Raw genomic sequence first — 144,179 nt, forward strand, 5'->3', positions numbered from 1 at the left:
ACAGGCCCCCTTGAGACTGTACACGTGGCAGGTCGCCATTTATTTACCCTTGTGCATTTAGACGTGTGTGTGGAAAACGTGTATCAGTGAGTGGCAGTTATTTATCGTAACTGAGGAAGAAAAAGCAATATTACCGCATATGGGCCCTCAACCCCGATCAACTACTCTTCCCGATGCATGCATCTGTCCACGTGGCTAACTTTTAATATGTATATTTTTACATTATGTAAATTCTTAATTAGCCTGTCTTGTTTAGATTGTATACATCATTATATCTGACATTCTTGTAACTACTATGTGACCGATAAGATTCCTTTAAGAAACTATGCTTTTTAAAGACAAAAGTACCATGCTGAGAGGGGTGACTTACTTATATCCCACATTAGTGGGTGGTTACCCTATTTATAGGATCTTTAAAACAAGTACATATTTTTAACGAACTAAGGTGAATAAAGGCACAACTAAAAACTGTCATCAAAGTTCAGTTTAATGGATTAGTATTTGAGACTTGGAGTCTATACCATCCACAGCCAAGTGGGTCATATCCTTTCTAATGAGGAGTGCTGAGGCTGGTTTCACTGTGCCAGGGTGGAGGGACACCCACCTCTGAAGGTCTCTGCCTTGTCATAAGCGCCTCGCTCAGGTTGGTCAAGGTCCTGACTTCAAAAAACTCAGTTCTCTTAAAGGTACAGACGTGCCACAACGTATGGGGAGAAGGGATGGGGGAGCGACCTAGGTGTTTTGTGGAAACAGGCACTTGAAAACCTGATCTAAATGAACAGACGTGTAACACGAAAAGTACTGAGAGTGTGTGGGGCGTTGTGCGGCACATGGTCCCTGAGGTGGCCGTGTGGGGAGCCGCGTACAGTACAAACGGCAGATGCGCACGTGCCCTCCACCCTCAGAGGCCCTGGAAGTGACCAAACAGAGGGGCTGCTATAGCAGGTGCCAGGAGTGGCCAGCTGTGTCACCTGATGCTGCTTACCTGACAGGGGCCCTGACTAGTCCGAGAACCGTGTGCACGTTTTCCTCCGGGTAACCACAGGTCTGACGACAAGACCAAGAGAAAATGGGGACTCCTGCTGGGGAAAAAGCCCCAGAATTCTCCCTCTGGGGCCTGGCACTGCTCAGGACAGCACCGCAGTCCTGGGCGAGCACGGCACCAGCCCAAGTCCAGAGAGGACGTGGCCTTAGGTGGCAGGGCACATTCATCATGAGTTTGGAAACGTCCAGAGGACACTTGATCAATAATGCTAATAAATAACCTTGATTGTTCACGGGCACCTGAGAGCTGGAACATCTTTAATCCAACCCCAAATCAATTCACATTTCTATTCACAGCAAGGACGTTTTTCAAACACCTAGGAAACTAGATGATAGAAAATGGATTTAAGACCAGGTGTCCCTTTTGCAATGCTGGGAAGAAGGCGGAAAGGACAGACTCCCTAGTTTGGAGGATCGTGATGCGAAAGGCTGTGTGCTTCATACTCTATGAGACAAAGACCTAATAAAAAAAAGAGACTGCTCTTTCTTTTTTTTAATTTTTATTTTCAGTACATTAAATTGACTCATAAAAACATTCTAAAAATGTACAATTTTTCCTTTTTAACAAAGTATAATAAAACATAAAAACCCCAAAAACAGAATACTTGACATTTACAATTCAAAATCAAATTAGCAGAATATTAAATATTTACAAAACTATATCTTTTAAAAATATTTATAAAGTTACATGCAATTTTGTAGAATTGACATAAAAGAATGGCTCAAAAATGGGAGAATTTTCCTTCATTCCTAAAAAGAAAATATGTCCAATAGAAGCTGGGAAGATTCTTGAGTGTACACGAGGTCTTCAGTTACAGTACCAAAGCCTGTCTCTGTGCATCTAAGAACTTTACGCATGTGAGGGGCTTCTTAACACCGGGGTGACCTGGCAGGCGCACCCCTCCCTCCAATAACAGTGTAGTAACATTGACCTTTGGCCTCAACCAGCACAGTACGTAGTTTGCGAGTGTTGATTAAAGATAACTCACTTTGATTCAGAACCTCGGGGCTTTTCAGTAATGGAGCCTCTTCAGAACCCATGGCTTTGAATGTCCCCTGCCTCATTCACTGGGAGTCATCTGCACTTTGGAAAGGACGGCCAACCCGCTCAGGTTCCACAGGCCCATCCACTGGGACGGGTGGTCGAGCTGAGCAGGGTCAGGGTTTCCCTTACAACCTTTTAAGACTTCAACACGTAACGCCATCAGTTATCAGCGTGTAAAACTAGCAAGGCATCAAATAAGCCACCACGGAAGCAGGAGGAGTGACAACGACGGGGAGCGAGGAGGGCGTGGCCCACTTCCTGCTCAGCAAGTGCTCACTAGCAACACTGCAGTGAGTGGACAGATGCAAGCCTCGGTCAGCATTACAGCTGCATAATGTCAGGCAAAGTTACTACCCGCTATGCATCTCCATACGTAGTGTGCCGTGTAAACTAGCTAGGTGGACTTCTTGCGATAAAGGACCTAGAATTCTAAATAGTGAATTAAAATACTGAACCTACTAACTGCTGTGTTAACAAGCTGACTCGTGTAATTTTTTGGAGATGATAAATGATGCTGGTTTTTTAAAATACCCAATCACATGTCTGCTTTCAAGAAAATAGCTTTTTCTTTATTATTCTAAGTGCTAGCTCCCATTTTCTCAGTGCTCTTTAGCAATTAGAAGTTTTTAACATTTATACACTTTCCAATGTTCAATATAATCATAAAATAAAAATTAGAAAATAAGGTAGAAAATTGAGTGTTCTGCTTTAAAAAAAAAAAAAAAAAGATTAGTGTTTTTATCCCAACGTTGTATTCTACTTCAATCTGTACATTCCACTTTCCCCATTCTTGGAGATAAAAAATGGGGTTAGAAACTTTAAAATATGACAGACTACACAGAGCAAAGTGGCTGGTGCCACACCTACCTGGTTGCCACAGCATTTGGAAACTGAGCCCACAATTTCAGGAAAATAAGTAGTTGAAAGGGTCAGTCTGATCTGTGTTTCTAGCTGATGAGGAGTCCTCTGAGGAAATGCCAAATGCTCTTTAGGCTCACTGACTGTGGTTGCTTCTGGAGAGAAATTTCATCAGAGAATACTGCTAGCAAATATTCCCAAGTTCAAGTATGCGATTCACTTGGGAAGAGGTCTCACGGAGCGGCAGCTGAATGCTTTGTGTCCTGGTGTCTCACATTTACGTTTTACCACTCTCAGCTCGGAATGGCCTCACTGGAGACGTCACTCTGCACATGCACTTTCAAAGACAGCTGGAAGTTTCTCTAAGACCTCTGATGACTGGAACACAGCCCCACAATGTCTGAACTTATTTCCCTCAATTTGAATGTCATACTTCAAATTGAAGTTCGTTTTAATTTTTTGTCGTATTTAACGCTAACCTCTAATATTTATCAAAACAGTTATAAGGGTAACAACAGACACACTTTCATTCCCCAATACTGACCACTAAAACAAAAAACCTAAATATGATTTTTTTCTTTTGTTATGAGACGGTTTTCAACAGTTTCACTGTGTTGAATGAAATAGGATTTATTTAAAATAGTTCTTTGTTTAAAAAACCAAAAATTTTAAAAGTTTGGCTTTCAGCACATATCCAGGCCACTGTAACGGCCTTCAGAAATATTAAAATCGTAAACATCAATGAACACTCTTAAGTCTTCCTTAAACATAATATGACAAGTTCCAGTCTAGTACTCTTTAAGGCAAAGTTGTGTCAGTCCTCGTAATTTTGACATTTTGTAGTGTTTATAATTTAAGAGATCAATGTAACATTCCCCCAAAATGCTGTTGTAAGCATCGCCATTACTTCAATACTGTGTACCAGGAAGAGAGAGAAGAATACAGAGGTCTGTCAATTCTGCATTGCATAGAAATAAAACTCTACTAAAATAAAACTCTTAAAAACTCTACTAAAAGCCTTTCATTAAAAAAATGTAACAACTTTCTGCTTTAGTTTCCGTGAAGCAGGAAACTGATCTCAAAATTTGAAGCCTTACATCACAATGCCTCAAATTCTAGGGTATTCTTTTGATTTACACCAATTTTACATGAGGCTGATTGTCCCATTTTAAGAGTGGTCTGAGTATTGTGATTTTCTTTTTTTAAATAAATATTCAACTGGAAAATCCCTGGGCAAGACCTTACCAATCAATATTTTAATATTGAAGGCTTTAGCATTTAAAACAATATTGTTTGAGCAGAAAATTCCCTTTTGCCTGGAAGCTTTAAGTCCCTTACTTTCGGACCAAAAGCTCTCATTGCAGTGGGGTGAAACTGAGAGCTGTGTGGTGGACTTTATTTCCCACCTTGGTAAAACTAGACTTCTGCAGATCTTGTAGCTCTGTCCTGTCAGTGTATTCTCTTTCAGAGTCTTACCACTTTCTATTGTAGTTTTCCAGGTAATTTTTAACGGAACTAACTATTGATACACAGCCTAATACAAAAGAAGTTGACAGGAGAAAATTTCAAATCGTTTGCTCAGAGATTATAGGACTGTATTATTGTTGTTGAAATGTCTGTCTCAAGTGTGAATCCATTAGCAGTGAGCCTTGGGGTCCTTGGGAAGTCCATGGGAGATAAAAGAACTTGCAAACTTGGCTAAGGATGTGCAGCATCCATCAGTGCCGCTCACGAGGTGTGCTGCTATCGCGTCTCTGCCAGGGTTCCTTCGTGGTGGAAGACGACAGGACTCAAAGCTCGGAAGGGCTGGGAAGGAAGGTGTCCTCAAAGCTTTGACTACTAGGGATTCTCTGGGACTTGGACCCTTTTAGAAATTAAGTTGTTGCAAGTAACTATTTCTATTTAATAATGTAGTTTAAATTTATTTGTAGGAAAAAGAAAAAAAAAAAAAACCCTGAAACTGCTACAAGTGCTTTTAAGGAGGGAAGGAAATACTAAAATCTCTGTTGTGTACTAAATCATGTAGCCTGCTGGTGCGGACTCTAAGAACGGATTCTCTGAGCGTCTTGCACTGACTGGTCTCAGGGAGCTTGTCTCCCAGAACTGCAGAGATGGACATCGGTTTACATTCTTCGGTAGTGCAATCCTTAAAAAGCCCAGAGATTAGTGCCTAACCACTTTAAGAACGAAACAGAACAGAACAGAACAAAACAAAGGCGACATTTTCCCTCACCAGGGGTGTCAAGAGTCCGACTGGTAGAACTCCACTTGGAGAACTCCGACCTTCAGTTCTCGATTCCAACCTCACGTAGCTGCCCTGGAATTACGTGTGAGCCTAGAAGGACCAATTACGGCAATGCTCTTCAGGAGACGGGAGGTCTCTGCATTGCAACCAAGGGTGGAGGTGGCCAACTTTCACCCACAGTGGAGATACCCACTAGGCCAGTCCTGACATCAAGCTCCCGTCTAGGATTTTGGCAATAAAACTGAGTTTGATGCATTCCTACGCTAGGTTTTCTATCCAGTCTAGTAAAGTAAAGCACCTTTGGATTAAAAATATTGAGCTCAACAGCAACTAGACTTCTCAGTTTTGTATTTAATTTTCCTTAGGTCTCCATGGCTTAATAGTGTTCTGTTGCCAGAGAAAAATATCAATCTGTGGAGTCCAGACTTTCTGCTGGAGGGGCATATTTCAACCTAAAAGTACCTAGAGAGGGGGAAAAAAAAGAGATCAAATTTGAATCACCATAGAATTACTGCCATGATCTGTCCAAAGTTATTTCCAGAGTCACTGGTCAAGATCTGGGTGCTGGAAATCCAGACCAGCTGTTCTGACCACTCCCAGCTCCCCTGGCTCCACCCCACAGACCGGACGTTATCTTAACAAGTTTATCAAATCAGAGAAGGGGTGAAAAAGACTGAAGAGTTCCCAGTCTGTTTCTTCATTCTTTGGGAGCTCAGACAGCACAGAATTGGCCCCCTTCCTTGGGACAGGGCAAGGGAGGCCTGGCCGCCACCACAGGCCTCTGGGCTCGCTGCGTCAGGAGATGCAGCACCACCTCTATCAACGGGGGAGGGGGGGCCCACAGTCACTCCACCTGCCACCAGACCTGATTCCAAGTTGTCTGTAAAGCTCTCCAGGTGACTAAGGGGCACAGGCAGGTCTGGAACAACCCTCAAAAGTCTCCAGAAAGCAAGTGGCTGACTATCCAAGGTCGCACAGTGAGCAGTCGCAGGCTGGGACCAGAATTCCCAACGCCCAGCCTAATCTTTCCAAGGAAAACAGCAAGAACAAACCTGGTGTGGTAACGACAGCAGACACACACTTGACTAAAGGAGACAAGAAAGAGTAGCAAAGGGGGAAGGAAGAAGATGCAGCACAGCGAGTAAGGACACCACGTAGCCGCCACACAACGCCCACGGCCACGGCCACGGCCACTCTAGACGGGGGAAGAGAAGCGGGGACAGCGAGTTCCACCTGTAGCGCCTGAACTCGCACGCCACGCCCTCGGTTCTCAGTTAAACACCGGCGGCGGTGGCACTAAATCACCCATGCTTCCTCCCCAGTCACGTGGCACAAAAATAACAGGCCAAGGAGCCACTGGGCCACAGCCAGCGAGCCACACTCTAAAATGAGAAGCAGGCTGAAACCACAGGGACAGTCTCAGAACCAAAGCAGACCTTCTGGGGGCTGCACAGCCCATCAAGAGTTTCGTGCTTTTTCAGAGAGCATTTGAAAAACCACTTCTTGCTTGCTTTAAAAAAAAAAGGAAGTTGACTATTACTTTCACAGAAAGGATGCTCCTGTCTGGAGCTCTCCACCTCGGGGGCCTTTACCTTGCCGGTTGAAGTCCATGGACGGCTGCTTGCAGTCCTGAGCGCGGTGACCGGTGGCCCCACAGTTGTAACACGACAGATTCCCGCTCTTTTTGTGACTGGAGCCGTTGCTACTACCCACCAAGCCCTGGGCCTGGTAGACGCCCGCCGCCCCCATGAAGTTCTGCACGGGCGGGACGGTGAAGGCCGACTGGCCGCCCAGCACGGGCTCGGGGCCCACGCCGCTGCTGTAGGGCGAGTGCACGACCGGGAAGGCGCCGCCGCCGTACTGCTGGGCGCCCACGTAGCCACTGCCGCACATGGGACTGAACGGCAGGAACGGGAAGGGGAAGACGGACGGCCCCGAGAACGGGTGCTGGAAGTAGTTGGCGTAGCTGACAGTTAGGCCGCTCGAGCCGCAGCTCCCGCTGCAGCCGCAGGACGTGCACACGACGCAGCCGGGGGGCGGGGCGGGCGCGGGCTGCTGGGGCGCGGGCTGCTGCTGATGGTGGTGGTGGTGGTGGTGGTTCTGGGCCGAGGCGGGGAGGTTTCCGGGGGAGCCGCCGCCGCCGCCACCGCCGCCGCCACTGCTGCTATAGAAGCTGCTTTCGGGGACCGAGGAGAGCGCGGGGCTGGAGCTGGGGGCGGGGCAGCTGGGCACGGTGGCCATGTTTGCAAAGGACGTGGCAGGGTGGCTACCGGCAGAGGCAGTGTTGCTGTTTGCGCAGAAGCTGCCCTGCAGGGGGCCCACGGGCACACTGCTCATCGCAGAGAAGGCAGCTTTGGTGTTGGCTGTGTACAGAGCAGTCCGAGGGTTTATTATGGCAGGGGGCACGCTTATTTGCACGTTGCCGGAACAGGAGGTTTGCCCAGACACGGCAGAATCTGCAGGGACAGATGAAGACACCAGAAGTTTGATGGGTGGCCGAGCCACATGGAAGACGGTGCTGGACGTCCCTGCGGCAGCAGTGCTGGTCTCCACCACCAGGGCCGGCTGCTGTGCCGGCTTCATCACCCTGTCGAGGGCGGACGCGTGGACGACTTTGGTGCGGGGACCAAAGGAGACGGTGGGCGACACAGAGCTGCTCTCGGTGAGTCCAGAAAGGACCTGCATGGGCTGATGGGGGGTGGACGCGGGTAGCATGTCCATCATGGTGCTGCCAAAGTTCTTGTCCACTTTGATGCCGCTTCTTGGTCCAGAGACTTTACTGCGCTCCTCGAGAGACAGCAGCGAGTGCACAGAGGACGAGAGGAGCTTCATGTCCGCGCCCCCCCTCTCCGCCTTGTGCACGGAGTTCAGCACCCGGATGGGCGCGACGTGCGAGGCCGCCGTCATCACCTGCGGGGGCAGCGGGTGGTGGCCCGACGGACTGGAGCCTGCTTCGTTCTGCACGGGCAGGACCTGCGCCGTGGGCCTGGCGGAGCTCGACGTGAAGTGGTTCAGCAGCATCACAGGCTTCTCCTTGTCAGAGCCCTCCAAGTGGATCTCCACACCTAGAGAGGTGGAAACAGCGTCAGCACAGCTTCCGCAGACCAGGGCGGGGCAGCACAGCGCGAGGCACACGGGGCGTGCTTACGTCTGTCGTTCTCCTCCGCGCTGTCCGAGCTCTCTTCCCGGGCCTGCACGCCCATCGGGCTGGGCGAGGAGCTGGAACACTCGGAGGAGCTGCCTTCCCGGGCCGTCTGGTGCGGGGGCTGCGCCACCTCCACCCGCAGCGCTGCGGAGAAGGCACAGGTGACAGCCCGGAGGTGGCACCAAGGTCCGCGAGCCACGGGATGCCGACGGGGGCTGTGCCAGCCGGCGCCAACCGCGCCCTCCCCTCCCACCCGCATGCATGCCTATCGGGCCCATTTTCTATCCTGTCCCTATTCATACAGGGCTGAGGCTCACAAGCTCGCCAGGCGGCAGACGCACGCGTGGCCGTGCTCCCAGCCTCCCCAAGCAGACGCTGCAGGACAGGAAAAGGACCCGCAAACCGCCGGGTGCTACAACAGCCGCACTCCACAGACAGACACCTCCGTTTTCTGAGGACCGAAGACGTAAGACCTTTTCAGTCAAATAAGCACTGAAAAGATGCACTGACATTTTTTCTTCCTGGTTTACTGTCACTCTTGATATTTCTAGTGCATGAGGAAAACAGCAGAACAGCTGTTACCGTGACCCTCCCCCTCCTGCCGAGGAGAGGACGGCAGGGAGAAGAGGAGGAAGGCTGGTGGCTCGGCATCAGGGACTTCAGGATGGACCTGCAGGGCGACGGCCTAAAGCCGCCTCCACACCTGCCATGGTCGGGGCAGGGGGCGGGGGGAGAAGAGGCTTTCATCTATTTTGCATACTTCCTACTCTCTCCCTTTCACCAGAGCAGTTTCTGGGTCTAATGCTTTTGCCCAAACCACTTCAGGCGAGTCACCAGTCTCCAGCTTCTAACACAAACGTCCCTTCTATTTTCCTGTCGCAGAAACTATAAAAGCTAAAATAATGAAAAGTAACTCTTAAGTATGAGAAAATGGAAACAGAAAAGTCCCAATTTTGGGACTTCCGTGGTGGCTCAGTGGTCAAGAATCCACCTGCCAATGCAGGGGACACGGGTTCAAGCCCTGGTCAGGGAGCTAAGATCCCACATACCGCGGAGCAACTAAGCCCGTGCGCCACAACTACTGAGCCCACGAGCCTAGAGCCCGTGCTCTGCAACAAGGGAAGCCACTGCAACGAGAAGCCCGTGCACCACAATGAAGAGTGGTCCCCGCTCGCCGCAACTAGAGAAAGCCCGCGCACAGCAACAAAGACCCAACGCAGCCAAAAGTTTAATTAATTAATTAATTAAAAAATAAAATAAACTAAAATAATGAAAAGTAACTCTAAGCACTAGAAAACAGAAAGGGAAAAGGGGCGTGACCTGTGGCCTGGCCCTCCTCCGAAGGGTCCCAGGTCCAGGCGCGCCCGGCCCCACCCACCTGCAGCATGGCTGCTTCGCACCGGCTGCACAGGCCCCACGTGGCTGGTGGGGGGAACGCGGGCCACTCCGCTGCTGCTGACTGGGGGAGGGGCCGAGGGGTTCAGGCACCGTTTCTCTGACTTCTCCCTGTGCGACAGGAAAGCACAGCAACAAGCGAGCGTTCAGTTCTGCTGCAGAGCCTCTCCGTGTTTCAGTCTCTACTTAATGCAGAGCCTCTCCGTGTTTCAGTCTCTACTTAAGAAGGCTGATTTCCGCCAAAATAATCTCCAGGGTGGAAGATAACGCATTCTGACTTCTCAGATTCACTCTAAAGGGTCCTTCCTAGCAAACCAAAGCCACATTTGTAGAATCTTAAGAGCATTAATTAAGGTTTGATAAGCAATCAGCAGTAATAAGTCCTAGCGTCTGTTCCGCATGTTAGAAACTAAAATGAAGACACATTCCGTAAACAATCTCACACTCACTTCTCCAACTCCAGCTGAGTCTTGAGCTTCTTCTTTGCTCCCATGGTGAGGGATTCAAATTTATTTAGATCTTCTTCCGTAAGGCTCAGAAACTTCCACAGAAGAAACAAATTACAAAGTGTGAGAATTAATTAGGATTCTGAAGACAAAGAACTTGGAGTTTAATTTCATAAACGTATTCTACCTCTAGGATATGTAAACAGATCAAACCTAAGTAGATAATAAAAGACTGGGGATCGCTGTCAAACATTTACTTGCTAAATGACTTGGTGTCCAGGGTCCAAAATATAAGACGCTCATTGTGCGTCCGAGGGTCACGGGCTGTGCCCACTGAGCCTTCAGCACAGGCGTCCGAGTGACAGCTGGGTGAAGACTGGGCACCTGGAAGGTCCGTGCTATGCGGGCAGGAGACTGAAACAGTGTTCTGCGTCTCAACTGCTGCAGAGATGCAGCTGGTGGAAGTGTCTCCCCTCCCGGGGCTCTCCCTCCAGCGACAGGAGCAGTCTTCTTTAGTGGCTCTTTTTTCTTGAGGTCATGGTCATTTTAGGGACAACAGCAACTTTGTTGGGTAGCCAACGATCCAGAAAAGTAGATGCCACCCAAACTGAACGGCGACCTAACCCACCGGCCTCATACTAAGAAAACAGATGATACTTGGTCCTCACAACGGTCCACAACATGGCTTGTGATCTTAGCCTTTTCAACTCATACGCTACGCTAAAACTTTTTAAACTGATCATGACCAAGGTTAGTAAAATCTGTTGTTTTTAAGACTTGTGAATCCTAAACTGAGAGTATTGAAAATTTACTTAAAATGTGTTTTTTATTAGCAGTAAAAGCTTGATTTCTAGATTCTTCAATTGCAGATTTTTGGACAAACGAAACGTTTGCAGAGATAAAAGGCACCAAGTCACTTTATCCAGCAGGGGGAGCTCAGAGTTCAAACATCACATACAGGTCCGATTTACTTTTACCATTGACACTGAAACTTAAGAAATTTCAGAATTTTTTAACAGTGAAAAAATGCTCCTTGTCCAAACTGTATTGTAAAAGATAACTGCTATGTAGGATTTCTTGAAAGACATAAAATTCATCTATTCCTTTAGCTCTAAGAGCCTACATGAAGGCAGGTCATCAGACAACCCTTTTGCACTGGGCTCTTGTAAAAGGCTACGCTGAGGGGCGTCTAAGAAAGGGGGACGCGGGGCCCACAATTCACTACCTCTACCCACTGAAGGGCTGCTGGAGACATAGCCCTCAGTCACAGACAGTGAGTGTCTCGTTTGGGAAGACCCCAAACTATCTTAAGAAAGCTGTTTGTTTACAGACAACTGTGATCCAGTGTTTGCTTCAGCTGCAGGTAGCCTCCAAATTCAAATCCACGGCCCCTCCAGCAAGCTCACGGGACTTGTGGGGACACGCATCTGCAGGTGTTAAGGACCAGGTGCTGTGACCTCCACGACACACACGCTGCAGAAACCCAACTCAGTTCCTCTAGGAATGAGGTCCAAAGAATGACGGGTTACCTGAGACAACAAGCACGTTCTCGCTGCCTGCTAGTAACCAACGTACCTTCTCCATCGTGAGCTGTTTAAAGACGGGGTAGTACTTGTGCAAACGCAGTTTCCGAAGCCAGTCTAAAATCCCATTTTGCTCCTGGGTCTGCGGGGCCTGCAGGCTGGAAGGCATCAAGATAGCGGGCGAGCTGTCCATCGGGGTCCGGTAGGCCAGAGCTGAGCCTGCACCCCCCGCGTGCGAGCAGTGGGGCAAGGCGGACGTGCTGGCCGAGTGCTGCCCGTGATGCTGGGCGCCGCCCTGAGACGACGGGATGCCGGCCACTCCGCACACAGGCCTGCGAGGACAGCAGACAGGTAGTTTTCAAAAGACCACGGCCTCCACCGAGGACCAGCTCCTACAGCCTGGACTGCATCTGCAGCCATGTCCACTGCTGGCGCCAGAGCTACTGCCACCACCACCCTGGGGTGAACGTCTGAAGGCGTGGACGTGTGCATGCACGGACGTGTGTGTACCCATCTAGATGCTGCGCTTGAGTACGTGTGTACATGTTATGTATGTGTACACGTCTGTGTGTCACCACCAGACCTGTGGCTTTGCTGCCTAGTTTCTTTCTGTTGCTTCTGTCACAGGATGATACTGATAATCATATATTAAAACTCCAAAATCTTTAAGATTCAAATTAATTTTTTTTTTTGAAAAGTAAATTCTAGAAAGCTGAAGGACCAAAGCATCACCCTCTGTCCCTGCCCCTTCCACACTAAACTGCAAACTGACATATTACATGTTTACACACTCCAGGCAGAGGGTGAAGAAAGTCAGCACCTTCAAAGACCTCATTACCTGACTAGAGCTCACGGAACCGTGTGTGTGTGTGTGTGTGTGTGTGTGTGCGCGCGCGCGCACGCGTGTACACACCGTCTGTGATGTCAGCCCATTTTAATGCTGGCTGTCAGTCCAGATGTGCAGTCTGTCTGTCACCCGCGCACTGCCACCATCACTGTCGGGCCCCGTGCTGGCAGAGGGACCTCCAGAGCAGCAACTCTGGCCCTTCGTGGGCTTAATCACTCCCCAGGAGCTTGTAAAAATGAAGATTCTCAGAAATTTTGGTTTCCTAGAATGTGCAGGGCCCAGAAACTGGCATTTGCAATAAGGGTCTTTGGGAATTCTAATTCCAGGGGCTCCGAGAACCACTTTTTTTTTTTTTTTTTAAGAAATCAAAAAGTGGATTATCTCTATCCAATTCTTCTCTCAATATTATTATTCAAGACTAAGATCAAGAGTGACTTAACTCTAGAAACAACTATTTACACAAAACGAAAAGTAAGCTCTGTAATAAGGCTGACTGGAAATGCGTTGGTTACATGGTAGAAGTCTCACCTTCCAGACACGCCCATCATGGTACCGACTTTAGACAGGGAAGGGTTGCCAGGACCTACAAGTTAAAATAGATATAATTTATTTACAGACCATAAAAATGTTTCTACTTTTACTGAATTATATTGTACAGACTCACTTGGACTTTGAAGCTGCTGGGTGGGAGATGAAGTGCTGAAAAATCTCTTAACATGGTCGTTTTTTAATATGTGAGAAGGTAATGAAGCCAAATACCTAGAAATGAAGCAGAGTGGCTTCATCAGCATCAGAACGTGTTACCAGAAGGCAAGGGGGGGAGACTGTAATTTTCAGTTAAGAGACATATATAGAGCAGAGCAAAACTGAACAGAAGTGCCTTGACCTATATGCTTCCTGCTTTATTCAGTTTTATTCTTGGTACGATTCATACTGCTTCCTGGTGCCCCTTTTCCTTATTTACACTGTGTTACGCTGTATGAATCGAGTCTCTCAGGGCCCACAACCCGGGCCGTGAGCACAGCTGGGGCCGTCACAGCTGCTGGGTGGCACGCTGATGTTGGCCCCAGTCCCCGGGGCCCTCTGTGCGCATGTACAAGACCAACGCGCCAGGACGTCATCAAGGGTCCAGAGCCACTGGGCCCAGGAGACTTTTTATTAGGTCCTCATTTTATCCTTTCAACTATAGGGCAGAGGCAGATTTTATTTCATTAAGACCGTCAAAATTACATTAAATGGTGGCATACACTTTGAAATTCCTTCACTTATATATTCTCAAAATCATGCCTAGATTATTAAGATCCTTCGAATTCTCCATAACTGATGAAAACCCCTAGAGGCAAACAGGAGACCTGAACCATCCAGACTGCATGTCACCTGAGGAGCCCCTCAGATGCCTGGGCAGCTCACGTCGGGCCCCGCCCGCGCCGCAGAGGGCCATCGGCAGCCGCCCGCGCCGCAGGGGGGCCGCTGGCCGTGGCCTTGGGTGGGGTGACGAGCATTACCTCAGGTCCGCTTCCAGATCCATGTGGTTTCGCTCTACATAGAATGCATCTGGGCCAGCTAAGCAAGGAATGAATTTCTCCAAATTTTCTTCAGGACACAGCTGAGATAACTGAAAGACGAAAAGGCATAGGAAGTATGTCACAATTCATCTTACGGAACCAGAACTCCTCACTGTGGGAAACACTTGGGCAGGTACTGGCTGCTGACACCTGCTGCTGTGATTCTGGGAGCCACCTGGGCTTCCGCGTCCACTTGGGACGCAGGAAGCAACAACCCACCACAACATCAAGAAGAAGCTCGACACCCCACACAGCTGTGCCTGCTCTTGAGCCCAGCAGAGGGCTGAGCTGCAAGGCCACCATGTGAACCGAATTCCAAGACGGGCCTGCCCCTCTGAGGACGCAGGGCACGTGAACTGCCTCAGCCGTGGCAGAGCCCGCGGGAGAGATGGCTGCCATACAGGCAGGTAGAAGAGATCGGCTGGGATGAGCACATCCCCCCAGGCTGAGTGTGCGTCAGACAGCAGTCGGCCCGGAGCCCAGACGCAGGGGGCCTGTGTCCTCATTCCCGAGCTCCCTTCCACAGGCGGGGAGGCTGGAGAGAGTCTGCACAGGTGGCACAGGGGTGGGGCAGCGGCCCCTGGGGCTGAGGCTGGAAACCCCATATGCCTTTCCCTGGAGCCTGCTCTCAATCCAAAGCAAAAAGCCCGTAACCCGCTGGGGGCGGGACGAGATTGCTCGTGCTCCCAGAGCTCAAGCAAAACCCCCCATTTCTGGGGGCTGAGGCAGAATGCCTTCATGCCTCTGGAGGAGGAGGGGAAAGTCCTCCCGGCACCAGGTCACAGGCAGAGATACCCTGCTTCTCAGGGAAGATGAAAACAAAACCCCTCTGGCCCCAAGGAAGGGGCAAGAAAGCCCTCCTGAGCCGAGTCAGCTGCTGCTGGGGAAGGAAGGGGCAGGGATGCTGAGAAAGGCCCCCCACGACCCTGTGGTTAGAGCTGAGGCTGCACCAGCAGGACGGGGAAACCACTCCGACCCTCACCGAGCATCCATCACCACGCAACAAGTAACAGCAGTCTCCCCAGGGAGGGAGGAGTCAACGGAGCAGGGAGACGCCCTCTGTGCCGCAGGTGAAGCAAGACCACTCCAGGCTCCTCTCAAGGCTCAAGGGACCAGCAGGACTCCCCGGAGGAACCTGAGGCCTGTGGTGCAACAGCAAAACCCAAACCCAGCTCCGCTCCTGATGAGATCAACCTGAAGCCCCGCCGCCGGTCCAACAGATGCAGCAGCAGGCCCGTTTCCAGGCTAGTTTCTAGACGTGACGTCTAACGTTCAGTCAAAAATTATAAGATAGAAAAGAGGGGGCAATCTATCGCCAAGATAATCATCGGAGCCAGACTGGAAAATAACCCAGATGTCGGCACTATCACACAAGGACTTGGAATAACTGCTGAACATACTAAAGGACTTCGTTTAAAAAAATGAACAACGTTGCATGAACGAGTGGGAAATTTCATCAGAGAGACGGAAACTTTCTATTAAAAGACGTTATCAAACGGAAAAGCTACAGAAAACAAAAGAACAAAAAACCCCAAAACCATGGTACTAGAGATGAAGAATTCAGCTCGTCAGCAACCTGGGTAGAGCTGAGGAGAAACGTAAGTAAACTTGAAGACGGGGTCACGTACACATGACTCAAGGCCCGGAAGAAGAGAGAGTGGGGCAGGAGAAATATCTGAAGAGATAATGGACAAGAAGTTTCCAACATTACTGACAGACAGCAAGGCAGAGACCAGGAAGGGCAGAGAACCCAAAGCCAGGTGAGTATCAGCCACTGCAAACACCCAGACAAAAGAGTGGCAAAGTCGGCCGGCATCAGCGGAGTCCAGAGAAGTGCTTTTTCACAAGACAAGAGGCTGGCACAAAGGAGAGGAAATTCAGTGTTCTAAGTGGTGCGGAGGAAACAGGGAACCCCCGGGGAGGATCACTAATCAATCCTAGAAAGCACGGCACTGTGGCGTCCTTCAGTGCATGGCAGGCCTAAATAAGAGGCACACTCAAACAACTTCTGCCCAAGCTTCTCAAACAGGATCCACCAACTCGATTCTCTCCTACAGGATTATATCCTTAATTTCATAATCAAATTGCAAGCCAACTTTGGAGACACTTCAGCTATGTTATTCCACACAACAAAGGTGACTACTTCAGCTGAACAACTGCGGCAAAGACAGTGGTTCACTGCTCCAGCACAGGCCAGGCCAGGGGACTTTAGACACACGGGTGTCTACGTATATAACACGTGTGCGTGGGGGTAAAGAAGTCATTCTTTAGTAGTGCAGCTTGTTCAAACGGTATTTTTTGAATCAATTTTAAACCAAACAGGTTGTACATCATCTGTATTTCAACTTTAAAAAAGAAAAACAAACAGGAAAATTCAATATGTAAACGGAATAAGGTGGGAAAAGGTGAAGTGTCTGCCCACTGCCGCCACGTGAGCCCCTCACTCAGCCTCGGCTGAGCTGTAACAAACCACCACCAGCCAAACACCCCTTGGGCACCTTCACACTCGCATCTTTCTGTCCCATCTCGTTCTCCGCAACCGGAAGGAATGTGGACCGTGGCCCTGAGGGCCACTCGCCCTGTTGGAGCACGAATCCCCGGCACTGCACCCGCTGAAGGCTGCAACCACGGAAATTACCTGGCAGTCCAGTGGACCGTGGGGAATGAGACCCTTTTAATTTTTGTAAGAGCCCTTAAATCACCTTACCTTTGAAATAAATTCAGTCACTTCAGAGGAAGATTTGGTTACTGATGTTACTGAAGAATCAGACCACAAGACCTTAAAAACAAATAAACAAACAAACCTTAAAAACAGACGCCACATACTTAATTCCCAACACACTTGTCCAGGGATTCGTGGCCGGTACAGGCGCGGTAGTGGGACAAGCCCTAGTGCGCCTCTTGCATGGAGCGTTTATATACCCCTTGGCTTGTTACAGAAAGAATGTTCACGTAACTCAAGTGCATTAAAGCTTAACTTCCTGTTTTGCGCAATTATTCAAAGATCAGTGTTATCACTCAAGCGTGGAGTCTAAGGCTGCTCCTCAAAGCGTTAGAAAGTCCCTGACGACCCCGACTGCGAGTATGTGTGTGAGCACATCATCCTCACGTGGACCTCCTCTGTTCAGGTCAGTCTACGCAACTGTGGATGTGGAATCAAGAAATTACCAGAAACGAGCTCATCCAAACAGTAAGTACTCCATACATGTTCAGTGCTGGGGGCATGCTGACGGGAGGAGGCCAGGTCCCAGCCCTCAGGAATCTGACAGAACTGCGGGGGGTGACACAGGCCAGGGCAGTCAGTACCAGAATTGCGGGGAACATCCTCCATCGCAGGGGGCGGGGGAAGAATTCGGGGAGAAAACATCAGAAAGGTCTTTCTGGAAGTTCTACAAAGCCCGGTGTGTCTGTTTTCCCTTCCTGCACCTACGACAGCAGCAGTTTTAGTTCATGACTCCACAAATGGACTGTAAGTTCCCCGGGGCAGAGGGCTTTCCTGCACCGAGGAAAGCGTGAGCTGAACTCAGAAGGCGCGAGAAGGACAGAGGGGACAGGATGAGATGGGAGGGAAGCAGGGTCCATAACAAGAAGGGTTAAACCACGAACGAGGACGTTTACCCTAAAATCCAGAAGGAGCGTTGGAGGATTGCAAGTCGGGAAATAAAATGACTGAGTGTATTTTATCACCAATAGGAAAGTGTTGTATTTACACTGATTTAGAGAAAAGAGGTTGGAGACACCAAACAACTCTCATGCTCTCCTCCCACCCCGCGCTGGCCTTCATCTTCTGAGAAGCAGCCCAGCATGTTTGCTGACGGTCTCCGGGGCCTGAAGCGCTGGCCATCTCTCCTCTCTGTTGAAATTCACGTGAGTTCCTCTCTGTTCTGGTGGCTGTCACATCACATAACAATTACTAAGGTATGTTTTTCAAGCCCCCACAAAATACAAGCCAATCAAGGAAAGGGACCTCTCTTCTTCATCTCTGAATTCCCTATGCCTCCCAGAATTTATCAAGGCAAGTGCTGGCATTTTTGAATGAAGGTGCTGTGCCACCCAAAATCTACCTACACTAAAATCAAAGTACCTACGCCATTTTTTCTGTCTAAAATAATTAAATCTTTTAACAACACGAAAAGGAAGTTTGGGGGAGAGTGAGCTGCTCCCCACATAAAACACCAGTAACATCCATGATTAAAGGTGAGAACTTTCTAGCATTAGATGTGTGACCCAAAGTACTGCTGACGTGGTTTTCTAAGTAAAACATGCCGCATGTCACGTGGCACGAACGCACCCTAACCCAACTAAAGCGTGAAGTCCAACACCCAAATGGCGAGCACGGCACGGACACACCATTCTATGCTGAAACAGACAGTCTGCTTCCCCGACAATTACATATTTTAAATAGGCGCAACTGTTCTAGGTTGTCTGCTCCTGGTATATTTTTCTCTGACTTCCAAAAGGACTTGCTGCTCCAACCAGGGGCAAGGGCTGGAAACCAGCAGACCTCAGCAGCACTCTGCACTGCAGGTGACGCAGGCTGGCCTGACCCAGTCCCCTGGAGGGGCACGGACACGGGAGAGCAGCCTCGCACTGTGCCACGTGCTAGAGACACGTGATCTACCACGTCCAAGACAGCACCGATCCTAAGCTACCCCGCTGCTGATGTACCACCAAGAAGAAACACTGCCAATCGGCACAGTATTTTTCAACCACCCATAGTCACTCCAAGAGCCACTGAGACCTGCTGAGATGGATTTTAATGTATCTTAAACATACACAAAAAAGCATGGGGACTTCCCTGTGGCGCAGTGGTTAAGAATCCGCCTGCCAACGCAGGGGACACGGGTTCGAACCCTGTTCTGGGAAGACCCACACACCGCGGAGCAACTAAGCCCACGAGCCACAACTACTGAGCCCACGTGCCACAACTACTGAAGCCCACACGCCTAGAGCCTGTGCTCTGCAACAAGAGAAGCCACCGCAATGAGAAGCCCGCGCACCACAACAAAGACCCAACGCAGCCAAAAAAAAAAAAAAGCACGGTATGCACAGAGTACATAAGGGTACTGAGGATTTCTTCACACTCAGGGTCTAACTCCTCTGACCCACTGTCCGTCTCAGCTCTCAGCACCCTCTGGAGAAGGGGGAGCAGCGTCTTCTTCACTCACACAGGCAGCAGCTCAGGCAAAGGCCCTGCCACTGCTCAGGCCACAGCCCTCACGTGAGCAAGCAGCCCAGTGCCACCAGACCTGCCACCAGACCTCTGAGGAGCTCTGAAGTCGAATACAAGGACAGGCAAAGCAGTCACAAAGAACAAGGCAGCCTGGAGGTGGCACGGGCCATGCACTCAAAACTCGCTTTTAAAACTAAAAACTATCAACGGTATTCTCAGTGAACTAAGAGCAGAAAGCATCGCCAAGAACAGGATGCTATGAAAAAAGAATCGCCAGGGAACAGAGGTCTCTGTTGTTAAAAACAGGACAGCAGAAGTGAAACATTCACTTCAAGAGATGGAAGATGAGGGAATCTTCCATAGGATAGATCAAAGAAGTCAAAGGGAAAGAAAATAGAGGAAAAAAAAATAAAACAGAGGACCAGTCTTGAGGTCCAACAGGCAGACAGCAGGAGTTCCAAAACAAGAAAACTGAGAAAAACAGGACAGAGGAAATCAAAAGGAATGATTCAAGAAAAGGAACTCAAATTAATGGACTTAAGTTAAAAGGGCTGACTTGCATCTCAGCACAGTGGATGATAACCTACACCCAAGCCTGGCTCTGAGAAATGTGCAAAGGCTTGGGACTAAGAGAAGATCCTAAAACCTTTAGAAATTATAAAACAGGGCCAACACTGGATCAGGAGTCAGAGCAGATCCATGCTTCTCAACAGCAACACTGCAAGACAGTAAAGAAGAAGTGCTTCCGAGTTCCTAAGGAAAAATGACGCCTGGTCTAGAACTGTATTCCCAGTTACATGTCAGGTCAGATGGATGAAGACACTGCCAAACATGAAAGCCAGAAACTGTACCTCCCCGGGACCCCTTCTAAGAAGCTACTAGAACAACTATTAAAACCTAGAACTAACCCAAGGCAATAGATGAGTTAAGAGCTGAGAACAGGGTATCAGAGCCAGGAGGGAGGAAGGGACCCCGCGGGTGATGGTACGGGGGCCCCGCAATGAGACTGCACCAGGCCGAGTCCAGGTCGGAGCGGGGCCGTAGCTCCAGAGATGAAACCAATGGAATGCCGGATGCATTTGAACACAACCAGGGAAAACTTTAGGGGTGACTTTGTTTTCTAAGTACTTGTTCACAAGCAACAAACAAACAAAAAGAGACAATTAACTCCAGGTAGAATAAAGTGTCGGAAAGGAAAGGTACTAAATAAGCATATACCACACGGCTTGGGTAGCAACAACCTTCACACAGTCAGGCTAATTATCATACAAGCAATGAGGTGTATTATCACAAGAAACAGTTCCCTGCGCCTCCGGGTGATGTAGGCACAATGACTGGACTCTCTGCACACACAGAGCTGACGAACACAACTAAAGAAAAAAAAAATAGTTGTCAAGACTCATCCTTAGCTAATAGTGATAAAATGTTCAGAGCAGTTAAGATTGTTTCAAGATGAAAAACTTCTAAAGAAAAGATACAGCACTAAAATAAAATGTAACGTCTGGGTTCTTAACAAAGACTGGCATAAAAAGAATGGGTGTTTTAATTAGTATTGCTCCACAGTTCCTTTTAAGTCAATACAACTCTCCCGTCTACAGGCGTTTCAAGTGTTCGGGTAATCTTCTGGTGTTTTTTTCCCACCCTGTCCTTCATGTGTAATAAGTATACTTTAAAAAAGTTTTAGTTATTCAACAGTGAATTTGGAAAAGCTGGTAAAATTTGGACATTTCACATGTACACAGATATAAAATAATTTTTGTATTTTAAAAGATTCTGTCATTTTCTTCCTGTATTTGCTTTCCTCAGTAACTAGTAATTACAACTTCAGCAAAAACAAAACGAACTCCATGAGAAAAAAGAACAGGAAACTCAAACTCCTGCTTGCAGTCCATTTGTTACTTACGGTCTTCCTATAAAATAACAACCTTTCATTTGTATCCTGGAAAACAATGACACATGAAAACTAAAAGTAGAGATAAACAAAGCTGAGAAAAAGGGGAGGGGGGGAAGTCGCTGACTTCTCCTTGAATGAGTGAAAGCTTTCAGAAAAAACCGCTTCTCGAGTCTTCCTATACTGTTACCAATAGAGGGTACATCTCACCGTGGTTAAGGCAGAGACTCCTAATAAAGTTCTTTATTGTTCTGGCCACAGTACGATAGCTATTTATATCCATGTTCAAAAGACAACCTATTTAAAGGACAATTTATCCTAATTATTTAGGGCTCTGTGGACAAAAATTAATCCTCAGGTAAACTTCTTTCTTTCTTTTTTTTTGGCTGCATTGGGTCTTCGTTGCTGTGTGCGGGCTTTTCTCTAGTTGCAGCAAATGGGGGCTACTCTTCACTGTGGTGCACGGGCTTCTCATGGTGGTGGCTTCTCTTATTGTGGAGCACGGGCTCCAGGCACGTGGGCTTCAGAAGTTGTGGCACGCGGGCTTCTCATGGTGGTGGCTTCTCTTATTGTGGAGCACGGGCTCCAGGCACGCGGGCTTCTCATTGTGGTGGCTTCTCTTGTTGCGGAGCATGGGCTCTAGGCGCGTGGGCTTCAGTAGTTGTGGCACGCGGGCTCAGTAGTTGTGGCCCGTGGGCTCTAGAGCACAGGCTCAGTAGTTGTGGTGCATGGGCTTAGTTGCTCTGCGACATGTGGGATCTTCCCGGACCATGTGTCCCCTGCATCGGCAGGCGGATTCCTAACCACTGCGCCACCAGGGAAGCCCTGGCAGGCAGATTCTTAACCACTGCGCCACCAGGGAAGTCCCAATCCTCAGGTGATGTTTTTAAAGGTTTTACTGAGTATAACTGACAATGAGATGCACATATTTAAAGTGTACAAACTGACCAGTGTGGACATACGTATACACCCATGACACCATCACTCCGATCTATATAATGAACATACCCACCAGTCCCTCCCCAGGAAGCTATTGATCTGCGTTCTATCACTGCAGACTGTTTTGCATTTTCTCAATTTATATAAATAAACTCATACACTGTATGCTCCTTTTTTCTGGTTTCTTTCACACAGCACGATTACGCACTTTCCCCCATATTGCCAAGTGTATCCGTAATTCACTCCTCTATTCTGAACGTTGAACTGTGTGGCTGCGATACCACAGTGTATATCCAGCCTCCTGATAATGGATACTTGGGGCGTTACAAACAAAGCTGTTATGAACATTCGTGTACAAACCTTTGTATGAACGTGTACTTTCATTTCCTTTGGTTATTGACCTAGAAGCGGGACCGATGAATCAGATTTTAGGGATATGTCTGACTTTTTAAAAACTGCCCAACTGTCTTCCAAAGTAATCTCACCATTTTACACTCCCGTGGCAGTCCTTCCACACACCTGCCAGCAGCTGGTGTGGTCGTCCTGTCAACTTCAGCCACTGTGATGGGCGTGCAGTATGAGCTCACCGTGGTTTTAATCGGTGTTTTCCTAATGGCTACCGATGCTGAACATCTGTCACGAGTGCTATTTGCCATCCATACATCTTTCCTGGTAAAATGTTCACTTTTTTTATTGGGTTATTTTCTCATCATTGAGTTTTGAGAGTCCTTTTTATAGTTTGAATACAAATCCTCTATCAAACATGCAATTTACAAATGTTTTTCTCCTAGTTCTGCGGCTTGGCTTAATTTTCTCGACAGTGCCTGTCAAAGAGCAAGTTTTAAACTCTGATGAAGTTTAATTCATTTTGTCTTTTATGGCTCATGTTTTTGGTATCCTACCTAAGAAATCTTTGCCTGTTTAAGTCACAAACTTTTCTCCTATGCTTTCTTCTAGAAGTTTTATGGTTTTACGTTGTACATTTAGGTCTGTGATCAGTTTTGAGTTAATTTCTATATAAAGGGTGAGGTTTGATGACGGTTCCTTTTTTTGGCATATGGTTATCTGCTCCTGAACCATTTGCTGAAAAGACCGTCTTTTCTTCACTGAAATACCTTTATACCTTTGTCAATAATCAGTTGACCAGGGTGGTGTGGCGTCCGGGGCCCTTAGCCCGAAGCAGACGCGGCCTGGCCCGCGGGATAGAGCAGTCACCACCGTCAGGCCCCGAGCCGACCCCAGGGCCACCCTGCAAGGAGCCGCGGGCAGCGGGAGCCTGAGTTGCTGCCAGTGCTGGCACCAAAACTGACAAGCTGCTCCTAAAATTCACATGGAAATGCAGCATCCCCAGAACAGCCAAGACAATCCCGAAAAAGAAGACCAAACCTAAGAGGACTCACACTTCCCAATTCCAACGTCAAAGCCACAGTACTCAAGACACAGCAGTGCTGGCCTAACAACAAGAGAGATGAATGGAACTGAGAGTCCAGAAACCACCCCTCACAATTTCGCTCAACGGATTCTCAACAATGGTGTGAAGACCCTTCAGTGGGGGAAAGAATGGTCTTTTCAACAAATGGTGCTGTCCAATAAAGATGTTAAAAAAATTGTAAAATAAACAAACAAACAAATGGTGTTGGACAACAGGACGTCCACATGCAAAAGGACACATTCGAACCCCTACCTCACACCATACACAAAAAATCAATTCAAAATGAATCAAAGACCTAAATGTAAAAGCACAAACAATAAAATTCTTATCAGAAAACACAGGAGTGAATCTTTGCGACCTTGGCTTAGGCAACGATTTCTTAAATATGTAATACCAAAAGCACAAGGAATGAAAGAAGTAGGTAAACTGGACTTTATCAAAATTAAAAACTTGTGTGTGTCAAAGGACAGCATCAAGAAGATGAAGAAAATTCCCACCCAATGGAAGAAAATCTCTGCAACCCAGTAATTCCAGTCCTAGGTGTGTATCGAGGAGAAATGGAGGCACTTGTCCACACAGAAACTTGTACATAAATGTTCACAGCAGCGTTACTCATAAGAGGCAAAAAGTGGAAACCACCCAGAAGTGCATCAACTAACTGCTGAGTGGATGAACTAAATGTGGTCCATCCACACGGTGGAATTTCACTCAGCCATAAAAAGGGAAGCACTAATACATGATATAACATCGAGAAGCCTTGAAAACATTATTTGCATGAAAGAAACCAATCACGAAAGATCACATGTCGTATGATTCCATTTATGTGAAATATTCAGCATAGGCAAATCCACTGAGGCAGAAAGTAGGTTAGTATTTGCCAGGGACTTGGGGAGGAGAAGTGGGGAATGACTGCTAATGGGTATGGGGCTTCCTCCTGGGATGGTGGAAATATTAAAATTAAATCGTGGTGATGGTTACAAAATTCTGAATAAATTAAAAAAAGCCACTGAACAGTTTAAATGGATGAATTTTATGTTATGTGAAATCTATCTCATCAGAGGCGTAAAGAAGAAAGTCAGTTAGAAAATTTTAAAACCGTCTAATCTTTAAAAATGCCATCAAGGATATTCTCCTGAAGTCTTCAAAACAACCAACTGAGTGCTTTACATGTGAGTGTAGCTCGGGCCCCACTGCCCCGGGGCACAGCGTCTCCTCCCTCTTAGCAGCACCTTTAACACAGGTGCGTGAGTCTTCCAGTGTTTTCTTCGTTTCAGAATTGTTTGGACTGCTCCATAGTGTTCTCCATATAAACTTTATTTTATTTTATTTACTATTTATTTATTTACTCAGGCTGCGCTGTGAGGCTTGAGGAATCTTAACTCCCTGACCAGGGACTGAACCCGCGCCCTCGGCAGTGTAAGAGCGGAGTCCTAACCACTGGACCACCAGGGAATTCCCTCCGTATAAATTTTAGAATCGTCTTGTTGATTTTTTTTTTCTTTTAAATTTATTTATTTATTTTTGGCTGTGTTGGGTCTTCATTTCTGTGAGAAGGCTTTCTCTAGTTGCGGCAAGCGGGGACCACTCTTCATCGCGGTGCGCGGGCCTCTCACTGTCGCGGCCTCTCTTGTTGCGGAGCACAGGCTCCAGACGCGAAGGCTCAGTAGTTGTGGCTCACAGGCCCAGTTGCTCCGCGGCAATGTGGGATCTTCCCAGACCAGGGCTCGAACCCATGTCCCCTGCATCGGCAGGCGGATTCTCAACCACTGTGCCACCAGAGAAGCCCCTCGTCTTGTTGATTTCTAAAACAGAAAAACGCTACTGGGACTTACTTTTGCCGGGCGGTCATGTAAGATGACAGAAAGTTTGTAAGTTTAAAGGTACGTGGAGTGATGGTCTCCCACTGTCCACAGGTTCTCCCTCTTACAGAACTGTAGTCCTGACCACAACGAGCTAGAGAGACCGCGGTTAAACGCCCGAGGCGCTTCACTTCTCGAGTGTGACAGGAGCCCCAGACCTAAGCACATGCATGTCACACATTAGGAGAGTGCAACTCACCTGCAGAGAACAAGCACACAGTGTGGGCTGCGCGAATGAACGGGTGTGCTTTATAAATAAGAAGATGGTTGTGTTTTTTAAAATCTTCCTTGTATCTTTCCTTTGTGCCTCAAATTACCATCAACAAATGTAGTGTGGGCAGTAAATCCCTTAGGGCGTATCAAGTTAGTATGAGTCGGACTGCTGGCTAGTGAAGGATTACCACTTTCCTAAACACAAGAATCCTTTTATCAGTTATCGCGTCAGGAAAAGCAAGCTTTTCCCATAACCAAACCTTTTTCTTTAAGTACCAAAACACTTCATTCAGCTTAACCATTTGGGGTTAGAAGCGTCTTAAACTGAACTTCAACCCAGCTGTCCGCTCTGCTTTCAGAAGACTCACCGGCGCCCTATCCTGCCAGCCCGCCGCCTCCCCACCCTGATCACAAGGCCCTCCTCTGGGGAAAGGCCAGGAGAGGCCAAGTGTCTACCCTGCCAAAGCTCATTTCTTTGCAGAGAGGCTGTGGACTGGGGCCGAGTCCAAGCCCAGTTTGATCAGACGGGCTGTGAGTGGGATCTGAAGGGCTGTGAGTGGGATCTGAAGGGCTTGACGCTCAGCAGTTCCCACGCACGCAGGCCCTGTGCACGGGGACCACGCCCGCCACCAGCCCCTCAGGCGATATCCGCCAGCCAGAGGCTGACTGCAGAGGAGAGGAGCCACACACCCGGCGTTTCAGGGACTCTCTGGGCTCCCCAACCCCAGCAGGCCTTGAAGATGCTGGGGTCCTGAGGTTCTCTGGTTGCTGACACTTGGCTGCTGGTCGCAAGCTCTGACAACCTCCAAAACCGAAGGGAAGCCTTTCCCATACATCTATGGAGTAACAAGTGATTTGCACAGTGATTTGCACAATGCAGGACTTCCCAAATCAATCAGTTTCCTACGATGCATGTGGTCAAAGGAGAACCTCGCACAACAATGGGGTAGTAACAGAACCCTGGTGACACAGCCAGCCACGCACACGCGGCTAAGCGGGACCAGGAAACTCAGTCTGGCCAGTAAGACATAAGTGGAAGTGTCTAGTGGCTTTTTTTTGCCACGCCTCGCAGCACTTGGGATCTTAGTTCCCCGACCAGGGATCGAACCCGTGCTCCTGGCAGTGGAAGCGAGGAGCCCTAACCATTGGACTGCCAGGGAAGTCCCTCTAGTGGCTGTTTTTAAGAATGCTCCATGAAAAAGAGGTAAAAGTAACCTTTCACTCTCCTCTTCATCCCATGTCCTGTTGCCTGGAATGAAAACGTGAGGGCTGGAGTCCTAGCTGCCATCTTGGACCATGAGGCTAAGGGCCACCTCCTAGAGATGTCAAAGCAGTCAGCTGGAGGGAACCTGGCTCCCTACGTATTTTATGGAGCACAGATGCCATTCCAGCCCCAGGGCCGACTCCTTGTACACTCCGATGTTGTTTAAGCCACTGTTATCGTAGATCTGAGATTCTAATAAACAGTATGCCTCAATTTTCACAATTCTCTACGTTAGCCAACTCTGGTGACCAGCCACCAGCAGCTGAGCATGTCAGTCTAGAGAATGTTCCCCCCACACACACACCAAGGAGTTTCTGTCACCCAGGAGGTACAGAAGAACAACAGCTCATCTTTGCAGCCACTTACTATATCCAGACCCTGTACTGAGTGCTTTGAATGAACTGTCTCATTTAATTCTCCCCCAAACTCTATCCTGTTCGACTGAATGGAGGTGCTGGGGCACAGAGAAGTCCAGCATTGTCCTCGGTCACACGGCGAACAGGAACACAACAGGACTGCGCACTCCAGGCTGTGGCCGAGCCCAGCCCCTCCCCCTCATGGAGCCTGCTGAGGTCCAGGGGGAGCAGCCCCCCAGGCCCAACAAGCCCACCGTGGAGACGGTCCACCCACAGGGCCCAGTCCCCACTTCTGTCTCCCGCAGCAGTGGCACAGTGCTTTGCAAAAGACTCGCCTTTTATTTTGAGACATAAAAGTACCACTTCATGGTAAATGTTTCCTTCCTATCCCTTAGAGGAGAAAAGGAAAAAAAAACTTAGCATCTTACCTCAAAGGAACATTCAACATTTCTTTCATTTTTTTTGTGTGATAATCCCTTCAGGTCTATCTTTTCAACACTCACTGTAAAGGTAAACAAAACAAAACAAAACAACAACAAACAAAATTATAAAAATGAAGTAAGAGCTTGAAGTACATATGATTAGTTTGCATCGATACATTAGCAACTTTTCACAAGTACGGCTCCCAGCACCCGGCCCCGTCTCCTCTGTGGTGGGTGAGCTCGCCAGGAACGAGGAGGCTGCTCGCGCGGGAATGGAGGGCGAAGTTGAAAGTGACACAGAAAAAGCAGGCAAAAAATAAAAACAAATCATAGAAAAGAAAGAGATCGGTGCTTGAAAATGCACAAGGGCACAGACCATAATTATAACTGAAGATTAGTTATGATCTGTTCTCATTTCTGAAAAACTAATGCTCAACGTTTTCCACTGTGATTATTTAGAGACACAGCTGCCCAGAACCTCTCACTGGCATCTCCTCATCTCCTCCTTCTAGGACAAAGCCAGGCTGGAGGTGTGAGGAGAGCAGCTGCGGAGGAGACCCTGCAGACCCCCAGCACTGCCTCTGCAAAACAGAGCAAGGACGGGCAGAGGCCGCAGTTGCACAGGTGGACAGGGATGAGAAAAGGTCGTCACCGTTAGAGTTCCAAAGCCATCACCTCTGCATACCTCCCTTTTCACATGCAAGGGTGCATTTTTTTTCTCCTCAAAAATGAAAACGATACAATTAAGCTTCTAAGCCCTTAAGCTTTAAGATGCAAATATTTGAGCACAAATATTTGTTGAAAATAAAACAGCACTTATCAAACATGATGTAGTTTCCAAACTCCCAAACCACATTAAGGTACGTATGTCCTATTTCTGATTCAAATACTAAAGTTTCTCAAGTACCGATTTAACTGATTCTTCAAGCTTATGAACCTTGGGCAGGCACACGGGCAGTCAGCTCTTATGCAAAGACCCTGGCGAATGAGGGAGGCTTTACTTTCTGAACAGAACACGCACCTTCTTGCACTATTTTTCACCAACATTTCCAGAGATCCCTTGGCTGTGCACTATGGGGATTTCTACAAAGCTTCAAAACCTGTCTAGCATGACACACTCAACATAACTTATTAAAGCTATTAAGTTACACTTTCTGCAGACGCCCCATCTCCTGGTCGGCCATACCTTCCATGGTTTTCTCCGGACCACCCCCAGAAAGCTTTGTGCTCAAAAGTTTGGAGGGAAAATCTGAGAAACTCCTTTTTGTAGGCTGCCCATGTACATTAGCATATTAAAGGCTCTGAGAAGTCCTGCAACAAATAAATCTACATTTTTAAACCACAATTCCTCAATTTCTTCGGCCACAGAACTCTCTCCTCCCCTAACACGTCTGAGCACCCCAGAGAGCAACGAGCAGCTCTGTGCACCGGGCTTCGGGGAAGGTTCTAACCCTGCACTGCCCACTGCTGCAGCCACCGACCACACGGGACCACTTAAGTTGGTACTAATTACAATTGAGTAAAATTAAAAATCTCACCCCTCGGTTGCACTAACCGCATTTTAGGCATTCCCACACGGGGCTAGCAGCTGCCATACTGCAGCAGACACAGAAGCCCGGCCATCCCAGGGAGCTCTACTGGGCGGCACTGTTCTAAGCGAGGGGCAGGCAGGCTGCAGGCTGCCCTCGGCCTGTCTGTCTGTGTAAACAGGCTCCGGGGCACACAGCCACGCCGTGGGCCGACGTACCGTCAATGGGTGCTCTCCACCCAGCGACGGCAGAGCCCGGCGGCGGTGCCAGACTCCGCACGCTTCCCAGAGCCAGAAATACTGACTTTCTGGATCTTTGCAGAAAAAAGGGTGCCAATCCCTGCCCTAAACCAACAACTGTTCATTCACCAACTCGTCTTACAAAGCTCCTGCTGTGTCCCGGGCCGTGTTCCAAGGGCTGGGCACACAGCGATCAGCACCGTCCATGGGTTCTCGCACTCACAGAGGTTACGGCCTGTTGGGGAAAAGCGCTTTCACGCCCTGAACTTTCCTCATGAGTCTCCCTAATTTTATAAAGTCGCATCGGGGTTGATATGGATCTTGGGAGACACTAGAACCCATTTGGTTTAGAGTATTTTTAGCTTAAAATAGCTCACAGGAAGGAATTACTCTAAAAAAAAAATAAGAATGTTTTCTTCCTTTCTGGCAAAACAAAGAAAACACTACATTTAGCAGCTGTGCACTGCCCGACCTCACTCAGCAAAACTACTCGCTGTTCCCGTCTGACCTCCCCAGTCAGACTGTCGGCAAATAAACGGCTCTTATGTTTTCCCAATCACTATTTTTAAAAACTTACCACAATGACCTCACCCTAATCCAGGTCCTTTACTTTTTTACACAACAGAATATACAAAGTCAATGAATACAGAAAAATGTTATTCGGCATTTTCCCAGGCCACAGAACACCAACGTGTACCTCAAAGTTCCAGGACTGAGTATGAGGATTTATGAAAAAAAAAGAAAAAAACCCCAACTGGACTGAAAGCGGGAAGTGACTCATAACTGGACAGGAAAATGTGAAAAGGAGATGAATGTTACTCAGCTGTTTTCAAATAAGAGAGGCATTTTGGACCACAGGACTGAAATGTTTGTGAGACCTCTTCAAAATCACCAGCCCACCTGACTCGGTGTTCTGTGTCCGCGCCATCGGCCCTCTGCAGGCAGCTGCAGCGGCCCCGGCACTGCCAGGATGGCTCCGGACCAGACACACGGCCTGCCGACGAGTTCTGCTGCTTTTCTCTTGGTGCCGCGCCCACTGTGTGGCCACTCGCGGCTCTGAGGGTGGGAGGACGGCCTGCTGGGGCGGGGGTGGGGGGGGGTGGGAGAGATCGTGCAGACGGACTTCTGTAGCAGATGGGACTGGCGACGGTGGCTAACACAAGGGGCGGCTGGGGGTGCTGAACTGGGCGGGCTTCAAAGGTGTGTAAGCATACTCTCGATTTTGGAACTATTAAAGACTATGTTTATAAAAATAAAAACATGAAAAATGCTTATAATATTACCTGAAAAATTATAAACTGTATGTATAACATGATTATAGTTGTTTAAAATGTTAAAGAAAGACTAAAAATAAATTATCAAAAATGATAGGGTTGGGCTTCCCTGGTGGCGCAGTGGTTGAGAGTCCGCCTGCCGATGCAGGGGACGCGGGTGCGTGCCCCGGTCCGGGAGGATCCCACATGCCGCGGAGCGGCTGGGCCCGTGAGCCATGGCCACTGGGCCTGCGTGTCCGGAGCCTGTGCTCCGCAATGGGAGAGGCCACAACAGTGAGAGGCCCACGTACTGGAAAAAAAAAAAAAAAAAAAATGATACGGTTAATTGTGTTTGGTTGTGGAATTATGGGTAGTTTCCCTGCCAAATTTCTGTAATGCGGTTTCATAATTTTAGAGTGTTTACCTACACGCATATAAATTTGTTGACGACCCACTTAAAGTCTACTGGTAGATAATGAGGCCTCCCTCCCTCCCACCACCCTCGTGAGCCCTGCAGACTGTGTCATCTGTCACACACGAAGTCTCAGTACTTTCTGAAAAGGGCCAGCAAACTTGTGTCAACTTGAGGGGCTAGATACCAAACCATCACCTGCAGGGAGAGAACACATCCGAAGACAGGATTAGCACCAACTGGAAAGACCCCGAGCCCGAACGGGCGCGATGGGAAGAACGCTAGGGGGCTGGGAAGGACGTGAGCCTCGCTGGGCTCCAGACTGTGCAGAGGCTCAGGGCAGGGCACCCAGGGCTGGGAACCCGGGACTCGAGGCCACCAGCCTGCTCTCACGTAGAGATGCAAAGAGCAAGGTGGTGTGCTGTCTGCTTTTAACATTTCGTGTGTTCAAACCTTTCTTCTTTCCTTATTCACGACGTACACTAGGAATTCTCCTCAAATCTTACAAGTTAGAGCACACCGCCTTCACTAAGATGTGTAATTGCACTGAACTACCATTTTTATAATTGGATCAATGCCTAATTTAAAAACCAGAACACTAACGTAACTGAAAAAGGAGGGAGGGAGGGAGATGTGCGCAGAAGAGACTGTAAAAGGCCCCGCAGTAACAGCCCAGGCAAGCATCCCCAAAGGCCTGAGCGGGGTCTGGCGGAGTCACAGATGGACCAGAAAACCACTCCCCGGACCTCAGCCCGGGGAGCTCCTGCTAAAACCGCCACAGCCTAAGGGCCACCAAGGGCCTTCAAACGATCTACAGGAGCTGATGGCCGGCCACCTCACACCGAGAGAACACGACACCTAGAGATGATGGCTTTAATATGTCCCAAGAATGCGGCCCCCTTTTGGAACATTTTCCCTAAAGCCTTCTGGAAAAAACCGAGTGGTTGGTAGTTTTCTGCCAATTATGTGTTTTACTTGATTTCAAAGTATCTTTATGAAATAGCTTAATTCTGTACACTCAATAACAAGAAACCAAAAATTACCAAAACTGTGCCAAAAGAAAGCACAGTAAAGAGGGTATTATTCACGAGGAAAGGCAAAGATGGAAACAGTCATGTTCCAGCACAACACCGTCTTCTCTCGAGTTCTATACAACAGTACTCAGTGTCTTCATACTTAAAGACACTAAACCAGACTAATGTTTGAGATGCCTCCAGCTTTACAATCGTTATTACTGAAATCTAGTTTTCATCTAAAACTTGAAAACCTGTATTCTTAAAAGTCTCAGGTGAATAATGACGTTCCTAAAATATCAAGTTACTTTCTCACTTTCATTTAGTTGTCTGTATTGATGGGAATAATTTTTTAAAAACACTGCTTCTTTTAATTGTCCTTAAAATTCAAACATACACTACTATGCTGATTAAACTGATCCTCTTTCCTACATCTTTTTAGGTCACGTTATATTTAAGAACTCTGTAATTTATTTTTCTTTGATTTTTTTATCATCTAGCTACCTTGCATTAATTTGATTTGTTAGTTCTCCAGAAATATAGAAACAAGAGCAGTACATGATCCAGAAAACATAAAGCTGATAGAACATATTTCTAAAGTAGCAAAAGTAGGAAATGAACACACATTCCATTGGAATGGTTAGTGATATGGCACTTGAATCTAGGGGCCTGAGGAATTCACTTGTTTATGTATTAAGGCAAACGTTTTATTCAGCCTTAGTACGCACGAGGCACAGGAGCAGCCGTAAGTGATGGAAAAAGGACACAGTTCACAGCAGTGCTGTGGGGCTAGACCTCAAAGGGAAGGGCCCAGCGGGCAGAGCGACACAGTGGTCAAGGCCCAGGGATGACAGCACCTGTGCTGGACGAAGCTGTGCCGTGGCGGAGACGGGTGACAGGAGGCCAGGGCAGACAGGACAGACCCACAACCCACTCGGCAGGGCCAGGGAAGCCAAGGGGCTCTGCAGTCAGACAGGCGGTCTGAAACGTGACACTTTCCAGCTCTGCGACCTTGGGTGCAGTTATTTAATCCCTGAACAAAACGTGCTCTGTGGGACTGCGGCATCACCTGGCGGGCTTCCACAAACTCCAAGCGGCTTCCCGAGGAAGGCTGTACCTGAAAATCTTCACAATCAATAGTACAGAGAAAAAGGTAATGCTTTCACTTCATGTGTACTTGAGTTTCCTTTTCTACTCTCTTCTAACACAAGTGTTGGGATCCCAGCTTATCTTAGGAACACTGCTTATCTGTGACTCAGTTCTCCTGTCTGTGAAATGGGGACTGTTGTTAGAACGAACCAGCTTATACCTGAGCCCCACAGGTTCTTAGGAAGATCAGATGAGTTAATGTATGTAACGAGCTTGGACACCACCTGACAAGAGCAGTCAGGGTTTCAGATTGTCCTTACTGCTGTCCCCTGAGCTTCAGTACTGAAGAAATACAAAAATCTGACCTCTTTACAAGCTAAATTGTGTCACTGAAAACTTCTAAGAAGCAGAGACAACCCACAACAGAAGTGGGATACAGAAAAGACAGCAAGAAAACTTTAATAACACTCAGAGTGGCTTCAGACTTTCCGAAGAGCAGTAACAGGGCACCGGGGAAAGTGCGAACGACAAAACCAGGTTTACCTGCTGGTCGATTTCTGGGCGGAGGAGACCATCATCCCCATGACCACTGGCTGGAGAATACCACAGATAATTAGCAAGCTCTGCCTATTCTCTAAGCATTATGATGTCTGAGAGCAGACAATAACGGTCCTACCACAGATCTGCCTTCCCGCACCCAGGCACATCGGCAAGAGAGTGACAGACACAGCCGTTCAACTGGCAATTATATCAAAAAACAGGAACGAGGGGGTCTTGATAATTGTGCCTACAGGAAAAAGCACAATGGTGAAGGAAAGGCCTTCCCCTTAAGACTGCGAGGGTGTAGGACACAGGCTCCAAAGGTGCGGGGACGGGCTGGGGACAAAGGAAGCAACGCCCCATCGGGAGGCGCTCCTCCCTGGGCGACACATGCAAGGAAGAAGTCCCTCGGAGCGAGTGAGTGACAACCACCCACCCGGAAACTGAGGTCCTGCTGTGTCTTCAGAAAGACTGACCCTACAGCTGAGCCAGAGGTGAGCCGACCATGCGCTCCCAGGGCTGCTAGGAGCGCGATCTTCCCCCCACACACACCGAGCGCGTTTCCAGGCACCCGCGCCCGGCTCTAGACCAGGAGGCCCAGAGAGCCCTGTCTCTCCCCAGCGAGACCCCAAACCCCGCACAGCTGGCCGGGGGACAGCCAGCCCGACTCTGTCTAGTGTGGCTGCACAAAGCCAGACCTTCAAGAACCAGGGAGCTCGGCCTCCTCCCAGATGTGCCCTGCCGTCTCCAGAGGTGCACTGTCCACACTGAGCTAGTGCAACCGCATGAAATAAATCTAAAAGTTCAGGCCCTTACTCGCATGAGCCACATTTTCCAGGCTCGGAAGGAACGTGTGGCTGGTGGCAACTGCCTCAGTGCAGAGAGAACATACCGTTACTACACAGAGCGCTACAGGACGGCGCTGCCCTACAATTCAGGACCCACTGCGGTGTGGGGCGGGGAGAGGCACAACAACTTTCACTTTTTCCCCCTTAATAAACATCAAGATGTGAGATGTTTACAGCCGAGATCCACTCGTGTGTAACTTGCAGAATTTAGAAAAACAGTACATCTTACTAAGACTAGCATCCCCAAAGATCTGAGAGCATTTAACCAAACGCCACTGCGAACGTCTCCCCCTACATCCGATGCTGCTCCCCTCTGACCCTGCAGACCAAGCGCTCACCTCTGGAGTGCTTCCCTCCAGGCCTCTTGGGCAGCGACTCCTCAGTGGAATGCGCGGATGTGTGCAGGGCGTTCTCCAAACTGTTACCGACACTGCTGACGGGGGTCTCCGTCCTGGGAGTGACCTCAGGGGACAAAAATAGAAACATCTTATTTTCTTCCATGTAGTTCATATGGAATGATTTCCATTTTTATTTAAAAGACATTTAAGTTTATTGTATCTTCAAACTTTTCTATAAAATGTGTATTACTAGTGCAACTAGAAAGCACGTCCAGCAAAAGACAAAAACTTCACCAACCCGCTCCTCACCACTGAAATTTAAAAACATCCCCAGTTTGAGCAAACGTGGAAGTTCATGTCTTGTGCCAGTGGTTCACTCGCTGGATAGAAACTGTTAACCAAGCCATCAGGAATCATATACCTCTATGTGAGGCAAAACCTGATTTTTTATTTCTTCAAATCATAGAGTTTCCTATAAAATTAATTACACAGCAGGACTTAATACAGTCCTTCTATAAATCTTGAAAAAAAAAATAATAAAACGCTCTACAAAAAACCCAGTAAAGAACAGAATACAACTTGATCTATTCTGGGGGGCACATTTCTAGAAAGCAGATTCTAAAATTACCGTTCCATTTCCGGGAGTCTGTCATACGAAGTACTTACACGTGAGCAAGATGTGGGGCGGGACGCTCACTGCAGCATTTGTAGTAGTAAGATACTGAAAACACCTTAAACAGCTACTGACAGAGGCCCAGTAAACAAAGGCCTGCTGCCCACAGATCCCCACTCTGCACGATAAGGAAAGCTCACCTAGACCAAGTGTCCAAAACAAGCCAGAAGGAGTGTTCCCTGCCCCTCCCGTCTTAGGGTTACAGTGAACGTGTCCATGTGTAAATAAACAGTCAGGGCCCGGAAGGATACGGCAAACTCGTAACCGTAAGTGATTTCAAGACATGAGAGGAGGCTTTCTTGGGCAGGGTGGGGAGGGTGCAATAACTTTCTTTTTTTCCCCATAATAATGACCAGTATTTGAAAATTTTATAGCCAAATATATTTACTACTTGTAGGATTTAGAAGAATAAAAATGACCAATGCTTTAACGTCTTCATATTCACAATTTAATGTACATCAAAATTTCAAAGGACCGTAGAGAAAAATTAAAATTTTAAAGTTTATCAAGAGAGGTGAGTTTTAAAAGGTGGAGAGGGGCTTCCCTGGTGGCGCAGTGGTTAAGAATCCGCCTGCCAATGCAGGGGACACGGGTTCAAGCCCTGGTCCGGGAAGATCCCACATGCCGTGGAGCAACTAAGCCCGTGCGCCACAACTACTGAGCCTGCGCTCTAGAGCCCGTGAGCCACAACTACTGAGCCCACGTGCCACAACTACTGAAGCCCGTGTGCTAGAGCCCGTGCTCCACAACAAGAAAAGCCACCGCAATGAGAAGGCCGCGCGCCGCAACGAAGGAGTAGCCTCCGCTCGCCGCAACGAAGGAGTAGCCTCCGCTCGCCGCAACTAGAGAAAGCCCACGCCCAGCAACGAAGACCCAACGCAGCCAAAAATGAATGAATGAACGAATGAATTTTAAATAAAAAGGTGGAGAAACACCATGCTACATACACAACAAAGGAGAAGATCTGGGAAAAAGTGGAGCATGCCTTCTGGTCCCAACCCTGACCCGTGTCAGGAAGCTCTCTGGCCTTCACTGTCCCTGGTTCTCCTTGTTACCTGGACAGCAGGTGGGCGGCAGCACAGCCCCATGCCCTGCTGTGTAAAGCCCGGGCCCGGGGCATCAGGCAGAGGCAGAGGGCGTGGAGCAGGCGGAGGTGGCACCACTCCTGCAGGGCAGGATGGTACATGCCATCTCGGAGACAGGACACCCAACCCTTCACAGACGGAGCCGCAGCGACACCACAGGCTGCCCACAACAAGCTCCGCCTGCTCTACCTGCCAGCCTCTGGCCAGGAAGGCCTCCTGCTGTGCACGGGGACACGCAAGGACCCCACGCAAGGACAGCAACTCACCGCAGGTCTGGTTAGTCTGCAAGTTTATGTAGCTCGAGGAAAGAACTCCTCCCCACCCAGTATTCCTCCAAAAGGTCAATTCATTTGATAACATTTACCAAGATGTTATCAAGACAGCTACATTTTTCAGTTACTTATATTTATAATTTAACTAAATTGGATTATTTCCTTAGGTGTGGCAAAGTTTCTTTCATCATCCAATGGTCAGAGTATTCCAGAAATGAACTTCTCTCCTATTAAATAAGATAATAGCACTAACAGGTACAAGTAATTACTCAAAGAGCAAGATTTTAAATTCCAAACAGTAAATTATTACTTTGGGAAACAACTCAGGAGGTTACTATTTTCAGCTACACACTGAACATAATGGCAGCAGACTCCCCGCATCTGACCTGACTCCTAGGAACCCCTGTGTTCTCTTAGCTGCCCCGGCAAGTAATTCTAGGTCCTGGTCCTAAGAAGAGAGAGGCTGAGCTGTCTCAACAACCGACAACGGAAACACTGGGCCTGCTGGCCAGTGAGGAACCTCTCCGCCCCAAGCAGAGACACACATGCCCCTGCGCACCCTGCAACAGCCCAAACGGCAAGAGCAGAACGCCATCCTCCAGACTCAGCCTGTGGGGAGGTGGATGCAAGAGTGGACCAAGTGCCCTCCAGTCCCTCTGGTTAACACTGTGGTTGGAGAACGCAGCTTGTGAAGCAGGGGAAGCAGACCCACACGGGGTTCTCAGCCCTGACTGCACGGGGAACCCCAGGGCACTAAAAGAATGCAGGCCGACACCCCGCCAAGCCAACCAGGACTTCTGGACTGCGGCCGGGACACTGGGGTGGTTCTTTTGTTTTGTGCGTGAAGCTCCCAGGGCCCCACGTCCAGATGTCTGACTGTCCCCAGAGGAGAACAGCGAGCTCCTTCCCTGGATTCACAGGAAAAGCTACAGGGTGTAGGTCAATGTGCCGTGGCTACGAACAGAAAGGGAAAAATCTGTGAGTTCCCCATCGAAATGTATGCACTGCATCTGACATAAATACATGAAAGAAAACTCTTTAAAACTGTAACTACTGGAAAAAAAAATATTTGTTTTCCTTGGTACTTTTTCCGCAAAGCATTTCCTCCTACTCTTCCAAATGTTCACTTTTTCCAACCAAGCCTTTATCTTTCCTTTGCTCCTTTGTTTACATTGAAAGCTGTCTTCACTTGCATTTCCCAGAAATGCTGTTTGGGGTTATTTCTGGTCAAGTTAATTTGCCCCATGTGACCTATGCAGTTCAGCTCAAGTGCTCTCTGACTCAGGCTCACAAGCAGGGCCCAGTCAGCAGCTTGGTGGACACGAGAATAAAGACTCGCTCGGTTCCCAGTGTCGCCTTCTGCTGCTGCTGGGAAGGCGCTGAGAAGATGCTCTCCAATGACAGAGCCCAGCTCAACCTGGACGGATGTTTCCCATTAGGCTCAAAGTCCCTTTTCCTGCAAGCAGCCGGCTCTATTTCTAAACGACGCCCGACGTGCTTGCCGGCCAGCTCACCTCCCGTTTCACCTTCACAGCCAGCCTCTCCTACGGCCCACGGGGTCTGGCTCCTGTCACGGCCCTGACAACCCCCACGGCTCCCCTCCGCTCCATCCACTGCGGCCACCGGGGGTGGGACCGATGGCCGGGAGGCCTTTGCCCCAGCTGTGCCCTCAGCCGGGAGCCCCTCGACCCCATCTCGTGCACGGCTCCGGCTCCGCAGCTGCGGCCGCAGCCTGCTGACCATGCCACCGTGGCCAAAACTTCGTCTGGCAACGTTCAGCTTCCTCCACTGCACCTAGCTCGTAGGGTTTTGTGAGAATTAAATGAAAAGCATTTAAAGTAGCTAAGTGTGCTGGAAAAACAGCCAGGATTCAGTGAGATGTTAGCGGCTGCTATGACCATTGCACGTGCCGGCCAGCCATGAAGGCCATTACACAGGCTCAAGTGCCAACACACGGCGCTGTGAGGACACGTGGAGGCGACACATGCCCACGAGGTCCCGCAGAGAAGCTCCCCTGGGCGGCCTTGAATCCGGGGGCAGGGTCCGTGCTCGGCCCCCCTGTCCGCACCCCGAGTGCAGCACGCAAAGCTGCACTGCTGACCACGCCCAGGGTCCAGGTCCAGGGAGCCCCACGGTCTCCACATCCCCGTCCCTGGAATCTGGGGGCTGCCTCCCCCTCTAAATAGACACTCCACCTACAGATGGACTCTTCCGTGACAAGCGATCAGCGCACTGCAACTACAGGTAGACAAATGCCCTTACGAGCAACGCTCACATGTCACAGGCGAGCAATCTCATCCCCAACCAGCAAGTGCAAATCGGTGCAAGTGTCTCAGCAGCAATTAGGTGCATGTAACAGACTTTTATTACATCTGTACCTTTGGACCCACTAATCCCGCTGGGAGGAATCTATCCTAAGAATATAGCCAGCGATACAAAGGTTTGTGTGCAAGAAGGTTCATCTTAGCTTTAGAAGGACAAAAATAGGGAATTCCCTGGCAGTCCAGGGGTCAGGACTTCGAGCTTTCACCGCTGAGGGTGTGGGTTCAATCCCTGGTAAACTAAGATCCCGCAAGCCGTGCAGCACGGCCGAAAAAGAAAAAAAATGACATAAATATCCAGCAAGATTAGTATTTAAGTACGTAAATAAATTTACATCCAGGGGCTTCCCTGGTGGCGCAGTGGTTAAGAATCCACCTGCCAACGCAGGGGACACAGGTTCGAGCCCTGGTCTGGGAAGATCCCACATGCCGCAGAGCAACTAAGCCCGTGAGCCACAACTACTGAGCCTGCGCTCTAGAGCCCGCGAACCACAACTACTGAGCCTGAGCTCTAGAGCCCACGAGCCACAACTACGGAAGCCCTCACACATACAGCCCGTGCTCCGCAACAAGAGAAGCCACCACAATGAGAAGCCCGCGCACCCCCTCGCCACAATTAGAGAAAGCCCGCGCACAGCAACGAACACCCAACGCAGCCAAATAAATAAATAAATTTACATCCATATGATTAAATATTACGCAGCCTTTAAAAAATAATTTCAGAAAATGAAAGGCACGGAGAACACTCACGCTTAGATATGTGAATTTTGTAAGATATAAATTGTATAGATACATAGACTACAGGCATTGAAAAAAGAAGAAAACACGCCATAATTTTAATAGTATTTACTATCTGAGTGATTAAAAATATACTTTTCTGTTTTTCAATTTTTCTGGAAGGAACAATCACTATTAGAATTAGGGAAAAAGTTAAAGATACTAAGTCTAAATGAGAGCACCTTCCTACAAGATGCAAACAGCATGAAAAAGTCCAACAAAAGCAAGTTCTAAAACCGCAGCTGCTCATCCCTTGCGCGGCTGTCCTGCCCCCCCCCAGGCCTGGAGCGGTCTGGGAGCTGTCGGAGGTGCTGAGCAGCACCGGCAGGACAGGAAACCCCGTGGTCTAGGGAGGACGGAGGAGCTGAGGCCTCGTGGGACCGGGAGTCAGCCAAGCAAACACCTGCAGGAAGGGCTTCCAGGAGCAGGGACAGATGGGTTGGGGCCCTGAGTCTCCAAGAGCTGGACAGCAAGGCCTCCTTGGCCGAAGCTCATGAACGCCAGGGACCTCCAAGCACAAGCATGAACTCCAGCAACTACAAACAGAGTCCCTGATTTTCAACGTGTTTTCCCAGTACCACCTCTATACTGGAAAGAACAACATGTTAAATACTTCTAAGTCAATGGGGAAAAAATACATAAAATCAAAAAGAAAAGTGATTTGTAAGCATTTTACTAAAATAGTGATTATGTGTCTCTAAAACCCAGAACAAGAAAATAGATAGTTTAATAGTGAAAGCTATTTGCTGACTTAGGCAAGCGGAAGCCAGAGCTAACCAAAAACCGTTTTCCACATAAAAACACTGCTTTTAATATTTCTTACCCTAGGGCTCTGCTCATTAAAAAAGAGAAAAGGAGGGAGAAAAAAACGATTACCACTCAAAAATCTCAGCACAAGGTACCAAGTACGTAACCAGATGAGTTCCAGCAAAGCGGCTCGAAAGCCATGCTCTTCCCTAGCAGCCTTCAGGGCGGTGCAGCCCCACTGCGCACCCAGCCTCACTGTGCACACCGGGAAGCTCAGAAATCCAACTCCAGGCCACCATGCAGCCGGCAGCCGGCAGTTAAACCAGAGCCTGGCGGTGGGGGAAGGCGCCGGGAGTAGCAGGACAGGCTTCGTCTGGACAGCCGCACTGCCAGCCTCTCATTCAGAGGTTTGTTTTAAACACTGTCAACAGCTTAGGTGTATTCTCCTAGAACTGAACAGACAACAGGCAGCAAATTTAAGGCAGGGGCAGGAGAGCATTAAAAACAGCGGTGTCGAAGGAAAGGTGCAATGTTAGTGGTGAGGACCATGAATGACGCAAGGGGTCACGCAGGAGTATTATTAAACCCAGAACTTCGAAAGGCACAGCCACGTGGGATCTCAATAAACGCTGAAGACAATGCTGAATGTAAAATACATTCAGGAAGGCAGCCCCTCCCCCTTTAGGAAAAAGGTAAGGCGTGTGACCGGTGTACTCGTGGAAACCACTTCAAATGCAGGGCTGCGGTCTTCTGCACGGCAGTGTCAATTTCAGGTAGAGTTTCTTCTCGTGGACGTCACAGCCAAAGTCGGTCCTTTTTACCCTCAGGACTTTTGACATTAAGTGCATACTACACACCATATTGTTAGCGTGCGCATTTTGGCCAGAAGTGTGCTTAAATATTGGGGTTTTCTTTGAGAACATGAGTCAAAGTCTAGTCATAATGAGTAAACTGGGCTCTAATGACCATTTTGGTTCTAGACGTAATATTCAAGCACCAGAGATGAACCTCGCAGAGCAGCACACGTTCCAGTGGTTGACTCCCCGGGGTGCGAGCCACGATACGGGTTCAGTCCAGAACACTGGGGCATCCGGGATGGGGGACAACAGGCACCCAAAGCAGCTGGAAACGAGCAGCAGCCACCCAGCTGAAGACGAGGATGCACCAAAGGTCCAGAGAGCATGAGTAACACAGGCCCTGGGGAGTTACTTCTACAGGAGCCACTTGAGCAGACGCCTGTTACGAGCACGGCCAAGCTGCTCAGTCGCTCAGGGCCAGGTAGCTGCTCAGGGAAAGATCAGGCTGGAAAGGGCCCAACGCGTGATCAGAGAAGACACTCAGGTCAAGAAATTCAAGAGGCACCTCCAGCCGCAGATGGCAGCAGACCCTGCACCTGAGAGGCACACGGGTATGGGCGCTGAGCCCGCCCTCTCACACACCAGACCCTCCTCAGCACCCTGAGTGCCAGAGCACCTCAGCAAGCATCTATGTGCAGTCTCCAAAGGACACGCTAATCTCAAGGCACCGGGCCAGCCCATTTCTCCGCCTCTGCCCAGAGCCTCACCTTTACAGTTACGCGAGTCCCAGCAAGCGGGAAGCACTCCTTCACAGCTATACTTCCTCGGGGAGCGTTACTCCTTCTTGGACCCATGGTCTACACTGACCACAACACTTGGATTACAAAACACAGGTGGTTCTCCATTCAATAACAGCTGAGTAGTCAGAGCAATATTTTGCAGATAAGCATAAGCTCCGGAGAAAGCATATAAAACAATGAACCGACACAACCAAACACAGGAGAAACCAGGGGGAGGTCTCAGCTTGGAAGTGAGATGTGCACGGGTGAGCTCCTGTGCAGCAGGCCTAGGCCGCACCAGAGAGAAGAGCAGCTGAAGCTCAGGGAGGGCCCCAAGTCTCACCAACTCGGAAAGCCAGAGATCGGAATGCTGGTGGACTCCAGCAGCTGGAAGGCGAGAGGGAAACCCCGAAAGGACAGCGCCCGGAAGGGGAACAGCAAATCCTGCATATGACTCCTGCCCACGCTCCGCGTGAGCCCTGAGCCGGGCACCAAGGGCAGGGCCCTGGCGGTCACCCCAGGACCCATCAGCTGCACAGACCGCAGCAGCCAGCGGACACCGGAGAGGGCCTGGGAGGGGCCCGGCCAGGCCCACCGCACCAAACAAACGCAACCGGGCGCCAACGCCCTTCAGGAGGGCAGAACAGAAGCCAGAGTTTCCACAACGCCTCACACACAAAGTCCAAGAAGCGATCCGTAATTACTGGCCACATAAAGGAACGAAAACGAGACCCACAAAGAGAAAAGGAGGGCAGGCACAAGACGAGCCGGAGCTGCGGCCCGAGGCAAGGGGCGAGAAGTGGCTGCTGTAACGAGGCTCCAGGACGGGAGGGAAAATATGCCCATGGTATACGAACCAAAGAGGAGATCTCAGGAGACACACAGAAACTGTTTCTAAAAATGGAAACTCAGGAAGCAACCAATGGCCTTCAGTAAGTGAATGGATAAATCAACTGTGAACTTCCAGACAATGAACTATGACCCAGCTCTGTAGAGAAATGAGCTCTGCAGCCATGAAAAGACGTGGGGGAAGCTTAAATCCATGTTCCTAAGTGAAGAAGCCCATCTGATCCCAACCATGTGACATCTGGAAAAGGCAAAACTATGGAGACAGTCAAAAGGTCAGTGGTGGCCAGGGGTTGGGGGGGGCGGGTATGAATGGGTGGAGCACAGAGGATTTTAATAACAGTGAAAAGACTCTGTTATACTGTAACAGTGGATATACGTCATTACACATGTGTCCAGACCTATAAAATATACAACACCAAGAGTGAGCCCTAACGTAAACTGTGGACTTTGGGTGATTATGATCGATTTTTCTGGGAACCTAAAAGTGCTCTAAAAAATTGTCCTAAAATAACAAAAACAATTTTAATGGAAATTCTAAAACAAAAAGTGCTATTTCTGAAATAAAAAATCCACTGGATGGCCTTAACAGCAGTTTGGAATTAATAGAAAAGTCAGTGAACTTCAAGTCAGATCAGCAGAAAGCGTCCAATCCAAAACACAGAGAGAGAGAAATATTTTGGGGGAAAAAAAAAAAAAAGAAGAACAAAGCTTCCAGGACCTGTGGAATAATATCAAAAGGTTTAACATACTTGCAGCTAGAGTCCCAGAAGGAAACAGAGATGGAGACAGGAAAAACCGTGGAGAAATTATGGCTGAAAATCTCCCCAGTTTAGTAAAAGACATAAATTTACAGATCCAGGAAGTTCAAAGGACAGCAAACTAGATAAATTCAAGAAAACAACACAGTCAAGCTGCTCCAATACCAAAGCCAGAGGTGATCTTGAAACCAGCCAGAGGAAAAGAGCACTTTGGATACAGAACCATAAAACGAATGATGGCCAGAAGACATGTCTCAACTCTTTTAAAAGCTAGAAGAAAAAGAACAGTCAACAAAGAATCCTACATCCAGTGAAAACACCCTTTAACAATACAGGGCAAAACAAAGCATTTTTGGATAAAAGAAAACAGAGAATTTCTTGCCATCAGCCCTGCACTCCAAAACATGCTGAAGAAAAGATTTCCAGACTGAAGGGAGAAATGGCAAATACGTGGGTAAACGTAAAAGACTATATTTTATCTTAACTTAAAAAATATATATTCCTATTAAAGCAAAAAATATATTGTAGGACTAAACAGCCTATATAGAAGCAATACATATTTAACCACAGCACGAAGGACAGAGAAACCTTATGGGTACAATACAACTGCAAGATTCTCACTCTCCACATGAACTCCAGGAAGGCTGACTGTGAAACTTCAGTAACCCCTGGACCAGCCACTAAAAATCGTGCAAGGAAGCAAGCCCATAGCTCAAATGGAGTCTATGAGTCCCCTTAAATGAAGTTCCAGAGAAGGTGGAACTAATCAATGGTGGGGGAAAAATAGAAGAGAAAAACAAGAAAAAAGGCAGGAGGTAGGAGATAGCAGGGTTTGGTGGCAGTAAAGGTGGGAACTGACCCAAAAAAGAATGAGGACATTTTCTGGGGGTGATAGTAATGTTCTGTATCTTGGTAGGGGTTCATTCATTTACCAAAACTCAAGTGGTGAAAAACACTCACTCACTCACATGATACACTTAAAATGTGTGCATTTTGTGATACACCACGTTAACAAATTGAAGAATAAAAACCATATTATCATCTCAATAGATGAAGAAAAAGTTTTTGATAAAATTCAACATCCATTTATGATAAAAACTCTTCAGAAAGTGGGCAAAGAAGGAATATACCTCAACATAATAAAGACCATAGATGACAAGCCCACAGCCAACATCATTCTCAACAGTGAAAAGCTGAAAGCGTTTCCTCTAAGATCAGGAGTAAGACAAGGATGCCCACTCTCACCACTTTTATTCAGTGTAGTTTTGGAAGTCCTAGCCATGGCAATCAGAGACAAAAAAGAAATAAAAGGAATCCAAATTGGAAAAGAAGTAAAACTGTCACTCTTTGCAGATGACAGGATACTATACATAGAAAATCCTAAAGATGCCACCAGGAAACTGCTAGAGCTTATGAATGAATTTGGTAAAGTTGCTGGATACAAAATTAATGCACAGAAATCTGTTGCAATTCTATACACTAACAATGAAATATCAGAAAGAGGAATTAAGGAAACAATCCCATTTACCATCTCATCACAAAGAATAAAATACCTAGTAATAAACCTACCAAAGGAGGCAAAAGACCTGTCCTCTGAAAATTACAAGATGAAAGAAACTGAAGTCGACACAAACAGGTGGAAACATATACCATGTTCTCAGATTGGAAGGATTAACATTGTTAAAATGACCACACTACCCAAGGCAATCTACAGAATCAATGCAATCCCTATCAAATTATCAACGGCATTTTTCACAGAAATAGAACAAAACACTTTTTAATTTGTATGGAAGCAAAAAAGACCCTCAAGAGCCAAAACAACCTTGAGAAAGAAGAATGCAGCTGGAGGAATCACGCTCCCTGACTTCAGAGTATACTACAAAACTACAGTAATCAAAACAGTAATGGTATTATCACAAAAATAGAAATATAGATCAACGGAACAGAACAAAAGGCCCAGAAATAAACCCACACACTTACAGTCAGGAGGCAAGAATATACAATGGAGAAAAGACAGTCTCTTAAATAAGTGGTGCTGGGAAAACTGGACAACTACATGTAAAAGAATGAAATTAGAACATTCTCTAACACCATATACAAAAATAAACTCAAAATGGATTAAAGACCTAAATGTAAGACCGGATACTATAAAACTCCTAGAGGAAAACATAGGCAAAACACTCTTTGACGTAAATCATAGCAGTATTCTTTTGATCTGTCTCCTAGAATAATGGAAATAAAAACAAAAATAAACAAATGGGATCTAATTAAACTTAAAAGCTTTTTACACAGCACAGAAAACCATAAACAAAACGAAAAGACAACCTATGGAATGGAAGAAAATATTTGCAAACAGTGCGACCAATAAGGGACGAATTTCCAAAATATACAAAACAGCTCATGTGGCTTAATATCCAAAAAGCAAACGACCGAATCAAAAAAATGGGCAGAAGGACTCCCCTGATGGCGCAGTGGTTAAGAATCCACCCGCTAATGCAGGGGACACAGGTTCGAGCCCTGGTCTGGGAAGATCCCACATGCTGCCGAGCAGCTAAGCCCATGCGCCACAACTACTGAAGCCCGTGCACCTAAGAGCCCGTGCTCCGCAACAAGAAAGCCACTGCAATGAGAAGCCCGCACACCGCAGCGAAGAGTAGCCCCTGCTCGCCACAACTCAGAGAAAGCCCGCGTAAAGAAACGAAGACCCAACACAGCCAAAAATAAATAAATTTATTTTTTTAAAAAATGGGCAGAAAATCTGAATAAGCATTTCTCCAAAGAAGATATATAGATGGCCAACGGACACATGAAAAGATGCTCCACATCACTAATTATTAGAGAAATGCAAAACAAAACTACAATGAGGTATCATCTCACACCCGTCAGAATGGTCATCATCAAAAAGTCTACAAATACCAAATGCTGGAGAGGGTGTGGAGAAAAGGGAACCCTCCTACACTCTTGGTGGGAATGTAAATTGGTGCAGCCACTATGCAGAACAGTATGGAGATTCCTTAAAAACTAAAAACAGAGCTATCATATGATCCAGCAATCCCACTCCTGGGCATATATCCAGAAAAGATGAAAACTCTAATTCAAAAAGATACATGCACCACAATGTTCATAGCAGCACATTTACAATACCCAAGAAACGGAATGTCCATCAACAGATGAATGGGTAAAGAAGATATGGTATACACACACAACGGAATATTATTCAGCCATAAAAAAGAATGAAATAATGCCACGTGCAGCAACATGGATGGACCTAGAGATTATCATACTAAGTGAAGTCAGACAAAGAAAGACAAACATCATATGATATCACTTATATGTGGAATCTAAAAAATGGTACAAATGAACTTACTTACAAAACAGAAATAGACTTATGGTTACCAAAGGGGATAGCGGGGCGGGGGGACAGGGGGACGGTATAGATAAACTAGGAGGTTGGGATTAACATACACACACTACTATATATAAAATAGGTAAACAACAAGGGCCTACTGTATAGCACAGGGAACTATATTCAGTATCTTGTAATAATCTATAATGGAAAAGAATCTGAAAAAGAATTTATGTATGTATAAGTGAATCGCTATGCTGTACACCTGAAACTAACAAAACATTGTCCATTAACTATACTCCAATTTTAAAAAATGGTTAGCAAATATAAAATACCTAGCTAGTGGGAAGCAGCCGCATAGCACAGGGAGATCAGCTCGGTGCTTTGTGACCACCTAGAGGGGTGGGATAGGGAGGGTGGGAGGGAGACGCAAGAGGGCGGGGATATGGGGATATATGGGGACGTATAGCTGACCCACTGTTATAAAGCAGAAACTAACACAGCATTGTAAAGCAACTATACTCCAGTAAAGATGATAAAAAATAAATCAGTTAAATTAAAAAATGGTTAGGGCTTCCCTGGTGGCGCAGTGGTTGAGAGTCCGCCTGCCGATGCAGGGGACACGGGTTTGTGCCCCGGTCCGGGAGGATCCCACATTCCGCGGAGCAGCTGGGCCCGTGAGCCATGGCCGCTGGGCCTGCGCGTCCGGAGCCTGTGCTCCGCAACGGGAGAGGCCACAACAGTGAGAGACACGCGTACCGGAAAAAAAAAAAAAAAATGTTAAAACAGAAAAAAAAAAAGTGTGCAAGTACAGAATGTAAGTTTTACCTTTAAACTAAACTATACATACACTGAGCTGTAATACTGAGGATATCAACGAAAGGCTACTGAAAGAATAAAAATGAATGAGTAGGGGTGGGGTGGCTGGGAGAAGAACCACATCACTATGACAAAAGGTTCCGAGGAGCAATCAGAGCCACCCAGAGGTGGCTGGGCGCCCGCAGCTCACATAACTGCCAATGCCTCCCACTTCCTACTCCACGAGCCACAGAGCTTAGCCTCCTTTGTCTTCTCATTTCATATTCTTCAGGGTTTTCCTCTCACTTTTAACGATGAAGTAAAAACCCCCACCACTTTTAACATAATTTTGGTGTCACATAATACACACAGCCCCTTACTCATGTCACCTCTGAAGTTACGCATCCTTAAGCCCTGTGTCTGTCTCCTTGCTGCCAGAATGGGGACAGGACGGGATGGGATGGAACCTCCCTCACAGACTCACTGGGAAGACCGCGCACACACATGAGAAGCAGCCCGCAGAGTGCCCCGCACAGGGCACGTACCCCTCTTGTGTGCGTGCTACCTGTCCTCTACTCATCTCTTTCCTAACAATTCTGAAAGAAAGAGAGTCATTGTGATTGGTAAATCAGCCTCCCCAACACGAATATGAACAGCACACTGGTTCACGAGCTTCACACCCAGTCTTTAAAGTACAGGAAAAAACCCACACAAAATAAGTGTTTTCAGAAAAATCCCAGCCTGCAAAGTACCCGTACCAGAAACATACTCTGTCACGAAGCTGGCGACAGGAGGATCATCCTCCCACAGGGAAGAGCGGAGTTCCGGAGAGTATTTTAATACTTAATTGCGTCCAGGTGGAGTACACGCACCACCCAGCGCTTCCCACACAACCTCAACACCCAGTACGCTCAAAGTATGTCATTAATTTAATTGACTTTATTATAGCTAGGTTGTTAACATTATTCCCAAGCTTTTAATTTTTATTAAAATGCCCAAATGTGATGGGAGAAGGGACTGTTTCTCTTCCCCACAAATTAATTCTCCTCCTTTTTCAAAGTTATTTTTTCTAGTCTAGACTATAATATTTCTAGAAGTAGTTCCTACATATACATGTTTTAATTAGATTCACTGTGAATCAGTAAGAAAATTGAGGATACAATTTCTTTCTAGTAATTCTACTGAAGTTCTTATGTAAAAGTCCCAAATAACTAGGAAATGATGCTATAATGCTCCCTTCTTATAATGAATCTGATGTCAATGTTTAAAGCATAAAAGACATATAAACTAACAACTGACTAATAACAGTCGCTCGGTTTACTGCCGTTCTATAGCACATTAAAAACCATCTAGGCTTACCATGATTTACAATTCTGCAAACACTAAAGGAAAACAGCGAAAGAGCCTTACGTTTAGAGACACAAGCTCTAAGCTACCTCTCCAAGACGACTTGATCCACGTGCACGGCTCCACAAGTGACCAGCCCACCAGAGCACCGGACGACCACACGCGCTGTCCCCAGCTCTCACCTCCTCCCCAGCTCTGGGTGTACTTGTCCATAAACTTAGTTTTGTCACAGCGTAATATAAAGCCAAAACATCCCATTCAGAGAGTTTCTCCCAACAGAAGCTTTTGCACGCTGGCTTTTGAAAAAAAACCAAGTAGGATACAGATGTTAAAATTTCACTAGAATCTACTGCTGTGTAATGCGTAAGAGAAACAGCCATTGGATAAAGGCTATGGAGAGTGTGACTTGGTAACAGATATTACTAATAGGGCCATAGAGAGGAAAAGCACTAAGGAAGAAAAGGTTTTCACTGGGGGGGCCTTTCATAAACACCAACAAGTCCCTTCCACTGGGTTTTCACAGACTCTCAGGACCCAGCTCCTACTAGGTGGCAGGGACCGCTGGCCTCTGGGATTGAAAGACAGAGACACAGTCTCTGCCCTCCAATAAGGCAAAGTTTGGTGATGAAAACTTAAAGAACCCTACTATAGTAGGGTAAGGGCTAGGCCAGCAGGAGCCAGAAGAAGGCTTATTTAATACGTGTGCACCAGGAAGTGTGGGCTAGGGTGCCCCAGGCAGCAGGTGTCCCATCTGAGAGAACGGCATCTGCAAAGGCTCAGGGCAACGAGGCAACACAGTGAACAGGAGCAATATAAAAGCTGAATATAGCCAGGCAAGGGGCAGATCACAAGGGACGCAGCACACCATGCTGAGAACTGCGTGCCAGAGAATAACCCTCCTACGGGCATCTTACCAGGACCGTTCCTGTGCCACCCTGGGAACTGCCGTTAGAGGCTAAGAGGGGCCCAGGGAGACTACGGGGTGTTACAGTACACAGACCCAGGCCAGGGAGACGAGTAGGTGTGGTACTAGACTACAACCAGGTTGAGGTCGGCACCTGAACATGTCACTGTTATTTCTAAAAGGAGTTAAGGTATTGAAATTTCTGTTTTAAATTTAATCAAAAAACAAAAGAGAGAAGTTATAAAGTTGCCTCTTGTAGACTTAAAACAATGGCATCAGTTAATTCTACAAAGAGGTCGTCACTCACTCACATTCCCGTCTGCTTCTTGACTCGGGATGAGGCGGGGCCGCGTGTGGCTAGGGCGGTGCTTGTCCCCAGAAGATGGCTTTAATCTGTACCCTGAATCCCTGATAAACCACCCCAAACCCACCTACTAAGGAGTGTCCCACAGATGTAACCATCATGCCAAGTGTGTTAGGGAGAGGTGAGGTGGGGAGAGAGCAAGGGACAGAGAGACAGACAGAACCAACGCTGACCCGGGCTGCGGCAGGGCCGATGGAGAACAGTAAGTCTATGGAGATGCTTGGACCTGAGAACAAGCTGGTTGAAAATGAGAAAGCGGGCGTGGGCTCCCGGCTGGGGATCAGGACAAGGGCGCAGCAGTAAAGGATGGGAAGAGAGGACCTTGCCTCTGGACACACTGAGCTCCCTGGGACACCCAGCTGCAGCTCAGTCCCAGTTAGTTAGAGATTTGGGGGTAACCAGAGAGAGTGGCAAAATCACAGCTGAATATGTCATGAATTATAAAGTAACAAGAGAAGAGAAAGGAGGAGAGAAGCCTGAGGAATACCATCATCAAAAGGGCAGGAAAGCAGGAGAGAAACGGAAAACAAACGCTCATAGAAGCAGGAGGAAGTCGGTGGTGCCAGAGAAGTAAGGGAGGGGGCCCGGCTCCCAGGCAGCGGATGACTAGGCCCCGCCCAGACCCTTTAACCCAGCATCTCAGCAGCCCCATTTGTTTAAAAAAAAATAAAATAAGTAACACCATCCCCTGGGGAATTTCACTGCGCAGGGAACCCACAGAACAAATGAGAGATGAGAAGGATAAGGGCTGAAAACTAGCCAACGAATCTGGCAAATAAGAGGTCATCAAGATAAAGACATCAGTGAGACCCAACAGAGAGTCTAGAAGTAAACCGAAACATACTTGGGAAATACGCCGTACCGTAATAGACAGCACTTCAAATCTGAGAGGGAAAGGATGCATTATTCAACAAATGGCACTGGGACAACTAGGTGGTCATCTGGAAAATATAAACCCAGCTTTGTACCTTACACCAAATAAACTCCAGATGGATCTGTTAAATGTAAAATGAGAAACCACACGAGTTTCGTAAGGAGACACCACCGGGAATGGTTATCATGTATAATGCATGATGTGTACATGAGCACAGTCTATGCATATGTATAGTACTAGGCACGACACATTATGTACACTGCATTTCTAATTGGGACACAACACCCAGAAGCCAAACGAGACTGGTAAGAATGACATTAAAAACAAACAAACAAACAAACAACAAAAACTGCATAGTAAAGTCTTTTGGAAAAAACCCAAACCTGGAAAACAAATACCTACAACTTCCACTAAAGACAAAAGGACAATTTCCTTGAAACTTAAAGAGCTCCTAAAAAACAATAAAGAAAAGATCAACAACCCAACAGAAAGGGGCAAAGGATACGGAGAGCTCAACAAAGATAAATAAAATGGATCACCTGCAAACATGTCCCTGCACTGAGCAGCATTCCTCGCCTAAGTGCCCGGCAGCAGCCAGCGGTGCGCTGACGCCCCGCAGGAGGGGAGGGACACAGACAGGTGCTCACACACGCTGTGGAGGTCCCACAAGGTGCAGCTTGGCGACACCCCAAATAATTACATAAGTGCAGACCATGTGACCTGCCACCAACCCCACGTCCAGGCTTCTGCTCTGGAGACACACTTACCAACATGTGAAAGGCCATATGCAGGTGACGTGTACATGATATGGAAGTGACAGACACTGTCTGTAAGATGTCTCATCAGTAGAGACACACAGGGCAGCCACAAAATAGAATGAAGCAGCTCTGTGGACTGACATGAGAGTGCTCATCAAGAAAGTCGCCAAGAGAAGCAAACAAGGGACAGACCTGTGTGTGCAGCAAGACACCAGTTACCTATTTGTAAACACAGAGTCTTTCTAGAAGGTTCTACAAGGAACAAAGAGGGGAACGGAACTGCATGGGTTCCTGGGTAAAAAAAAAAACAAAAAAACCAAAAACTTGTTTTTTTAATGTGATATAAAAGGTATCAACAACCAGGTAAAGGAAAGGAACCTTGAAACGTCCTGTGTGTCCTCCCCTGATTGCATGGGGGATGGGGGAGGGGCAAGAAGGGGATGTTTCATTGAATATTCTTTTGTAGCTTTTCAATTTTCTTTTTACTTCTCATTATCTATTAAAATATTTTTCATTTAAAAGATTTATTGGGTTCCCTTTAATAAAAACTGTTCTAGTTGAAGAGGCTGGGGGCAGGAGCCAGGTTCCAGGAGGCTGGCTGTATTCTCTACCACTGGGTGTGTGTGTGTGTGTGTGTGTCTGTGTGCGTGCACGCACACGCACACACGGGCAGAATAGCATGTATGGGAGATCCTATTTGTATTTAATTATGTATATATGATGTTTTCAAAGAATACATAAGTATATATTTATACAGGCATTAGAACATCAGAAGGATTCACACCAAACTGTTAAAAATGGGCTCTCCCTAGAGCGCAGGCCTGCTGGCTGCTCTGGGACAGGACTTGGTCACAAAGGAACCAAGACGTGAGCGGATGACGGAGGGGACAGGTGGAAGGAAGGGTCTCGCTGTTTCCACGAAAGGGCTGATGCTCCACGTGGGAAAACAGTGGAGGTCAAAGGTCGCTGTGGGGAGGTGGGGAGGTCAGGAAATAGCAAAGCGCAGCACGTGACCTAACGATGTCCCTGAGGAAACAGGCAGATGTGACCAGAACAGAGACAGAGGGACTGCCTGGGACAGAAAGGCAACCTCTGCCCCAAAACATCCACCCGAAGCTCCAACCCCCAGAGGCGCGTCCACTGGCCCTGCCTCCGAGGTCCCGGCCATATACTGTGCCAAAGAGATTATGTGAAATTAGCAATTACTTGAAAGATAGTGGGTCTTGCCTTTGTCTTCTCTTCACTCTAAATAACGTCGGGCCTTCTAACCCAAAACAAAACAGACTGCTTAAGAATTAACCAAATATTTTATTAGTTCTTGATAATTGCTTTTCGCTTTTGACAGGAAACGCTGCTATAATATGTTAGGTCTCACAGGGCAGCCATAAAATAGAGTGGCTATTATAAATAGGGAGGCTCCCACAAAACCGCTACAGAGACTGGAGAAAAGCTGCCTGGTTGAAACTGATTTCTAAACTGTATATGTCAAGGGTAAAGTCAAACATCAGAAACCCTTCAATAATCTGTAAACCAATTAGTGAACTTGGGGCAACAGTTCCTACTCAAACTAATGAGACAAGTAGTGTTCTGAGGAGGGTTCTCAAAAAAAAAAAAGATACCCAAAGGATCTTTTTTTCTAAAATCCAATCCATCTAAGGCAGGAAAAAATAAAAAGAATACTGAAGTAGAGACTGTTTTTCCTAGATGTGATAAAATTTTTCCTCTGATTTACTAACAGCCTCTAAGGAGGTCAGCAGTCAACGATTTAGCAAACAGAAAGGATGTACCAGCTCGGGTCCCTTCTCCTAGCTTCCTTTCAAGTTGTAAAACTCGGAATTGAATTTGTTGGGAAAATACATATATTAATCCAAAATGTCCTCAATCCAAAAGGAAGGTAAATAAAGTATACAGGACTGAGAAGAAAGATGGGTACAATAAAGCCTAAGTGAACAATGAACTTCAAAAACTGCAGAAACAAGGCTAATGTTGATGTTCATCTGCAATTACGTTCTAACTTGTATCAGTAATGCTACCCCATCGCTCATCACACCCTAATATGACATGACACTTCCCGCTTCTACAACTATACTCCAGAACACAGGTGGAACAGGAACTCAAAAATGTTTGCTGAGTTAAATAAAGCAAATGCTAACTAGCTCGTGTCAAAGTAAACAGCCTTAAATTAACCTGAGGGCAAAAGACAGTCATTAAAGTGCCACACAATCTGAGCCATTATACAGGAGAAAAACAGCAGGACTGCGACTCCAACGACCGGTGAGGGGTCTTCATTTTCAATGAACACACCAGCAGCAGAAAAGCAATTAAAACTGTACCCCAGGACGTCTCAATTCCTTATCACGTACTTCACTACAAAAAGAGGACACTCTGTGGGACCTATAAAAGCTGGCCAAAAAAAAAAACTCCAATCCCTCTCAGGACACCCTCTCCTGCAGTGTGATGAAGGAAGCCAGACTTGCGTGGAGACTGGTGACCTTGGACCTCAGCTGCCTGGAACAAGTGTGAACAGGGAGCCGCACTGGCCTTCCAGGCACAGCTCTTCCTTTAACCTGAGTGGGAACAACAGCAGTTCCAGGCAAAGTCCCTTCTTGTGGTTTCAGACTACTTTCAGCTCCAACAGTCCAGGGTTTAGGGTTAAAGGAGAAACCAGAGGAAGCCGTTTCTACAGCACATGACAAACCACCAGGTGTCTCACCTCTGAACTGCAACGATTTCCAACAGCTTACGAAAAGCAACGAGACAAAGCAAGCTCTCGCCTGCCTTGGGCAAGAGATTATTAGCAGGTTTGTTCGCCGTATCTGCGTGGACCCCAAGTTTCTCGGGCACTCAGCCCCCAGAGGAGGACTCCGGAGCTGTACCACAGGACACACACCCAGAGAAGGGCCACCACCCACCACACTCCTGCACTAAGCACTTTAGACACAGTTTCGACGCCCTCTGGAAATAGGTCCGTGAGGGTCCTGATCACGAGGATTCCGGAACGGGAGGGCAGGAGGGGCTCACAGCGTGACCACGGAGCTGACCATCGGTCCTGAGAGCAGAGTGGCCTCCGCCACCTCTCACTGCAGTTCCTCTGGGAGGCCAGAGACAGACCTGCCGGGCGCCGCGCCGACGCCCAGCAATCCTCCGGGTGGACTCTTAACGTGAGAGCCAGGCCCCTCCGGACGGCCGTGTGTGGGCGACACTCCGGAGACGACTGAGCAAGTGTTAGGTGGAAGGGATTAAGACACCAGCCTACTAGCCGTGAATGAAAAAGTCTAGAAGCAAGCACCAGAGACAACTCACAAACCCATCAACTGATGGATGGACAGACAAAACGGGGTAGAGCCACACAACAGAAATTATTCAACCTGAAAGGAGTGAAGTGCTGACACAGGCTACACAGAACATGAGTGAACCTTGAGAACAGTAAGCTAAGTGAAAGCAGCCAACCACAAAAAGCCACCTAGTGTGTGATCCCATTTACATGAAATGCCCATAACAGGCAAATCCACAGACAGAAAGTGGATTAGTGGTTGTCACCGGTGGGGGAGGGTGAATGGGAAGTGACTGCAAATAGGTACAGGTTTCTTTTAGGGGTGATGAAAATGTTCTGGAATCAGACAGTGGTGATGGCTGCACAACTCTGAATATACTAGAAACCACTGAATTATACACTTCAGAGGAGGGAATTTCATGATATACGAATTAAGTCTCAATAAATAAATAAGCATATGCCACAGCACTTTATCACCTATACATAGAAAAGATGGTAAAGGATAAATTTAAACTTTTCCCTTTTTCGCACTGCACACCTGCAGCACCTAGCTACTGAGCGCAGCGAAGCCACCCACTCTCCCTCCAGCCTATGAACACCTTCCTTTCTGAAAGTAAAAATGTCTATTTTACATTCTTCACACTTTTAAACTTCTTCTACAAGTCCTTGGAGCAAGAAGAATTTTAAAATAACCCAGTGAGGCTTTGGAGAAGGAACTGCAAATACTATATCAGAAAATTTAATTACAAGAAGTATGTCCCTTTAAATAGGATAAAGAATAAAAAACAATCAACATCTTTATCTCTAAAAGATAAACACAAAGTCTCTAAGCTCAAAGAGTTCAAAACAAAACACAATGTCTTACAAAAGAAATGCAAACACAGCTTGAAGGGGCTGCTTTTTCAGGACTGCACTAAATATTAGATTTAGGGATACTAACAAGGCAAAAGGCTCACTTGTTAGATTTCACAGGACTTGTGCATCAGTGTCAGGCATAAATTTGAAAGCAGCAAAGGAACAGAAAGTTAAATGAATATGAGTGAAGTTAAGTTCAGCAGTGACACAGGGGATGTACCAGGTAAAACTAGACACCATGGGCTTCCCTGGTGGCACAGTGGTTAAGAATCCACCTGCCAATGCAGGAGACATGGGTTCAAGTCCTGGTCCAAGAAGATCCCACATACCGTGGAGCAACTAAGCCCGCGAGCCACAACTACTGAGCCTGTGTGCCACAACTACTGAAGCCCACGTGCCTAGAGCCCGTGCTCCGCAACGAGAAGCCACCGCAATGAGAAGCCTGTGCACCACAACGAAGAGTAGCCCCTGCTCACTGCAACTAGAGAAAGTCCGCGCGCAGCAACAAAGACCCAATGCGGCCAAAAGTAAATAATAAAATAAAATAAATAAATTTATATATAAAAAAAAAACTAGACACCATGATTGTTTCTGAAACATGGAAGCAATGGCCCCAAGGTTCCTCATTATAACCTCATTATTAAATATCAGGCAAAATTCTCCAATTTCCCACGGATGAACAGAACAACAACAAAAAAGCCAGCTCCAAGTAACTACGCATTCAAAAATCAACTTAGAAAACACCAAAACTCCAAAACATAAATATTTCACTCCCTGACAACGTGCCTTGCTTAAGTTAGTACTCCTAGGGAATTCTCTGGCCGTCCTGTGGTTAAGACTTGGCGTTCCCACTGTCAGGGGCCGGGGTTTCATCCCTGGTCGGGGAACTAAGATCCTACAAGCCCAGCATTGCAGCCAAAAAAAAAGTTAGCGCTCCTCTATGGAAAGCCAGAGAGGACAAGGCCAAGAGAGCACTCATAGAACATCTCCTGGGCGCTTCACATGGGACCTCATGGAACCCTCCAAACGAGCCCATGAGACAGGTAACCTGCCTTCCACCCCAAAAGGGAAAACCAGGAGGAGAGAGGATTCTGGCCAAGGTCACACAGCTGGTCAATTCCGAGCCCCTGCATCTCATCAAAGGGGTTTCTGGCTTGACAAAAAGTCTCTCTTAAAAAAGGTATTTTTGTTCTAGCTTTAGCTCGCTGCCCCGCCAAAATAATTGCCATCTTCTGCTTTTATAAAGTGATTCATCCGTATACACAAAGGAATCCCCTTCAAGAGGTGAATACGACACTACCAGTGTTTACTAACACAAACAGAGGACTGAGACCTCATGAAACTGGCCACCAGGGACTGAAATCCCATGAACACCAGCACCCCAGAGCCTACTGAGTGCCCTGTGGACAACCACATCTTAATAGGGCCCTGCTTTCCCTTTGTCATAGCTGGAAAAACATTTTTAGGATGGGATTTGAACACACGCTTAAAACAGGAAACCAAAGTCTCAGAGGTGGTTCATATCACAAAAAAGATACAAGTTAAAAACCAATGTAGGGGGGCTTTCCTGGTGGCACAGTGTTTAAGAATCTGCCTGCCAATGCAGGGGACACGGGCTCGAGCCCTGGTCCGGGAAGATCCCACATGCCACGGAGCAACTAAGCCCGTGCAACACAACTACTGAGCCTGCAGTCTAAAGCCTGCGAGCCACAACTACTGAGCCTGCGTGCCACAACTACTGAAGCCTGCGCGCCTAGAGCCTGTGCTCCACAACAAGACACCGCAATGAGAAGCCCACGCACCACAAGGAAGAGTAGCCCCTGATCGCGGAAACTAGAGGAAGCCCGCGCGCAGCAATGGAGACCCAATGCAGCTAAAAAAAAAACCAAAAAACCAAAACCAACCAATGTAGGTATCACAACCCCGTCTCAAAGGAAATCATTAAAAGCCACAATCCACAGTTGAAAGAGTTTAAAAACCACCACTAGTAAACCAGAGAAACAAAGCTTTAGTTTCAGACAGCGGAGACACTATCAAAAAGCACTTAGACTACTGGTATGACTGCAATCTTTTACTACCAAAGAAAGTCAGTTTTAATCCTAAATCACACAACACACGTGGTCAAAGATAAATCCTTTTGCTTGGAGCACAATTCTGGCACAGGGTCCCAGGGGGCTGTTAAAAAGACATTGGAGCCCCAAATGCTTTGTGTTTACATAGTTTTTAAACATCTAGACAAAAGTTCACATTTCTAACTGAATGACCACTCTGCCCTTCCTGTTTAATTTGGAGACAGGAGATCTTTTAACTAATCCTAGTTGGACTCTCAATCAGCCTAGGATTTGTTTGTAAAAAGGAAGGCGGGTCACGGAGAAATAACTGTTTCACATGCGTTGAAGGCTCCAAACCTGCTTTTCCGTCTGTTACAACAGCCCTGTTCTTACACACAATATAAATAGACACACGTACACATTCAGAAATACACATATACACTCTATACACATATATACGTGAGCACACACTCACGTATACACACAATGCACATACACTCAAGCAGACGTGTACTCACGTACACGCACACACTGACACACGTGCACACGGCGGCCTGCGGCCCATGGCGGCCTGCGGCCCACGCCGACCCTAACCTCCTCGGGGCGACGCCGACCCCACCACTCCAGGGGAAATGGACACCTAGGCCGTGGGAGCCCCAACACAGCACCCCGCGGACGTCTCCTATCGTTACAGCGCCTTCTAATCTCCACCTCACTAGCGGCTTCCTTTTCTGATAATAAACACCAGATTTGGAGAAACCAAGAGGACACAATGTGTAACGGTTATCTGTCGCCCAAGAGCCCGATGAAGGGGACAAAGGCCTTATCGCGCTTCCAGCTTCCCGCGGAAGACGTGTACCGAAGGCCCGGCGGGCCGCGAACTCTGCCCGGTGCGCCCTTCCCCAGTCCCGGAGCCCCCTCCCCCGGGCCCCGAGCAAGGCGGGTGCGACGGGCCCCAGGGGGCGTGGGGTGCCGGGCGGGGTCTAGGGGTGCGGGTTTGGAGTGCAAGGAGGGAACAGGGGGTTGAGGTGAGGGTGGGGTCTGAAGTGCAGGAGGGAGACGTGGGACACGGAGTGAAGTGCGGAGTGGAAGCTTGGGGTGGCGAGGAGACGGTGGGGCGGAAGCCTGGGGTGCGGGTAGGGGTTTGCGGTGATGTGGGGTGCCAGTGGGGGCTTGGGGAGCGAGGTGTGAGGTTTGGGGTTCAGACGGGGGCTTGGGGCGCGGGCACGCACCTTGTGGCAGGCCGGGCATGTGGGCAGCGCGCTCTTGCCCCCGGGGCCCCCGCCGCCGCCGCCGCCGCCGCCGCCGCTCAGGCTGCTCTGGATCTGCGTGAGCTCCTGGCGCAGCACCTGCTTCTGGTGGAAGCTGAAGGCCGGGTGGTTGGAGGCCATGGTGAACAGCAGCAGGAACTCATCGCCCGTGCGGCCCTCGTTGAGCTGCAGCCCGTAGTTGTGGATGATGGAGTCGATGTGCGTGAGCGTGCGGTAGAGCACGCCCGCCGCCTCGCGCTGCTCCGAGCCCAGCAGCGCCAGCGACACGAGCAGTTTGCTGCGCACCACCTCGTCTGTCAGGTTGGTGAGGCTGCCCAGGTCGGCCGGGTTGTTGGCCTTGATCTCCGAGTCGCGCAGCGAGTGGTAGTCCTTGCGGGCCAGGTCCTCGAGGCACGAGCCGAGGAAGCGCAGCTCGAGCGGGATGCACAGGTCCAGCAGGCCGCAGAGGAACTCTACGCGCTGCGGCGACGGCAGCTCCGAGAACCAGCGGTACACGCCGTCCCTCTGCAACGGGCAGCGCTTCTCCACCATGCTGCCGCCCGCGCCGCGCCGCCACGCGGGGCCGGGGGCCGCCGCCCGGGGCCGGGGCCGGGGCCGGGGGCGCGGGCGGGCGCGGCCGGGGGCGCGGCCGGGGCCGGGCGAGGGCGAGGGCGGCCGGGCGCCGAGGGCCGCGCCGGGGCCGGGGGCGCGCGGCGCGGGCGAGACCCCCGCCAGGGGCCGGCGGGCGGGCGCGCGCGGGGCGCCGGGGGGGCCCGGGGCGGCCGGGGCGGCCGGGGGCGGCGATCGGCCTCGGGCCCCCCGCTCACGGGCGGGCTCCTGGCCCGCGCCCGTCCCCGGCGGCGGCCGGTGCGCGGCGGCGGCGGCGGCTGCTCCTCGTCGTCGTCGTCGTCGCCCGGGAGGCGGCCGCCCCCATCTCCCCCCGCGCCGCAGGGTCTGTCACTGCGGGCCGCCCCCCGACGGAGCCGCCCGGGCCATGCCGCCGCGCCGCCGCGCTGGGCCGACGGCCGTTACCCGGGACGGAGGCCGCGGCGGCTCGGGAGCGGCGCTCGGAGCGGGCTCGGGAGCGGGCGGCGGAGGGATCTGCGCCGGCACTTGCCACGGCCTCGCGCCTTTGCTCCCAGCGCCGCGGACGGATCCGGGCCGAGCGCCGCGTTCGCAGCTGACGGGCGCCGGGACAAGGCGCAAGTGGGCGGGGAGGCCGCCTCTCACGACAGCCAGGCGGCCGGGCCCGCCCCCCGAGCTGATTGGCTCGGGCTGCGCCTTCTCTGCCCATGATTGTTCCGGGTCCCCAATCCGATTCGCCCCTGACCCGGCCACGCCTCCCTGGGGCTGTCGATCACGTTGGAACCGCCCCGGCCTGCCCCGCGGCGGCCGGCGGAGTCAATTGGCCGGCGGGCCGGGCGGGCCGAAAACCCGAGGCGGATTTCTGGTTGCTTTTGTTCACACAGGTCTGCGTGGAGCATTGTTTTAGGTGGAAGCGGGAGTCCGGGCTTCCCGTTTTATTCCTGAGCGTCACAGTAGGAAGGTAGCGAGTGTCTTCGAAAAGCCGCCGGAGCGGGGCTCCAGAGACCCGCGTCCCCATCCCCCCTCTGTCTCTGCGAAGCTGTGTGACCTTGGGCGAGTCGCTTGGCCTCTCTGAGCCCTGGGCGCCTCCCCCGAAAATGAGGGTGATGACAACCGCCCCCGGGGCCCGTGAGAAGGTCGTGAGCTCACAGAGGCCCGGCGCCCTCACCTCTGAGGCGGCTGGCCTGCCTTGAGATGTGACGGGAACAAGCTCTGTACGAAAACCTCATCCAAATTGAGCCATTAAGTCGGCCTCCTTTCAGCGGGTTACTTCCTCAGCTCTGGGAACCGAGAGGATGCAAGCACACCGGCCAGGGTCAGGGAGCGTTTGCATTGGCACGGATTCTAGGTTGGGGACAGGCAGGGGAGAAGCTGGTGGCCCAGCCACCTATAACCCTACAGCTGCAGGCAGCGGTCCGCCATCTCCAGATAAGGAAACCGAGGCCGGGGAGCAAGAAATTCATTCTTCCCTGCCCGTTCAGTAGAACCTTTCTTCTGACGTCCTGTGGTCTAGGACGGGGCCTGTTCCTGCATTTGTTCAGCAGCTCAACGGGGGCCTGGTGGACGCCAGGTTCTGAGCCCTGGGGGGCCCCTTGCGAACAAAGCCTGTCCTCCCGCCTTTGGAGCTGACAACCTGGTCCTGGGCAGTACACAATAGAGATTGATTGAATAAATGAATGCATTTCTTCAGGACATGGTCCAAGGTGCTAGAAACTTCCTAACAAGACGTTCTGCAACCTCTGGACTTCAAAGTTGAACAGACATTGCAGAGCCATACTTGGGGTGAGGGGAGAAGATTTGCTTCCCAATCCCCCACCCCCTCCACTCCTGGGACAAATCTTCCCTGAACCACCTGGTGTTCTTGGCCATTGTGGGAAGGAGCAGGCATCCAGGTGAAGGTCAGTGTAGCTTCCCAAGTGTATTAGGTCCTCATAGGCAACAGGGGCAAGGCTGAGTCCAGCTGGGTCTCTGCACCTTACTTCCCCAGTACAGACTAATTTCTACGAATAATTTAATCCTTGTTCTCTTCGACCTCACTTTCTCAAGTGATTCCAGGGAAGTGGCCGCATTCCAAAATCTACGACATGAGGAAGTGAAGGAACATGAAAACCAAAACAGTTCACCTTTGCTTTCTTTTGATAAATTAAGTTCCTTGGAATGGAAAGATCTTGGGACCTTATCGGTGCTGGGGTTTTCCTCAAACCCAGCCCTTCATGGCTGTGAAATCCCTAAGCTCCAGTGCCAGTCGACCTGGATTCTACTCCCAGCTCTAGCGGGCTGTGTGACCTTGGCCGTACATTCAACCCCTCTGAGCCTCAGTTTCCTCATTTGTGAAAAGCAGCCGGGAACCCCGCCTCCCAGCTGGCAGTGGAGGTCAGAGATGCTAATGGGAGCCCTTGACAGCTGGGACAACTGAGCCACAAGTAACTGGATCAAGGTCTCCCAGCTCCCAGCCGCCTTCTTGCCACTTCTGCCTGTGCTGTTTGCTATTTAATGTATGCACTGGGGTGAAGGGTGTCCCCCAAAAGGTCTTGTTCACCCAGAACCTCAGACTGTGACTTTATTTGGAAATAGGGTCTTTGTAATTATAATTCAGATGAGAATCAAGATGAGATCATGGACTAGAGTGGGCCCTAAAGGAGAGTGTCCTTGTAAGAGACAGAAAAAACCTAGAGACTTGGGAAGAAAAAGCCATGCAAAGACAGAGGCAGAGCTTTGGAGCCAAGGGACACCTGGAGACACCAGGAGCTGGAAGAGGCAGGAAGGACCCTCCCCTGGAGCCTTCAGAGGGAGCATGGCCCAGCGGACACCTTGACTTTGAACTTCTGGCCTCCAGAACTGTAAAAGAATACATTTCTGTTGTGTTAAACCACCAAGTTTGTGGTTGTTTGTTATAGCAGCCCCAGGAAACTCATACAGTGTTGTTTCCCCCTCAACTTCAGTCTAGCTCAATTTAATTCAACAGATATTAAATCCCTGCCCTGCTGGACCAGACCCCACTAAGGGTTTGGGGCTTCTAAGGAGAAATGAGACCCAGGCCCCCCGACTCTAAGGAACCGACGGCCTGGAGTCCCTGCTGTGAAGCAGCTGGGCCACCAGTCCACAAGGGAGCTTTCCCTTCCGCACACTGTTCCTTTCCCCAGGGGCCTCCTGGGAGCGGAACTGGTGGGCACTGACTCCCAGCCGGCCCTGAGGCTGCAGTTTTCTCTACTCTCCTTGCTCTCCCAGCCACCCGGGGATCCTTCCCTGAAACAGCCTCCAGCCCTGGGCTATTTGGAGCTTCACACTTTCCCTTGCTCTGCAGCAGGTGACCCCTGGCTTCCACTGGGACTTGAGTGTTTCTCCAGCTGCTACAAAGTAGAGAGGCCGGGGACCCATGGGAGGAGATTGAAGGGGCATCCCTCCATGTGAGAGAAAGGGGGCTGCAGGTAACAGGGAGGTGGGGCTGTGTGTTCAGCAGGGAGAGATTCCCCACACAACGCTGAGCAGGACAGCAGGCTCACTCGCTCCTTCAGGCCATACCTGCCATACCTGTGCCTGACACAGGGCCCAGGGATGATAGTGCAGTCTAGGAGAGCTCTCGGGCTACAGTAGGACAATGTGTCTGCCTGCATTTTCCATAGAGCTGGGGTGGAGCAGAAATCACTTTAGTATCTTTGAGAAAGAGAAAGATTTGGGGTTCACCCAAAATTCCCCACATGATTTTGCAATGAAGCTATGATGTGCGAGGGATGACTTCTTGCATCTGAATCAGTGACACTGTTGAATTACTTCAGTAGGCAGGGACCAGGCTGAGACAAGAGATCAGCCAGCTGGAGTACGGCTCTCCATCTCCCCCACCCCATGGCCTTGCTTCTCCTCTCACTTAGAATCCCGGCCAGAGAGGAAGAGCCTGGAGGCCAGGTTGTGGTTAGGCAAATGAAAACAGAATTAAGATTGAGACTCTGATTAACATGAGGGTGCCTTAAAAACATAGGCTCCATGCCTGGACCCACCACTTATTTTTCCCTGAGATGTATGGCCAGGATGTGTGTGGTCTCCACTTAGATGCTTTTGTTTGTCCTAGGCCCTGCCTTCCTGTGATTGAGAAAGGAAAGGGACCCCTAATGTGCAGGACTTAAGAAGTACCTCCCTAATCCTACTGCGGGATCCTTGCTCGGTGCCTCGGCTCCTGATAGCCTCAGTGATGGCCATGAGCCAGTGATGGCCACGAGCCGGTGCGAGGAATCCTGATAGTGCTGTCGTTGTTCCCATTCTACAGATGCAGAGCGGTCAGTTGTGGGCCTGGGGGCACGTGGTTCAGATATGTTGGAACCAGATCCTGACCTAAGTCAACTGCCAGGACTCTGTCCCTCAGGGAGGAAAGCACAAAGGTGACAAGTCATTATTCTCTGTTTCTGCAAACTGGAGATTCCAAAGGTATCTGTGGCATGCCACTTCTTCCTAGCCCTAACTGCTGCCAAAGTCCACCTGGGGTCATAAATGGGCAGTTGACCCCAGCCACATCTGGACCTGTTTCTGCGTGACCACAGGGCAGACCTGCTTTCCAGGGTGTCTTTGACCTTGGGCTGGATGCAGTGTTTCCCCAGTGGGAGTTACCTGGGCTCTTACTTATGCAGATTCCCAAACTGGACCCCAGGTGCTGAGTCAGACTCTGTGGGGCGGGGCCTTGGAATCTGCATGTGGCGAGCTCCCTGGGGCACACCGAAGTTGGACGACCCCCCTCGGGCAAGGCGTTCTTGCTCTCAGGCTTCTAGTGTGCATCCCTGGGTCGACAACTGCAGTCATAATCAGAGTGAAGTCCGTGTTACAGGCCTACCATTCTGCAAGGATCTCCCTATTTTAGTTTATTTTTTGTTTTGTTTTATTTTATTTTTATTTTGGCTGCGCTGTGTAGCATGTGGGCTCTTAGTTCCCCGACCAGGGATGGAACCCGTGCCCCCTGCATTGGGAACACGGAGTCTTAACCACTGGACCACCAGGGAAGTCCTGGATCTCCCTATTTTACAGGTGGGGAGACTGAGGCTTAAAGAGGCCATGCAGCCAATGAATAGTGATTCATTAATAATGAATAATTCTCACCATTAAGTTCTGCAGCCTTACTTCTGTTGTATATTTGCTTGTTATTCACATTTCTATGTTTCTTACGCCGAAAGAATGATATCCTCTGAAAGCTAACTGTTAACTGCTGCTCTGGGTTTTGAGTGTTTTGGGTTTCTTTTGTTTACCTTTTTACAATGGAAGTTTTCAAACGTACCCAAAAGTCGAGAGAATAGCATAGTCGTTCCCCACGTCCCTATGGCCCGGGTCCAACAGAGATGACAGTTTACCACTTTTATTTCATCTATTTCTCTCTGGAGTGGGAGAAATACATGTATTTTCTTTCTGCAGTATTTTAAAGCAAATAAATTGGGGATTTTATATATATATATATATATATTAAAAAAAACCTATTTCGTCTGATTGCAAGATAATACATGCTCCTTGTAAAGAGATTATATCTCACTGAAAAACAACTTAAAAGTCAAATAATGTCACTTGTCAATCATAACCGACATTAACATTTTAAAATATATTTTTCTAGACACTTTTGTATTCATATATACACATGCACACCTATTTTTACAAAAATGGTATATTTCTCGAAATTAGGACTGTGCTCCCCTTTTTGCCATCTGTTTTGTCCACCTAACAGTATACGCCAGATGTCTATCCATGTCATGGAATGTCTTCCAAATCGTGATTTTCAAGGGCGGCCCAGAATCTTGTTTGAATGTATCATGATTTATTCAACTAATCCCCTGTTGTCAGGCATTCAGGTTGTTTCTGTGATCTGCTGAATTTGAAAAGGCAGTTCTGCTTGTCCTGGACTTTGCCCTAGGCTGAAGCCTGACCCGCCTCCTCTAGATCCTGCGTGGGTTTCTGAGAAGTGTCAGGCAGGGGCAGAGACAGAGGCACTGGGTAGTTCCCATTGCCTCCCCAGCCAAGTCTTCAGTTCTTGGTTTGAAGTCTGAAGACACAAGACACACCCAGACCCAAGTGTGGGTGAAAACCACCTCCCAAATGGAGAGAATGTGTTGTTTGGGTGACAAGGTGGTGTAACTCCAAAGTACGGAAAGTTTCTTTTCAAACAATCGTACCAGAGCTCACCCAACACGGTAACTCTCCCTCCTTCAAAGTAGTCACCCCGGAATGCAGTCCTCTTACTGAAAGAAAACTGTGATTGCTTGAAAATACATCCGTGAACTCTTTTAAAACTGTCTCCAGAGTCTTGTGTAAATAATGTTTGGATGTACTGTAGGCTGAAAAGTCTTCATGCTTCTAGGTACATTGAGATCTGGGAAAAGCCTGTGTTCACCAAATAAATTGCAAACCCAGAATTTGCTATGTCTAGTTTGAGCAGAAACAGGTTTATTAAATTATGGCAGAGAAGTGAGAATCTGGCAGGGTCGGAGAACCGGGTGTGGATGCCATTCTTGTGTCTTTTTGTAAACGAATTGCCTGTTCATGTTTTTTGCCTATTTTTTTTTTTTTATCAAGTTTTGGGTCTTTGTTTCTGTCCATTTTTAAGATTTTTTTTTAGTATATTAGGGATATTAGCCCTTTCTCTGTGATTTATGTTTTAAATATTCTCTCTCAATTTGTCAATTGCCTTTGACTTCGTTTATGGCGTTTTTACCTTGAAAAGATTTCTTTTAGTTTTATGTAGTTAAATTTGTTCATCTCTTATTGCATGGGGATTTGGAATTGTGGTTAGAAAACCTTTCCTTACACCCAGCTTATAAAGAAATTGACCCATGTTCTCTTCTACTATGTATACGGTTTCGTTTTGTCATATTTAGATCCCTGATCTGCTTGGCGTTTACTCTTATGTAAAATATGAGGTATTTGCTTTTGAAACCCAGTTCTATTAGATGTACTCATTAAACCATCTGTTTTTTGGGTTTTAAAATGCTTTGAAGAGCCAGGCAGAAAGCTAATGAGCAAAGCTATAGAGGGTAGAATAAAATAGGGAGTGGTGAGGTCTACGGCCAACCAGAGATTACATTTAAAAAACACAACCACACAGTGGGTATATTAGTTTCCTAGGGCTGCCGGAAACAAATGATCACAAACTCAGTGGCTTAAAACAACAGAAATTTATTCTCTCACAGCTCTGGAGGCCAGAAGTTTGAAATCAAGGTGTCAGCAGGATTGGTTCCTTCTGATGTCTCTGAGGGAGAACCTGATCCAGGCCGCTCTCCCAGCTTCTGTGATTCACAGCAATCCCTGGCTTTCCTTGCCTCATGGCCACATCACTCCAATCTCTGCCTCTGTCTTCACGTGGCTTCTTCCCTGTGTGTCTGTGTCCAGACTTCCGTCTTTTCATGAGGACACCAGTTGGATTCAGGGACCACCCTTATCCAGGATGACCCCGTTTAACTTAATTACATCTCCAAAGACCCTATTTCCAGATAAGGTCTCCTTCATAGGTTCGAGGTAGACATGAATTCTGGGGGGACGGAGAGGGAAAAGCAGAGCTATCCGGAGCCCCTGCAGCCTGTGTGCTGAGAGCCTGGGGGCCCTCCATGGATGCCTTATGCTGCTGTTGAAGTCATTCAGGAGTGACAAAGAGTCTGTTGAATTGGGAAACTCATCAGACTTTACTCTGAGAATCAGTTTTGAAAAGCACTGACAGGTGGTCAGTTTAAAATGTTCTGAGAAAGGGACTTCCCTGGTGGTCCAGTGGTTAAGAATCTGCCTGCCAATGCAGGGGACACGGGTTCGATCCCTGGTCCGGGAAGAACCCACATGCCACAGAGCAACTAAGCCCACGAGCCACAACTCCTGAGCCCACGTGCCACAACTACTGAAGCCCACGTGCCTAGAGCCTGTGCTCCTCAACAAGAGAAGCCACCGCAGTGAGAAGCCTGCGCACTGCAACGAATAGCCCCCGCTCGCCACAACTAAAGAAAGCCCGCGCACAGCGACGGTGACCCAACGCAGCCAAAAATAAATAAATAAAATTAATTAATTGTAAAAAAATTTTAAATAAATAAATAAAATGTTCTGAGAAAAGGAAAAAGAAACCAGAGGCCAAGTCTCCTAAGTGTGAACGAGTAGCTGGCCTGCCCCACAGCCTTACAGAAGACAGGCTTGTTCGATATAAGTATTTGGGTTTCCCTCTGGAGGCCAGGCCTCTGTTATGCTTTTTCCTTCAATGTAAGGGGTGAATTCATATTATAAATCCCTCTGTGCCAAAAGTCGGCCCATTTTGTACCTGAGAAGGAGAGGGGTGGTGTCTCCACCCGGAGATCCAGGGGAGGGCTGTCTTTGCAGCTAATCCCCCCTAAAGACCCCACCAGGGTAGGTAGAATTCTAAGGATGCCCCCAGGCTCCACCCTGGCCCCAGTCCCTTGTTATCCAAACACTAACCCAGGTGCTGCTGTGAAGTGATTTTGCAGATTAACGTCCCAGGTCAGGTGATCTTAAAATACGCAGATTATCTGGGCGGCCCTGACTCATTCAGGTGAGTCTTGTAAAAGCAGAGCGTTTTCTCTGGCTGGAGGCTGAGGGGGCTGACAGAGATGTTAGAAGAATCGGGAGGCCGTGACACGCCGCCGTTTCTGCTCTGAAGACAGCTGGGGCCACGTGGGAAAGAATGCGGGTGGCCTCCAGGGCAGAGCATGGCCCCAGGCCACAGCCAGCAAGGACACGGGACCTCAGACCCACAGCCTCGGGGAAGCAGATTCTCCCGCAAATGGGAGCCCAGCTGGGGGACACGGGGCTTTTCGGCTGTGAGACCTGAACAGAGAACCCAGTAGAGCCTGTTGAGATTTCTGGCCCACGGAACTGTCAGGTGATAAGTGGGTGTTATTTTAAGCCACTAAATTTGTGGTAACTTGTTGTGCAGCAGGAGTTGCTAACCCGCCTCTGCTCTTGATGCAGGTCGGGGAGGACGCGGAGATTGGGGTCAGGCAATTCCATCTCTTCCACTGGCACACCTCCATCCTGTGTTCATCCATGGGATCTACCAGAGCTCCTGGTCCCTGCACGCAATGTAAAGACACCACGATGAGCTGGCTGTGGGGGTCCTCTGCTCCAGAGGTTGATGGAAAACAGCCAAGCGCCCCTCTTGTGGTCAACCAGTTACTGAAGACCCGGGAACCAGGTGAGTCTAACCATCTTTTATCCAGGTGTTTTAGACCTTCCTAGAACCAAGGAACCTTGATAAAGTCCCTTAACACAATCAATCCCCCCTTTAGGGTAACAGCCCAGAAAATTGCATTCCCGTCCCTCCACCGAAAAAACAAAAAATAAGTAAGCGGCTGAGTGTTGGGCATGTCACAGCTCTGGGTACGCTGCGCCTTGCTGCTCTCCTCCCTCGTAGAGTTGAGGTGGTAGGCGTGGGGCATTTGGCGTCCAGAGGATGCTCAGTTAACGTTAGCAGTGGGGATGATGACCCTCAGGTGGAAGGCTGATCGCACCACCCATCCTGGATATCACCGTAGTGAAGCTGCGTGACCCAGGGCGGGTCTCCCCGTCCCATCACAAAGGTGAGACTAGAGGGGGGACTTGCAGCCCTGCCTGCACTGGAGCATCCCCTGGTCTAGGAGGAGCTGAGCCTCTGCCTGGGAAGATGACCCAGACCCCTGAGCATCACTGAACGGCAGTGTCAGGTGTGGGTGGGAGGAGGGGTCGGTGCCGAGTGGGCCAGTTAGGGCTTTGAAAACCAGTGTTTCAGGCATGTCTGCGACAGCCCTCACGCATGAGGAGGAACAATCAGAGGATGCTGGAAGGTTTCCTGAGGAGGCGGGCGTGAGGCAGGAGAGGGGGTTGGGGACGGCCCTTGCTCAGGCAAGAATGACCCCAGGCATGGGAGCAGGGGTAGGGGGTCTGATCTTGGAGGAAGACGGCACAGGTGTGGCCCTTACCTCCCCTCCCGAAGAAGACAGAAGGCCGATGTGGTCTCTGTTCTGAGCTGAATTGCTTCCTCCCAGAAGATGTGTTGAAGTCCTGAACGCTGTTACATGGGAATGTGGCCTTATTAGAAATAGGGTCTTTGCAGATATAATCAGATTGAGATAAAATCGTTAGGGTGGATCTTAATCCATTAGGCCTGGTGTCCTCATACGAAGAGGAAACACAAAGGGGAGAGGCCATGTGAAGACGGAGGCAGAGACTGGGGGGAGGCAGCCCCAAGCCAAGGATACCTGGACCCCCAGAAACTGGAAGAGGCAGGAAGGACACTCCCTAGAGCCCCCAAGAGGGAGCACGGCCCTGCCCACACATGGACTTCAGACTTTAGGTCTCCAAACTGTGAGAGAATCCATTGCTGTTGTTTTAACGCCCCACCCCCACCCCGCCCCCAGTTTATGGTCCTTTGTTATGGCTGCCCCAGGACACTGCTCCAGTCTCCAAGGCCAGGGCGGGGATGGCCGATTGGTGAATGTGCAACACTGCCCATGAACTACCTGAGAGCCATCCCAACCTGTTCTGTCTTGCTGTCTCAGACTACAAAGGTGGGAAAACAAATTTTTATGTGCCCAGCTTCCCTTGCATCCAGGAGTCACTGTATGATCCCGTTCTGGCCAACAAGACCCAAGTACGTCTGCCGAGAAGTTTCTAGAACACTTCTGCTTCTTTAATAGAAGAAGTGTGTCAGGCATCCCTCTTTACCCTCCCCGACGGGGCTTCCTTGAGCACAGCATGGCCGCATTGTAGGGGGGCACGGCACTGGGGACCCTACTGCCAGTGATGCTGGGACATCACCCAGGTGCTCAACTCAGCTTCTCCCACGAGAAAAATAAAACCACATTTGTCAGGTTACTCGGGTTTTCTGCTACCTGTTGCCGAATGCATGCCTTCCTCGATACTGTGGTCTCCCCCCGGGGAGCCTTCCCAAACCTGTCTTCCCTCCGGTGGACCAGAGGGGTAAGGGCAGGCGCTCCGAACGTCAGACGAGCTAACTCTAACCGCGGCTCCCTCACCCCCAGCATGCAATTCGCCCCCTCCTCCCAGCGCCTCAGCCCCCTCGATATGGAGATAAAGATATCGACTTGGGAAGGTGGCTAGATAGCTAAGATAATGCAAGCACTTGGCAGATGGTTGACAAGTAGCGGCTGCCACCATTTCCAGGAGCATCTTCAGCCCCAGGTTCTAATGTACGTAGGGGCTCCACAAAAGCCCCAGCACTGGAAATGCTGTAGACAGGACTAGGGCGAGGACTGGTCCATCTCACCGGGACTTTGAACAAGCACTTGACACCATATGGGTCCCCTCACCTCAGTGCGTGGGCGTGTTTACATTACAGACGCCCACATCAGAGAACAAGAACAGCCCTGTATCATCATGGTCATTGCCACTGAGGGCGTGGGTTCTGTGCACAGAGCACGGCGCCGGGAAGTCACCTGCCAGAAGACAGACAGCAAGTGACAGAGCTAGGCCTCGAGGCCGGCAGCTCCTGGTGCCTCTGGCCAAGCTAAGGGTTTTGGCACCGAGAGCAGGAAGGGCAGAAGTGCCAGGGGACAGAGCACTTTCATGCCTCATTTAACGTTGTAACATGCTTTGAAATCAATAGATCCTGATTCTCAGCTGGTAAAGGAGGCAATCAGGCCTTGGGGAAGGAGAACAGATACTGGCGGAGCTCAGCCTAGAACAAGAGATTCCTGACCGCAAATCCTACTGCCCTGTGCCCTCCAGAAAGGCAGAAGATCAAGCCCGGGTCAGGATGACACCTCTGTGGGCGACGAGGGTCACTGGGGCTCAGGTGACCCTGGTGTCAAGGAGCTAACACCTGTCGAGACCTACTGGAGTCTGGGTGCTTTGCATCATAATCTCGCTCGGCTCTATTTGGACTCAGAGAGGCCACTTGCCCATGTAGACAGCCAGCAAGGACAGACCCCATATCCTCCCCGCTGTGTGATGCTAATCACCATGGGGGTTTCCTGACCAAGTAGGGACCTTTGCCCGGCGTTTTAACCAGAGCCGGTCTGATACGTACGTATGATGTATGTTTATATATTAATATGTATTTGGTTTCTGCTTAAGATTTTGTTTGAAGAGGGTGTCCTGTGGCTAATGTTTTTAACCATTGGTCCACCTATCACACGTGTGATTCTTGGTGATGAGACTTATTTTCTTTCCTGCAGGGACAGTATTCCTCAAGAACTTCTGGACAGAGCATTCAGAACCATTCCTGGCTACAATATACAGCAAGGCCATGCTGGGATGTCCCAGGTGAAGGTTAGTGCTGTCAAAACACATGTGCTGGTGGCTTAATTAAATTCTGAGTTCCCTGAGAGCAGGGACCAGGTCTGATCCTTTTTTGTCACTTTGGGTTTCCAGCTCTAGACAGTTGCCTTGTACATAGTAGGCGTTTATTAAATGTTTGAGATGGTCATTCTGAATTCCCAAATAAGTTTTTGTGATGCTTCTCCCAAACAGAAACATTTTCTTCTGTAAAGATCGTGGTACTGTGCTAATTTCTCCAATTAGTGGGATAGCTTGTCTATCAATTATGATCTCTTGTGTATAATTATGGTTCTACCCAAGTGCTTGCAAAGTGGAATGTTTTCAAAAATATTGTCGATATTTCCTTATAACATAGCATCAATCCCAGGATGGGAAAGACTTGAGCTGAAAGAGAATTTAGCAGTCAGGCAGGTTAACTTCTTAACGAGCAGATGAAGGAAAGAGGTAAAGGGCTACCAGGGATCACCCAGCCACCCCACTTATCACCCGCGTTGTGGAGTAATTGATGTGATTTACAACCTTTTCAGATTTTTGATCAACTACATGTTTTTTATATTATTATTTAATTTATTTATTTATTTGGCTGCATTGGGTCTTCATTGCTGCACGTGGGCTTTCTGTAGTTGCGGCGAGCAGGAGCTACTACTCTTCGTTGCGGGGTGCGGGCTTCTCATTGTGGTGGCTTCTCTTGCTGTGGAGCACGGGCTCTAGGCCTGTGGGCTTCAGTAGTTGTGGCACGTGGGCTCAGTAGTTGTGGCTCGCAGGCTGTAGAGCGCAGGCTCAGTAGTTGTGGTGCACAGGCTTAGTTGCTCCGCGGCATGTGGGATCCTCCCGGACCAGGGCTCGAACCCGTGTCCCCTGCATTGGCAGGCGGATTCTTAACCACTGCGCCACCCGGGAAGTCCGGATCAACTACATGTTTGACCACATTTCTGTGTTTTTCATATGTGTTAACATTTTGCAATAACATGTGCTAGTCACTATCGATCCATGCTTCTGACATCAGATTTGACTTTATCCATGTACCCTGCTAACTAGCAGCTCCCAAGAGCAGCTCTGCTTGCTCACAGTGACTAGTACATGTGAAGTAATCGACTGAATGATTGATGAAACTTGGATTGAAATGTTGCATATGACTTTCTCATTAAGTCTGATGGCCCACTCAGCAGGCATCCTAGACCATCCTGTCTAATTGCTGCTGGGTTTTAGTGAGAAATATCTTTGGTTGCAATGGACAGTGATGTTAAACATTTAGGGTTTGTTTTTCCTCACATGACAAGAAATCCAGAGATGGGTAGTGTTGGTGGTGCTGCTCCAGCAATGATGCTCAGTGACGTCAGGGACAGCATCCATGATTCTTTTTGGCCTTTCCTCATGGTACCAATATGGCTGCCACCACTCCAGGCATCACATCCTACACTAAATGCAGGAAAATCGGAGGAAGGGAAGAAATCAGCAGTGTACAATTCAATAGTTTGTAGTTAAAAATTAAAAGATTACAACTATGCACAACCATCACTACAATTTTAGAACATTTTAACCACCCCTAAAGAAACCCTCCCGTGAGCCATGGCCATTGAGCCTGTGCGTCCAGAGCCTGTGCTCCACAATGGGAGAGGCCACAACAGTGAGAGGCCCGTGTACTGCAAAAAAAAAAAAAAAAAAAGAAAAAGAAACCCTGTACCTATTACTATCACTCCTCAGTTATCCACAACAACCCCAGCCCTGGCAACCACTGATCTATTTTCCACCTCTGTGGATCTGCCTCTTCTGGGCATTTCATATAGATGCAATTGTACAATATTTGGTCTTTTGCCACTGACTGCTTTAAGTTAGCATGATGTTTACAAGGTTCATCCATGTTGTAGCATGTGTCAGCTTTCCCCATCTTTCTGAGGTATAACTGACAAATAAAATTAAATACGTTTAAGGTGTACAACCTGATGATTTGATGTACACATACACTGTGAAGTGATGACCGCAATCAAGCTAATTAACATTTCCATCACCTCACATAGTTACCTTCCTTTTTTTATTAATGGAAGTATAATTGACCTACATCACTACGTTGGTTCCAGGTGCACAACATAGTGACTCAGTGTTTCTATACATAACAAAGTGGTCCCCACCATAAGTCTAGTTACCATCTGTCACCATACAAAGTTACTACAATATTATTGTTTGTATTCCTCATGCTGTACAATTCCATCCCCATGACTCATTTATTTTGTAACTGGAAGTTTGTACCTGTTAATCTCCCTCACCTATTTCATTCATTCCTCCCACCCCCATCCCCTCTGGCAACCGTGCTTAAGTCTGTTTCTGTTTTGTTATGTTTGTTCATTTGTTTTGATTTTTAGATTCCACATATAAGTGAAATCATTATATTTGTCTTTCTCTGCCTGACTTATTTCACTCAGCATAATACCCTCCAGGTCCATCCGTGTTGTCACAAATGGCAAGATTTCATTCTTTATTATGGCTGAGTAATAGTCCTTGACTATGCATAGCACATTTTCTTTATCCATTTATCCAGCAATGAACAGTTGGGTTGCTTCACTATCTTGGCTGTTGTAAATAATGCTGCAGTGAACATAGGGGTGCATATATCTTTTCAAATTAATGTTTTTGTGTTCTTCAGAAAAATACCCAAAAGTGGAATTGCTGGATCATATGGTAGTTCTATTTTTAATTTTTAAAGGAAGCTCCATGTTGTTTTCACAGTGGCTGCACCAATTTACGTTCCCACCAACAGTGTATGAGGGTTCCTTTTTCTCCACATCCTCGCTCCTCCAATACTTCTTATTTGTAGTCTTTTTGATAATAGCCATTCTGACAGGTGTGAGGTGATATCTCATTGTGGTTTTGATTTGTATTTCCCTGATGATTAGTGATGTTGAGCATCTTTTCACGTAATGTTGGCCATCTGTATGTCTGCCTGGAAAAATGTCTATTCAGATCCTCTGCCCATTTTTCAAGCAGGTTTTTTTTTTTATGTTGAGTTGTATGAGTGCTTTGTATATTTGGATATTAACCTCTTGTCAGAAATCTCATTTGCAAATAGCTGTCTCCCATTCAGTAGGCTGCCTTTTCGTTTTGTTGATAATTTCCTTTGCTGTACAAAAGATTTTTGGTTTGATATAGTACCATTTGTTTATTTTTGCATTTGTCCCTTGCCTGAGGAGACAGGTATAAAAAAAAAAAGAAAATACTGCTAAAACCACTGTCAAAGAATGTACTGCCTATGTTTTCTTCAAGGATTTTTACGGTCTCAGGTCTTACGTGTAAGTCTTTAATCCATTTCAGTTTATTTTTATATATGGTTAAGAAAGTAGTCCAGTTTGATTCTTTCACATGTAGCTGTCCAGTTTTCTGAACACCATTTATTGAAGAAGCTGTCTTTCCCCCATTGTATATTCTTGCCTCCTTTGTCATAGATTAATTGACCATATGTGTGTAGGTTTATTCCCGGGCTCTCTATTCTGTTGCATTTATCTATGTGTCTGGTTTTGTGCCAGTACCATACTGTTTTGATCACTTTAGCTTTGTAGTATAGTCTAAAGTCAGGAAGTACAATGCCTCCAGCTTTGTTCTTCTTTCTCAAGATTGTTTTGCCTATTTGGGGTCTTTTGTGTTTACATACAAATTTCAGAATTATTTGTTCTAGTTCTGTGAAAAATGCCATTGGTATTTTGTTAGAGATTGCACTGAATCTGTAGACTGCTTCAGGGAGTAGGGTCATTTCAGCAACATTAATTCTTCCTATCCATGAGTACTGTAAATCTTCCCATTTGTTTGTATTGTCTTCAATTTCTTACATCAGTGTCTTATAGTTACTTTTTTTGTCTGTGATGAGAACACTTAAAAGTCTACTGTCTTAGCAAATTTCAGGGGCGCTATACAGTATTAACTCTAGTCACCATGCTGTATATTAGATCCCCAGAACTTATTCATCTTGTAACTGAATGTTTGTACCCTTTGAGCAACATTGATTGCTGTTTGTGATGACATTTTATTCAGCATTGTTGGGGCCATGGTTACCTGATACATTAGGCAAACCTCATTGTTTACCCCTGGGGTAGTAGGAGAGCATTCATTAAGCAGACACTAGAGCATAGCACAGAGGTCCAAGGCACTCTCTCTCTTAGGGAGTTTACATCTCTAGCCAGGGAGCATAATGTACACACATGAATGAAGAAAGCTCTCAGAATCATGGAGGTTTGCTGTGCTTGCTTCTTATATTATCACCTCACAAGGCAATGAAAGCTGCTGGCTACCAGGAATTATAGTGGGCACTTTATATATTTAATTCTCAGCATGGCCCTGCAATAGAATAGATGCTCTTGACTACATGTACCAGAAAATCCAACCCAAAGGGGCTTAAACAAAAAAGAAATTCATTGTCAAAAAGTCCTGAGGTGTGAAGATTCTGGAGTTGGTGAATGTATTGGCTCAAGGACACCGTTGAGGACCCATGCTTCTTCTGCCCTCCTCAGTGTGTCAGCCTTGACCTTAGTTTGGCTCTCCTCATGCTCACAAGTGGCTGCAGCTGTTCCAGGCATCACATCTGGCATTCAGAAGAAGAAGAAAGATTATCTTTCTTTGTGTAACAATTTTAAGGGCAAAAAAATAAAAACAAAACAAAAATCTTTTACTGAAGCCCCTTAACTTAGGCTGTATCATATGCCCATGCTTAAATTAATCACAGACAAGAGGAAGAGAGTCATCATGGTGGCCCTTGACCAATCAGGATATGCCTTCTGGGGCTGGAGCCAGCATCTCCTGAAGCCCATGGATGTGCAGAGAGTGTGGAAGCCAGAACAATGTCAGGGCTCTGCTTGCAAATGAGGACACTGGGGCTCACAGAGGTTATATAACTTGCAGGAGGTCACATCTGGTATACTGTGTGCCAGATTTCTAACGCAGATCTGTCTCACCCCAAATCTCTCTCCACCAGACTACACTGGTTCTTTACACGAGGTGGCAAGGTTGGATAGGGAAGGGCTTATATCATTACAGGGCCGTTATTACCTTTTTTACGGTCATAATCACGGTGACCATTGTACTCCATTAGAGCCAGCTTATGAGTGTGTGGGTGCTCCGTAATCATTATTCTTATAGCTGGGCAGATACAGTCTAGCCCCAGATAATCCCATAGCTCATTCCAACATTGTGTGAAGGTCAAGTCTGCCAGCTTAATCACCTCCACTTCTCTGGAGATGGACTCTGCAGCCTCTCGCGCTTTCTTCCTCCTTGTCTACCCCTCAGCTAGTTCTCCGAATGAGCGCCATGCTAGGACTGGGAAGGAAGTTGTTGTGTCTGCCTGAATCACTCATTAGCATCCCTGGGAAGTTTGACGAGGGAGGAGGTTCGAGTGGCTGTGCGTCATGAGGCTGGAGCATCCCTGGATTTGCTGTCTAACCCATCTATGGTCCCCTGCCGCGGCTAAGTGGGGAGTGGGTGCCACTGGCATGGAAACGGGCTATGCCCTGCCTTGGTCCTGAGCTGATCGGGGCTAAAACCTTCCTGCCATCTGGGTTCATGAACAGTTAGCGACGTCAGAAGCGGGACAGCTGGGAAAGCCCAGAGCTTTGGAAACTTGGGTTCTGTCTTTGCTACCTTGGCTTTGGGCGTGCCACTTATTCCCTCTGTACCCCAGTTTTCTTACCTGTGTAATGGGGCACCGCATTGCAGGGCTGCTATGTAGCTCAGGGACCAAGGATACTGAGACTTGACAAATGGCTGGCACCCAGAGGCAGCGGCCATGAGTGCCATTATCACTGGACTCGGGCCAGTAAAACTTGGGACGAAGTCAGGGCTCCTCCATGAAACTGTTGAGTTTTATAAACTATGGGCCAATTTCTTACCACACTTGGGTGTGGCCGAGTTGGATTCAAATGAAGTGAATTGATCCGGTAGTCACCTGACATCTTGGCAGACTCTGAAATGAGAGTTTAAATTTTCCTGTGAAGGCAGACTTCAAAGTCTCGTGAGCTTCCTCACTTTGTCCAGGGAACTCCGAAAGAAGCATTCCATGGATTTATGTTTCCTTCCGGGTGAGTGTACCAGCTCCCTCTGGCTGCTTGGTACCTTAACATGTATTTATTATCTTACAGTTCTGGAGGTCAGAAATTAGTCTTTTTTTTTTAATATTTATTATTTTTTTATTTATGTAGGCTTTGCCATGTCTTAGTTGCGGCATGCATGTGCGATCTAGTTCGCTGACCAGGGATCAAACTTGGGCCCCTGCATTGGGAGTGTGGAGTCTTACCCACTGGACCACCAGGGAAGTCCCTGAAATTAGTCTTACAAGTTTAAAACACGTGCATTAAAAGTGCAGTGTGCTCGGGCCTTCCCTGGCCATCCCGTGGTTAAGACTTTGCCTTCCAATATAGGGGGTGAGGGTTCGATTCCTGGTCAGGGAGCTAAGATCCCACATGCCTTGCCGCCAAAAAACCAAAACATAAAACAGAAGCAATATTGTAACAAATTCAATAAAGACTTTAAAAACGGTCCACATCCAAAAACAAAAAGTGCAGTGTGCTCAATGCTCCAGGCTGTGGCCACACTCCTGGGGTGACACCATCTGCTGAGCACCAGGAAAAGATCCTAGGTCATTTCTGAAGACTAAGAGATCTGGCTCTGGATTGACATTGGCCCTGTGTATCCACGGGAGTCCAGACAGGAAAACAGACCACCCCAGCTCTTTTGGCAGGAGAATTCAACACAGGGCACTGGTGGAACAGGTGTGGAAGGCTGGAGAGGCAGAGAGGTAACATGCAGTAGCAGAGGGCAACACAAGCTCGGCCCCCGGAGGGGTGATGCTGCACGTGGTCACTCCTCACCTGTCTCCCAATGCGTATCCTTTGGGAAGAGCGAGAATTCCCCTGCAAAGTCCCGTTGGCTGGTTTGCTAGCTCTTAGCCTACTGCAACATAAAGTTGTGACATGTTGGCTTCACAAAGTGGATTTGCAGGTTCTATACCCACCTCGTCTAGTCCTAACTAAATTAAACACGTGCCTTAGAAAGATTCCTGCAAAGAAACTGAGGATTGAAGCAAATACTACGAATCTTGAACACAAGTAAGAGCCAGAAAGCGGCAGAGGCAACTGTCCTATTCCTGCCCAAGCTCGTTATCAGACTTGTCCCATGGAGAAAACAAAGACGGTCATCCAATCTGACCTCAAAGACAACCCCAGATTCCAGATGATCAAGAAGTCTATTTGAAACACGTATTCAAAAAGCCATGATTATTGGCAAAAATCCTCGCCCAAAGGCATCTTTCTGCCTTGAGTCAGTGATGATAGAAGCTGACAATTAGCAGGACATTAAAAAACATTATTTCATCTTTTACTCAGCCCTTAAAAATTTCCCTGTTGAGGGAATTCCCTGATGGTCCAATGGTTAGGACTCGCCAGGGTTCAATCCCTGGTCAATCCCACAAGCCACACAGTACGTGCCCCCCACCAAATTTCCGTGTTGATATGGGTCTTATGATTTTTGCATAAAATATGAGAACAGAGGCACATGTGTATAATTCATAAATTTTAAAACACACATATATTGTGCTGGAAAGTTTTTGCCCTAAAGAATTCTTGTCTATTAGCTGTCAAAACAAAAACGGAAACAAAAACCCCATTTCAAACAGTGACTGTAGGAAACATTTTAGCTTTATGCACTATGTAATCGAGAACTCTGTAACGGGGATGGCTACAGGCAAATGGTGAGGGCCTAGATGTTTTTTTTATTGGTGGGGAGAGCCTGCTGTACAGAGAAGGCGTTTGCTAGAGGATTTTGTCTGTTTGTTTGTTTGTCTACTGATTTCTTAGAGCTGGACTAAGGAGCCCCTCCCCCCTCCGTGTCGTTCTTACTTCTCAGCAGAGTGAGGGTTGGGTGGCGGGGAGACTAGAGCATCTAATAGCCAGAAATGGGGGCACGGCTCTGGCTCCCCTCCCGCACATGGGTGACAGTCCTAAGTGCACAGGACCTTACAGAGAAAACACAGTTGTGGATCTTTCTCCCCTTCAAGACTTCAAGGGGCAGGAAGTGGAGACCAGTGTCCCTCCCCCGCTTCACCCAGAGCCCACGCCTGGCTTGGCGATAGAGTGTGGAGACATATGCATTTGGATGGTTGGTAGGGATTCTTATCCAAGTCTTTCAAGGAGAACTTGACCTCCCTGAAATTACACACAACATTTGCATGTAAATGCCTGTACCCACTTTTTACAGCAAAGGGTCCATAACTTTCACCGTATTCCCAGATAAGCCTGAGACCCAAGGGAGGTTGACAAGAGTTGGGAAAACATCGCTCTGAGCTCAGGCTGGGTTCTGGCCGCGGGACCGTCACATCACCTCTCTGAGCCTCTGCTTTCCTCATCTGGACGGTGGGACAATCCTGCCCGCCCCCCCACCCACCCCCAGTTGTTGCCATGGACACGCAGAGCAGTGATGCCCAGTACCAGCAACACCAGCCTTTGCTGACCCTGTCCTGCTCCCCAGGGCTGTGCTGGCCTCCCTGGGTTCCTGGCTACCAGGTTCCCCAGCAGGCGTTTTGTTTGTTTGGAACAAGTTCCTGGGGTCTCCTGGAGAAAAGATTCTCAGCCGAGTTCCAGAAAACAAACACGCTCCTCCCCGCTTGCAGGTCTCCCAGCTGCTCCCTTGGCCCCCCAGCTGAGAAAAAGTGATGTTAGGAATGTTTATCTCTTGAGGAAGCCGAAGAGCACCTTTTAGCGGAACAAGCAGAAACCGCAGGAGGGGTGCAGGGGGGCTTGCCAAAGCGTCCTAGCGTGGCACTCTGGGAATATCCGTTTCCTTTGTTCTGCCTCGGCTAACAGTGCCTCCAAGAGAGGCTGTCAGCGGGGCTGGAGACATCGGCTTTCTTGGCCCAATCATGGTCGTTTCATGTCACAAAACACACTGATGTCTCAGACCAAAGAGACTGGTCCTCAACTCCAGCTTTCAGCCTGTAGGCAATGTGAGGGGCCCTATACTGTGGTCGATATCTCAGCATCCCATCCTGTCCTTAGGTGCCCTCTTGTGTGAAGAAGCAGGGCTCTTGGCAAGGTTCGTGCTGATCACATAATGGTTAAGGGCCTCAGTTCTGTAATCACATTGACCGGGGTTTGAATCCTGGCTACACCAGTGAAGAACTGTGTGACCTTGGGAAAATTACTCCATCCTTCTGAGCCTCAGTTTTCTAATCTGCAAAATGGCAATAACAAGCATTCTCACCACAATGGGTGGTTCCGAGACATGAATGTGGTCATCGTAATAAAGCGTTCAGTATAGGTAAGCGCAGACATGTGGAAAGGAGGTTGCAAAGGGTAGCTAGTGTTATTTCAGTTGTCTGATTATAAAATCGGAAAGTGGCAAAACAGAAAAAAGTTCAAAGAAGAAAACCAAAAGCACTCGTGACCCCACGCTCTGGAGGCAAACACTGTTGGCCTGTGGTTAGGTTGCCGTTCAGTCTATTTTCTTTCTTTCTCTTTTTTTTTTTTTTTCATTGAAATATAGTTGATTTCCAGTCTATTTTCTGTGCATGTGTATTTCATAGACTCATCTCACTGTGGAATGAGTACAGCTTACATACGTATATACGTGCTAACTTTTCTTAATTCCAGGCATGATGTTTCTTAACCCACTTTTTTTAAACTTAAAAATATATCGAGAACATTTTCTCCAGATCATTACATTTTACCATATTGCATATTTTCCCACACTTTGATGTTTCTGAAATAAAGATGTGTTTTAGAATCAATGTCAAAAGAAACATGCCAGCTATTTCTTCTCTTTCTCTTTTTCCCCTGAAAAGGGGGTTATGAAATGGGTGTTACACGTAAGGAATGATGGTATCTCAGACTCAAAATAACGGCGCTTTCAGAAAAACACTTCTTAAAAACCATATAGTATTCTTGGGTGCCTTTGCCATAATTAACGTAACCCACTTCTAATTTTGGACATTTCAGCTCCTTCCGTTTTTTTTTTTTTTTTTTTAACTATCATCAACAATGCTGCCAAAGAAAACGTATGGCAGGAAGTACAGTCTGGTGGGTTGCTGACCCAGTGGGACGGAGGTGGGTGGAGAGGTCAAGGGCACAGCCAGCCTGTGGTGACCTTGAAGGGAGGAAGGTGGGAGATAAGTACCGGCCCCCTTCCCCTTCCTTCCTCCCTCCAATCTCATGCCAGGGCTCCCTGCTGGTGAGGAAGGGGGGCACAGTTCTTCAGGTCACCCCCCCCGGGCACCGTAGGGAGGCACCCCAGATGTGCAGACATGATGCCCAGCGCACATCTGCCCTGGTGAATCGAGGTACTGGCTTTAGGCTGGGAGCTTACCGCGCGGGCTTTCCCTTCCCATGGAACAGAAGGCGCAAACCGAGCGCGGCCCCCACCAGCGCCAGGCATAGACTGGGGAGCCCACATGCTCCGAGGCAAGAGCGGAGATGCTTTCTCCTTTTCTGCAGTTCTGGCTCATGCCTGCGTCTTGGGTAGGATGCTATTCTTAAGCGCCTGACTCTGTGGATTTGTACACGGGAAGGGAGGAGAGGGGATTGACACCGTGCAGGGGTGGGCAGGGGGGCGCTGCCTGTGTGCTGTGCTAACAATGGGGCTGGGGTTGGCGGGCTGTCACACCCACTGCCGACGTTAATCACATCCTGCCTTGCCTTCCCCAGCAGCTCTGACACAGGAGGCCACACCCCGCTTCTGGAAAGCTCCGCTCAGACTCTAAGGGTGCTTCTTGGCCACGCTTCCCCTGTTGGGTCCCCCCCCCCCCCCGCGGATCCTGCTGCTGGCTCTGGAGGCTGGGTGGGCCCTGGGCCACCACGAGAAGCTGATAAAGCACTTTGTACAGCAGGCTCTTTGACGGGAGGACGCCTGTCCCCTTTGGAATGTCAGCGGTTGTGTGGGGCAGGCTCACAGGCAGGGTGTGAGGCCCAGCGCGGTCACTTGCAGCCAGGGTTTTGGGGTTGCAAGCAACAGAAGTGGTTGGGGGAGGGGGTTACTGGAAGGAGGTGAGCTAGTTTACAGAATAGAGAGGAAAGATGGACAGCAGATTACAGGACAGAGAGGAGAGGCACAGTACCAGGGATGTGGGAGAGGCACGGTTAACAGCCTGGAGGCAGGGGGGCTCAATTTGCCCCATTTTACAATCCGAAGTCAGAGGGGAGGGGGCTTGCCCAGGGTCATGTGGCTCATTGGAGGCACAGCCAGCCCTGAGCTCAGACCCCTGACATGGTGCGGTGGGACCAGCGCAGGTCCCCAAAGAAATCCAAAGCCAGCAGGTCCTTCCGGCAAAGGGAGTGCTTACTCCAGGGCTGCCTCCCCTCCTGGATCCTGACCCCTGGGCGTTGCTTTTTTGGGATTGGCGGGCAGGCTGTGCCCCAGGCAGAGGGAGGGGGGCTCAGGCAGGACCGGGGTGTGACTCATTTCTGCCTACCCAGCCAAGCCCCAGGTGGGGAGGCTGGCCAGCAGGAGCCCGTGAGCAGCCGCTAAGCAGCTGCCAGAATCCTGCTCGGTGGCCTCAGTTTGCAGAGGCCACAGAAGCGCGGCCTTGGCAAGGTTCCAGGCCCTGCCTCTCTGACCACCAGCAAGCCCACCCTGCCGGCGTCCACTGCCATGACGAGTCCCGCCCTTCGGGCTCCGGACACACCAGACATCTCACCCATCCCTACCCACTCCCCACCCATTATCACCTCACCCGGAACGCCACCGCCCCCCTCCCCCCCCCGCCCCCCACCGTGTTCCTCCCAGCCCACTAACTTGGCGTGTGAAAGAATTCGGGCTGTGCAGTCAGAAAACCACGCCGCCGTCACAACTTCCTGGTGTGGATCTTCAGCAAGCTGCCTAGCTTGTCTCCACGTCAGTTTCCTCCTTTGTAACATGAAGATAAGACCTCCCCTGCAAGGTTGCTGTAAAGATGAGGGGTAGGGTGTGCAAACGCCGAAGTCTGGCACACAATAGATCCTAGAGATGATGACTGTTTTTCTCATTCCAAGGCCCGGCATCTCCCTCTGGGACCCAGGCTGGAGGAATGTTCCAGGCCGCAGGGTCGCTCTCCCTTGTGCTGCCTCTCACCTTGATCTGGGTCGTTTATATTTGTTTTGTTTTGTTTTGTTTGCGGTACGCAGGCCTCTCACTGCTGTGGCCTCTCCCCTTGCGGAGCACAGGCTCCGGACACGCAGGCTCAGCGGCCATGGCTCACGGGCCCAGCCGCTCTGCGGCACGTGGGATCTTCCCGGACCAGGGCACGAACCCGTGTCCCCTGCATTGGCAGGCGGACTCTCAACCACTGCACCACCAGGGAAGCCCGATCTGGGTCGTTTTTGTAGCACTTCCCAAATGCTACCCTGTACTGTCCTCGTGGCAGAAGGGAACATTCTGGCTGCCTAAAACCAAGCCACACAAAAAACTCACTGTCATCATTTCTTGCCTTCAAAAGTGGCAAATCATACTGGGGATGCTGGCCTCGGGATTCTGGTTAGCCAAGAGCAGAGGAAAACGTGTCATTTCAGAGCACCAGCTAGTGCTTCGTGCTGCTAACTGCTGGAGTCCTGGCTTACCCGAGCAGCTTAGTGACCTTGTATATTACTCAGGACTCTTTTCGCTGCGAATGACAGATATTCAACCCAAATCTCTAAAGGAAAAATAATATTTATTGGTTCACTAAATGGAAAACAGAATCTATAGGTGTACCTAGCTTCGGGTACAGCTGTATCCAGGGGCTCAAATGGTGTCTTTCCTTCTCTTTGCTCTGCTTTCTTCTGTGTGTTGGCCTCGTTCTGTAGATACCCTCATTTGTTTGACGAAGGGTGATGGTAACTCTAGGTTTCTGTGTCAGGTTGTATATTCCAAATTTGGCCACATCTACATATGTCCCATCCCACATGCTCTTCTAAAATGTAATGTCGACATACTCCCATCAAAAGGGAGGGTTTGGGCTTCCCTGGTGGCGCAGTGGTTAAGAATCCGCCTGCCAATGCAGGGGACACGGGTTCGAATCCTGGTCCGGGAAGATCCCACATGCCGCGGAGCAACTAAGCCCATGCGTGACAACTACTAAGCCTGCGTTCTAGAGCCCGTGAGCTACAACTACTGAGCCTGCACTCTAGAGGCCGTGCTCCGCAACAAGAGAAGCCACCTCAATGAGAAGTCCGTGCACCACAACAAAGAGTAGCCCCCACTGACCACAACTAGAGAAAGCCCGCATGGAGCAACGAAGACCCAACGCAGCCAGAAATAAATAAATAAAATAAATATATATATTTTTAAGTTTATTTATTTATTTTTGTTTTGCGGTACGCGGGCCTCTCACTGTTGTGGCCTCTCCCGTTGCGGAGCACAGCCTCTGGACGCGCAGGCTCAGCGGCCATGGCTCACGGGCCCAGCCGCTTCGAGGCATGTGGGATCTTCCCGGACCGGGGCATGAACCCGCATTCCCTGCATCAGCAGGCGGACTCTCAACCACTGTGCCGCCAGGGAAGCCCTAAAATAAATAAATTTTTTAAAAAGATAAGGAGGGTTTATGTTCTCTCCTCTTGACCTTGAATGCCCTTTGTAACCACCTCAACAAATAGAAAATTGTAGAAATGATGTTAGGTAACTTCCAAGGCTAGATCTTAAAAGGCATACAGCTGCTGCCTGGCCTGTTCTCTTTCTGGACACTTGGAAGCCAGCAACCATGCTATAAGGAAGCCCAGGCTGGCCTGTGCAGAGAGACGGCCCACATGGAGAGGAACAGAGGCCCTTTGCTGACAGCCAGCATCAACCTCCAGCTTTGGAGTCTTCCAGCTGAGGCCCCAGACAGTGTAGAGCAGAAAGGTTATCCACACCGTGCCCTTGTCTTGGCCCGGCCCACAGAATCTGTAAGCATAGTATATGTCTGTTTTCTATCCCTAGGTTTCGGGGTAATTGGTTATACAGCCTTAGCAACTGCAATAGATTTCATGATCCCTACAGCTGAAAATGTTTGTTGACATAGATCTTCATTCTCCCAACATCCACATCATCAGGTCTTAGTAAAGATGCAGATCAGTTCGGCATGCGTGAGTCTCATCTCTGAACCACCTCTTGCGGCCAAAGGGATGGAAAACTCTGGCTGGTGAGGCTGGACCGTGAGTCATGGTCTGGCCTGGTGAAGAGTGGGGACAGAGATAGCCAAACCTCGTCAGGACCCCACCCGGGAAAATGGGGATGGAGCTGTTAGATGAAGCAGGAACCATTCTAGCCTGTAAAGGCAGGTCCAAGCTGACTTGTGAATTGCTCTACCAGTGAAGAAAATATTTGTTAAGGCAGAGGTGATGGGGAGTCGGGAAAAGGAACCCAGAGAAATAACATTCATGTTGTTTCTCCTGCCATGCATGGGTAGGATTTGGAGAAAATAGGAGAATGTCAAGATATGCAGGCAACGAATGCCTGAGTTACCCTTGTCTGTGGGAGGACCTAATATTCTTTGCCCAGCCTCGCATTGGGTGTTTTATATGCATTCTCACTGAATGAGCCTGTACTCTTGGAGGGGAGGAACTGAGCCTCCAGGGCAGTATCTGGCATGTAATAGTGTGTTTTAATTAGGATTACATCTTGGCTGCTGTAACAAAGGCCAAAGTAACAGTGGTTTAAATAAAATAGGAGTTTCTTTTTTTCTGTCACAATTGCCCAAGATTAAGCAAATAAGGCCCATGTGGCAATTCTAGCTGCTCTTATAAATATAAGATCTTGGTGTTCTGCCAACCCCAATATGTGACTTCCATCTTCAGATCTAAGATGGCTGCTCCAGCTCCCGCCAGCACATGTCCATTCCAGCCAGGGAAACAAGGGAAGAGAAGACACAGGGTGCCGCTTCCTCCTTGTAAGGACTGGCCCAGAAGTGTTAGCCCTCTCTTCTGCTTACATCCCATTGGTCAGAACTTAGTCACATGGCCACATCTAGCTGCAAGGGTTGCTGGGAAATGTAGTTTCTAGCCAGCAACCATGTGTCCACTGAAACTCAAGGGTTGTATTGCTAAAGAAAGAAAGGGGAGAATGGGTATTGGGTGATAACCAGCAGTCTTGGCCTAAAACACTCGAAGCAGTATTCGTAATGAGAGAGGCAGTGTGTACACTGATTAAGGGCTCAGGCCCCAGGCAAGCTTCCAGAGGATTTTATCTGGGTTCTACCCTTTAATAGCGATGTGATGTTAGCCTCAATTTTCTTACCCATAAAACAGGGGTGATGATAAAACTATATTTCATTGATTCTAAGATTCACACATTGGGATGTGTTTACAAGTAATGACAGGTTTCTTCATTCTTTTTTTTTTTTCTTTTTTTGGCTGCACTGTGCGGCTTGCAGGATCTTAGTTCCCTGACCAGGGATGGAACCCATGCCCCCTGCAGTGAAGTGTGGAGTCCTAACCACTGGACTGCCAGGGAATTCCCGTTTTTTTTCATTCTTAATAGTGTATAACATAATGGTCTATCTTACAACTAGTAGTGTCTAATATTCAATGAAATATAATTGTTTTGAGGATAAAATATGGAATATACATATTCTTATTTATTAATAGAATTATCAATAGAATATATAGAATGTTTACACTGATGTTTTCCACTTGAATAGTTCCAGGATCATAGTAAGAACTCAGTAAATGCCAGGATCTTCAGAGGGTAGAAGGAAGTGGCTCATTCCGCTGGGGCTAAAATAATACCCAGGGCTCAGAGAGTATAAACCACCCAGCTGTCGTCAAGACAGGAGACAGGCAGGTCCTTCATCCCACGCACCACTGATTATAAAATCAATTTTGCAACTGATGGCTGCATGGTGGGGACGGGGGTTATGTGGGAAGGGGTGGGGATCAGCTCACTTACTGTCTTAGCTCAAGATGCTATAACAAAATACCATGAACTGGGTTGGGGGGGGGTGCTTGCAGATAGCAGAAATGTATTTCTCACAGCTCTGGAGGCTGGAGTCCGAGATCAGGGTGCAGCGTGGTCGGGTTCTGGTGAGAGCCCTCTTCCGGGTCGTGGGCTGCCAACTTCTCATTGTATCCTCACGTGGCAGAGAGCAGAGCCCGGGCAGCCAGCTCCCTAGAAGGACCCTGATCCCATTCATGGGGGCTCCACCCCGAGCCATCCACCAATCCTAATCGCCTCACAAAGGCTCCACCTCCTAACACCATCATATTAGGGGTAGAGTTTCAACATACGAATTTTGGGCAGGACACAAACATTCAGCCCCTAACACTTACCTTCTGAGGTTTTCCTTCGTAAGCCCTGGGGCTGCCATAACAAACTGCCACAAGCTGGAGGGCTTCAGACAATAGAAATGTATTCTCTCACCATTCCAGAAGCCAGAAGTCTGAAATCAACGTGTGGGCAGGGACGTGCTCCCTCGGGAGGCTCGAGAGGCGGGTCCTTCCTGCCTCTTCCGGTGGTGCATCACTCCAGCCTCTGCCTCCGTTGTCACCTCGCCTTCCGCTCTGTCTCTCTCTGGATCCTGTCCTTTCTTTACAAGAAGAGGGCCCACCCTAATGCTAGATGACCTCCTCATAACCTACCTGTATATCTGCGAAGACCCTGTTCTTTACACGTAAGGGCGTGTTCTGAGGTTTGGGGGGGATGTGACTCTTTGCGGGGCACTGTTCAATGCGGAACATCCCTCAATGCAGTCTGTTCCCTCTCTGGCTTTGCGTGATTCTGCTGGTTTTTTTTCTTTTTCTTTTCTTTTTTTTTGCCGTTTTTCACTCCCTGGCACATCTGCCAGTTCCATGCAGCATCCCTGATTCCGACCGTTTTGAACATTCTGTTCCACGCAGATGGGGAAGGCAGTGCCCCAACCGTTCCACTAGCTGCCGTTAAAATATAATAAGTTCGAGAAGATGGGGGAAGATAAGCCTGGGAGAAATAATTAACAGGAAGGAATGTCACATGGCGTGACCTCACTCAAGCACATCAAAATTTGTTACCATAGACTTCCTCAGATCTCCGCATGTTTTCTCCCCTTCAGTAAAACGTTCTAGGTAAGCACTGCACTTGTCAAAGCACAAAGAGATGGCATAAGGAAGATTTTTCGTTTGAGGTGTCGACTTCTCTTTTTTGAGGTGAAAAGGAAATAAGCCAGGTGGTTTTTCTACCAGCGTCAGAAGGCAGCCTCTTAAGAGTCCACAGGCCCAGCTTGTTGAAATCAGCTGCTGGCTGCACTTGGGCCACGCTGGTGCAATGATGCTTTGGGGATTATTGAAAAGGCGTTGTGCACTTGGTTTCATTAGGATTATGGAAAAAGTTTTCGAGGTCAGGTTTAATTATTTAAAATCTGGAAGGGATCTGCAGAAACGATGTAGCTCAGTGGTTCCCAGATCTCTCTCAGCCCTAATTAACACCTTTTAAAGAAGATAACGAATATTTTGTAACGCTGCTTTTCTTATTCTGAAATGAAATTGGTAGAATTTGTAACCTACCTACACACTAATTGCAAAAAAAAAAAAAAAAATTCATATGATGCCCTAACTACAACATAAAGGAAAAGTCATTTAAAATAAAACAATGTGGATTTCAAAAGGTAAATGTTCAGGTCTGAGCATCCTGGATGACCCAGTGAAGTGGTAGACGCTTGGCCCAGAGAGGGAATCACGGTGACACAGGTGCATCATATGGAGGCTCAGACACCGTGAAGCATCGCTGCCGGTGATGGGCTTTTCCAAAATGGTGAACAGCTTTTAGTCAAGCTCTGAACAGAGGAAATGACCATCTGCCCTTGACCACATGATATTATAGTTGCCTTCCCAGAGCTTCCAATGTATATTCCAGCTCTGCTAAAGACACATAAACAGAAAACAGAGCTGGTTCTAGACCCGTAAATTACAAGAGGACTTTTCATTTACATGAAGGTCTGGTGGGACATCGCAAAGTGGAGGGATTGGAGGAATTCTTTATTTTGGGGGACTGTCCCACTCGTGGAATGCCTGCAAGTTTTCAGAACACCCCCTAGGAGGCAGCACTGCCCCTGTTGAGGACCCCAGATTTTCAGGGCCCCTCAATTTTTAAGGTAAACAGAATGAGGCTGAGAGATGGAAGACAGAAGCTTCTAGGCTAAGTAGCCCTACGAGCTGCAGAGTCACCTGACCTTGCATCCTGGAGGGAGGAAAAGGAAGCCTCCAGTGACCTGGACCTCACTTGACAGTGGAGGGTTTAGAGCACATGCTTTGGGGTCAGATGGACCTGCATCCAAGTCCTGGCTCCGCCATCAACTGACTGTGTGCTCTTGGCCAGTTGCTTACTTGCTCTCTGAGCCTCAGTTTTCTCATCTGTGATATAGGGTTAATAATATGACCCCATTATCAGGTGGTTGAGAGTATTTAATAAGAAAGATGCATATAAAATGCTCACTTAGCACAGTACATGGTGACCTGAAAAGTCCTGCTCAACGATGATGAGACATTTACACGAAGGCCTCAGCGTGGGGGAGAGGAGAGCAAAGAAAATCCCTTTTCAATTAATTCTCTACTTTCTGTTGTTGTTGTTGTTGTTCTGTTTTACAATTCAGTGCTTTGTAGGATATCCACAGAGTTAGGCAACCCTCATCACTACCTAGTTCCGGAACATTTTTATCAGCCCCAAAAAGAAGCCCCTACCCGTTAGCGGTCACTCCCCGTTCCGTCCTCCCTTCAGGCCCTGGCAACCCTATCACTGTAGATGTGCCCACTCTGGACATTCACAGAAGGGGTCCTCTGTGAGTAACTTCTTTCACTTAGCATGATGTTTTCCAGGCTCATCTATATTGTAGCATGTAGCAGGACTTCATTCCCTTTGATGGAGAAATAATATTCCACTGTTTGCATGGACCGCAGTTTACTTATTCATTTTTTCCGTTGATGGACATTTGGTTTTTTCCCACTTCTTGGCGTTATGAGTAATGCTCTACTTTTAGGGCACCAGCCAGCCCCTGGCACATCGTAGGTGCAGAATGAGGGCACCAGCCAGCCCCTGACACGTCACAGGTGCAGAATGAGAGCTAATGGAATCTATTCTGCATCTGGGCCTTGGTTTGAATGAAAGGACATGAACAAGACAGGCTGAATTTGGATTCTGATTCCACATAAGTCACTTAGCCTTAGCCTTTCTGAATTTCAGTTTCCTCACTATGCAAGTGTGTGGTCATGAGGAATCAGCATAGTGTTTGTACATCAACCCTCTCTCCATCATCTCAGCCAGCCCTTTTGATGCCTTTATTTTAAATTAATTAATTAACTTAGCTGCGTTGGGTCTTTATTGCGGTGCACGAGCTTCTCATTGCGGTAGCTTCTCTTGTTGCAGGGAACAGGCTCTAGGCACGTGGGCTTCAGTAGTTGTGGCATGCAGGCTCAGTAGTTGTGACTCGTGGGCTCTAGAGCACAGGCTCAGTAGTTGTGGCGCACGGGCTTAGTTGCTCCACGGCATGTGGCATCTTCCTGGACCAGGGCTCAAACCCATGTCCCCTGCATTGGCAGGTGGATTCTTAACCACTGCGGCACAAAGGAAGTCCCTTGATGCCTTAATTAACAGGATTTAGCGGGTTCTGGTCTGGGCTGTGTGGGAGCTGGCCCATGCTGGCTCGTGAGAGCCTGCCTTGCAAGTCTCCTCCCAGCTCTGTAGTCAATGATGTCATGTTGATGGCTTGAAATCAACCGAAATGGGAGTATTTACACCCTGGAAATCAAACCTTCAAAAATCAGGGCTTCCCCCAACCCGAGAGCCTGCTATTAACATTAACAAGCACACCACAGGTTCTAATACTTTCTGTCAAGCTGGCCCGGGTGGCAACAGGCCAGAGAGATCAGGAGGGGGTCAGACGGGACAATCAGGGCTTAAAGCCTAAGATGCTGGAGCGGACGTGGTTTTCTGCACCCCAGCCCTGCCCACTCCTGCGGGGCTGCCACCCACTACAGAGGCGGAGACCTCCACACCCTCACTGCCCCAGAATTTCCCTGAAGCCCAGCACAGCCAGTAGGACCTGCGGGAAGGTCTGTTGGGTGTGTGGGGGGTACTTCTGGGAAAGCTTTCCTCCCCAGTAAAAAGTAATGCAAAACTTAATCCAGGGCTTCCCTGGTGGTGCAGTGGTTGGGATTCCGCCTGCCGATGCAGGGGACACAGGTTCGTGACCCGGTCCGGGAGGATCCCACATGCCGCGGAGCGGCCGGGCCCGTGAGCCCTGGCCGCTGAGCCTGCGCGTCCGGAGCCTGTGCTCCTCAACGGGAGAGGCCACAACGGTGAGAGGCCCGCGTACCACAAAAAAAAAAAAAAAAACTTAATCCAAAAATGAAGACATAAATAGACATTTCTCCAGAGAAGATATACAGATGGCCAACAGGCACATGAAAAGATGCTCAACATTGCTAATTATTAGAGAAAAACAAAACTGCAATGAGATATCACCTCACACTGGTCAGAATGGCCATCATCAAAAAGTCTACAAATAATAAATGCTGGAGAGGGCGTGGAGAAAAGGGAACCCTCATACACTGTTGGTGGGAATGTAAATTGGTGCAGCGACTATGGAGAACAGTATGAAGATTCCTTAAAACACTAAAACTAGAGCTATCATATGATCCTGCAATTCCACTCCTGGGCATATGTCCGGAGAAAACTCTACTTCAGAGAGACACATGCACCCCAGTGTTCATTGCAGCACTATTCACAGTAGCCAAGACTTGGAACCAACCTAAATGTCCATCAACAAATGAATGGATAAAGAAGATGTGGTATAAACACACACACACACACACACACACACACACACACACACAGGAATACCACTCAGTCATAAAAAATGAAATAATGCCATTTGCAGCAACATGGATGGACCTAGAGATTATCATACTAAGTCAGACAGAGAAAGACAAATATTATATGCTATCACTTATATGTGGAATCTAAAAAAAATACAAATCAACTTATTTACAAAACTGAAGCAGACTCAAAGACATAGAAAACAAACATATGGTTGCCAAAGGGGAAAGGAGAAGAGAGGGATAAATTAGGAGTTTGGGATTAACAGATACACACTACTGTATATATAAAACAGATAAACAATAAGGATTTACTGCATAGCAGGGAACTATATTCAATATCTTGTAATAACCTATAATGGAAAAGAATCTGAAGCTGTATACCTGAAACTAACACAGTATTGTAACTCAACTATAGTTAAATTTTTTTTTAAAAGTGATGCAAAGTATGAGATGTCCCTATTCCTGGGAGCTTTCATGTCCACACACAGATGCCTGGAACTACAGCAGTGATCATGTAAAAAGCAGGCCAACGTGCTAAGGATGGGAGGAACAGAAAGAGAGAGTTTTGGTCCCCAGTGACATCATTGTGCCCCTGGACCAGCCCTGGAACTGCCTGCCCTTGGACTGCTCACAAGCATTGGTAAAAATACTTTGCCATTTAAGCCATTTTTGGTCACATATTCTACTACCTGCAGCCCAAACAGTACTGATACCGATGCCAACATAGGAGAAGGCTGGAATTTCAAAGAGATGAGGGCAAATTCAGAGTGATCTGCCTAAGATTTAGAAGGTAGAAACCTCGGGGTAGCCAGGTAAGGATTTTTCCAATTCAAGGAGTGGCAGAGAAACAGGAAAATTCTTAGAAAAAAATGTAATTGACTAAAACTGGCCCCCAAAGAAATAGAAAGTCTGAACAGTTCTACAACCAATAATGAAGTTGAACAGTAATTTAAAATCTTCCCACAAAGAAAACACCAGTCCCAGTGAGTTTTACAGAAGAGCTCTGCCAAATATTTAAAGTCTATCATTCTAGTCTCACAAAACTCTTCCAAGAAATACAAAAAGAAGGAATAGCTCCAGACTCATTCTGTAGGGCCAGTATAATCTTGATGTGAAACCTGACAAGAGTAGTGTAAGAACAGAAAGTTATAGGTCAAAATCACCCATAAAAATAGACCCTAAAGTCTTACACATAATATTAGCAAACCCAATCTTCAATATATAAAAAAATAATGTATCATGACGAACGTTAAGTGTATGCCAGGAATACAGGAGTGATATTACATTAGAGAATCTATAAATGTCATTCATCACATTAACAGGTCAAAGGAGAAAAACCATTCCATCATTCATACAGATGCAGAAAGAGCAATGGCTAAAACTCAGCATCCTTTTATTATAAGAAGTCTTGAAAGATTAAGAACAAAATTAAGGGCTTCCCTGGTGGTGCAGTGGTTAGGAATCCGCCTGCCAGTGCAGGGGACATGGGTTCGAGCCCTGGCCCTGGAAGATCCCACATGCTGCGGAGCATCTAGGCCCGTGTGCCACAGCTACTGAAGCCTGCACACCTGGAGCCCATGCTCCACAACAGAAGAAGCCACGATAATGAGAAGCCCATGCAGCGCAACAAAGAGTAGCCCCCGCTCGCCGCAGCTAGAGAAAGCCCACACACAGCAACGAAGACCCAAAGCAGTGAAAAATTAAATAAAATTTTTTAAAAGAACAAAATTAAATTTTCTTAATATCTTAAGCCTATCTACCAAAATGCTACAGTACACATAATTCTTAATGGTGCGCAAAACAGTTTTTTTCTTTTACATTTAAAAAAATTTATTTTATTTATTTATTTTTGGCTTTGTTCGGTCTTCATTGCTGCGTGCAGGCTTTCTCTAGTTGTGGCGATCAGGGGCTACTCTTCGTTGCGGTTTGCGGGCTTCTCATCGTGGTGGCTTCTCTTGTTGCGGAGCGTGGGCCCTAGGCACGCGAGCTTCAGTAGTTGTGGCTCACAGGCTCAGTAGCTGTGACTCATGGGCTCTAGAACACAGGCTCAGTAGTTGTGACGCATGGGCTTAGTTGCTCTGCGGCATGTGGGATCTTCGCGTACTGGGCCTCGAACCCGTGTCCCCTGCATTGGCAGGCGGATTCTTAACCACTGCACCACCAGGGAAGCCCAAAATAGTGTCTTTAAAATCAGGAACAAGGAAAGGATAGGTGTCTCTTTTCTTCCGTATAACATTGTATTGGAGGAGCTACCAGCATAGGAAAATAGGAAAAGTAATATTTATCAGGGTTGGAAGGGAAGAAACAAAACTATCATTGCCTGTCAGATAATATGACTACATTGGAAAACTAGAATCTACAGAAAAAATTATTAGAAATGAAAAAAGAGTTTAGCAAGGTAGTGTCCAGTCATTGAAAATTAAAATCTAAGAGCCCAGGGTACAAACAGAGCAACAGGGAACATGACAGGTGAGAGGCACAGGGTTCTATCTGCAAGAGCTGAGGCCATCACAGAGCCGCTGGTCCCCAGAAGAGGTTCTGCCCAAGGACAGAGCTGCTTCCGGAAGGTGGGTGGGTCTGAGCCCAGGCGTAGCTCTGTGGTTCTGGCTGGTTGGAGGGAAGGCATGGGAGGGTGGGGAGCAGGGCTGTTCCGCGGTTGGTGCCAACTGTGAGTGCAGCTAGCGTGGCTCTTCTCTGCTCTACGTGGCCTCATCCTCAGTGGACAGGTTGGGCATCTTGGCGGCCTCCAGAGGGTGAGAATGGGCACGGCAGAGTCTCTCGGGACTGAGATCACAAGTCACACAGCATCACCACTGCATCTCAGCTCCCCAGCCGTATCATCTCCTTTGGCAATTTACCCCCGAAATCTGCAGTTTTTTCCTCTGTACGATTTCCTACTGCTGTTGTCACAAATCACCACAAACTTGGTGACTTGAAACAGCACAAGTGTATCATCTGAGGTCAGAAGTCTAAAATGGTCTGCAGGCTGCATTCCTTCTGGAGGCTCTAGAAGCAAACCCATCCTCTTGCTTTTTCCAGCCTCTAGAGGTGCTGCATCCCTGGCTCGCGGCTCCTCTGTCTTCAAGGCCAGGGGCCCGGCATCTCCTCTCCTCTCTGACCTCGCGCCTCCCTCCTGTAAGGACACTGGCATTGCACGTGGGGCCCACTCAGATACTCCAGGGTAATCACCTCCTCTCAGCATGCTTAACTTAGTCACATCTGCAAAGTTTCTTCTGCCAAGTAAGGTAAATACACCTTCTGAGGATTCGGACACGGAGATTGTTGGGGGCTGTTGTCCTCTCTGCCAGACTCTCACCCTTTCTTTCTAATCTGGTAGTTTCCAGACTTTTTCAAACATATTCCAATACAAGTTAAAAAAAAGAGCATGGCCTAACATATGTAATGAAAGGCCTGGGCTTTGCAGCCAAACACCTGGATTCAAGCCCTGGTCCCACCTCCTGGCCGTGCTGCCTTGTCCAGACTCCTTAACTTCCCCATACTTCCACCTCCTCACCTGCATGAGGCGGGTGGTAGTTTCCTGCGGGGGTCTCAACAGACGGGCACAGACTCGGTGGTTTAAGCCACAGACATTGTCTTACTGTTTTGGAAGCCAGAGGCCCAAGGTCAAGTTTCTAGTGATTTGGTGTCTGGAGAAGACTCTCCTTCCAGCTTGCAGACTGCCGCCTTTTCTCTGTGTCTTCACATGGAGGGGAGAGAGGCCAGCTAATCCTATGGGATCTCACTAATCCAGTGGGACCAGGGCCCCACCCTTAGGACCTCATTTCCTCTTTATTACTTCCTTGTTCCAAATGCAGCCATGCTTGGGGTCAGGACATCAGCTTGTGAATCTAGTGGGGGGGACACAATTCAGTCCATAGCAGGAGGTAATGGTACCTTGCAGAGCTGTGAGGAGTAAATGAATGAATACCCATAAAGAGCTTGGAGCAGGGCTGTGGCACACGGGCAGTACGAGGGCTAGCTATTATTAGTATTATTTTTAAATCAAAGGTCGAGTTAAGTGCTTCCTTTTTATTTATTTATTTTTAAATATTTATTTTCTTTTTTGGCTGCGTTGGGTCTTAGTTGAGGCATGCGGGATCTTTCATTGAGATGCTCCGGCTTCTCTCTAGTTGTGGTGTGCGGGGTTTTCTCTCTCTAGTTGTGGCACACAGGCTCCAGAGCACATGGGCTCTGTAGTTTGCAGCACATGGACTCTCTCATTGAGGCGCACGGGCTCAGTAGTTGCAGCGTGCGGGCTTAGTTGCCCCTTGGCATGTGGGATGTTAGTTCCCTGACCAGGGATCCAACCCATGTCCCCTGCGTTGGAAGGCGGATTCTTTTTTTTTTTTTTTTTTTTTTTTGTGATACGTGGGCCTCTCACTGTCGTGGCCTCTCCCGTTGCGGAGCACAGGCTCCGGACGCGCAGGCTCAGCGGCCATGGCTCACGGGCCCAGCCACTCCGCGGCATGTGGGATCTTCCCGGACCGGGGCACGAACCCGTGTCCCCTGCATCGGCAGGCGGACTCTCAACCACTGCGCCACCAGGGAAGCCCCAGCTAGGTATTATTATGATCATGCATAAAGCCTGCATCTGTGCTCCGCTGCCACCATTTAATGCACATCATCAAACACCAAAGAGAAATTTTAAAAGGATGAGGTGAATTGAAGTTGAAATGATAGTAGTTTCTTCCCATACTTTTAACAGACCTTCTTTCATATATATGCCTTGGGCTTCCCAGTGTCTGCATTTTCCAGACATGATCTTGGTGTTTGAGAAAATGCTCGAGTAAAGTGTGGGGAAACGCTGAAGACCTGCTTACGTCCCTCCTAACACAGGCTCCCAAGTCAAGGTCACCCCACCTGCTGAGCCTGACACCATAGCTGACGACATGGAGTTCTTATATTCACGAGGTCAAAGTCACCACACCAACACCCACATTCCCCAGCCCGCAGTTCCCGTCTTCTTCCCTTGAGATGAAAAACCGTTTTTTTTTGTTTGAGACTCTTATGTCACACCCAGGCCACCACTCTGTTTAAGGGGGACGCCATTTGACCTTCACCACCGGTGCCACCCTCCCCCTACCATTAGCACAGCGACCCTCTGGAGATACGAGTGTTGAGGCCCAATTGCATGAGACCTGGATTCATTTGGAAATGTGAAAAACTTATTTCCCAGCTCCTTCTCATGCATTTCCCCCCCTTTTCTCAGTTGCCCACGAGGTGGACAGCAGCTGGGCTGAGGGTCAGTGAAGCTACCCCCTGAGGGCTGCTTCTCGGAGAATTTGAAACCCCTGCTGTCCTTTGGGTCGGAGAAAACAAATTCACGGGTTTCCCAGGAGTTGGTGCAGCGTTGGAGCAAAACACTCTGGAATCTGGTTTGCATTTCCATTGCCTCTGGCCGAGTCCCTGCGTCCTCTGACCTTGGCAGCGCTAGGATTAGAAGAAGAGAAGGTTCCAGCCTCCATTCCTGGCTCTCTCCCTTCCTCCTGCCTTGTTTCCTCTTTCTCCCTTCCTTTTCCCCCATTCATCTGTTTTTTCTGGCTGCGCTGGGTCTTCGTTGTGGCGCGCAGGCTCCCTACTCTCTAGTTGTGACATATGGGCTCCAGGGCATGAGTCCACTCATCTGTTTTTAACTGAAAAATTAATGTATGCAGATGAAAACCAAACCCAAACCCTGCAGAAAAGCGTGCAATGGAAGTAAGTCTCCCTCCAGCCTACCTCTTCAGGGCGCCAGACCTGCCTTCACAGAGCTAAGCAGAGTCATCTGGTTCTTGTGTATGTTTTCAGAAATCGTCTCTATCCACATCCGTTCACTCAGAGATATGTGTATGTATATGTATCCCATGTACGTGTGTACACACATGTACGTTCATGTTTGCAGTGCGTCATGCATTTCTTACAGAAGCAGGAGCATCTCTACATCTTGCACTTTTTCATCAGTTTGTCCTAGAGACTGTTGTGTATCGGCTCAGACAACCCAGCACTTCTTTTTGTCTGACTGTGTGTTTGTTGTTGGTATGTGGGTGTCAAGCTATACGTATCCAGCCACCCTCCCGGCAGACATCAGTCCCCGTCTTTGCTATAGTAAACACAGCCTCATGGACGTGGCTGCTCGCACACCTATGCAATATGCCTCGGCACACACAAGCCAGGCATTGGTCAGAAAGAACCCCTAGAGGCAGGACGGCTGCATGGAGGGACCCGCCCAGTCAGTGCTGACAGCTGTCATTTCACTGCCTTCCAAAGAGGCTGCCCCACTCCCATGCCCACCCACCATATGTCAGATCAATGCCCAGCCCTTCTCTCGACACCATGCAGCACGCCACGTGCCAGGGGCCCTGCGGGCCTCCCACCAGAGAACTCACCCTCATCAGAGAGCAACAGCGTCCATCGGCTTGATTTTCAAATGACTTCACCACAGATCACCTCCTTCACCCTTGGATTGGGAATGTGAGCCTTCCCTGGAAACACTGATATTAAAAAACACAAAAAGCTGTCCTTAGGACACAGACAGAATCGCTGCCTGCACCAGGGGAGCCAGATAGACTGGGATCCGGATCCGCAGACCCCAGCCCTTCCATCCCGCCAGAGCTCACCCAGCAAGACCAAGACATGAAATAGGCACCGTCCTCGCCAGCACAGAAACAGCCCCTCTGCACCCTCCTCGGTCTCCGAGTCCCCAGAAGGGACTTGGAGCCCACCTGCCCGCCCAGCCCCGGCTCAGCGTAGCCAGCTGGGTGCACGCATGTCAGATTCACAGAGGTGGAACACTCCCAGCTACGTTCTCTGAAGAAGAAATGGCTGCAGAATCGGAGGAGACCGCCCTTACCACTGGACGGAGTCAGGTTTAAGACGGACCTCCCTTCCCCGAGGGCCACGCTTCCGGTGGACAGTGGCCTGGCCTGCTGGTCACCACGAACCACCCTGCAGAGTCCACCCGTTCCCACCCCAACGACTGATCTAGACATTATTTATAGACCCGAACTCCACGGAAACCATTGTGTCTGCTGTTGCTGTAGCAACGGGATGAGAAGCGGGCGCCAGGCGAAGGCGGTTGACGTCTACCCCGCAGCCCGGCTCACAGGTGTCATCAGGGGTCATCCGGGAATGAGAGGAGGTTTTCCGTCGCACGTCCCATAGGGGCTGGTTCATGTCCCAGAAGCAGCACCACCTGGGTGTGGAGCTGCCGGCTGCCTGTTAGGTTTCATCAGACCTCTTGATGAAACCACCCAGAATGACGTCCCCCAGCCTGGCTGAGCTGCGGCCAGCCCAGGAGCCTCTCAGACCCGGACTTCTCACCCCAGGCCAGCTGCATCAGGCTCCCGGAGGGCGGGGCCCAGGAATTGTGTTTAATTTTCTGGATTGGTGGCATCGGCAGTCTAAACATGCAGAGGGCTTGTGACTTCCTGCACCCTGAGTATCTGCTTTCATTACTTTCATGTATTTCCTTCTTTTAAAAAAAATTTTAAATATTTATTTATTTTTTGCCGCGTTGGGTCTTAGTCGCGGCACACGGGATCTCTCGTTGTGGTGCGCGGCTTCTCTCTAGTCGGGGCTCACGGGCTCAGTTGCCCCACAGCATGTGGGATTTTAGTTCCCTGACCAGGGATCGAACCGGCATCCCCTGCACAGCAAGGTGGGTTCTTAACCACTGGACCGCCAGCGAAGTCACCATGTATTTCCTTCTTGATGGAGGTGCAAGCATGTATATAATACACGTTCTTATCCTTCCCCCTTCAAAAAACAAGGATACCGCATCTACTGTTAACAGTCTGTTCTTTTTTTTTCCCCACTCTAAATGCAGGTACTTTTTTTTAATTGAAGTATAGTTGCTGTACAATACTGTGTTAGCTTCAGATGTATAGCACAGTGGTTCAGTTATATATATATTCCATATGTATAGTATAATATATATATTCCCTTTCAGATTCTTTTCCCTTATAGGTTATTACAAAATATTGAGTAGGGTTCCCTGTGCTACACAGTAGGTCCTTGTTGGTTATCTGTTTCATCTATGGTGGTGTGTATATTTAACAGTCGATTCTAAAGGTGTCCCTGGAGCGGTAGCTGCTGCTCCCTCCTTTTTCCAACCACAGCTGTGCCGTTTCCTTTGTGTCAATGACTAAGGAATCGTTAACCCAGATCTGTTTCCTGGGACAGGTTGCCCAGAAGCAGAGCCTACCATGATGATTTGTTTTGAAGTGACAATTAGGGAGTGAGGGAATCTGGACAGGAGGGACGGAGGCCACGTGAGGATGCCTAGGGAGCAGGTTTTCACACTCCTGCCCAAGCCCACCGTCTTGGTGAAGGGCTTCCTGGAGTGATATAAATCGCAGGCATCTCGCTTATGCAGGCAGGTGCCCTGCAAGAGGCAAGGCGGTTGTCCAGACGTAGCGCAGGTGCCAGCCGCTGGAGGTGTGGACACACCCGCACTCTGGGTACACGGAGACTGTACGAAGGGCTCCAGAGATCCCTGGCGGATCCTGACGGTATCCGCCCCACTGCTGAAACCGAAGCTGCTTCCATTGTCTGTGGTTCAGACTGGCAGCTTCTCAGCAGCTGGAAAGCAGGATGCAAAGGCACTTAGCTAGTTTAGGGACCATAAATGACCAAGTCATCCTCTGTTTATGTAGCGCCCCCATGAACAAGACATTGTGAGGGGTCCTGGAGGCCTGGCCCCCAGCGGGAGCATCAGACCTGTGGGCACAGTTTCCATCAGTGGGGTGGCCCTGCGTTCTCACGGCAGATTCTCAGGAAGAGGCTGCCGGCCGCACTGCCCAGCCTTGGTGTATGCCGAGCCCCGCTGCCAAAATCACCCTGGCCCTCATCTCAGCTCATTTATCTGTTTATGGAGTCGGCGTAAAATACGTTCATTGGTAATTACTTGGTAATTGATTCTGACATTTGATACTAAAGTCCAAGGCCTGGGAGACAAGCAGAAAATCCTTGTAAGTGCCGGCAGAGATCGCGTTACCCGAGGTCTCTTAACAGCCTCGTAATCACTTGCTGTCGCTTCCCACCCAGGCCTGCCTCGTGCGGTCCGTAAATCACCCTGCACATGGGGGCTGGATCTTGGGAAGGGACCGTGTGGTCCCGCGGAAGCCACATGTTTCGCGGACCAGAGGCGTTTCTGTAAGGAGTTCCTCATAAGGATTTCCGACCCTTCCTTGGCCACCCGTTTGTACAGCGTTCCCAACCCCGCGTGGATCTCGCCTTTGGCAGGAAGGGACCCTCATTGTTCTCCCGAGCGAGTCATCAAGCCCACGCTGCAGGTGGGACCTGAGCCAGTCCATGGGATGTCTGTGCAAATCAGAAGAAAGGTACCCCTATCTGGACTAAGTTTAAAAAGGCATGGCCTCCTGGGTGGAGGAAGTTTAAAGGGTGCCCTGTGATTATAGGGGCCCAATCCTTTCGGGCTGCTCGTGCATCCGTGCAGCCTGGTATAGTAATTAAGGTATCGACTGCAGTGCCCTAGCAAAGGAAACCAAAAGAGCAGAGCCGGAAGTGTCTCTGTCTGTCTCTTTCACGTCAAGGTCAAGCTGACTTGGTGCAGGCAACTTCTCACCTGTGGCTCCCCTGTCCTGTGGTGCTGCCTTTCTCCGGGTGCAGGTCGGGTCCCCTGGTGGAAATCTGCAGGTGGAGGGTCCCGGGGGTGCTGCCTGGCCAAGAGAGACCCTCACTGTGATGCAGCCTCCACAGGCCTCACCCCACGGGGAGCTCCGAGGCTGGGTGGCCCTTCAGGGGTGTCCTAAGCAAGGCGAGGGGCTGGGCCTTTGTGTCTTGGACCAGAGTGGGTATGGCTCCAGGCAAGGCAGCTGTCTTCAGCTGAGGGTATTTCTGGAAAGGCTGTGTCCCAGAAGAGCGGGTACGAGCTCTCCAGTCCAGAAGGGTGGCCCGGCTGGTGGACACACAGTCAATCAGGTACACAGTGCGTACCTAGTGGGCTCACGTGAGCTGCGTTCCAGCCGGCAGGGAGGGAGGGAGGGAAGGCGGGCCCTGGTCTTCAAGGACATGGTTCAGAAGCTTCACACCTCCCCTCCTCGCAGGTCCCTGGCCAGAACTCGCTCACATGGCTGCATCCCCCTGCTGGGAGTTGCAGTGTTGACTATGGACACCCACGTGCCTGTTGGAAGCCAGAGGTCTCCATCCGAGAGAGAGACGGGCAGAGCATAGTACCTGGCACAGACGCGGCCCACCCAGAGCCCAGGTGCTCAGTACATCCTTGAGCGAGCAAAGGCGGGGTGAAGGGTCTGGCCACCCACTGTACGTAGGAAAAGGGGGTGTTTTCTCATGGTTCAGGAGGACTCAGAGGGATCATGTGTGTGTTAATTTCCTGTGCTGCATAATAAATTGGCACAAACTTAGCAGCCGGAAACAACCCCCAGTACTGTCTCGCAGTTTCTGAGGGTCAGGAGTCCAGGCTCAGCTGGGCCGGGTCTCTGCTCAGGGTCTCTTGGGCTATAATCAAGGTGTCAGCCGGGTTGCGTGCTCATTCGGAAGTTCGACTGGCAGGGCCCAGCTTCCCAGCTCGCTCTGGTTGTCGGCAGGATTTATTTCCTCGTGGCTAAAGGACCAAGGGCCCCGCTTTGTCCCTGTGTGTCAGCTGGAGGCTGCTCTTGGGCCCTCCCCATGGCAGTTCATAGCCTGGCTCTTTCCTTCTCTCTCACTCCCTCTGCTAAGACAGAGTCTTGTATAATGAAACGGAACCATGAGAGTAACATCCCATATTCTCATGGTTGGAAGCAAGTCACAGGTCCTGCCCACACTCGCGGGGAGGGGGCCACCCTAGGATGTGTCTGCCACAGCACGAGGTTGTGAAAACACATTCAGGAGGCCTGGGCTCCAGATCCGGTTCTGCTACTGCTGTGTGACCTCAGTCAAGCCACTCACCTTCTCTGGGCCTCAGTGTCGTCGTCATCTGGACGGCAAAGCAGTAGAGGCCAACGGTCTTTAGCTTCAACACTGAAACAGATGCACTTTTTTCTTATATTCAAAGAACATGTTTAGCAGTTCTATCGTTTGTGTTAATTATACGAATGCTCCCAACTGTGGCTACAAGAGCCAATGGTAACAGAGAACTTGCTGTTGGTGGAATGTTTCCCGTTCACTTCTGTGATCCTCTCAACGGTTCTACACTGAGATATTGCTGTCCTCACTCTGGAGTTGCCGAGGGGCCTGCCCTGGACACCCAACTAGCAAATGGGCACTGGGCACAGGCGGGTCTGACTTCAAATCACCTGCCCTTCCCGCTGCCGTCCTCTGTCCCTTATTGGCAGCTGTCTCCTCTCTCTGATGGAATTTAACTTTCAGCAGGAGGGGTGGGAAGGGAGGAGGCTGCCTCCCTTGACGTTGATAAAGTGCTTGGGAAAACCTGGGCCTCGCCTCGCCTTCCCGCCCCCTCCCTCCACCTTGCTGCTTCCATCAGAGCTCAGGGCAGAGCCAGGGGAGGCATGGGGATGGTTTGACTTTCCGGCAGCAAGGTTGGCCCTCGAGTGTGCCGACCATCATCGTAAATCTTTATGACATCTCATCTCGAGGAAAACAATGATCTGACCCAGACACAGTACTCACCAGTGAAATTGATCATCACTGGAACCTGCTAGCGCATTTGCCTGCCAGGGCCTTCCTGACTTTTACAGGGGTTTCTATCTCGATTGATGGGCCTCAGCGGGTTCTGAAGAAGAAAGGATGGCCCTTGGTCTGTCCGTCAGGAGATGCACGGCACACTCACATCAGAGTAACCTGAGGAGGGCACTGACGGGGTGTGATTCCCAGAGGTGCGGGCAGGCAGGGGGCCAGCAGGAATAATGCAGTAAAGCTGCAGAGTTGCTACCTTGGGGCAGCAGGGCCTTGGGGTAGGAAGGCGGGCATTGCTGGAACCGGGAGGGGGAGGTGTGTGGAGCCCACCGCCTTGACCGTCAAGGGATACCCCAGACCAAGGCAGTCCTACAGGAAGGGATCCAGAGACTGAACACCCAGCCCTCACTCTGCACCTTCATGCTGACTGCACCAGGGCCCCCGGGGGCAGCCAGAGGCCAGAGAGCAAGGGTGTCCCCTTCCGCTGAAGGCACAGGCCAGCTCCTGGGGCAGGAGCAGGGCGCATAGGGTGCAGCGTGGTTCCGGTGTGGAGGCTGAGGGCGGAGCAGGCATTCGTGGCTGGGCATTCCTGTCAAGCTCTGTGGCAGGTGTGTGTGGCAGGCTGAGAAACGTGGCCAAGATCACACGGTGAGCAAGTTATCAGAGCTGCTGCGTCAGTCAGGGCTCTTCAACAGCGAGCAAGAGCAGGGGGCGGCAGGGGCCTGGGGAGAGCGGAATTGTTCTGCGCCATCGACCAAGGAGAATTTGGAGTTGGGGGGTGTGGGCCAGGCGGGGGAAGTCAGGAGAGCCAGGGTGCAGAGAGGAGAAGGGCCCAGCGAGAGGGCAGGACACCAGGTGGGACCAAGTGGGGGGCACTGTCTCTGACGATTCTTTGACAGCAGGTTGGCTTTTGGCAGCAGAACGGTCTATAATGGCAAAAAAGCAAAATGCATAAAACTTTTGAGGGAAAAAGCTGTATCTTATGACATTAAAGTAAGGAAGGATTTCTTTCTTTTCTTTAATAAATTTACTTATTTTTATTTTTGGCTGCATTGGGTCTTTGTTGCTGTGCACAGGCTTTCTCTAGTTGCGGTGCACGGGCTTCTCATTGTGGTGGCTTCTCTTGTTGCGGAGCACGGGCTCTAGGCGCACGGGCTTCAGTAGTTGTGGCACGTGGGCTCAGTAGTTGTGGCTCACAGGCTCTAGAGCACTGGCTTAGTAGTTCTGGCAAATGGGCTTAGTTGCTTTGCAGCAGGTGGGATCTTCCAGGACCAGGGATCAAACCCGTGTCCCCCGCATTGGCAGGCAGATTCCCTGCGCCACCAGGGAAATCCCGGGAAGCATTTCTTTAACAAAATCCCCAAAGCACAAACTGTAGAAGAAAAGATTGTTGACTTTGACGTCAAAATGAACAGGCAAGTGGAAGAGGAGAGACGTGCCTGGTGGGCAAAACGCAGGCCCCGGCCAGGCCGGCAGGGCGTGCACACCAGTCACGGTGTGGCCCTCTCCTCACTGGCAGGTTGGCAAAACTCAAAGAACCCGAGCACACCAGGTGATGCCAAGGCTGAGAGCACAGGCGGCTGGTCCTTTGCTGCGGAGAAGGTCCCCGTGTGCAGTGTGCAGGGGCAGAGGCCACGCCCGCCAGAGACCCCACAGTGACCTTCCAAGTGCGGCCACGGGAAATGCTCACAAACGTGTAGAGACGCACGAACGTTCGCAGTGGAATCCCTTGTAGTAGAAGCAGCCTGGAAGCTTCCGTCAGCAGGAGAAGGAGTCAAGTGACTTCGGGGTCACCACCAAGGTCTCTTCTCCCCTCGCCACCCTCCTGTCACCAGGCCAGGAGCGGGGAACACACGAAGAACGAGGTCCATGACCGCCCTAGGATTTGTGGCTTCAAGGGAGGAACCCAGTGACAGTGACAGGAGCCCTGGTGTGAGGACCTCACAGCCAAGAGCTTTTTCTGGAATGTTCCCACCCATGCACTAACCCCACCGTCCAGCAGGTGGCGGCACCAGGCAGTTTGCGGCAGGGTCGGGGCTGGGGGTGGGGAGCCCTCGCAACCCCCTGTACGCAAGCTGGGGACACTGAGGCCTGAGTTCTTCCTACCTCTGCAGGCTTTCCTACTCCCAGAATCTTCCTTCCACACCAGGGGGTTTGTTGCTGTAGGTGCCATGTGTTCATGGCCCTTGTTCTGTGCTGGGGGCTCCCTCTGGAGTTTGCATCCCTGAGAGGGGAACAGGTGTATGCCTGATGGGAAGTGCCTGGCCCTGAAACATTGCCCTCATCCCACACCCAGCACAGTGTCCATGAAATTGTGTCCCCCCCCAGAGATGTGTTTGAGTTCTAACCCCATTACTTATGGATGTGGCCTTACTTGGAAACAGGGTCTTTGCAAATGTCCTCAAGTTAAGACGAGGGCATGCTGGCATAGGATGGAGCTCTAAATTTTGGAGCCCCAAATCCAATGTCAAGTGTCCTTATAAGAAAAGACACAGAGACAGACACACACCACGGCAGAGACTGGAGGGATGCGTCCGCAAGCCAAGGAGCACCAAGGATGGCCAGCAACAGCAGGATCTGGGAGGGGCAGGAAGGACCCTCCCCTAGAGCCTCCAGAGAGCGCAGCCCTGCCCACACCTCGATCTCAGGCTTCTGGCCCCAGAATGTGGGAGAATAGATTTCTGTTGTTTTAAGCCCCGTGGTTTGTGGTCCTTTGTCATGGTAGCCCAGGAAGCTGGTGCAGAGGGAGTGCACCGGAGTAGCAAGGGGGCAGGCCTGGTCCAGCACCCGGCTCACAGCAGCCCTGGGGCGGGCTGGCTCCCGGGCTGCCTGTTCTCTGAGACCTGCTGGGCAGTGGCCACACGTGGGGAGGTGGTTCCTCCCCAGACTCAGCACAGCTCTCTGTTCAGGGGCAGACCTCTTGGCCAGTGCTTTGTGTACACGTGTCCCATGTGTCCTTCTCCCTCCCTGGCCCCATGTGTGCTCTGAGGACATGGCTGCGTCGTGCTCCAGGATGAGGCATGGTCAAGAATCCTGCCTCTGCTGCTTGCAAGTGTGAGCAGGGGACTTTACCTCTGAGCTCAGTTTTTTCATCCGTAAAAGGGGCTGGTTACACACAGCTCATCATGCTGTTGTAAGGACAGAACCAGACACTGAAGCACGTGCATAGCAGGTGCTCAGTAAATGCCCCATAGCTACTGTAAGTATCAAATGCCTCTCAGAATGATGGACGAGGGAACGGACAAGAGACGGCCAACTCCTTGATTTCCACCGGGCAGTGGAACCGGCCCCGGACTGGGGGAGCTGGGGGTGGGTCAGGTGGGAGAGTCAGAGCATTTGTCTCTGGCTGGGCCCTTACTCAGAGAGGGTTTCACTGGAGAGCAGCAAGGAGAAAGCCCGTGCATGTGTAAGATTCACCCTCAAAAGACTCCTGAAGTTCCCGTGCTGTTTGGGGGCTAGAACTCTGGTGTTTGAGGGAAAACAGAGGTTCCGCTGGAAGAGTGTTGGAAACACATGAGCAGATGCTGTGAGTTTCCCGGGGGGAGCATGAGAGCTTCGGAAGCCTGGAAGATCTCTGAGATAGGGTGGGACACAAGGCACACGTCGGATTGTGTAGTTTTCTGGCAACGCGGGTTGGAAATCCAGCTTCAGAGACTACGCTTTTCAGTGCTCCCTGCCTTAAAATTCACTCACAAGGATCACGACAGCACCTGCAGGCAGGGGAGCGCAGAGGGCCTGGGGGCCTGAGGACAAGGGTGCCAAAAGGAGACAGAGGGGCCGAGGTCTCCCTCCACATCGTGGGCCTGCCCCGTCCAGCCCTCCTCCGGAGCATCCCCTGCGGCCCGAAGTATTTGCTTCCGTTTGTAGGAGGAATAGGGAGCTGAAGCCCTGGTTATGAGAGAAGGTTGAGGTTAGATTTTTGTTGCTTTATTTTCAGGTTAGGTCTTTCCATGGGAGTCCATGGGCTGCCTCCTAATGGGGGTGCTACAGCCTGGATATGAGTGGACATAGAGCCCTCTCAAAATAAAGCTGTGATTCTTGTTAGATTGGTCACTCACTCAAACTTCAACTTGGTGGGTATGGCTGTTTTAAATGAAACATGGGCCCAAAGGTCCCTGTACATCTTCTCTGTAGCCGATTCAGATTCTCAGGCAAGGCAGGCGAGATCGCAATCCCAGATACACAAGGTGCCTTGTGCATGAAGGTGTTGCTCTCGGTGTTAGTTACCATAGAAAATACTGGAAACAACTGACATGTCCCATCATAGGAGCTGGCAAAATAAATGCTGCTGCTTTCCTGAGATGAAACATTATGGGATCATCAGAAAGGAGGGTTAGAAATATTAAAAGGGGCCTGTCCTATGATCCAGCAATTTCACTTCCCCGAATTCATCTCAAAGACATACTTGGAAAGTGTGCCAGAGTTTCACAATTATTGTGAAAAATTGGAAACCACTGTCACCCAAGAGAGACTTGGTTGAATAAACTGCTGAACTTGGATAGAACAGAGTGGAATGCAGTTTTAGGGTAGAAACAGATGAGCAAGTTCAAGGAATTTAGTGAAGGGACAATGTAAAAGGTGCTGGTGGGGTTAAAGGAGATTCACATGGGAAACAGAAGCAACCCTGGTCTGGGTCGGGGTAGCTGTTAGCCCCCTAGGCTTCCAGGCGGGAATGCAGCCCCTGCCCAGGCAGAGCCGGATGTGGAGGGGCCAGGGGAAACGGCAGTCATGTTAGAAATTTGGCCACCGCATTTAAAAACGTATATGTGGGACTTCCCTGGTGGTTCAGTGGTTAAGAATCTGCCTGCCAATGCAGGGGACACGGGCTCGAGCCGTGGTCCAGGAAGATCTCACGTGCTGCGGAGCAACTAAGCCCGTGTGCCACAACTACTGAGCCTGCGCTCTAGAGCCCACGAGCCACAACTACTGAGCCCACGTGCCAGAACTACTGAAGCCTGTGCACCCTAGAGCCTGTGCTCTGCAACAAGAGAAGCCACCGCAATGAGAAGCCCGCGCACCGCAACGAAGAGTAGCTCCGGCTTGCCGCAACTAGAGAAAACCCGCGCGCAGCAACGAAGACCCAACACCGCCCCCCCCCCAAAAGTATATGTGTACATTCAAAAGTCCTAAATACAGTAGATTTCAGTGTCCTTGCTCTCCTAATCTCAGTGGAGGTATAAGACTAAAAAATGAAATAAAAAACATCGTATGAATATATGTATATATGTTAATACGTGTGTGTATATAAAATGAAAAAAATATATAATTGCAAGCGCATATGTAGGTATGATCTTAAGTTTGTAAGGGAACAAATATATTGATATGTAGAGTTTTCTTTTTTTTTAAATCACAGTCTGGCCAAGTGAGCGTCCAGCGGTGACGGTGACAACCCCAGGCGTTGGGGTTGAGGGTGATGTTTTTATCTTCTCTCTCATCACACTTTTTGGTCTCTGAATATTTTGCAACAAGTATGTACTATTCTTACAACCAGAAAGATGGCGATTTTGCAATAAATGCATAAATAAATGTTGCAAGGATAAGCGGTGTTTGCCAGGATTACGAAATCGCATGGACAGAGGCTTACTGACACACTGTGAAGTGGACGAGGAGGACAGGCTGCCCACACGTGTGCCCACGACCCGGCAGACAGAGCTGCCCGCCTGGGGAGACGAGGCCCCTGGGGCCTCCCCGTCAGGGCCGCGTGGGAGGGCCTGCTCTGCCCTTCCTCTACGCTCAGGTTTTCTTTAAGATCCACACCCCAAAATTAACCAAACGGGCTTTTAAAAGAGGACAGGGTGGGTCAGCGGCAAGGAAGGGAGCTGGACTCCGGGTGACAGGAGGGATCAGGTCAGGTCTAGACGGTTCTGTAGGATGGGCCAGAGAGGCCTCTACTGTGAACTGCAGGCAACATTCCTTCCCAGGGCCTCCTGCAGAACAGGTTTGGCTCCTGGAGCCTGCCCCCCGAGATGATGTGATGCTTACCATCTCCTGCAAGGGCTTCTCCCGGGCCAGGGCACAGTCCTTGCTGGACGCCACTGCCCTGCCTTTGCCCCTGATGTGAAATGCCATCACTTCTCCACTCTGCCCGAGGGGGAGGAGTGGCTGGGCTGCTGTGTGGGCAGAGTCCCTTTCCACCCACGGAGACCTGCCAGCAGCCTCAGGCTGCACCACCCACCCCCAAATCCCAGCCGTGGGAGCTGGTTACTCACAGCTGGGTGATGTCTCTGCTTCCTGGCCGGCCAGTGCTTTCCCATCCTGCCAAGACTTTCAGGAAGACAACTGGGATGGCTGGTGACCTGAGGGGTCTGGCCCTGAGTGGCCTTCCTGGCTGGCTGGGCCCAGGGCCATGCCAGGCACAGAAACAGCCTTGGTCCTCCCCAGCTGCCCAGAGGGGAGCCCGGCTGCGGGCTCAAGATCTACATGACCCTGACAGGCCTGTCCCTGGCTCAGGGCTGGCCTTGTTTCCCTTCCAGGAGGAATAAAAAGCAAAACCTCAACCTTTAGGCCCAAGGGTTTCCAGGCCGGCGGGTGGGGTGCTCAGGCTTGAGGTGCAGAGGCCATGGCCCTCTGACAGCCTCGACATGCTTGCTCACTGCCACTGGGGCTCAAGAGGTTAAAAAATTCCCACTGCTCAGGGAGGACAGGGTGGGCCCAGAGTCCCTGCCAGCCGCAGCCAAGGGCAAATGCCCATGGGCTCCCATGGAGCTCACGGAGGGGCTTCAGAGGTCGATGAACTTAGACAGGAAGAAAAAATTACATCCTTGTTTTCACCAACCTTTCCCTGATGCACACAGGCTCCAGACTCAGTGTGGGAGTAGACCTCAGGTGGGGTTATATCAGCCCAAGTCAGGGCAGGCATCTCAGAGCAACACCATCCTCGCCTCCAGCCTTATCCCCACTTTACAGATGAGAGAACCGAGGATGGGCAGGGTGACGTCATTACTCAAGGTTCTGCTTGTGAATAGTGGATCAGGATTCAAGCCCAGGTCCATCTGACCTCAGTGCTCACGCCCTGGACCCGTGCACCAGAACATACCATCCCACAGCTGCTGGTGGCCCCCCCAAGGTCCCACCCCCAGAAGGAGGGACAGTCACATTAGAGCTTGTTATTTAATGTGCTAATAAAGACATACACATCACTAGATCTCAATCTAAAATAATACTTTTATATAACTGTTTTGTTTATACCCTATGCATTTTTTTTTGCGGTACGCGGGCCTCTCACTGTTGTGGCCTCTCCCGTTGCAGAGCACAGGCTCCGGACGCACAGGCTCAGCGGCCATGGCCCACGGGCCCAGCCGCTGTGCGGCATGTGGGATCTTCCCGGGCCAGGGCACGAACCCGTGTCCCCTGCATCGGCAGGTGGACCCTCAACCACTGCGCTACCGGGGAAGCCCTACCCTATGCATTTTAGTTTGTGCTTTTAAAACATTATTCTGAGCAGGGATCCATAGCTTTCACCAGGATGCCAAAAGGGTCTATGGCACAAAAAAGGCTAAGATGATGCTTTAGAGCACGCCTGGAAAATGATGGCAGTGAGGAGGAGAATTGCCAGTTCTCCGAGGCAGGGATTTGCCTCTTCAGGTCACCGCTCTATTTCAGCATCTAAGTGAGCTCCCACTCCGGGGAGCGCCAAGGGTGCCTCGGGGAAACTTACAGCTTTTAACCAGCCCCCACCCCGTTATCCCTATAGACAGACTCCCTGGGAACCACACCCCTTCTGGTCAGGGTGCTGCCAGGGCTCCTCTCCTGCAGAAACCCTGGGGCGGCTGTGACCCTTGATGCCCTCCTGAGGAAGGGATGAGTCCTACAGGGTGGACACAGCACAGCTCTGGGCCAGACTAGCCTGGGTTCAAATCCTGGCCCCCACAATTTACTGGGTGACCTTGAGTAATGTCTCTAATCTTTTGAACCCTTGGTTTCCTCATCTGTAACATGATTTAATCAAACTTTAATAGAAGTGTTCTGTACTCGCTCACACATATCTGTGTGTCCATCCATCCATTCCCCGTCTGTCCATCCACCTGTCCACTCATCCATCCACCCAGCCTTCCATCCATGCATCTTACTTTTCTGTATTTCAGGGTATGTACATCTCTTCCTAAATACTTCAACATGAATATCATTAACAAGGCTTTAATATTTCAGAAGCTTAATCTTACTTCTGGATACGCAGATAACCAAGTCCTGCCTCCCCCTTGCTTCTCCCCACTTCCATCCTGCAGCCGCAGGCTGAGAGATCCTAAGCCAAGGGCCAGCAGGACCCTCTTAATTCCCACCCAGACCCCTGGTTCCTGGCAGACCCTCTTCCATGGAAAACCTGAGGACAGACAGGAGCTGGTGCCTTAGCTCACTGGAGGCTCGTTTCTCTCCAAGGCTTCAGCGTGAGCTGAGTGCTGCTTTTCTGCTATGGAGACATATGTGCAAATTCTCCCCCTAGATGTCCTACCATCTCTGGTTCTGACGCAAAGCTCATCACCTTGGACCAGCTGCTCCTAGAGGTAGCGAGCCCCCCATCACTGGGGTTAAGCAAAGACTGAAACGGCTCTGGACGGGGTGGGAGGAGGCCAGAGAGAGGATTCAAAGCCACAACAGAGGTTGAACTACATCAGGGTTTCTCAGCCTTGGCACTGTTGATGTTCCGGGCTGGATACCTGCCGTGGGGCGCCCTGTGCATTGTCGGATGTTATGCAGCCTCCCTGGTCTCTGTCCACTGCATGCCAGTAGCACCTCCCACCCAACCAGAAGAGCAACCAAAAATGCCTCCAGCCATTGCCAAACGTCCCCCAGGGGGAACTCGCCCCCGTTGAGAACTCCTGGACTAGAGGACATTGAAGGTCCGTCCCTTCTGTCTTGAAATTCCATGATTTATCCTGCTCCCAGGGTGTTCGCTGCCCCCCGCCCCACCCCCCCGCATAGTGCTGCATCCTTTCTGTTGCTATGGAAACTGGTGATTATCTTGCCTCTTCTGTTTCTCTTTGCCCCACTCCTTTGTGCCGCCTTTCAACCGACAAACCCATGTGTGGAGCCCAGGGGACATTAACACACAGCCCTGTTTGCTCTCGTGTCAGACAGGAGCAGTTGTAGCCAGACCTCCCGGGGTGGATTGAGGATTGAGCGAGCGGTGCCGGGAGAAGTACAACACGGTGCGGCAGGCACAGGGCACGGCAGCCGGTAGAACTGGGATGAAAGTCGGCGGGGGCGGCCGCAGCAAAGGAGAGTGCCCAGGTCTCGCTGGGCGGGCAGGGGGCGGACACCCGACCTGAGGTTGAAGGAAGGATTTTACGCGGAGGGGAGAGCCGTGGTTTGCAGGAGCAGAGGTGTGGCGGGGCTGGACAGGGTGCTCTCGATGCAGAAGAGACTAGTCTGGGGGCGGTCCTTGCCCCTGGAGGCAACAAGCCCTCCGAAGGCTTTTAGGCAGGGGGGTGAATACATCTATTGGGGGTGAGAAAGGGGCAGGGAGGGGACTGGGAGGCTGGCGGGAGGCAGTTACAGCAGCCCGGGAACTAGATGGTGAGGGCTGGTCCCAGTGGTGATGTCCAGAGGAGGGGCTGGTAGGAGGAACGCAGCGGGTACGCAGGTACTAAGAAAAAGGAAAAAGCCAGGGATGGGGCCAGGTCTCCTGAGGGTGAGGCAGACTTCCTAAGGGCGGAGCCAGGCGTCCTGGGGGTGGGGCCAGACCTCCTGGGATGAAACCAGACCTCCTAGGGGTGGAGCCAGGTCCCCTGGAGGTGGGGCCACGCTTTTCTGGGGGCGGTGCCATGTAGCCTGGGCTGGAGACTGGGGGCGGGGCCAGGCCATTGACCGGATGGAGAAGGCAGACAAACAGTATCTTTAGAGATCACTAACAAAGCATGTGCCTAGAAGGATTTGAAACAGCCTAGTGTCCATCAGTGGGGGAGTGGTGACGCCCCCCCAAGTCACAGCACACAGTGAAGGATGCATGCACCACCCCTGTGACGCTGCACTCCGTCCCTGGGGGAGTCTGAGCTTTCCTGCAGAGTGGACCCGTACAGAGCAGTGTGCTCCCCGCTGCCGCTTGGGGAAAAGAACAACCTGTGATCACGGTGCTTGTATGTGCATCCATATTCCTGGGGAGACCTCAAGAATCCGGTCAGCTGCTTCCCTCCAGGGAAGCTGGGTGTTGGGACAGGGCTGAGAAGGAGAGCCTTCACTTTGTTCTCATTTTATCCCCGAGCCTGTTGGGAACTGCACGTGGCTGCAGGGAACAGAACCAGACTCAGACCGTGGAATAAGCGTGTTTCGTCCTGGGGCCCTGAGGCATCCAGACGTAGGTGTCCTGGCTGGAGCAGTAGCTCCACGCTGGCAACAGTGACCTCACCCAGCTCCTATCCTCATGGCCACAAGACAGCGGCTGCACTGCCAACATCCTGGCCTTCAGGCGGGAAGGAGGGCAGACACCAGCTGTGTGGGAAGGACTTTTCCAGAAGCCCCTCCCTGACACCCATGTGCCATTGGCGGTGCTGGGCCCACACCTGCAGGGAGGGCTGGGCCACAGGCATTTTCAGCCCCGGACCTTGATGCCCTGGGCAAAGTTGCAGCTCTGGTAGGAAAAAGGAAGGGAGGCACGGAGACAGGGCGGGCACCCCATGTGCCTTTTAAATTATGTCCTAGGGATTGCTGTTACTTGTCTAGGACAAACAGACAGCTCCAACACTTCCTGAGGAGGTGCACAGCCTGGGCCTCGGCCCCCCACGGCAGCAGGATGCAGGCACAATATGGAGGGAGAAGGCTCAAGGCAGCCTGGGATGGGGACATGCCAGGTGACAGGTGAGGTGGCAGATGGTGGCTGAGGGGAATGACAGTCTGTGAGGTAATGAGGTAGCTCATTATCAGGCCATTTTTGTTGGTGGTGGAGAGCCCAGCTGCCGTCCAGCCTACTCAGCCCAGGAAGCTGAGCTCTGGGCCTGCGCTGCCTGTCCAGAGAAGGCACAGCCCTGTCTGCATGCACAGCGCCCTTTGTCACCCCTCCGTGATGGGCCAGGGTTCCCAGATCTGCCACCTGGAAACAGATATGCTTCACATGCAGATCCTGGGCTCCCCCGCCCACAGAGGAGGAGCCAGTGGGTCAGAGGGGCCCAGCAACCTGCTGTCTGAGACAAGCTCCCGGTGATTTTCAGACAGTCGAGTCCCTGGCTCAGTTACAGAGCCACACCCAGATGCGGCTATGAGCTGGGCACAATTCCCTTTATCTACGTTAGGTTCTGTTTAATCCTCACGGAGAGGGGGTGGGGGCAATCACCGCCCGCAAAGTGTCAGTAGTCCATTTCACGGACAAGGAAATGAAGCCCAGGACGTGAAATCTCTGTCAGGGTCACAAACTTGTCCAGGAGGAGCCTCCATCCTGGCAGACAGCCTTGTTCTCTGACTGAGCCTAGCACGGACGTTGTCTGGTGTAGGCTCACAACATACTTGAAGGTCTGGCATTGCTACTCCCCTTTAACAGTTGGGCAGACTGGGGCCTTAGGGGCTGTGTCACCGCTCTGAGTTCCAGCCCTACCAGAGAGTGGATGCTTGAGGAGGGGAGGTGGTAGTCCACCAGCCACACACCCCTCATCTTCTCTCCACCATAAACATCCTACCTGCCAGTCCCATCAGGCCGACGGTGAGTGAGGAACCTCGGCCCGCCTTTGCCTAGATCTCCGGAAGAGGGTCCTCGCACAGCCCGGGAGAGGCAGCCGCCTACCTGCCTACAAGTGTGGCCTTAGACAGAACCGCTCAAGCCCCATTCTGCCACCCTCAACCGGACAGGAAGCCCGGCCTCTTGGGGCATCCAATTCCTCGTCTGTAAAATAGGGGTGATGATGCCTCCTAGACGGTTTTGAAAATGCAATGAGATCTTGTAGGAACAGGGCTCAACCTAGATCTTGGCACATAGCAAGTACTCAAAATACATACTGAGGTGTAGTTTACAGGGCCACGTTCATTCGAGATTCCAGCTCTGTTTATACCTGGCCAGCCTCTTGACACCACCACTCTTGTTGACATAAAATTCACCACTGAACTCTTTTAAAGTGTACAGTTCAGGGGCATTTAGTACATTCTCAGCATTGTTACAACCATCACCACCATCTAATTCCAGAACATTTTCGTCACCCCCAAAAGAAACGCTATTCCCTTTAGCAGTCATTCCCTGTTTCCCCTTTCCCAGCTCTTGGCAACCGTGAATCTGCTTTCTGTCTCTAAGGATTTACCCGCTCTGGACAGTCCATATCAATGCAATCAGACAGTATGTGATCTGTGTCTGGCTGTTTCCGTGCAGCATGTTTTCAAGGTCCATCCGTGTTATAGCCTGTGTCAGCACTTCATTCCTTTCTGTGTCTGGATAATAGTGCGTTGTAGTACGGTGTTTATCTGTTTGCAAGTTGATGGACATTTGGTTTGTTTCCTTTGAGTAACTTTTTTAACAGATTTTTATTAGTAGACTTTTAAAATTCAAGTATAATTGACTTACAATATTACATTAGTTTCAGGTGTACAGCATAATGATTACATACATTTTGAAATGGTCACTGTAATAAGTCCAGTTACCATCTGTCACCATACAAAGTTATTATAGCATTATTACAACACTCGGCTGGATATTACGTTCCCGTGACTTATTTACTTTATAGCTGGAATTTTTTTTTTTTTTCGCGGTACGCGGGTCTCTCACTGTCGTGGCCTCTCCCTTTGCGGAGCACAGGCTCCGGACGCGCAGGCTCAGCGGCCATGGCTCATGGGCCCAGCCGCTCTGCGGCATGTGGGATCTTCCCGGACCGGGGCACGAACCCGCGTCCCCTGCATCGGCAGGCGGACTCTCAACCACTGCGCCACCAGGGAAGCCCTATAGCTGGAATTTTGTGCCTTTTAATCCCCTTCACCCATTTCACCCCTTCCCCACCCCCCTCTCCTCTGGCAACCACTGGTTTATTCTCTGTGTCTACAAGTCTGTTTCTGTTTTATTTTGTTTGCTCATTTGCTTTGTTGTTTGGATTCTACATATAAGTGAAATCACACAGTATTTGTCTTTCTCTCTCTGGCAGATTTCGCTTAGCATAATACCTCCAGGTCCATCCACGTTGTCACAGATGTCAAGATTTCATTGTTTTTTTTTAAGGCTGAGTAATATTCCACTGTATATATATGCCATATCTTCTTTATCCATTCACCCATTGATGGACACGTAGGTTGCTTCCGTATCTGTGCTATTGTGAATAGCGCTGCAACAAACAAGGGAGTGTATATGTCTTTGCCAGTTAGTGCTTTCATTTTCTTTGGATAAATACCCAGAAGTCGAATTGCTGGATCACGTGGTAGTTCTATTGTTAATTTTTTGAGGAATGTCTGTACTGTTTTCCATAGTGGCTGCTCCAATTAACCTTCCCACCAACAGTGCACCAGGGCTCCCTTTTCTCCACATCCTCACTAACACTTGTTATTTGCTGTCTTTTTGATAGTAGCCATTCTGACAGGTGTGAGGTGATATCTCATTGTGGTTTTGATTTGTATTCCCTGGTAATTAATGATGTTGAGCATCTTTTCACGTGCCTGTTGCATATATCCCCTTTGGAAAAATGTCTATTCAGATCCTCTGTCCATTTTTTTTTTTTTTTTTTTTTCCTCTGTCCATTTTTTAATTGGATTGTGTGTTTCTTTGATATTGAGTCATATGAGTTGTTGATATATTTTGGACTTTCTGTATTTTCTTTATATATTATCAGACTCAAATAGATTAAAGAGTTAAATATAAGACCTGAAATCATAAAACTCCTAAAAGAAAACGTAAGCAGTACGCTCTTTGACATCTGTCTTAGCAACAGTTTTTTGACTGTCTCCTCAGGCAAGGGCAACGAAAGCAAAAATAAACAAATGGGATCACATTACACTAAAAAGCTTTTGCACAGCAAAGGAAACCATCAGCAGAACAAAGGGGCCGTCTACAGAAGGGAAAAGATATTTGCAAATGATGTCTCATAAGGGGTTAATATCCAAAATATATAAAGAACTCCCGTGCTTTCCTGGAGGCTGAGTGGAATGTGTTTATATTCCGGAGCAGAGGAATGCCTAGTTCCTGGAGACTGGCATCCGCAGAGCCCTTGGGCCTCCCAGTGGCGAGGAGGGAGAAAGGACAGCTGGTGGGGACCCAGAGTTTCCACATCTGACCAGCCCAGGGGCTTGCTCGGACCGGGAGGCTCTTTTCCTCTCTCTCATTCGCTCAGCTTTTAGCTTTGGGCATTTAACAAATACGTGTGAGTGAGTGATTCATTCATTTGCTTATTTACTCAATGAAAAATATTAAAGTCTTATTCAGAAATGGTGGCCACAGAGGCAGCGCAGCCACCGCAGAGGCCGGGTCGCCGAGTCAGCAGCCCACCTCTGGACGTGGTGGAGGGGGAAATATAAAGTCAGGGTGAGCTGAGCATCCGCGGGAAGGACCCCACAGCCTCCTGTCTGGCCCTCCCTCTTCCCTGAAGGCCCTTTCCTGGTAACGGGATATCCATTCACTGCTCAGCAGAGTTCACAGCCTCTTCAAGCCTAAGGACAGGATCACTGCAAATCAGCAGCGGTGGCGGGCAGAGTGGTCCCTGTGGGAAAAAGGCAGATGAGGCAGGGCTAGGGGGACGGCCTGGGGAGCCCTGGTCCAGGTCATTTGTCAGGGGGAGACCGAGAGTGGGGGCCGCACTGCCTTCTTATCCCACAGTAATGGCTCAGTTCAAGATTTAGACGAGTGGGGGCCTCCTTGGGGGCGCAGTGGTTGGGAATCCACCTGCCAATGCAGGGGACACGGGTTCGAGCCCTGGTCCGGGAAGATGCCACATGCCGCCGAGCAACTAGGCCCGTGCGCCACAACTACGGAGCCTGCGCTCTAGAGCCTACTAGCCACAACTACTGAAGCCCGCGTGCCACAACTACTGAAACCCGCGAGCCACAACTACTGAAGCCCGCAAGCCACAACTACTGAAGCCCATGTGCCACAACTACTGAAGCCCGCAAGCCACAGCTACTGAAGCCCGCATGCCACAACTACTGAAGCCCGTGTGCCACAACTACTGAAGCCTGCGAGCCACAACTACTGAAGCCCACGTGTCTGGAGCCCATGCTCCGCAACAGGAGAAGCCACCACAATGAGAAGCCCGCGCGCTGCAACAAAGAGTAGCCCTTGCTCGCCACAACTAGAGAAAGCCTGTGCGCAGAAACGAAGACCCAACGCAGAAAAAAATAAACAAATAAATCAATTAATTAAAAAAAAATTTTAGACGAGTGGCGCTCTGAGGTCTCTCTTTCTGGCGTTTTCCTGCCTGACCCACGAGATCTGTGAGTCCTCGCCGTGGCCTCTTCTCTCTGCCCTCTGCCCTCCCCTGCCTCCCGTCGATCACAGTGACCAGCACACCCAGGCCGAGGTGGGGCCGCCCAGATCTCGCTTCAGTCTCATTCCAGAGCTCCACCTTCCTCTGCCAAGCCCTGGTATTGCCCCACTCCGGGTCCCCACTTGCCTCCCCGCCTGGGAAGACAGCCCTGAGAAGCCTGGTCCACCTGGTTCTCTGCCCCTGCCACATGGGGGACCCTAGTCTGGGTCACCGCTGTGGTCCCCACCCCCTGCTGCTTCGAGGCTGCCATCATTCCCGGGAATGGCGAAAAGTGGGCCATTCGTGGGATGTATCCAAGCCGGCTCCCCTGAGTCCTGGCAGACTGCCCAGCAGAGTGGGCACTGCCTCCCCTAGAGGCCGAGTTGGAAGTTTCTGGAAGGAAGTCGTTTGTCACAGTGATAGGGTGCCATCCGCACTTAAGGGTGTGGGCAGGGATCTCAGACACACCACCGGAGCAGCTTCTGACATGTCACCTGGTTCTAGGACATCCTTTGGGACAGTCATGCAGGGGAAAAACCTGTTTGTAACTGTGCTCGTTTAGGACCAAACTCTATTTTACACACCTGTGGGAAGCATGGTTTTGCACGAGTTTGCACCGTTGGCAGGAATGCAGCCGTTTTGCAAATGGAGGGGACACTGCGTCAGGTTCAGAACTTTGCCAAGAGGTTTCCGCCACGTTGGAAAGCCATGTGACTGGCAGGTGGGTCCCACTGTCACACCCGGGTCAGGTGCCATCTGTCACTGTTGCGCTCACATGAGCCTGTGCACCAGTGCAAGCAGCTGAGGTCCAGGGAGGCTGGGCTGAGCATGGACGCATTGAAAATCCCGTTACTTTATGTTTTTGTCTGTTCCTTCTAGAGCTGCTGCATATTACAGCTGGGGCGTTATGTGGAGTTGAAAATATTGTTCAGGATTCTACGAGTTTTATTTCAGGATAGCAATGGGGGTATAAAATTGTTTGCTATGAGGAAGGGCATTGGTCTGTTGGATTGGGTGCCCTTGGCTGAGGGTACTAACCCTGGTGGTTGTGCCCGTGTTGCTTTTCTTTTCTAGCTCTGCCACTTGCTCTTTTTTTAAAAAACAACTTTATCGAGGTATAATTGATATACAAAAACCTGTGTATACTTAGTGTGTACAATTTGGTGAGTTTGGACATCTGCATACACCCATGAAATCATCACTGCAGTCAAGTAATAGACATGCCCACCCATCACCTCCAGAAGTTTCCTCATGCCCCTTTGTCATTGTTTTTGGTTTGGGGGTTTTTGGTGGCAAGAACACTTAACATGAAATCTCCCCTCTTAACAAATTTTAATGTGCCCAAACAGAATTGTTGACTCTAGGCACCATGTCATGCAGTGTATCTCCAAAATGTATTGACCAATGCTTTTTTTTTTTTTTAGAAAAATTAGTTTCCACTTTTTATTATGGACCATTTGAAACATACCCAAAAGTAGAGAGAATACCATAATAATCCCCCATGGAGCCATCTCCCAATTTCAACATTTTGCCAATCTTGTTTTAGCTACCTGCCGCTCTTTTTTTTTTTTTTTTTTGCCCCCAAATTTCCAAGCCAATTCCAGACATTTTGTCATGCCACACCTAAGTATGTTAGTATGCTCTCTGATAAAGACGTTAAAAAAAAAGAAGTGCCCATTGTACCGCCAGGACGCGTAACACAATGATTAGCATTTCCTTAATATCATCAGTAACCACGTTGTGTTCAGATTTCTCCAATGCGCCAATGACATCTCATGTAATTTCTTTTAACATCGTTATTGGAGTATAATTGCTTTACGGTGTTGTGTTAGTTTCTGCTGTGTACTTAATTTCTGTTGGAGTATATTTGGTTTACTATGTTGTGTTCGAGTGCAATTTCTTATAATTAGGACCCAGCATGGGTCGCACGATGCGTTTTATGGTTTTGCCCCATGCTTTTGCCCTCCCTGGCCCCTTCCTCCTCCCCCCTCCCCCCCATCCCTCCACGGTGCACCTACTGCGTGCCAGGCACTGTGCTGGGGACATGGTTGTGATAAAATTCGCCTCCTTGTTCTGAAACGACCTCAAATGATATGGGTCCTTATAGGGGGACTGGAGGGAAGCAATAAAAAAGGACACAAAAATAACATAAATTTAGCAAGAAGATTAACATAGATTTAGCAAATCTATGGGGAAAATTGCATATATGCATGGGAAACTGTCCGCAAGGAAACACCCCAAAATGTTAATAGTGGTGATCCCTTGGGAATAGAAAGGGCAAGTATTTAGTAAAGATGGTGTTGGACCTACATGTGCATCATACACACACAGCTTTGGGCCTTTTCACAGATGCAAACACCATGTAGAGTCCAAGCAGCAGAGGCCCAGCCTCCCTTCCAGGCCCGGCACCTCCTCCAGGCTGGCCACCCTCCTGGCTTCTAATTCACAGGTCAGTCAGGGCACCTGAGAGGGTCCGGCTTCTTGCCTGTGAGGGTCATCCTTGTGCCAGATCAAGTTGGTTCATTTCTTCGCCATATAGTGCAATTGGGATGTTTTAAACTCTTCTTATGCTTATTTATATTTTCTCATTTTTCTACAGCAAATATATATTCCATAATGAAACATATTTTAAAAAAAAAATCAAAGGGGAAAAAGAAAAGCTAGGAGAATTCAAGGAATTGCAAGGAGAATTCAAACATTAACCACAAAAAAGGCAGAGTCCTGGGGCTTCTGGTTCAGGAACAGCTTCAAAACATATAATTTCTGGCCAAGGCCAGCCTGTCTGTCGGCCAAGTGGGGGGAGCGCAGGCAGCGGTCACCACAGGCGACGTCCTCCTCTGGTCCCGTGACCCCGCCCGCCCGGAGCAAGCGATTGAGGCCAGAAGCCAGGGAGGAGGTGATGAGCTCCTCTGCTTGCAGGCATACCGCTCCTAGCCTTCTGGTCTCTAGCCTTTTTCTTTCCCACTAAAGCTTGCAGTAGGGAGAAAAGGAAACCACCCTCGGAAGAATGAATGGTCAGGCGGGAGGTGCCGTGGGGAGTGGACACGGCCCAGCATGCTGCGGGCAGACGCTCACTCCCTCCTGGTGGCTGTCGCAGAAAGGACACAGGAGCTCGCACAGGCTCTTGGTGACGGTTCTGCAATTTGGAGGACACACGGGGTCTCGCCTCCCGTCTGGGCCCTCAGGGTCCAGGTGGGTCCAGACCCACACCTGTCACTTCAGGCCGTGTGAGCTTGGGGGAGTCACTTCTCTCCCTGGAGTCTTTTATCCCGACTTTAAAGTGAACATGCAGACCAGATACACTCTAGATATGCACCTAGGCTGAGAAGGAGCCGGAACAAAAGGAAAGGTGGTGGGTGGAGGCATCACTCCGCTGTGTGGCTCAGAAGGGAAAAGAGGCTTGTTTACATCTTCAGATACAAGCCTTAGAGCCTCAGAGTGTGGGCTGCGGAGTCAGGCTGTCTGGCTTGGCATCCTGGCCCCACCATCTACCAGCTGTGGGGTTTTACGAAAACCGCTTTGCCTCTCTGAGCCTCAGTTCTCTCATCTGCAAAATGAGGATAATAGTAGGACCCATTTACAGGGCTCTTGTGAGGTTTGAAAGGGTAATAAGGGTAAAGCTCTCAGGATGGCGATGGACCAATGATGGGTGGTCAGTAACTATTATTAGGTGTGCGAACACATGTATACACACATAGTCCACACAGTAGGGTATTATTCAGTTGTGAAAAGGAATGAAGGCAACCTACAGAATGCGAGAAGATATTTGCAAATCATATATCTGATAAGGGGTTAGTTTCCAAAATATATAAAGAACTCATACAACCCTATATCACAAAAACAAACAATCCAATTTATTTTACTTATTTATTTTTAAATATTTATTTATTTGGCTGCACTGGGCCTTAGCTGCGGCACGTGGGATCTAGTTCACTGACCAGGGAGCGAACCCGTGTCCCCTGCTCTGGGAGCACGGAGTCTTAGCCACTGGACCACCAGGGAAGTCCCTCCAATTTAAAAATAGAGTATCTGAATAGACATTTTCCCAAAGAAAACATACAGATGGCCAACAGGTACATGCAAAGATGCTCAACATCACCAGCTCCTGCTGTCTTGGTATTAATAAGGTGAATGATAACCCACAGCCCTGTTTGCTGAGGGCTCTCCCCTGATCCAGCGGCTCCCTTCACCTGCCTGAATTCTCTCTGCTGTCCTGGAGATGGTCCTGGAGATGGGTACAGTTTTGACCCTGCTTTACAGATGAAGAGAGTGAGGCTTGGGGAGGAGAAGAGGTGGCAGTAGGGGATTGAAAACCCAGGTCCGTCTGACTCCAACACTTCTTGACATGGGGGAAATCCCAGAACACTGCATGAGGCAGGAGTTGCTGGATTCTGTGTCAGTAATGTACCTCAGGAAGAAAACTCAACAGGGAGCTAGTTGCCTGCAGCTGGGAGCTGGGTCTGAGTTTATTTTGTAGTATTACAATCCCTGGAGGGGCAGCCGGTCAGGGCTGCGAGGGAATTGGCAGAGGATGGTGGAGTCGGAGGAGAAAGAGGAGGAGGCGTTTACCACCGTGCTCAGCCCCACGTGCTGATGGCTCCACGCTGGTGGCTCCTGGGCCATCACACTCCTTCTGAGGCCAGGATGCTGTGAGGTGTGGGTGGTGAAGCCAGCTGGACTCCCAAGTCTGCCTGCGTCCCGCCTCCTGGCCTCTGAGGGAGGCTGAATAGGTGTGTCAGTTATCTGTTGCCGCATAACAAATACCCCCAAACTCAGGGGCTTAAAGTAGCACATGTGTATTAGCTCATGGTTTTTGTGGGGCGGGAGTCCAGGAGCTGCCTGAGTGGCTGCAGTCAAGGTGGTTGTGCAGGGTGTCAAGGATCCAGTTCCAAGCTAACTCTGAGGTCGTCGGCAGCCCTCAGGGCCTCGCTGGCTGATCACGGGAGGCCTCCATTCCTTGCCTTGTCTCTGCAGAGGGCAGCTGGCTTCCCACAGAGTGAGTGATCACAGAGAGAGGGAGAGAGACAGACAAAGACAGAAGCCCCAGTCCTCTTATAACCTGATGATGCCACACCACTCCCGCCTGTTCTATTTGTTAGGGTGTGTGCGGCCCATGCTTAGGGCAGGAGAATTAAGCTCCACCTCTCAAGGGGCAGAGGGTCCAGGAATTTGTGGACATACCTTTAAACCACCATGACGGGTGGCCTCACCCTGCTAGGGTGTGCGGTTCAACCGGAGCTCTGATCCTGCTGTGATCTTCTGCTGGGGAAGCAGAGGACACGGTGGATTTGGAGGCTGCAGACTTGTGCCCGTCTCCCGCCTCTGCTGCTTCCCCTCTGAGCGTTTTGTCCTCTTTGTCTGAAAACAATGACTAGAAGGAAAAATCAAGAACCCCCCATAGGCTTACCAGGATGTGGGATAGTTAACTCAGCTGGGGTTCATTCTCACAGTGGAATAACCTCTATCCTACCTTTAAAATGAATGAGAGCTGCAGGAATCAACAGAGATGAACCTAAAACGTTATATCTGGTGGAGGGAAAAAGAACTGCTAAAGGATTTGAACAGTGTGATAATCTTCGTGGAAATTCTGTAGGACACACATGATGGCAGATGGTGGGAAGAACACTCAGTAACTCTGCAAGAGGTCGCCTCTGGGCCTGGTGAGAGGGGAGGTAGAGCTTCCACTCTAACTTGAACTGCTTAAAAAACTCTCCAGAGCAAATATGAAAAAGATAAACATTTGTTCAGTCTGGGTGGTGGTACATGGGTGTGTGGTACAGGCTGGGCTAGTCATAATTTTAAATCTTGAGTGTGTTTTTTTTTTAAATTTTATTTATTTTTGGCTATGTTGGGTCTTCGTCTCTGTGTGTGCTCCTTCTCCAGTTGCGGCGAGCGGGGGCCACTCTTCATCGCGGTGCGCGGGCCTCTCACTGTCGCGGCCTCTCCCATTGCGGAGCGCAAGCTCCAGATACGCAGGCTCAGCAGCTGTGGCTCACGGACTCTAGAGCGCAGGCTCAGTAGTTGTGGTGCATGGGCGTAGTTGCTCTGCGGCATGTGGGATCCTCCCAGACCAGGGCTCGAACCCGTGTCCTCTGCATCAGCAGGCGGACTCTCAACCACTGCGCCACCAGGGAAGCCCCTTGAGTGTGTTTTGACAGTGGAGCTGCCGTGAAGATGTCCTGGGGAGAGGTGGGTTGAATGCACCCCCATAGACACTAACGTGCTAGAGACTCACAGGGTCATCACGCTCCTGTGATGTGCATGGATGCTCACGCTTGTACCACGTGCAGATTGCACGTGTCACTGAGTTGCGATACAGGAAGCGGTCATGTCAGTGTGTAGTAGAGTCTGACTCCATCTTGGATGTTGGGGTGCTGGCAGCTTTTAAGCCTCCACCCACCTCCTCCAGCCTTAGGCCCCGCATCCAGGCAGGCTGATAGACGGTGGGTGCTCCATCCTTCAGAGCTGCTGGACACTTCTTTCTGAGAGCAGGACCCCTCACTCGGCCCCGCCCCCAACTGCAGCAAGACCAGGCCAGTCTCCTCTCCCAGCCATTTTGGACCAACTTCGGAGGCTGCCCTGCTCTACCCAGAGAGCCTCATCGTGAGAGCATGTGCCGCTCATCACTCCCAACGTGAGACCCCCGCTTGGCAGGGGGCTGGATCCAACCCCATCCCTCCAGCCTGGCCACAGCACACTGACACCTGGGAGCTCTCACCTCCTGATTCAGGAAGGTCAGGGCCAGGTGAGTCCCTAATCCACGCACACATTGACATCTTTCTTTCCCGGGATAGGACAGAGGTTGGCATCTCCCGCTCGGAGCTCTGTCCCGCCTCCCTCTCCCCTCCCTCCCCACAGCTCCTCCCTGGGATGGGCCCCCAGGGTCTTTGTGGGAGAGAAAAGGAGGGCAGCTCCCACCGGCGTGAAGCAGACGCCAGCCCGTGGGACCTCTTTCTTCCTCCTTGGCCATCAGTCTTCATGGGTGTGTGGCTCCAGGAAGCTGGAAAGAAAAGATGGGGGGCACTGACCCTCCAAAGGTCCCCAAAGCACTGACAGTGGAACTCAGCTGTCGGGGATGGAGGGGCCCAGAGCACCCTACACCTGGCATCTTAGATTCCACGAAATATGGTCAGTGTTGGTGGCAACGTGTGTGAAACGTGATTGTGTACCTGTCTGTCAGCATCGTGCATCCTGAGAATGGGCCGGGTATAAAAACGACCCCAAAGGTTTGCTGTGAGGTTAACATTGAACCACATGAAATTGCCCTTTTGGAGGGCAAAAATGGTCACAGATCTGCAATTTCATGTGGTTCATACAGAAAGCAAAAACACCCTACGAATTCTGTGCCCTCCCCGCTACTTCTACCTGGAGCAGAGTTGTTTGTTTGACCCCTGAGCCCAAGAAATGCCCAGGCTTCTCAGCCCCTTGGGCTGGAGCCGGAACCCAGTGGAGCACGCTGCATCTTACGGGGAGAGCGCGAGGAGGGCTGCACGGACGCTCCCGTCCAGATGGGGTCTCCCTCTGCCCGCTGTCCGCTCCGGGCCTGCCCGCAGTGCCGCTGCAGGGACCGAAGCCCGCAGGCCGGAGGCTGCAGGAAAGGCCCTCCCCTCGCAGGGCTGGACCCCAGCCGCCTGGCCTCGGTGCACAGAGCTGGTCTCTCGGCTTCTCTGGGTGGATTGGATTTGCTGGAATTGGCTGCATAAACAGCCCAGCTGGACTGGCGGCTGATGGCAGAGATTCAGGCCTCATGGGGATACGTAGGCAGCATGCCAGGACGGCCTTCCAGCCCCGCCACTAACACTGCCTGGGGCTGTGGTCTGCCCTGCCCCACCGAGCACCCAGCTTCCTACAAGAGGGGCTGGCAGAGAACAGCCCCTCTTGAGCGCCTGAGCACCCCCCGCACAGGGCAGGGAGTGGTGGGGGTGTGTCCTGGACCAGGGGCATCACACCACCTGCCTTAGAAATGCAGTCTCAGGCCCCGCCCAGTCCTGCCAAATCAGAATCAGAGCCAGGACATTCTGTGCATGGGAGGTTGAGCAGTGCTGTAACAGGGAGGGCCACCAGGCAGCAGAAGCAGCAGCGGCCGTCGCAAAATGCACGTGCCCTTTGGCCTGGCCGGTCTGCGTTTTGGAATTTATCCCAAGGAAACAATCAGAGATGCACACAGGGAAATATTTGACCTGGTAACGCAGCACTTACCGTGATGTCCTGCTCCAGGCACAGCGGGCGCGCCATTCATTTCATGTCCTCGGGCACAGCCCTGGGAGGGGGCTGGCTGATAAAGAGGGGACTGAGGCTCACAAAAGTTAAGGATCCCAGGGTCCCTCCAAGTTTGGGCTGCCTGGCAGCAGTCCCGCTGCCTCCCTGGGTGAGCGTGGCCATCCTGGTGTCCTTTACAAGTAAGGGGGCATCCACCCCGCTGGGGTGGCCAAGGGGGACGTGGTCTGTCTCTGTAACGGAGCATCCTGCTCTCTGGTTTGGGGGCATGGATACCAGCCCGTGGTAGGGCTGTCACATACACTTGAACAACACCCCTCCAAACTGGGCTGACGTCCGTGCTTTCCTCCTTCCTTCCTGCTCCTGTAAAACATCCCAGAATCCCACTGGCGTGGCTTCCTGGGGGTGGGGACACGCCTGTCCTCCCAGCCAAGGCCTATGATCAGCTCTTGCTGCCGAGGCTGCCAGTGGCCAGTGAAGCCCTTGTCTGCGGTGAGTCATGCTGGCATTGCCACGGGCAGCCTGGGCAGCCGTCATTCTAGAACATGGTGCTTAAGACTAAGGGGAGGGCGGGAATCAGGGGCCTCCCGTCACCGCAGCTCTGGGAGTTCCACAGTAAGTGGGTTCCCAGGGTTCTTGAAGGTGCTGGTAGATGCACATGTCCACACAGACAGGCACGGTGGCTTCCCCACCATCTGGGGACGGCGTGACAGGGGCACAGGCAGCCCAGCATCAGTTACACGCTGGACCCAGAGACACCTCTCTGTCTGTCTTCCAGAGCCCGAGAGAGGAGGAAGCTTGCCCCTTCTCCCCCACCCTCCGTCCCCCCACTGCGGTTCCCATTCCATTTCTGCCCATAATGAGGGCACTTCAGAGGCAGCGTGCACTCTGGAGCCAGACTGCCTGGGTTCAAATCCTGGCCCTGCCCCTTAGCAGCTGTGTGACCTTGGGCAAGTGGCCGCACCTCTCTGTGCCTCAGCTTCCCCCTCTGTAAAATGGGGTCATAATAGTACACTTAGCTCATGCAGTTGTTGTGAGGATTAAATGAGTTAATACTTGGAAAGCATTGAGAACATATGAGCACGATGTAGCCGTTATAAAGTTCTAAAGGGATATAAACTATATTTGCATATAACGTTTGCTGTTACTGACAGCTATAGACAGATACTAGCAACCATTAGGTTGGGCTGTAGAAGACAGTTTAATGAAATGAGAAAATATTCAGGACATGTGCTAAGTGAAAAAAAAAAAAAGGAAGTACAAAAGAGCCTCTTCCTAATTTTGTAAAATATATCTGTGTTAACTGTGCGCAGAAGAAAAAGACTGGAAGCAACAAATCCGTTGTTAACTGTGTGACCACTGGGCGTTGGGCGGATGGTGGCTTTCATTTCTTGTGTGTGCTTTCCCGTATTTTCCAAAGTGTGTACAGTAAGTGTAATTGTTATAACGTGAACCAAGTACATTTAAAAAACTCCTCTCAAAGAAGAAAGCTGCAGTTTGGGAGGCCCTGACCCTTGTCATGTTGGGGAGCTACCTTTCCTTTCCCAAAGCTGTGGCCCTCCTGCAGGGTGAAGGTATGGGGGGATGGACTGGTGAGAAGTTATGAGAATCCTCTCTCCTTCCCCAGCCCTCCAGGGAACGCAGAGACACTGGGCCAATAGGCTCAGCCCCTCCCCCCTCCTGGCCTTCTGTTTCCTTTCCTGGGCGTGCCTCCCACGTGGGGTTGTTGTATGGATTCAGTGGGTAACACCGAGGCCAGGTCCTGACACACAGATCTTCATAAACAGAGGGAGCGTCACCGCCTGCAGCCAGGTCAACGCTGACAGTCACACGTGACCTCATTCTCTGCAGGGAGGAGGGGCTGATTCTCCTCCCCATGCGACATGGGGCGACTCTGAGGCTCAGAGAGGCTGAGTGACTTGCCCAAGGCCACACAGCTAGCGAGGGGCAGACTTAGGACAGAATACACATCCTCTGAGTGCGCTCCAGGCTTCTGGAAGTTCTTTATTCAGTCGGTGATTCCTGAACTGACACTATTTACCAGCCAAGCCTGGCCTCCATGTCGTCGGTAACTGTAACTGCCATTTGTCAGCAGAATGCGCTGAGCTTCTACAGACAGCTTTGTGGCCACGTGGGCAAAGGCCACACCTGTCTTGTTCTCTGCCACATCCCCAGCCCTGGCCTGGGGTTTCTGGAACGAATGTTGTGTGAGCCGTTGAGGGTTCGGGGTGAAGGGCCTGTGTTTGGGAGGAAGGTGGGGAAGAAGCCGGTCTGCTCAGCTCTTCACACGGCCGCGTGCAGAGCAGGTCCCGCCAGCTCAGGGCGAGGCCTGTTCTCTGACACGTGGGTCTCGCGGAGGCTGTGACGGACTGCGATCACCAGACTCAAGCACGCTCCAGGGTCTTGGCCCCCAGAGGGTGGAGCTTGACTTGTGCTCACGCTCTGTAATTGTCCCCCTCCCTGTGTCTTTCACTTCTCACTGGCCCTTCCTCCAGGAAGGCCTACCGTGTCAGATCAGCTCTGGCCACGGTGGGGGACAGGAGTGTGTGGCTCAGAACCTGGTCTGTTTGGGCATCTGAGATGTTTTCCACGTTGCTGGGGGGCAGATGACTCTGACATCATTGGCTCAAACGCCCCCCGCCCCATCCCTAGGGCACGAGGCTCTCTTTGGGAGGAAAGGCTGCCATGCTCTTAAGACATAAGCAGGGGTAGGTTGATGAGGAGTGACCAGTTGTCTCAAAGGAGTCAGTTGTGTTAGTTAAGATCCTTTAGCAGTGACACCAAAAGCATGAGTGATAAAAGAAAAAGCAGATACCAAGGACTTCATCAAAATTAAAAACTTTTGTGCCGCAAATGATAGAACCATGAAGAAAGTGAAAAGACAACGCACAGAATGGAAGAAAATATTTGCAAGTCATCTATCTGATAAGGGATTTGTGTCCAGAATATGCAAAGCATTCCTACAACTCAATAATAGAAGTACAAATTTAGAAAAGGGCAAAGGGTTTGGATGCATATTTCTCCAAAAGAAGACATACGAATGGCCAATAAGCACGTGGAAAGATTCTCAGCATCACTGGTCACCAGGGAAGTAGTGCAGCTGGCCTGGAAAACAGTCTGGCATCTCCTCCCGAGGTGAAACAGTCACCATATGAGCTAGCGATTCCACTCCTAGGTTTATACCCAAGAGAAATGAAGACATAGGTGCACAGAACACTTGAAAACAAATGCTCACAGCAGCATTGTTCACAGTTGCCAAAAATAGAAGCAACCCAAACGGCCATCAGCTGACGAATGGATAAACCCAATGTGGTCCGTCTACATAATGGAGTGTTACTCAACCATAAAGAGGCGCGAGGTACTGGTGCTAAAACATGCATGAACCTTCAGGACATTATGCTGAGTGAAAGAAGCCGGTCACAAAGGGACCTTATTGTATGATTCCCCTCTCTGTGGAATGTCCAGGACAGGCAAATCCATGCAGACAGAAGGCAGGTGAGTGCTTGCCAGGGGCTGCGCTGGCGGGGGAGGATAACGAGTGACTGCTGATAGATATGGGGCTTCTTTTGGGGGGTGATGGGAAGGTAAAATTACATTGCAGTGGTAGTTTATAACTTTATACTAAAAACACTGAATTATACACTTTTAAGTGTATTATATGGTATGTGAATTATATCTCAGTAAAGATTTTTTTTTTTGCGGTACGCGGGCCTGTCACTGTTGTGGCCTCTCCCGTTGTGGAGCACAGGCGGACTCTCAACCACTGCGCCACCAGGGAAGCCCCAGTAAAGATTTTTTTTTTTTTTACATCTTTATTGGAGTATAATTGCTTTACAATGGTGTGTTAGTTTCTGCTTTATAACAAAGTGAATCAGTTATACATATACATATGTTCCCGTATCTCTTCCCTCTTGCGTCTCCCTCCCTCCCACCCTCCCTATCCCACCCCTCTAGGTGGTCACAAAGCACCGAGCTGATCTCCCTGTGCTATGCGGCTGCTTCCCACTAGCTATCTACCTTACGTTTGGTAGTGTATATATGTCCATGCTACTCTCTCGCTTCGTCCCAGCTTCCCCTTCCCCCTCCCCATATCCTCAAGTCCATTCTCTAGTAGGTCTGTGTCTTTATTCCTGTCTTACCCCTAGGTTCTTCATGACATTTTTTTCCTTAAATTCCATATATATATGTGTTAGCATACGGTATTTGTCTTTCTCTTTCTGACTTACTTCACTCTGTATGACAGACTCTAGGTCTATCCACCTCATTACAAATAGCTCAATTTCATTTCTTTTTATGGCTGAGTAATATTCCATTGTATATATGTGCCACATCTTCTTTATCCATTCATCCGACGATGGACACTTAGGTTGTTTCCATCTCCAGGCTATTGTAAATAGAGCTGCAATGAACATTTTGGTACATGATTCTTTTCGAATTATGGTTTTCTCAGAATATAGGCCCAGCAGTGGGATTGCTGGGTCATATGGTAGTTCTATTTGTAGTTTTTTAAGGAACCTCCATACTGTTCTCCATAGTGGCTGTACCAATTCACATTCCCACCAGCAGTGCAAGAGTGTTCCCTTTTCTCCACACCCTTTCCAGCATTTACTGTTTCTAGATTTTTTGATGATGGCCATTCTGACTGGTGTGAGATGATATCTCATTGTAGTTTTGATTTGCATTTCTCTAATGATTAATGATGTTCAGCATCCTTTCATGTGTTTGTTGGCAGTCTGTATATCTTCTTTGGAGAAATGTCTATTTAGGCCTTCTGCCCATTTTTGGATTGGGTTGTTTGTTTTTTTGTTATTGAGCTGCATGAGATGCTTATAAATTTTGGAGATTAATCCTTTGTCAGTTGCTTCATTTGCAAATATTTTCTCCCATTCTGAGGGTTGTCTTTTGGTCTTGTTTATGGTTTCCTTTGCTGTGCCAAAGCTTTGAAGTTTCATTAGGTCCCATTTGTTTATTTTTGTTTTTATTTCCATTTCCCTAGGAGGTGGGTCAGAAAGGATCTTGCTGTGATTTATGTCATAGAGCGTTCTGCCTGTGTTTTCCTCTAAGAGTTTGATAGTTTCTGGCCTTACATTTAGGTCTTGAATCCATTTTGAGCTTATTTTTGTGTATGGTGTTAGGGAGTGGTCTAATCTCATACTTTTACATGCACCTGTCCAGTTTTCCCAGCACCACTTATTGAAGAGGCTGTCCTTTCTCCACTGTACATTCCTGCCTCCTTTATAAAAGATAAGGTGACCATATGTGCATGGGTTTATCTCTGGGCTTTCTATCCTGTTCCATTGATCTATCTTTCTGTTTTTGTGCTAGTACCATACTGTCTTGATTACTGTAGCTTTGTAGTATAGTCTGAAGTCAGGGAGCCTGATTCCTCCAGCACCGTTTTTCGTTCTCAAGATTGCTTTGGCTATTCAGGGTCTTTTGTGTTTCCATACAAATTGTGCAATTTTTTGTTCTAGTTCTGTGAAAAATGCCAGTGGTAGTTTCATAGGGATTGCATTGAATCTGTAGATTGCTTTGGGTAGTAGAGTCATTTTCACAATGTTGATTCTTCCAATCCAAGAACATGGTATATCTCTCCATCTATTTGCATCATCTTTAATTTCTTTCATCAGTGTCTTATAATGTTCTGCATACAGGTCTTTTGTCTCCTTAGGTAGGTTTATTCCTAGATATTTTATTCTTTTTGTTGCAATGGTAAATGGGAGTGTTTAAAAAGGTCTTTTTGCCAGTGCCAGAAAACCCAGCTCAGAGTGGTGTACACAAAAAGAGATCTGTTTGCTTCTGTATCAGTAAGTGGGTAAGTTCAGACATACATCTGCCCTCAGGTACCGCCTCATTCAGGGACTAAATCAGGTCCTCAGCACCTGAGTGAAGACGCCCAACACATAGGCTGAGAATCAGGGAGAATCTGAGTGCTTTTGCCTGAGCAAAGGGTAGTGGATTCTTCGCAACCCTGTGTCCACTGCAGGCTCAAGCTGGTGCAGGACACAGCTGCTCAAGAGGAGGAAAGGGGGGCTACATCCATGTGGAAGGCACGGTGTGGGGCAGAGCTGGACGAGGGGAGGAGCTGTCCCCAGGCCCAGGTAGCCCTGAGTCACCCCATGGTCCTCGGCAAATACTTGCCCACCTTCTTCATTTCATCACCCCCAAAACGTACCCCCAAAATCCTACTGTGGATGGACACTGAGTTGGGTTGGAATGGGAACCCAGCAGCCACGGTCCCTGCTTGTGATCATCTGGCAGAGAATACAGACGGGGAGCAAGCCTGGACCCCACGGTACACCAACTGCCACAATTTAGAGCGTCCAAGGAGCTACGGCAGCGCAGGCAGGGCCACCCGTCCTGGCCTTGGAAGCGGTAGGGGGTCAGGCAGACTTCCTGGAAAGAGTTACTAAGCAGAGACGGGACAGGTTGCAGCAGGAGGGCGAACAGAACAGGTGAAGGCAGAACCAGCGGGGGACCTAGGAGCAGGGAAAGGAGTAGGAAGGGAGGAGGTGGGAGGGAGAGCCCGGTGCTGGTCAGGGAGGCCTTCTAAACCCTGTTAAGAGGGCTGGGTGTAATCCCAAGGCCAGTGGGCACTGACAAGACCCATCGTTGACAGGACAGGCTTGAACTCACCTGGCCTGGCCCGCACACCTAAGGAAGCTGGTCTGTGCTGGTCGGGGCTCCCATCCGCTATCGTGACTTCCCCTCCCCCCGGCCTCTGAGCCGGTCTACACTGGCTTTGATCCTTGATACACCCACCACCTATGGCAGCTCGCCCGCTGCCCACGGCCCTCACCCAGACTCCACGACTTTCATCTTCCTCTTTGATGAGCCAGCAAATCACAAGCATCTTCAGGCCAGACCCCCGACACACACGCGCACATGCACGCGCACACGCACAGCCCTCCAGCTCACCCCTCCGGACACACAGTGGATGAGGGAGAGGCAGGAGAAAGCCACTGGCTGCCTCGTTCTAATGAGGTCTCATCACACTCATCAGCCCTGGGAGGCAGAGAAGGAGGGAATAGAGAAAAGCCATCTGGCTGGGAAGGCTTTCCCTGGATGCGCCTCTGCCTCCGACATCCCACCTGCTGAGCTGGCAGTGTGAGTGAGGTGTCCTAATCCTCCCGCCCCCTGCCCGTGGACTGTGTCCCCAGCGCCACCGCCATGACATCAGTGTCAAGCAAGGTCAAACACAGATCGAAAGCAGCCCCAGCTAACAGCACCTCCGGGCTGCACCGTTCCCTTATGTGACGCGCTTCGGTTCAACAGGTGCTTAGGGAACACCCACCGTTCATTCATTCCTTGCTTTGTTCATTCATCATTGACTCAAAATGCAACGATCGCATTCCTGATGTGTGCCAGACACCGTGCCGGGCGCAGAGGGGGACGAGAGGAATCGGATGGGATCCCACCTTGCAGTGCTCCCCCTGCCATGTGTGTGAGTGGGTGAGACCATGAATTAAAAGCTAACTACATGGCTGAGTGGCATGTGCTAAAGCCAGAGGAGCACAGGTGCTGACAAGGCTCGGAGAAGAGGCACCTGCCTAACCTGGGATCCCTGGAGAGGGATGCCGATGGTGAGTCCTGTGACTGAATAAGTGTTCCTGGGACAGAGATGTGTGCACACATTCCAGAACACATAGATCAGAAAGCAAAAGTCATTGTTTTTAATAGCCCTAAACTGGACACAACCAGCCTGAATGTCTAGTTACAGTAGAACAGCTGAGTAACATTTGATGTATTCACACAATGGAATATTATACAGTTAAGAGAATGAATGAATCCCAGAGACATACAACCACATGAATGACCCTCAGCGGAACGTTGGGCAAAAAAAAAAATGCATGTAGTATAATTCTAGTCACATAAAGTTCCAAACAGACGAAACTAAACTACAGGGTTTAGGGATACATATACACAGGTGGCAAACTATAAAGAAAAAATGATATTTACAAATTCAGATTAATGGCTCTGTTTAGGAGAGGAGAGGTTATGATTGGGGAGGGGCACACTGTGGGTTTTTGGGGTGACGATAACGTTCAACTCCTTGGCCTGGGTGGTTATTCATGTACAACGCTATATAACCATTCATTAAAATGTCTGATATGTGGCTTGACCACAGATAATAGCTTGTCTTCCCCAGTGAGGGGACGTTTACACACTTGAGACAGAAAAGTGTGGTAGATGCAAGCGCATTCTTTGCTGTTGGCTGATTGGGTTCATTTCCACCTTGCGCAAGTGACTTGACCTGTCCGAGCCTCAGGTTTCTTCATCTGTAAAATGGGGTTAATGATAGTACCAGCCTCATAAAGTTGTTGTAGGATTAAATGTGATGGCAAATGTCAAGTGCTTGGCACAGAGCCAGGCACACAGATGTAATAATTAATCATGATCACCATCACCATCACCACCAACATCACCATCATCACCACCATCACCATCACCAACATCACCATCATCACCATCACCACCACCATCAGCACAGCATCACCACCATCATCACCTACACCACCACAGCCTCTCTTTTTCCTTCTTGCTAATCCATCCAAATCACTTCTTCCTTATCCTTCTCTTCCTTCTTTATTCCTCTGGCACTCTCTTCTTCATGATTGTCTTCATCTAGAAATTGAATGACCCGCTGACGGCGCCCCCTGGAGTCATAAATAGGTCTGGATCTTGGTAAGTAAGGACGTAAAATTATACCTGCCATTTTTCAAAGCTCTTTCATTCTCAGTTTCAAATCATCTGTCCCATTGACAGAACACACATCCCAATTTATTTTATTTTATTTATGTATGGTTCATTTACAACATCATGTTAGTTTTAGGTGTACAGCAAAGTGATTGAGATTATAAATATATATTCTTTTTCAGATTCTTTTCCCTTATAGGTTATTACAGAATATTAGGTAGAGTTCCCTGTGCTATGCAGTAGGTCCTTGTTGGTTATCTATTTTATATATAGTAGTACGTATGTGTTAATCCCAACCTCCTCACTTATCCCTCTCTGCCCCATCCACTTTGGCAACCATAAGCTTGTTTTCTTTTTAAAAAAATATTTATTTATTTAGCTGTGCCAGGTCTTAGTTGCAGCATGTGGGATCTTCGTTGCCGCATGTGGGATCTTTAGTTTTGGCACACTGGATCTTTCACTTGTGGCGTGTGGGATCTAGTTCCCTGATCAGGGGTCGAACCTGGGCCTCCTGCATTGGGAGCGCAGAGTCTTAACCACTGGACCACCAGGGAAGTCCCCATAAAGCTTGTTTTCTATGTCTGTAGGTCTGGTTCTGGTTTGTTTATAAGTTCATTTGTATCTTTTTTTTTTTTGGTTCCACATATAAGTGGTATCATATGATGTTTGTCTTTCTGTGTCTGACTTCACTTAGTATGATAATCTCAAGGACCATCCATGTTGCTGCAAATGGCGTTATTTTTTATGGCTGAGTAGTATTCCACTGTATATATGTACCACGTCTTCTTTATCCATTCATGTGTCGATGGACATTTAGGTTGCTTCAGTGTCTTGGCTATTGTAGACAGTGCTGCAATGGACATTGGGGTAGATGTATCTTTTTGAATTATAGTTCTCTCTGGATATACACGCAGGGGTGGGAGTATGGGATCATATGCCAACTCTGCTTTTAGTTTTTTAAGGAACCTCCATACTGTTCTCCATAGTGGCTGCACCAATTTACATTCCTGCCAACAGTGTAGGAGGGCTCCCTTTTCTCCACACCCTCTCCGGCATTTATTATTTGTAGACTTTTTTTTTTGGCCACGCCGCTTGGGGAATCTTAGTTGCCCAACTAGGGATTGAACCTGGGCCACCACTGTCCTAACCACTGGACAGCCAGGGAATTCTCATATAATCAGGCTTTTTCATGATGGCCATTCTGACGGGAGTGAGATGATTTTGACTGGTATTTTGATTTGATTTTGCATTTTGATTTGCATTTCTCTAATAATTAGCGATGTTGAGCATTTTTTTTCATGAACACACATCCCAGTTTTTGCCTCAGAATCTGCTTCCTCTAACTTGCACTAGAAATGCCAATCATGTCTTCTTCTTGCTGTCACAAGGCAGGACCCCACTCCCTGACCACAGCTGATTGGGTCAGGGATGGACACCTGACTCTAGCTGACCTAAGCTGCATCTCTCCAGGGAGTCAGGATCCAGAGAGTCAAGGTTATTGACTGCCAGGGTGTTGGACTGAGAGGTGACGGGAAGAGCACCCCGCAGCAGAGAAAGCTGGTCTGTGGGGAGTGGAAACGCAGAGCAAACAGCAGGAGAGACAGTGGAGCTCAGGAAAAGAGGGACTTGGGTTCTGGTTTCTGTCCAGAGCCTGATTTTGCCTCCGTCTTTAAGATCAGAGAGATCCTCCTCTGTTCCACTAAATTGCACATTCTTATCCCTGATGGCCTGTGGTTTGCATAATATTTTTCTTTAAATGGATCTTCCCCTGGCCCCCTTTTTAAAAACATGGATAGATTTATTTTCAAAGAAAACTTTACATTCGTGATCTGAACAGAAGATCAGTAGCATTTGATATTCTCAGAAGGAAACTGTAAAACTAGAAATAAACAATAAATAATAATAGATATAAACATCAAAAATTAAACAGTGAATACAAGGAAAAAATAAGCCCAATTAATTTACAAAGTGTTTATCTGAGAAATGCACATTAAAATCATAATGAGATACCACTACACATTCACTAGAATGGCTAAAATTAGAAAGACTGACATTACCAAGTGTTGATGGTGCCGTGGAGCTACTGGAACTCTCGCCTTCTGCTGGGGGCATGCTAACGGATTCAACCACTTTGGGAAACTAAAGACTAAAATTAAATGCATTTGACATTTGAACAACACAGGTTTGAACTGTGTGGGTCCACTTAAAAATAGATGGATTTTTTTTGACAGTAAATACTACAGTACTAAACGATTTGTGGTAGGTTGAATCCGTGGATGCAGAGAACCTGCGGATACAGAGGGCCGATTATAAGTTATATGTGAATTTTTGACCGCACGGAGGGTGGGTGCCCCTACTCCCCTCGTTGTTCAAGGGTCAACTGTATACTTCTCCTCTAGTCCCAGTAAGTTCATGCCTAGGTGTATACCCAAGAGAAATGAGTGCCCCCCAGAAGACACATAGGAGTGCTCATACCAGCTTTATTCAAAATAACGCCAAACTGGAAACAACACACCTGTGTATCAACAGGAGAGCAGAGAAGTACATTGTAGTACATTCATGCAATGGAACAGTAACAGCAGTGAAAAGAACAAAGTGCAGTTGCACGTAACAGAACAGATGAATCTGAGACATAACGGTGAGTGAAAGCAGCCATACACACACGTGTGATTCCATTAACATGAAGTTCCAAGGTAAGGCAAAACGAATTTGGGGTGATACAGTTCAGAATAGCTATTCCCTGCAGTGGGTGGAGGGGCGATGGGTGGGAGGTGCTCAGGGAAACGTCCTGTATCTTGAGCCGCGTGGTGCATGTATCTTGTTACCGTGAGGGGTGGGTACCTGAGGGGTGGGTACCGGGCAGAGCAGAGCGGCCACCTCGCGTCAGGGTACTATTACTGCCGCTATTGCTGCCAGCTCCTGATGGCGTGATCCCAGCAGGGAGCGGGAGAAGGTAGTTTAGGGAGAAGGATGGCGGGGATGTTGCCGGACAGCAGGGAGGAGGGGGTGCCCGCGTGCTTGCTCCGAATCTAGACTCTGCCCCTCACGGGCAGGTTAGCTCACGTGCCCGAGACTTTCCTCATCCGTAAAGTGGCAGCATTTAGGGGCTAATGTGGCTTGGGGGTTTCAGGGCACTGAGCCCAGCTTGCAGCAAGCACCCACTGGCTGTCCTAATGAGGGATGGTCAAGGATGAGGGTTCCTGACACTCTTGGCAGAGAGGACAGTTTGAATGAGTCTGGAAACACTTGAACTTGGAGTGTCAAGCTTGGAGAACCAGCTCCTACAGGATTTACTTGCCTATCTTAGGCAAATTGCTTATCTGCTCTCTGCCTCAGTGCCTTATCTGTGACCTGGGGACCAGCATTTCCTGGGACTAAGATGTGGGCCTTGCAGCCACAGGGTGGAGAGAAGAAGCACCCAGCAGGGTGTCTTAGGGTAGCATTTCAAAGCTCAGATTAAGTTCTCAACTTTTCTCCTGAGCAGACTTTTGACCCTGGAGCTGGTCAGCAATTAATCAAAAACAAAGGATTCCTTTGTTATCATCTCCACACAGATCAACCCCTGGGGATGGGATGCTTGCCCTGAAGCCTGGGTGCCAGCGTCCCAGAGCAGACCAGGAGTGAGATGCCCCAAAGAGTTCTCCTTGCCTTTCGTTTTTTAAAAAATATTTGATTAATTAATTAATTTTTTTATTATTTTTGGCTGTGTTGGGTCTTAGCTGCAGCACGCGGGATCTTCGTTGCAGCACGCGGGCTTCTCTCTAGTTGTGGTGTGCGGGTTTTCTCTTCTCTAGTTGAGATGCGCAGGCTCCAGGGCACGTGGGCTCTGTAGTTCGCGGCACACGGCTCTCTAGTCAAGGCACACGGGGTCAGTAGTTGTGGCACACAGGCTTAGTTGCCCCGCGGCATGTGAGATCTTAGTTCCCTGACCAGGGATCGAACGCGGGTCCCCTGAATTGGAAGGCAGATTCTTTACCACTGGGCCACCAGGGAAGTCCCCTCCTTGCCTTTCTGGAGCTGACACTTGCTAGCCATATGTGGCCTCGGGTCACTCACTTTACCTGCTTGAGCCTCAGTTTCCCCATCTTTAAGGAGGAAGTGATGGTCACAGTCTGGACTCCAAAGGGTCCTGCCAGGAATTAGATGAAATCAGGTGCTCAGGGTCCTTGCAACAGAAATCGGCCAAGCACATCCAAGAAGCCTGTCTACTCCTCACTGTGCTCCCATCCAGGGCTGACATCTTTCCCTGCCTCTGGTTTGGGGAGAATGAAGAGCCCAGGACAGTCTCAAGGTGTAGACCTTCATGGGCACCTCCAAGCAATTATCTTCTCTTCTCTGGGTCCTGAGCAGGGACAGGCGGAGACTTACAACTGGAAGATGAATGATGGTGGTTTGGGAGAAGGAGAGAATGGGAGGGGGAGGACCCGGGGGCCTCCAGCACCTCTCCGCCCGCTCGGGGCAGAGGCAGCTCCTGTAACAAGATCATCCTCATTCTTGGGAAAATTATCCCTGGAAAGGGGCAGGGATAATACTAATAACAGTTATGAGTTATTGAGGACCAATGAGGCGGTGAGGACCGTACAAACACCTTACTTACCTGGGTTGAGTCCTTTACTCTTTGCCCCAACCCTACAAAATAGGAACAGGTGTTGGTGCCATTTTACAGATGAAGAGAGAGAGGCACAGAGCCATCCCATAATGGGCTCCCAGTGAAGAAACAGCTGAGCTGGTTTTCACACCCTGGCAGCAAAGGGGACTGCGCAGATGAGATCACGGATGCCTGTCTTAACAGCTGCTCCTGGAGCTGTAGCCAGGCAGAATTCCCACGTTTGCATGAGTTTGTGTAGTGGGGCCAGTTTTGGGGTGGAGAGATCAAGCCTTGGAAGCTGGCCTGGGTGACCCTAAAAAGATAAGCCCTTCTGAAGAGGTTTGCTCATTGCTTACTACGGCCACAGTCCTGATAAGTAATCCATGGCACAGCAGGGCAGGGTCACACTGAAGTGTAGGAAGAGTAGGCGGGGACTGCTAGGGGAAGTCCTGCAGCCTGAGAGCCGAGGGACCAGGGAAACCATCTTGCTCCCCACTTTATAGGTAAAGCCACTCGGCCTCAGGAAGCTCTGGGAGACTTGCCCAGTGTCACACAAGTTAGTGTCAGAACTGAGACCAGAGTCCAGGTTCCCCAATGCCTGATAGGGTATTTGTCCCTCTCATCACCATACTTAACACTAACTCTTAGGTCAGCATATTCATGCAACAAAAGTGTACTGTACACTGACTGTGTTCCAGCTTGGGGGGCGTGAGAGTGGGTGACACAGATGTGGCTACATCTGCATGCAGTCCATTCTGGTTGCTACTGCTGTGTAACAAATATCCCCCAAATTTAGTGGCATAAAACGGGCTATTATGGACTGAACATTTGTTTCCCCCCCGCCCAGTTCATATATTGAAGCCCTACCCCCCAGTGTGGCTGTATTTGTAGACAGGGCCTCTAATGAAGTAAAGTTAAATGAGGTCATAAGTGTGGGGCTCTGATCCCTTAGGGTTAGTGTCCTTATAAGAAAAGACACCAGAGAGCTGTCTCTCTTTCTCCTTCTTGCTCTCTCTCTTGTTCTCTCTCTCTCTCTCTCTCTCTCTCTGCCATGTGAGGACCCATGAGAAGGCAGCCATCTGCAAGTCACGAAGGGGCCCTCTCTAGAACCTGACCATGCTGGCACCATGATCTAGGACTTCCAGCCTCCAGAAAATAAATTTTCGTTGTGTAAGCCACTCAGTCTCTGTTATTCTGTAATGGAAGCCTCAACAGACTAATACACAGGGCTTGGCAAACTTTTTCTGTAAAGGGCAAGATGGTAAATATTTTAGGCTTTATGGCCATGTGGTTTCTGTCCAAATTATTCACCTCTACCATTGAGTGTAAAAGCAGCTATAGCCATGTGTAATAAATGGGCATGGTGTGTTCCAATCAAACTTTGTTTATAAAAGCAGGCAGTGGCCCCTGAGCTGTAGTTGACGTGACCTCTGCCTGACTTCACAAAGCAATAATCATCTATTTTGTTCAGAAATTGAAATTATGATGGAAACAACCTAAGTGTCCGTTGCTGGACGAATGAATAAAGAAAATGAGGTAGATATAGAAATAATGGAATATCATTCAGCCATAAAAATGAATGAAACCCTGCCATTTGCAACAACCTAGATGGACCTTGAGGGCATTATGCTAAGTGAAATAAGTCAGACAGAGAAAGACAAATATAATTTCATTTCACTTACTTGTGGAATCTAAAAAAAAACAAAACAAAAGCCCACAGATACAGAGAACAGATTGGACTGGAGGTTGCAAGGGAGGGGGGTAGGCAAAATGGGTGAAGGGGGTCAAAAAGTACAAACTTCCACTTATAAAGTAAATAAGTCACAGGATGTAATGCACAGCATGGTGACTTTAGTTAACAGTACTGTGTTGCAGATTTGAAAGCTGCTAAGAGAGCAGATCTTTTTTTTCTTTTTAATACATTTATTTTATTTTTAGCTGCATTGGGTCTTCGTTGCTGCGCATGGGCTTTCTCTAGTTGCGGCGAGCGGGGGCTACTCTTGGTTGCGGTGCGCGGGCTTCTCATTGTGGTGGTTTCTCTTGTGGAGCGTGGGCTCTAGGCGCGTAGGCTTCAGTAGTTGTGGCACGCGGACTCAGTAGTTGTGGTTCGCGGGCTCTAGGTGCTCAGGCTCAGTAGTTGTGGTGCATGGGCTTAGCTGCTCCGTGGCACGTGGGATCTTCCCGGACCAGGGCTCGAACCCATGTCCCCTGCATTGGCGGGTGGATTCTTAACCACTGCGCCACCAGGGAAGCCCTAAGAGAGTAAATCTTAAATGTTCTCATCACAAGAAAAAAATGATTCTGTAGCTCTGCATGGTGATGGATGTTAATTAGACTTATTGTGGTGATCATTTTGCAATATATACAAATATCAAATCATTGTTGTACATC

The 144,179-nt window shown here is 49.3% G+C and overlaps 1 protein-coding gene across 1 annotated transcript; it reads right to left on the reverse strand.

Annotated features, from left to right (window-relative positions):
- Window positions 1-2,790: 2,790 nt before the first annotated feature.
- Window positions 2,791-60,444, reverse strand: ZCCHC14 (zinc finger CCHC-type containing 14). Its single transcript, XM_022582966.2, has 13 exons — window positions 59,785-60,444; window positions 34,924-35,047; window positions 27,669-27,742; window positions 16,821-16,892; window positions 14,054-14,163; window positions 13,213-13,307; window positions 13,077-13,131; window positions 11,754-12,033; window positions 10,182-10,273; window positions 9,716-9,843; window positions 8,341-8,481; window positions 6,785-8,257; window positions 2,791-5,654 (listed from the first exon to the last, which is right to left on the reverse strand). Exons 1-13 carry the CDS (start codon window positions 60,352-60,354, stop codon window positions 5,599-5,601), a joined length of 3,270 nt encoding a protein of 1,089 aa, XP_022438674.2. The 5' UTR covers window positions 60,355-60,444; the 3' UTR covers window positions 2,791-5,598.
- Between the last annotated feature and the right edge of the window lie 83,735 nt (window positions 60,445-144,179).

This window comes from Delphinapterus leucas, chromosome 20 (assembly GCF_059928025.1).
Source record: "Delphinapterus leucas isolate spDelLeu-1000000601 "Yukka" chromosome 20, BTC_Dleu_Yukka2, whole genome shotgun sequence".
NCBI classification, from domain to species: domain Eukaryota; kingdom Metazoa; phylum Chordata; class Mammalia; order Artiodactyla; family Monodontidae; genus Delphinapterus; species Delphinapterus leucas.

Bases quoted from the DNA above. Each gene is read 5' to 3' on its own strand.
- ZCCHC14 (XM_022582966.2), bottom strand. From the start codon at position 60,354: ATGGTGGAGAAGCGCTGCCCGTTGCAGAGGGACGGCGTGTACCGCTGG. The intron at 27,743-34,923 runs GTGAGCGCTTGG...TTACCTTTACAG, and splicing joins TGGAGGGAAGCACTCCAGAG to TGAGTGTTGAAAAGATAGAC. The intron at 10,274-11,753 runs GTACGTTGGTTA...CTTCTGTGGAAG, and splicing joins AACAGCTCACGATGGAGAAG to TTTCTGAGCCTTACGGAAGA.